The sequence below is a fragment of the Pelodiscus sinensis genome, chromosome 4, assembly GCF_049634645.1.
Source record: "Pelodiscus sinensis isolate JC-2024 chromosome 4, ASM4963464v1, whole genome shotgun sequence".
Taxonomy (NCBI): Eukaryota; Metazoa; Chordata; order Testudines; family Trionychidae; genus Pelodiscus; species Pelodiscus sinensis.
This window is the reverse complement of record NC_134714.1, coordinates 48,921,537-49,065,715: the sequence shown is the minus strand read 5'-3', so window position 1 is coordinate 49,065,715 and position 144,179 is coordinate 48,921,537. Positions and strand designations below refer to the sequence as shown.

The following is a 144,179-nucleotide window of genomic DNA, read 5'->3' as shown; positions in this document are numbered from 1 at the left end:
CCCTGTGCTTCTGCCTCTGATAAAGACCCTGTGTATAGTGGGGGTCTGAGCTCATGGACCCAGCATGAGCCAGAACTGAACTAGGCTGCCTGCCTGCCTGGCTCCTAATACACTTTAAATGCAGAGCTGCAGTTAGGGGTAGGTCCCGGCTGCATTGCAAAGCAGGAGTGAGCCAGGCTGCTGACCAGCCTGCTAAACAATTTGCTGGCAAGGAGAGGGGGGAAATGCATGTAGTCTATAGAATTAACCTATAAGCTTTTGCTTATTGATTAATCAGTTAATTGTCTACACTATTACATCCCTAGTCTGGGCATGAGGAAGTGGGAGGTACTTATTTGCTTTCATGCCCTGTGCTGCTTCCCCACACCATGTCCCAGGCACGGCCACCTGCTTCTCCCGTATTCTGGCCAATGGGAGCATTAGGGAAAGTCTCCAGGCAGAGTGTCCGTGTGCTGCCATTTCCCCAGTCGGGGAAGGGGGAGCGGCAGCATGCAGAGCTGCTTCTAGCTCCACTTCTTCCCTGCAAGCCAGATCTGGAGTGCCAGCATAGGTTCCATGCTATGGGGGAGTGAGAAACTGCAAAAGAGCCGTATTTGGCTCAGGAGCCATAGGTTGCTAATCCCTGTTATACAGTTTTCTTTAAGGACAAGGTGCACTTCCGGCCTCACCCTGCTCTTCTGCCTAAGGCAGTCTCATTTTTTCACACCAGCTAGGACATATTCCTACCTGTTTCTTACCCAGAATTGCATGCATCACAGGAGGAGCACTCACTTCACACTCTCAACATCAGGTGTGCTGTAGCTTTGCATTCTGAGCACACTAAACCTTTCAGGAAGTTGACCCAACTATTCATTTCTGTCGATAAAATAAAGGGCCTCCCAGTTACCTCGCAAAGGATCTCCTCATGGATAATAGCTTGTATTAGGGCTTGTTACCACCTTGTGACAATCCCAGCTCCTCCACTCTTTGCTCACTGTACCCGAGTGCAAGCTGTATACACGGTATTCCTTGCCCATGTTCCTTTCCAGGATATTTGCAGAGCGGAAACTTGTTCTTTGCTCCATGTATTTACATCTCACTGCGCCATTCATCAACATGCCAGAGATGATGCTACCTTTGGAAGAGCAGGACTTCAGTCTGCAATTCAATGATCTCCGACTCTTCCACCAGATAAGTGCTTGGGAGTCACCTACTTGAAATTGACATGAACAATCACTCGAAGAAGAAAAAATGGTTACCTACCTCTCATAACTGTTGTCCTTTGAGATATGTTGCTCATATCCATTTCAAGACCCACCCATTTCCCTTCTGTTGGAGTGTCTTCGGTAAGAAGAAACTGAGTGGGGGAGGGTCAGCAGGGGACTCTTTACACTACCATAATGGTGCCACTCCAGCGGCAGCGGGCTCCACAGCCGACCCACAGATACTGCCACAGGAAAAACCTTCTGACAACTGTGCATATGGGGCACACACATCTACTTACAATGGACATGAGCAAAGAACAACGGTTACAAAAGATAGGAAAACGTTGTTTTGTTCTCTTGAACTTTCTGGTGATGTTTATTTCACAGATTCCTCAGTGCTTTGTATAACAATTAAACTAATGAGTGAGAATGCATCTCAAAGTACATAGCTGTGTAGAAAAAAATCCCATTTGATTTTGTCACATGCTTTTTCTGTATCTATTGCAAAAATTGCCACTGGCTCACTAATTGATATTGCTTGTTGTATTGCATTTAACATTTTCTGCGTTTTCTTTGCCGGCAATTCCTCTTCCGAACCTCCACCTGATCAGGGTGTATTAGCTGGAATAATGCAGCTGAGTCTCAAGCATTTTCACTAATAATTTTCAGACATAATTTTTAAGTGACACAGGCCTCTAGCTACCACATTCTACTGGCTGTATGCCGGCTTTCTGTAATAAGATTATAGAAGTATTATTCTGAATTCCAGGCAGTAGCCTTTCCTCATATGAGTGGTTAAGGGCACTCAACAACAAGGGAGTTAATGGATCACTGAACTTTTGATAAAACTCATAAGAATCCCTGGTGACCTCAGGTACTTCCTTTTTATAAATATCTATTAGTTTTTAGAACAGCTGCTTATGGTACAGAGCCCTAAATATATAACATAAGCAATAAGCCTACCCTCTTGAGGAAATGTGGAATCTTTCTAGATTTGCACTCAAAACCAATTGCATTGTTACCTATCTGTAACATACCACTCACATCCAATGTACATACCTATCACTATTATATATTTTAATAAAACACAATATTTATGTGCTTACTAGTTAAAAAGACCTCAGTGCAGCCCCAGATATTATTCCTGAGGCTTTCACATGTAAGTTTATCTCCATGCAAAAGTGTAGCTAAAAACATAAGAACGGCCGTACTGGGTCAGACCAAAGGTCCATCTAGCCCAGTAGCCTGTCTGCTGACAGTGGCCAGCACCAGGTGCCCAGAAAGGGTGGACTGAAGACAATGATCAAGTGATTTGTCTCCTGCCATTCTTCTCCAGCCTCTGACAAACAGAGGCCAGGTTCACCATTTCTGTCCCCTGGCTAATAGCCTTTAATGGACCTAACCTCCATGAAATTATCTAGCTTCTCTTTAAACTCTGATATAGTCCTAGCCTTCACAGCCTCCTCTGGAAAGGAGTCCCACAAAAGTTTGCTTTGTGCAAACTACTTTTGCATGTACAAATTGGAGAGCTAGGAATCTAACAAGTTAATTTACATGCACAACTCTCAAATTTATGTACACATAACAAGGAACAAATGAAATTATAAAGGTTGATGCAATTTTAGGGGCTGCTTTGAAAAACTGGGGAAGTATGGTAAAGGCAGGCTTATTGTAGATGAAGCACATACATACTTGCGGTTGTGGAGCTCAGAGATTGGGTTGTGTTATCTGTAAGAAATATTCTGTTCCTCACTGCAGGTATTAAAGACACTTTTAGACTTAAAACTTACAAGCCACTGTAAAGGTACAAGTGGAGTGAGCCTCAAATCCAGCTGACAGCTCTCAGGCTTGGTGTGCATTAAGAAGATGCAGCGGGGGAGAAGGGGTTAGATGGAATTTTCCACAGCCAGTTGTTGGGGCTGCCTTGTATCTGCTACTAAAGCCCCTGATGCTGCAGGTCCTAATTCCCCTCTTAGTCTCAGGAAAAGAAGAGAAGGGTCCTCATGCTTTAAAACAATGAGAACAGGGTGGAACAAAGGTAATTTGACACCCACTGCTCTAGTGTGTAAGGCTTTACCCTGTGAAGAAGATTTTCTTCCCTTGCCAGTCATCGAACTGATGCTGGCTACTGCCCTTTTCTGATTCAAGAAGTCTGTTTGTTGCTAAGAATGCATGGATGTCACATACTGCCGAGGCATATGTCCCCAATTAATTGAAAAAATTAATGATGTTCACTGAACAGTTACATCAGGTACTTTCTGGCTGAGAAACCAGACAGGATATAGAAAAGTCAAGACCTCTGGAGGAAGCCATGAATATACTCTTGGACAAATGTAGGACGATGTACTGGAATTTGAAAATGAATATATTGCTTGTAAGAACACTGTCACAAGCATTGTATATATTGGTATATAATAAGAGCTTTCTCATTTTGAAATCCTAATTGAAGTCTAAATTCAGAAACCTGACACTGACAAAAAAGATACTTGTCATCCACAGCTTTTGCTTGGCAAAAACATCATCCTATTTCTTCATGATTTGATTTACAGCTATAAGAAATACAATTCCTCAGGAACAGTGAGCAGAGGCAGTTCATTTCCCATAAAGCAAAGGTCTCTGATGAATACGTTTGGTAGCACTCTCTCTGATCTACTTTTATCTGGTTTCTAGTAGTTGGAATAGTTCAGATTTTCTGAAAATAAACCACTCCACATTTACCTTGTTCACCACTTACCTGTTTTTCAAAGGATCTTGCCTCGCAATATGCTTTAAAATCTATTATATATTCATGATTTCTTTGTGCTTGTTCAGTAGGAAATTCCTATTGGCATACAAAATATTGCTTAGTGATTTAGCCTACCAGTTGCAATTGAACTAACCCTTTTAACTCAGGCACATCAGTTATATTTTTTGGTTCTCTTAATAACCTCAAACACATGAAAAACAAATAGAGTGAGTTGATAATTCCTAACAGTAAAATACACTTCACATAGTTTGCCATCATGCTGAGGAAAAACTCCACAATGTCAAGTAGCACACGATTAGTAAAACTGTAGGAGGGGAAAAAAAGTATTTTGATCCTGAGAAATTTTGATCCTAATCAGATCGAAATTTCAATGCTTTTGTAGTGCTTAATATCTTCAATCACACAAAAAAATCAAACTGATTCCAATGTCAGGTTTTGCATTCTGTGACTGAAGTAAAATGCTAAAATATACCAATGAATCTCCTTTATGTACAAGTTTATTATTATCCCTAAGAAGTAGGAGTGATTCTAAATTAGTGTGATGGAATGTCTGATGTTTAGCTAAGCCTTAAATCAAGCCAGATTGGGCAGCCTGATGGCAGTATAGTACTGCAAGGATGGTGGACTGCCTAACTGTTTGCACAGTAACCTGCTTGTCCAAACCATAGGCTGACATGGGTATCTACTACAGAGAGTGAGGCGCATCCTTCAGGTCACTAATGGTGGTGTGATCGCAGTCAGAAGGAACAAGAGATAAGGGGAAGTGAAGAACGAATTAAGTGACTGGTGAAAGAGAGCATATAAAGAAAACAGATTTGTTTTGTATTGAAATAATTAAAGCTATATCTGGTATTAACACATAAACAATTTTTGTTTTGTAATCTTACTCCTTCATAATTACTTCTAAGCCAATATTACATAGCTCAAATCAGATATTTCTGTAATTATTTAAGGTTAGTGTCTGAATTCTGTCTGTCTCAGTAGGGAAACCATGGCCACAGTATCTGAGCACCATACGGACATTAATATACATATCCTACCAACAACCTTGTGAAATAGGAGAGTATTTTTCCCATTTTACAGATAAATAACAAAAGCACAAAGCTATTCCATTCAGTCATAGGAAAAGAGAGTGAGAATTACTCTATATCTCGTGGTTAGGGACCCACCTGGGAGGGCATTGCTCAAACTACATTTTAATTTTTGTATACAGGCAGTCCCCGAGATACGCGGATCCGACTTATGTCGGATCCGCAGTTACGAACGGGGTTTTTCTCGCCCCGGAGGATGGGAGCGGCGGGCCGCCCAGATGCGCCGCAGTCCCGCCACCCGCATCCTCCGGGGCGAGAAAAGCTGCTCCGTGTCTCCCTAGTCTGCTGGGGGGGGAGCCCCCCCCAGCAGACCAGGGAGACGCTGAGCAAAACCGCGGAGCACGCAGGCAGCGGGACAGCCCAGACGCGCCGCGGCTGTCCCGCTGCCGGCGTCCTCCGATGCTTTGCTCCCCGTCTCCCTGGTCTGTTGGTCTCCAGCAGACCAGTGAGACGGGGAGCAAAGCCACGGAGCACGCGGGCAGCGGGACAGCCACGGTGCGTCTGGGCTGTCCCGCTGCCCCCGTGCTCCACGGCTTTGCTCTGCGTCTCACTGGTCTGCTGGTCTGCTGGAGACCAGAGACCAGGGAGACGGGGAGCAAAGCCTCGGAGGACACCGGCAGCGGGACAGCCGCAGCGCGTCTGGGCTGTCCCGCTGCCCACGTGCTCCGCGGCTTTGGTCCGTGTCTCCCTGGTCTGCTGGAGACCAGCAGACCAGGGAGACGCGGAGCAAAGCCGCGGAGGACCCGGGTGGCGGGACCGCGGTGCGTCTCAGTCCACCGCCCGCATCTCCCTGGTCTGCTGGGGGACGGGGGGCGCAGCTAGTGCGTCCCCCCCCCCCCAGCAGACCAGGCTTTTTTCTGGACGTCTGTGGTAGAGCAGCTGGGGCGCTGCCGGTTAGTCCTGTAGCGCCACTCTGGGCGCTACTGGACCAATCCGGCAGCACCCCAGCTGCTCTGCCCCAGGCGTCCTGATTCAGCCGCTGCTGGTCAGTTTCAGCAGCGGCTGAATCAGGACGCCTGGAGCAGAGCAGCTGGGTTGGTCCAGTAGCGCCGAGGAGCGGCGCTACTGGACCAACCCAGTAGCACCCCAGCTGCTCTGCCCCAGGCGTCCCCAAGTCAGCCGCTGCTGAAACTGACCAGCACTGACTACAGGAAGCCCAAGGCAGAGTTGCTCTGCCCCGGGCTTCCTGGAATCAGCCGCTGATCAGTTTCAGCAGCAGCTGACTTGGGGATGCCTGAGGTTCTTAAGTTGAATCTGTATGTAAGAACTGGCATTCAGATTTAGCCTGTTGAAACTGATCAGCGGCTGATTCCAGGAAGCCCGGGGCAGAGCAACTCTGCCTGGGGCTTCCTGTAGTCAGCCGCTGGTCAGTTTCAGCGGCGGCTGAATCTGGATGCCAGTTCCGACTTACATACAGATTCAACTTAAGAACAAACCTACAGTCCCTATCTTGTACGTAACCCGGGGACTGCCTGTACAGTAAAACAGCTTCACCGTTTTTGGTAGCCTGGAGACCTTTTTAAAGCCCCCAGTCTCCCTTTAGTCCAGGATCCTGGGCTGCAGCTGCTAAAGTCCCTTTCTTAATCCAGCCCTGATCAGAGTATGCCTATTGGATTGGGCCCAGTGGGTTAACACCTGTCTTACCCTGCTTTGTGGATCATTCTAGGTCCTAAGCAGGAGTGCGATATCCAGATGCAGAGGCAGTTGTGCACATGCTGAAGCACAGCTTACACACTCAGATAACTTTTATCCTGCAAATGTAGGGTACATCTACACAGCAGTGTTATTTCGGAATAACTGATGTTATTCCAAAATAGCATAGTGCACGTCTGCACTCTATTTTGAATTAATGTCGAGCTGGAGGACTTCTTTCTTCGATTCATGGCATCCCTCATTTCACCAGCAGTAAGGGAAGTTGAAGGAAGAGTGTTCTTCCTTTTACTTCCTGCTCTGTAGACAGCACCAAAAGCCAAATTAAGCTATTTTGTCTTAAGCTGTCCAACTGACGTAGCTGAAGTTGTGTATCTTAATTCAACTTTGGCTCTGCTATGTAGACATACACATAGGTCCTGATGAAATGCATCCCAGGATACTCAAGGAGCTGATAGAGGAGGTATCTGAGCCTTTAGCTATGATCTTTGAAAAATCATGGCAGACAGGGGAGATTCCAGAAGACTGGAAAAGGGCAAATATTGTGCCCATCTATAAAAAGGGGAATAAGAACAACCCAGGAAACTACAGACCGGTCAGTTTAACGTCTGTTCCAGGGAAGATAATGGAGCAGGTAATTAAGGAAATCATATGCAAACACTTGGAAGGTAATAAAGTGATAGGGAATAGCCAGCATGGGTTTGTGAAGAACAAGTCATGCCAAACTAATCTGATAGCTTTCTTTGATAAGATAACGAGCCTTGTGGATAAGGGAGAAGCGGTGGATGTCGTATACCTAGACTTTAGTAAGGCATTTGATACGGTCTCGCATGATATTCTTATTGATAAACTAGGCAAATATAACTTAGATAGGGCCACGATAAGGTGGGTGCATAATTGGCTGGATAACCGTAGTCAGAGAGTTGTTGTTAACGGTTCTAAATCCTGCTGGAAAGGGATAACAAGTGTAGTTCCTCAAGGGTCTGTTTTGGGACCCGTACTGTTCAATATCTTCATCAATGATGTAGATATTGGGATAGAGAGTACGCTTATTAAGTTTGCAGATGATACCAAACTGGGTGGGGTTGCGACTTCTTTGGAGGATAGGGACATAATTCAAAATGACCTTAGCAAGTTAGAGAAATGGTCAGAGGTAAACAGGATGAGGTTTAATAAAGAGAAATGCAAAGTGCTCCACTTAGGAAGGAACAATCAGTTCCATACATACAAGATGGGAAGCGACTGTCTAGGAAGGAGCATGGCAGAAAGGGATCTAGGGGTCATAGTGGACCACAAGTTGAATATGAGTCAACAGTGTGATGCTGTTGCAAAAAAAGCAAATATGATTCTAGGTTGTATCAACAGGTGTGTTGTAAGCAAAACTCGTGAAGTCATTCTGCCGCTCTACTCTGCACTAGTTAGGCCTCAGCTGGAGTACTGTGTCCAGTTCTGGGCGCCACATTTCAAGAAAGATGTGGAGAAATTGGAAAGGGTACAGAGAAGAGCGACAAGAATGATTAAAGGTCTAGAGAACATAACCTATGAAGCCAGGCTTCATGAACTGGGCTTGTTTAGTTTGGAAAAAAGAAGATTAAGGGGGGACATGATAGCGGTTTTCAAATATCTAAAAGGGTGTCACAAGGAGGAAGGAGAAAATTTGTTCCTCTTGGTTTCTGAGGACAGGACAAGGAGTAATGGGCTTAAAGTGCAGCAGGGGAGGTTTAGATTGGACATTAGGAAAAAAAATCCTAACTGTCAGGGTGGTCAAATATTGGAATAAATTGCCAAGGGAGGTGGTGGAATCTCCCTCTCTGGAGATATTTAAGAACAGGTTAGATAGACATCTGTCAGGGATGGTGTAGACGGAGCTTGATCCTGCCTTGAGGGTGGGGGGCTGGACTCGATGACCTCTCAAGGTCCCTTCCAGTCCTATTATTCTATGATTCTATGATAGGCACTGAGTTTAGTCAGGAGTTTTGTGAATCTCTGTGAAGCCTAAAAATGGGACTTCTGCAGCGAAACTCAGACTTGGACACCTAAATGCTTTTGTGAATCTCACCCCACGTGACTTGCCCAAGATCACACAGAAAATCTATAACCAAGACAGGAGTTGACTCCAGATCTCCTGGTTACTTGGCTAGTATTTCAGCACAAGACCATCCGTCCTAGCCATGTAAAGGCACAAATAGAAGGAAAAAGTGCCCTTGCTGCAGAACCAAGCAATCCTTTTCCTTAGGTTACACAAGAAGACGATGCAGTTTGTCTGGTGCAGTTGGCACAGATAGAAGCACTGAGCTGCAGGAGCCCCTTACTTGCACCAGCTCATTCTACTACAGGTTATATCTTCCTTAATGGGGACTCTGTGGTCCAGCAACATCTGAAGTCCAGCATGGATCACAGAGGTTCCTGGCCTGCAGAGCCCAGGGCAGAAGTGTGTAGGGGAAACCGGCAACTCAGCTGGGATCCCAGTGTCAGGTGGGGGAGAGGATGGGCAGCACAGTGGGGAGTTATGTCCCCAGCAGAGCTCCCTGGCCCAAGCATCTGGGGAGCTCCAGGCCAGCAGCAGCTGTGGAGCTCTGGTCGTAACCAGGGAGCTCCGACCCCACTGGCAGTGGGGCCAGTGGCATCTAGAGAGCCCTGGAGGGCTGGGGCAGCAGTGGGGGCAGTCTGTGTCAACATGGGCCATGAGGGGAGGGACCTTCCTTGGTCCGGCAAATCCCCTCGTTCAGGAACAATCAGGTCCTGAAGGTGCTAGACCAGCAAGGTCCAATATTGGTCTTAAATGTTCTAGCAGTAGCCATGGCTGAGAGCACAACCTCTGAAATCCAGGAGCTGTTATTTTTTATCTAAGGCACCTGCTTAATTGGGATTGCCATATGTAATCAGAGCGCTGCTCTGTACAGTCCAGTATCCTGTTTCTTGCACTGGTCAGTACCATCTGCTTCAGAGAGAGGTGCAAGAAATTCTGCAGTAAGCAGTTATGAGATAAGCTGCTTCCATGAGTTAGTGATTAGCTTATGTCACCAAGTACAAGGATTTATATCCCTTCCAAAATTCTTGGTGGTAAGCAGTTCCTGCAATTGTACAGTAATTGTGGATATTCTTTTGAATCCTGGTAAACCCTTGCCTTTACTGATATCTTGTGGCAATGAGTATCACAGGCTTTTGGTAAACTAAACAACTGTTTTGTCCCACAGGACACAATTAGCATCAGCTCTTTTAAATAGTAAGTAAAGCAATGGACTCCAGAAGGTTTAAACCTCTAGTATTTTTAAGACATTAGTTTGCTGAACCTGATGTTTCTTAATAGTAATTTTTTTGCCTTTTCCAGCAAAGTGATATACAGTTATGTTGCATGATGCCTAAAATATAGTTCGCATCAATAACCCTGTAAATTCATTCCTGATGCTATTTCATCTCCAAATCAAATCCAACTGTTTAATGCAGCGCTAATTAGTACATCCCCATTTCAGTTTGTAGACTCTCCATTGTAATTCCTTCATAGCTCATTTTTTTTTCACAGCAGAGCATCAATCAATGTAAATGCCCTGCCAGCCTAGGCAACACAAGATGTCCTCCATGCATTTGTCATTAGCCACCGAAACAAAGGGAATACTGAACTGTATATTTAGCTGTATTCAGTAATTTCTCATAAAAATGAAAACTGCAAAAGAAGACGAGGAAAAAAGTTTGGTAGCTTGTCCAGCTGCATTATCCAAACCTTGGGGAGCCTTTGCCTGAATTCTGTCTGCAATACCATCTTTCTGAAGGACTTTTTGTACTAAAGAAGAGTAGAGTTCTCCTGTGACGTCATTGCAACATGGTCATATCCCTGCCCATTAGCCAAGTGAAATTTACACTCAAACTTTTGTCCCATTTTACATTAAAAACATTCCTGCAATATTGACTGTGTTTCCGCTATTACAGCAGTTTCAGTAATGAACCCTGTACTGAAGGTTGAATTCTGACTTCAATTCAGAACCTCACTGCTTTTTCAAATGCTTTTAAACTTCCAAATAAAATAATTCTCTGTGAGCTGAAATTCTCTAGGCCAAGGATGAATTTATATTTTGTAATGTTGCTGCAAAACTAGTTACTGGAGAGGTATATACTTGTGATAAATTGCAGAGCCACATTAAATTGCAAAGCCATGCGAATGACAGCATTTATTGTGCGTCTTTTATAACTTCAACTATGCTCTGGCCGCAAAACCATTTCCACTCTGACTGTTTCTAACATTCCTCACCTCTAAGGCACTTCAAACAGATGGTATTTTTAAAAGATTTTAGGATTGGAAGGGAGACCTTGCCAGAGAAATGTTTTCTGTTGTTCCATAATTTCTGGATTTTCCTCCAAAATTACACTGACCTCAGCTACAGAATGGACAATATTCAGTCCTGGGCTAGGGACAGATACACCGTCCATTATCTTGTGACCAAAACAGTTAGGGTACTTCTAGACAGCAGCGCTATTTTGGGATATGTCCGGTATCCCGAAATAGCATTTTCCACATCTTACTAGCACACCTGTTATTTCAAAATGCAATTGAAATAATGAGCTTGCTATTCCAACATCTTGGTAAACCTCGCTCCACGAGTATTAAGGGACTTGTCAGAATAGTGGTCTTGAAATAAACTCAAAATAAGCTACGCAATTTATCTAGCAATTTAGTGCCACTGTGTAGACACACCCTTAGAAAAGGAGTTTTAGCCCAGTTATTAGTGCTAAGTTTTCTTCTTTCCTAGCCATAGGTAGTTGAACCCATAGCATTATGGGAGATTGGATTTACAGATGGAAGAATATAAAAATAGTAATACTAAAAAGATAAACACTCTAAAGTAGTTGTTCTGTAAAATATGATGTTGCCCAGAACAAATGCATCATGGTGGGGCAGCTAGGTCTTGTTTAGCACTTGTTTGGGAGGACTGGTACAAATCAGTTGTGACTTTGTCTCTCATGAGTAATGTGGCCAGCTCATGTTTAAACTCTGATAACTTACAAACCATTTGGGCTGGCATCCAGGTCTGAATCTTATTGGGAAATTGACAGTCTCCCTTCCACATATACAAAGCATTTGTTCTTAACCCTGGATGGTTGCAGGATATTGGTCCTTAAGATTGTGACATCCTGACTTATTGATAAGCTGTTTTTCTTTACATTTTAAAGATTTTTAAAATTAGTGCTACTTTTTCATTCCCTGAGAGCTCTAGTGATGGGCTCATAGCAATAAAGTTTGGCCTAGCCAAATTCACAGATATGAAAAATTCACAGATATGGACTGTGAAATTTGGTCTTTTGTGTTCTTTACCCTTTGCTATACAGATTTCATGAGGGATACCAGCGTTTCTCAAACTGGGGGTGCCAACCTAAAATGGAGTCCTGGGGTGGTCACAAGGTAATTGTGTATGGGAGGTTGCAGTATTGCCGCCCTTACTTCTGTGCTGCTTTCAGAGCAGGGTGGCTGGAGAGCAGCAGCTGATGGTCAGATACCTAACTTTGAAGGCAGCATCCTGCCAGCAGCAACACAGAAGTAAGGGTAATAGTACCACAGCATGCCATCCTTCTGTGCTGCTGCTGGCAGCAGTGCTGCCTTAAAAGCTGTTCTCTCGACCAGCAGTCACCATTCTCTGTCCACCCAGCTGTGAAGGCAGCTCGGAAGTAAGGATGGCAATTCTGTAAACAATAATTTCGCAACACTCCCGCCACAACCTCCTTTTGGGTCAGGACCCCCATAATAACACCACCATGAAATTTCAGACTTAAATACCTGTAATCGTGAAATTTATGATTTTTTAAATCCTATGATCATTAAATTGACCAAAATGTAATGTGAATTTGGTTGGGCCCTAATAATAAGGCAACTTCTTTTTACGGGCACACGTAATTGAATTTTTTTTAAAAAATAAACTTTTTTAAAAATCTTACATAGCTTTTCTGCAAGATGAGGCATGATGCTATGTGGTGGTGAAAGGGGGTCTGTGTTCATTTTGGATACTGTGCAAAAGACACTGCCTACTGTCACGTATCACAGTTAAGTGTAGAGATTTTGTGATCTGGACTCTTTTTCCTCTGGGGATTGAGCTGAAATAACAAAATTCCTTTCACTCAGTACCAAAACCTGAACATGGACTCTGATCCCAGATGTGAAAAATCCATACTTTCCCCTTAAACCCTCTTACCTTCAATCAGTGTAGAATATGTATTTGTAGGTATGTATGTTTAAACTTCTGCTAGTCTCCTGTCTTACATTCATCAGTCAACTAGCTCATGTGAAACTCCCATTTCCACTGCCATCTATATCTGATATAGCTGTGTACATTTTATATAAATATTGGTCACAGAGGGTTAAGTTCTCAAATCTTTTACTTTTGCATAGAATGTTGCATGGCAGACATTAATATTAATAAGCAGGAGGTGGGGAGGAAACGACGTTAGCAACTGGGGCCTAATTTCTGTATTCAAATTGCATAGTGTTAGCTGAGAACAGAATTTAAATCTGGGACTTTACAACACAATATTGTATATTTTCCCCTGAATGTCAATATAAGTTTAATTAATGTTAATCAAAGTTACGTCTGAAGTGGTGCTCAGGGCAAGTTTGGGTTTCCAAAGGACATTTTCAGCAATGGGAAATGGGGAGCCACTTTATGGAAAGATTACAGTTTTAAAAATGGAGACCCTGACAATCATGAGAGAGGAGAAAAGTTACAGAAACCTAAGTAATTGAGTATTCACTATTCAATCCATCTTATTAACAAACACATTCATCATTTAGAAAAATGTAAGTCTGTACATTCATTTCCATTCTTTATTCCTTCCCAGTTTATAAAACATCTCTACTTAATTCCAACTTCATCGTAAATGTTTTAGTTTAAGAGATTATCCTGAAAATTTGCTCTTGAACAATATGCCTCCGAGCAGACAAGACCACATGAAGGAAAACTAAGTCATGTACAGAGGCATACAAGCAAACAGAATGTTTTTTCTAGCAACCAAATAGTGTTCAAGAACCATTCTCAGTTAAGCGAAGCACTTAAGAGGAGATAATGGCAAAAATAAATAAATAAATTAAATTAAATTAAATTAAATTAAATTAAATTAAATTAAATTAATGGCTCTGGATGGTAGGCAGTAAATTAATGTCTTCAAGCACGACAACATTTATTGCTCCTAGAACCTGAAGCAATAGTACAGAATTGTGATACATATTGTAAATCTCGGGGTGGTTGTCTATCAAGAGAAAAGTTTAGCTGATTGTCTACATTTTTGTACTGGTGCTGTGAACTGAAAGTTAAACTGATTTAAATCAAACTGACTTTATTAACTCAATTGAGATATTCTGGATTTAAATAAGATCAAAATCTCTAAATCTGTGGGGGTGGTTTTTTTATATTTAGGGTTTGAATCAGTTAGGATAAGTACCCAAATCTTCTTATGGAATTTCCAGTATTTCAAGTTACTTGTTTGGCTAGAGATACAGAGTGAGAGCCCCTAGGGCTGTTGCTACACTTCAAAGGCGAAAGTGCTATGTAGAGCCCAGGGTCAATTGTGCACTCCCCCATTGACCCCGGGCTCCATGCAGCACTGCCACTTTGAAACGTCATGTGCAGCCCAACTCCGGGCTCCCCACAGCATTTCAAAGCAACAGCCTGCATGGAGCCCGGGGTCAGCTGGGGCATTCCGGGCTGTGCGCAGCGCTGCCACTTTGAAACGCCATGTGCAGCCTGGGAATACCCCAACTGGCTCCGGACCGTGTAGAGCCCAGGATCTGACCCCAGGCTTCAAGTGGTGCTGCTGCTTTAAAATACCCCCTCTTCTTCCCTTCCTCCCCCCCACCTGCCGCCTCTATTTGAGGGAATGTCTATGCTACAGAGTTTTTTCAGAAAAACAGTGTTTTTTCCGAAAAAAAATTCAATTAGGTCCACACTGCAATCACATTTTCGGGAAAAAAATCAAAAGAACTGAGATGTTTTTCCAACATTGATGAACCTCTTTCTGTGAGGAAGAGCTCTTTTGGAAAAAGCGTGTGTGAATGGGGAAGAGGAAGTTCTTACGCAAGAAGAGGAAAGAGGAAAAAGCACATGTGCCCTGGTGGCCACTCCGTCCATAGTAATCACAGCTTACATGCGAGATAGCGTCCATTCAAGTGTGGACGCTATCTGTGGAAAAAGCAGATTGCTTTCGCAGTGTGGACGCTCTCTTTCAGAAGAAGTTTTATAAGAAGATCTTTTCCGGAAAAGCTTCTTCTGAAAGAAGCCTGCAGTCTAGACATAGCCTGATAGAGGCAGCGGGGAAGGGAGGGTGACTAGTAGACTAGTTCTTCGCATCCCTAGTTTGAAAAATGATAAGTAAACATTTTCAACCCTCCTAAAAGTTTTGGTTCCGGCTTTGAGAAGCTGTTTGGTTTAGCGTTTATTGTATCTGTACAGAGTTGTTTATCCTTACTTTCATCTGGTTTCACAGGGATTTAGATATGTAACTTCCCCATGCATCAAGATAAGACAATATCCCTTAGTGTGGCAGCAAATAACAAAGATTGATGGCCACATCATAACATTTTTTAGAATGAAATTTGTATAGGTTTAAAACATTATTACAGATGAAACAAGCAGTTGGATGGGTATTTGGCATTATCATGCCAGAATTATCCTTTCAAAACACAAACTGTCAGTTCCCTCTGCCTTTGCAATTATGCCCTTAGATTTAGAGCTCTTACTGTACCAGCTGTTATTTCTCTTAGCAAATACTTATATTGTGATAGCAACTGAAAGCCTTATTCAAGATTAGGGCCCTATGATGCTTGGTGCTGTACAGCACAGAAAAGAGACATTTCCAGCCCTATGTTGCATTCTCATGCGATGACATAAGGAAGAAGGGTAATGAATTTAAAAAAAAAAAAAACAAAAAACCCTTACTGAACTACTGTTTTCTTAACCCACTTAAATGCATTTTGGGGAAGGGAGAATCTCTTGCGAAACTGCAAATTGCTAAAAGCCAAATTGTACTGTTTAGTATTGGGTGTGTGGAGCCACAGGATCCCAGGGCAGCCTCTGGGAGGGATCATATGGAAGAGAGGCAGAATTCTTCCCTATGCAGGCTCCATTATCTTTTAGCCTGATGTGCAGAGAATGCATCTGTAAGCATTCCTTGCACACTTCTCCACCCTAACCCCACCCCTGTATATCAGATAGTAAATTAAATTGTTTGGGGAGAATTACATAGATATATGTGGTTGCTCATAGAACATATACAGGTCTTCCATTCACTAGCCCATAACTCAGTTTAAGTATCAAACATCATTTCACTTTGCTAAATATTGCTCAGTGCTTTTTTTATTGCTAAAAACCAATTTGTGGATGCCTACTATTTAAAACATCTAACTCACTAATTGCAAAATCTATAGAAAAGTCTTTGCAGCATCAAAGGCTCAGTTGATCCTATGAGCAGTTATAAATGAAAAACTGTCTCTGTTTCAAGCAAATAAGGCACTTAATGCACTCTTTCTGGCTGTGATTCTATTTTCCCTGTGGGTTTTGAAAATGACCTTCCTGTAAGCATCAAGGACTGTAACTTTTCAGATAAAGAAACTTGTTCTTGTTTTAAGTCTATGCCAGGTTCATTCCCCTATAGCCCACAGTTTTCAAAAGCAGAAGAAAAAGTAATCCAGACTTTAAAAAAAAAAAGCTGTTTCCAGAATGAAGTTACCCTGTCAGCTTGCCTTGGGCCTTAGGTGGAGAAGTGGAGATTAAAGAGTCAGTATTCCTTTTCATGTTTCGTCTGCCAGTTTTGTGAATGTAGAAAGAAAACTGGTGGCTACAGCTAAGCATCCAACTGTGGTGTTAAGTACAGAGTTTTCTTCACCCTGCAATAGGTTACAAATATTTTTATGAGTTTACAGCAGAAGGAATTCAGCATCAATATTACGTAGTTATTGATTAAGGTAACCCCCCAGGGAGGGTGACTACCACTGCAGATATCGCCTCAATATTTCCCCTGATTATAATGAACCTCTTTGTGAGGTGGTGTGAATACAAAGCGTTAACTGTGCAATGAGCGCATCATTTCCTATTTACTCTCTACTTACCTGAGTACACAATTTACTGTAATATTTAAATGCATAAGCACACTAGCTAAATTTCCCTTTGTAAGAGGATTCCATAAAAGGCTGCTTTTGATATACAATTTCTTCATCTCCTCTTCAAACTGAATTAGACTACTTCCTTCTTGTAAAATACAACTCACTCACTATTTAAAAGCTTTGGTTTTGATTTCTCAGAACATCCTTAGAAGGGGAAAAAGGCATGGTTTTGGTTTTTAAACTCATATTTGTGAAGACAATAGTGCACTAATTTATTTTGATTCAATGACAAAATTATGTTCTTGCAAAGAATACTAGCTTCTTCCCCCATTTCTTCTCTCTTCCCCATTTCACTGAAGTCCATTGCTATGTGCAAAACCCTAGGCAAAACTGAAATCCCTCTGTTGAGAGCTGTGAACATATCAATATATTTGTACTTAGAGAAATTAAAGTACTGTACATTACTTGCATGCTAACAACTAAGCTCACACCAAATAGGTAGATAGTTTTTAAACAACTTTTAGTAAAATTTAGCACTTACCATCTTAAGGAACAGAAATGTATAGTCAATTTAAAGGTCATTTATTGTAAAACATTAACTCTTTTTAATTGAAGTTTTATTAACCATTTTTTATTTGCCCATCCTCCTGCTTGGGGTGGGGTGGGAAGCTTCTATTCCGCTCTTCATTGGTGGGTTCCCTATTTTAAAATTATTTATGTCAACTATTACACCAAAAACTAATGCTAGAAAGGTAATCTGAGATTTAACATCATTTTTCTACAATTTAGCTTATCTCCAAGGGGTCTTTTCCCCTCTCTCTCATACGTGTAATTCCCAATATCAAAGAGAGTTACATGTGTACACGCCCAGATGAAGCAACCTCTAAGACAGAGGTTCTTAGAGTGTGGATTGAGACCCCAAAGTGGATAATGACCCCTGTGAATGAGGTCACCAGAGCTGGCTAAGACTTGCTGGGGCCTGAGATGGTAGTTTGAGCCCCACTACCTGGAGCTCAAACCAGAGCCTGAGTGCTTTCGCTGTGGGTGGCAGGGATCAGGTTACAGGTCCCTAGGGCTGCTGACAGAGTTGCTGGGAGGGATTCCTGGGATCCTAGAAAGGGTGGGCTGGGCTACATCTCCTCGGGCTCCAGCAGTGATTTAAAGGGCCCGGTGCTCCAGTGCTTCTGCAGTAGTGATGACAATGGCTAGGAGCTCCAGGCACTTTTAAATTTCCAGGCCCGAGGGCAGATGCCCCTTTTGCTTTCTCCTACCAGAGTCTGAAGCCCATGAGTTTCAGCTATGGCTCTTCTGCCCAGAGCAGTGGGGATCAGACTTCAGTCCCCCCTCTTGGGGTCATGTACTAATGTTTGTTTTCAGAATAAATCTGAGACTAGGGTTTTTGATTTCAAAAGGGCTAGCTTTAGTAAATTAAGGAAATTCGTTAGGGAAGTTGATTGGACTAAAGAAATTATGGATCTTAAAGTGGAGGAGGCCTGGAATTATTTTAAGTTAAAGTTGCAGAAGCTGTCAGAAGCCTGTATCCCTAGAAAAGGGAAAAAATTTATAGGCAGGTGTGTTAGACAAAGCTGGATGAGCAAGCATCTCAGAGAGGTGATTAAGAAAAAGCAGAAAGCATATAAGGAGTGGAAAATAGGAGGGATCAGTAAAGAAAGCTACCTTATTGAGGTTAGAGCATGTAGGGACAAAGTGAGAAAGGCTAAAAGTCAGGTAGAGTTGGACCTTGCAAAGGGAATTAAAACCAATAGTAAAAGGTTTTATAGCCATATAAATAGGAAAAAAACAAAAAAAGAAGAAGTAGGACAACTAATTACTAAGGATGGAGTGGAGGTTAAGGATAATCTAGGAATGGCCCAATATTTGAACAAATACTTTGCTTCAGTCTTTAATGAGGCTAATGAAGATCTTAGGGATAATGGTAAGTTAACAAATGGGACTGAGGATAAAGAGGTAGATATTACCATATCCAAGGTGAAAGCCAAACTTGAACAGCTTAATGGGAGTAAATCGGGGGGCCCAGATGGTCTTCATCCAAGAATATTAAAGGAACTGGCACATGAACTTGCAAGTCCATTATCAACATTTTTTAATAAATCTCTAAACTCAGGGGTTGTACCATTTGACTAGAGAATTGCTAATATAGTTCCGATTTTTAAGAAAGGGAAAAAAAGCGACCCAGGTAACTATAGGCCTGTTAGTTTGACATCTGTAGTATGTAAGATCCTGGAAAAAATTTTGAAGGAGAAAGTAGTTAGAGACATTGAGGCTAATGGCAATTGGGACAAATTACAACATGGTTTACAAAAGGCAGATCGTGCCAAACCAACCTGATCTCCTTTTTTGAGAAAGTAACAGATTTTTTAGATGAAGGAAATGCAGTGGATCTAATCTACCTCGACTTTAGTAAGGCATTTGATACAGTACCACATGGGGAATTATTGGTTAAATTGGAAAAGATAGGGATTAATATGAAAGTTGAGAGGTGGATAAGCAACTGGTTAAAGGGGAGACTACAGCGGGTCATACTGAAAGGTGAACTGTCAGGTTGGAGGAAGGTTACTAGCAGAGTTCCTCAGGGATCAGTTTTGGGGCCAATTTTATTTAATCTTTTTATTGCTGATCTTGGCACCAAAAGTGGAAATGTCCTAATAAAATTTGCAGATGACACAAAGTTGGGAGCTATTGCCAATTCAGAAAAGGATCAGGATATCATACAGGAAGATCTGGATGATCTTGTAAATTGGAGTGATAGCAATAGGATGAAATTTAATAGTGAGAAGTGTAAGGTTATGCTTTTAGGGATTAATAACAAGAATTTTAGTTATAAGCTGGGGACACATCAGTTGGAAGTAATGGAGGAGGAGAAGGACCTCGGAGTCCTGGTTGATTATAGAATGACTATGAGCCGCCATTGTGACATGGCTGTGAAAAAGGCTAATACGATCTTGGGATGTATTAGGCGAGGTATTTCCAGTAGGGATAAGGAAGTGTTAGTGCCATTATACAAGGCATTGGTGAGACCCCATTTGGAATACTGTGTGCAGTTCTGGTCTCCCATGTTTAAGAAGGATGAATTCAAACTGGAACAGGTACAAAGAAGGGCCACTAGGATGATCCGAGGAATGGAAAACCTGTCTTATGAAAGAGACTCAAGGAGCTTGGCTTGTTTACTTTAACCAAAAGAAGGCTGAGGGGGGACATGATTGCATTTTTTAAATATATTAGAGGGATAAATACCACGGAGGGAGAGGAATTATTTAAGTTTAATACCAATGTGGACACAAGAACAAATGGATATAAGCTGGCTAGTAGGAAGTTTAGACTTGAGATTAGATGAAGGTTTCTAACCATTAGAGGAGTGATGTTCTGGAACGGCCTTCCAAGGGAAGTAGTGGGGGCAAAAGATCTATCTGGTTTCAAGATTAAACTAGATGGTTTGATGAGATAATATGATCTTGGTAACTAATTGACCATTCATTATCAGTGGGAAATAGGTCAATGGAGGGATGATAGGAGTTACTATAGAGAACTTTCTGGGTGTCTGGCTGATGAGTCTTGCCCATATGCTCAGGGTTTAGCTGATCACCATATTTGGGGTTGGGAAGGAATTTTCCTCCAGGGTAGATTGGCAGAGGACCTGGAGGTTTTTCGCCTTCCTCTGTAGCATGGGGTACAGATCACAGCTGGAAGATTCTCTGCATCTTGGGGTCTTCAAAGTATTTGAAGGCTTCAATATCTGAGATATAGGTGAGAGGATTATTCTAGGAGGGGTGGGTGAGATTTTGTGGCCTGCACTGTGCAGGGGGTCAGACTAGATGATAATAATGGTCCCTTCTGACCTTAAAGTCTATGAGTCAGGTGTCATAAAGTTTGAGAATCCCAGCTTATTTGATCTGTCCCTTAGATTTTATTATCAGTAAAATTACAAACATGCATCAGTGTTTTCAGGATTGGGCATCACATGTACATTTTAAACTTGTAAGTAGAAAATTCATATTTAAAAGTATTTGGATTTAGTCAGAAAAACAACGCGGCTTAATTTTAGTCTTCAATGAGGGTTTTGTTTAGATAAGGAGTGTAGAATTAGGAACTACCACTTGAACCAAATAATGACACTATTTCAAATGTTTATTGTTAATCTTAAGCATGTGATCCATAACTCTTTTGTTTTTAATTTCATATAATTTTCTGGACACAGTTTAGGTTTGGCTGAATTTGTATTTGTTTATTTTTACTTATTCTCAGATGAATTAATTTAGTAACTAATTCCCTCTGTCTCTCAAAAGGTAAAACTTAACAAATAAAGACTTAGATCAGTAATAATTAAGTTACTAATTAGTTATCTTGATTTTTCACTAAAACTGGTGTTCTCATTTAAAATGTGTTACACATTTTCTCAATATAATCATCTGGTTTTGAAATCTAAACAACAGCTGCAAAAGTACATAAACCAGTAGATGTTTCAATGCCTTTTCTGTTTTCCATCTTATCGGATGTATAGCTCTTATTTACAGGTTACAAAAATATCAGTCAAATTGACTATGGGAGACCTAAGGAACTTGAAAGAAGCTGTAAGACCTAAAATCTAGTATTCTGTGGCACATCTTAAATCCTGCTGATTTGCCAGTGAGACTCTCTAGAGAAAAGATCTTTATCCTGTATCCTGGTCTTTCTTTCAGTATATGGTCTTAATTTCTACAAATCTCTTATCTGAAACAATTGCGGATGAAAGAGAAACGTGTTTATGTTAACATACATGGCCTGGACAAACCCTGGAATGGAGACGGTGCTGGGAATATAGTAGAAATGTTTGTGCTAGGTGAGCTGCTTGGAAGGCTCATGTTCATGAGAGTGTCATGGCAATCACCTCTCAGTGTGACCGTATAAGGCAGAGCTGGGCAAGATGCAGCCCGGAGACCAGATCAAGTCCACCTAACACTTTGATCCAACCCATAGACTGCATCTGGCCACATTCTATTTATATCCTGCTGCACGTGTCACTGAATTTCCAGGCTTTGGCTCAGGTAAGAGGATCCTGTTTAGATGGCTGACGGCTCCCAGTCGCAGTGCTACCCCAGCAGGGGTTGGAGCTAGGAGCCATAGCCCCATTCCCTCCCCCTCCCCCCTAAACAACTGCCAGGTAACAAGGTAGCAGCAAAGCCGTGAGCTGTTTGCTGTGATTTTAATTCAAAGCCTCTGGCCCAGCCCTGCCTCTTCTGCCCCAGGCCACACCCCTCCTACGGGGCGGAGCCATCCCGTGACCACATTGCAAAATGTATTAAGTGGCCCCTCTGCAAAAATTATTTCCCACTCCTGCTATAAGGGCTATGCTCTAACCAGTTGCGTCATTGGAGCCCTTATTCATAGCAGTGCTGGTGTCTGAGCTCTGGAAAGGCCAGAAAGGTTTCATGAGACTCCAGTGCATTGAGTTCTCTTCTCTGTGTTAGAAGTTTTGGAAAGGCAAACACCACAGCTTATCCAAATGTACGTTTTGTAAGGCTTTAAATTTGCCCTTGCTTCCATGGTTCTGAAATGAAGGGGTAAATACACCCCATTGTACACCTCATGATTCAGACTTTTTGAATCATACAAACAATAAGTACCCCGCAAAAGAAGGGTTTCGTGGTCCAACAATAGGACAGAAAGAGCTAAGAGATCTGGCTCAGCCACAGATGCCTATATGGTCTTGAGGAAATCACTGAATCTCCTATTGTCTCCTGCTGTTGCAAATCTATAAAAGCCAAGCTGTGAGAGTAGTTATAATGCTTAATTCTTTAATATATTTAAAACATTTTGAGGTCCTCAGATCGAGGCTGCAATAAAAGTGGAAGCCAATCAATTAATTATAATTATTTACAAGTTTAGATAGATTTTACTCTGTCTTCCCTACATCTGAATGGTCTTAATTTCCAGCCTTCCCTGGATATTACTTTTATCATCAGCCTTTGACAAGGATCTTGGAATTTACTATTTTACTGAAACAGAAAATTCTAACACAGTAAAACTTTAAGCAATATTTTTGTTCCTTTCCTGAGTTCTCATCCCAGACTATAACTAAGAACAATTACAAAACTGGGATAATTTGCATGAAATTGCTGTCTCAAGTTGCATGCAACAGTGGTTTGACAGAAAAGCTGTATAGTAAGTAGTTAGTATTTTACCTGCTTTCTGCTTCATCATGCAGTTGTATATCCTATGAATCATCCTCGCAGAAAGCTTGAAACTTAAACTTGAATACAAAAATCAAAATGTGGGAAACCTGAAGGAGCCTACTGTTAAAAATAAATGCAGATGTAGAGACAACTTTAGCTTGTTTACAAAATGCCATAACCCAAATTGCAAATATTTGCTGACATTACAAAGGAAAACTGACTTACGTTTGAAATTCACTGTCAGACATGCCTCTATTTTAACTTGGTAAAAATTTAATACTTTACAAAGTTTTAGAGTCAAAGTGAGATGTCCAAGTATGCATGTGTATGTATCTTACTCTTTAAATAAATAATTATATGGGTTTAAGTACTGATAGAGTTATGTCGATAACTTGGGCAATATGCATTTGGTTAACTCAAAAGGTCTGAAGTGTCATTTGTGACTCTATAGTAACAACATCAGCATTGTTCTCCAAAGTGATTTTTCCTCACCCACCCCTCTAAAAAAAATCAAAATGTACTTCTTGAGACTATTGTATATGAAGCACTTATTAGCCGTAATTAAATGGACAATATGAATTTACTACGTCTTTAGGACTCTGGCTTGTTCTGGTTTAGAGCAAAATGATTAATGCAAATACATATTACTTGAGATAACCATTTAGCAGCTAATTTAGCCAAATTTATTACAGCAGTTAGAGGTTTTTCATTTTAGCAGACGGAGACAAGGACATGCCAAAAGCAGAAGGTGTGTATGAATGCACACTGCCCTCTAGTGTGCAGAGCTTCCTGGGATTAACAGAAAATATAGATAAGCAGGGTATGCACTGGAGTAATAGTATCTAGATTTATATATTCTAGACATTCTTTAAAATAATGCCAGTGTATAGTATTTTATTTCCATGACAGATTAGCATCTCATTCCCCTTTTTTAGCACAGAAATAATCAGGTACAAATCAAAGCAATTTTAACCTGATGACACTGTGGTTAGAGAACCGATTGTAATCTTTTGTATTTTTAAGCTCTCGTTCTGTGGGCCTCTTTAAGCACAGTTTCACTTTACTGGTTGTTTTTATTTCTTCTCCATTTCTGGTTATATTTCAGGTCCTGTGAGAGCTGTCACTCTGCTTGACTCTAACCAAAAGTCAATTGACACCTCCCTTAGGCCACAGTTTCTTTCACAATCTGTCGGTACATTTATTTTGCTCCAGTATTAAGCAAAGTCTCCCAAGACCTTCCTCCTGCCGACCAGTGGAGATTTGGTTCATCTGAGAACTGTAAATTCTGTTTGACAAGATCAAAAGAAACAGATATATAAGTTCAGTAGTTGATATCACCTGTAATAAGGAGAAATGATCAAAGAACAGGGTAGAATATCTTTCCAACCTTTCAAATATCCAGACTCTCAAAGAGTTCTACCTAGGAGCTATGAATAAATCACATACAATTTTTTATTTTTTTTATTTTTTTACTCTTTGTCGTCAAATGCACTGAAAATAACCAAGCAGAATTAGGTATTTTGTGGGCGAGAGAGATTTGTATTCTTTTTTGCTCTTCCTCTCACACTGGAGCTGCCAAAAACTGATTAAAGACTTACTCCAAATGATTGTAGCCCATATTTCTCAACTGATGCACTAGTAAATAGTTGCCTATTTGTCATCTTCTGGCAATCGGCATTGAATATACAAAAGGGGCCAAGTGCATTCCATTTCAGTACATTGTGGGTTGTAGAGATGAACATTACTTTATTGGGACACTAACACACAATATTTATTGTCCTTTTTGTTTTCTTTCCAGTGCTGAATAAGGGTCAGTGTGTAACTAAATATTACCGTTGGATGCAGAAGAATGGAGGGTACATCTGGATACAGTCCAGTGCTACCATAGCTATCAATGCCAAGAACGCAAATGAGAAGAATATCATCTGGGTCAATTACCTTCTTAGGTATAAGTTTCAGTCTCTTCTTTTATTTGAAATTTTATTTCTGTTATTTGACTCACATTGAAAGACATGGAGTGAAATGAAAAACAATGATGACAATAGAAAGTTAATATGAGATGAGCTCAAAACCAGCTCCTTCTAAGTTATTAAGACATCTGTCATGTCTCAGGTTACTGGGAACTTCTTGGATTATTCCACTATGTTCGTATAAAACTAAGCCTCTGTCAGGTTTGTTGCAGGCCTCCATTGCCTGGAATTCTACCCAGCACTAGCTAAAAATCCCAAAGATCTTTCCTACCATGCACTGGGCTTATTATAAAACCTGTAATTAATTTTTAAGCAGTGGTTTCTTTGGCTATTGCAAAATCCTGATCTGACATCCGGAGGTGATCTTCCTGGGACATTACAGACATGTCTCTTGGAAAGATGATCTTCCTTCCAACATGCCTTCTTGCGATGGCAGGCATTAAGGTGGTACTCATCTTGAAAGAGGAAACAATAAATAAATGCAAAAGAAGCCTGTTAAGTAGAGTTCATTGGAACCTTTTTGACAATTTTTTTTGTCAAAATATACTATGTTGCCAAAGTCAAAACATTTCAGTTTTGACTCGTTGATTTTGAATACATTTTCAATGTGATGGTTTCTAAAGTCCAGAATGAATTCTCTAGTCACAGAGAGAAACCCCTAATTGAAAGCTTGACCTTTTGAATTCTAAAACCATTTTGACACAATTCTGTTTTGAAAAAAAATTTGGAATGGGTTCTGGTCTGTTGTTTTTTCTTCATTCTAATTAAAATAAATTTGGAAACCTCAAAAGATGTAGCAAAATGGCATTGTCATTCTTTAGTCAGATCTACTTGTAAGTTACTTGCCAGGGCTTGTTATGTTCCCTTTGTTCCAGGTGTGATTCAGGGGAAGTTCAAAGTAATATCTAAGGGCTAGATTGTGGCTTTTATGCCACAGTCAAAGAGCATCGTAGAGATTGTGCCTCCCGTAACCATAGTCTTGGATGATGGAGTAGTCTTGATTCCCTAGGCTGGGAGTAAGGAGCAATCACTTCCTAAGGGAGTGCAGGCCCCTTACATTGTGAAAACTTTGCATGGCAGTGGAGTGGAGGTTTGAGGGTGGGATTTGGGGCACATTTGTGCCCTTGTGTGATTGAGTGAACATGGATCTCTCATAATCTGTCCCTCTTCCCTTTTGTCTTTAAAATGTGATGGATGATTGATATCCGTAAAAGTGAGGAATTAGCTCAGCTTGCAAGAGTGTTTCATAGTGCAGCACTATTTGCTCCTAAAACTCTGCCAAAGCACCTGAGTCTTGACCTGCAGCACATGCTTGCTCTTCCACCCCTAAGCTTCTCCTAAACAGAGCTTCAAACTATGCCATACAGTGTATTGGTTTTCTAATCTCCATAATTATCTAACCAGGATTATAAACCAATGCTTTTTTCGCATTTGCTGGTATCCAGACACTAAGTAAATCCGATCCATGAGTGTTCCAAAAAATTTGCTGTCTACTGACAGAGAGTTAGTCAGAAACTAATAAAGATGAGGGCCTAATTGGCAATTACTTAAAGATTCCTCATAGAACTTGATTTTTCTCCCTCATTCCCGTAAGTGTTCTGTTAGAGAAAGGTAACTCCTTCATACAATTTGTATATTTTTAAATATAGATTACTCCCAGTAATGGTATCCAAAAAGATCCAAGCAATTTACAGTATTTTATTGACAGAGCAAGGCATAAAGAGTTCTGATATTAGCAATAGCAAGAACACTGGTTTATATATATTTTCATGCATGATAAAACGTTCAGATGCTTGTCCAGTTTGTGCTCTGAATAGAATGTGTTGCTAGATAGAGCTGATGGTCTTGTTCAAGAAAATAGTTGTTTTTATTTAAGCAACTATTTTTTCCTATACAAGTTATGACACCCCTCCCCCACTCCTTCCACACTATTTCTTTTGCTTGAAGGGGGGAAAGTTTTGTTGTGTGCTGCTGCATTGTGGCATGGCCGTGTACAGTAACATCACCACATTGTGATGCAACAGCGTAATGTCGCTTTTTTGACCCACAGGACAAATCTGCAAAGGTGGCAATCCTAGGTAAGAATGGAGAACAACTGTGAATGTTTCAACATTGAATTTTCACAGTGCACTAGCATAGATTTAGTAGAGGCATTCTGCAGTTGTAAAGTTCTGGATACATTTAGTTGCCTGGACAACCCCACCCTTGCTTCTGTCTGTACAAAATTGGAGATCTCCTGGTAACCTAAACCTATTGGACTGGAATCTGAATCACACAGGAATGATCAACTAAAAAATGCACTAACCATTTTTTTTAAACAATCTGTGCTACATTTTTCTAGCTAAGTGCCTTCTGGTCTTGCCTTTATTTTTTAAAGGAATCCATTTTAAAAGGGCACAAAACAGAAGACAAATATTTTTGTAAGACTCTCTTTGATAATGGGGCTTTTTCCACATTGCAATCATGTTCTTTGCTAACAAGCCACAGGTGAACACCACATGAGCAGATGAAGATATGATTATAATAGGTGTGTTGACAGTTCTGTATCCTTAACATACGCATCTTAACATGCACGTGTGCATCTGTCATATATTTAGGTTGTTAATTTTTCCCTAATAGCTTTGGTGCCATCTGAGCAATGACCAGGTTCTCCGGTCCTTAATTGAGTAACAGTCTCAGTAATTTTAAAGTGAGATATACTAGCGTCTGGTCTGAAGAATATAGCCCTTAAGAAAACAACTATTCAAAAGCTATGACAAGGGTTGCATAGTGTAATGTCATCTGCATGAATGTGGTGAGCATCATAGTGTAGAAACATATTTTAAAGGATATCAACTCTCTTTCTTACTTCATCTTTATCATTGTAATGGGAAAGAGTTCTAGATATTAGATTGTGGTCTTGATTATACAAGCCAGACTTGCTTTTAGATATCAGACAGGCAGAGCTACCTAACTGAGTACTTCACTAATTCAGATATTTTATGAGCAACAGGCATTTTATTACTATTTTCATATTGAAATAAATTTTCAAAAACTACTGCTGTGATGAATGGAGGATAAATGTGTCTCTTCTGTTCTCTCTGTTTACATTCTTTGCTCCTGAGATTTGATAAAAGAAAGAGGAAAAACTACCAAACTTCAAATCCTCCATTTATGTTTATATTTGCTGTCTGTTCTTTAGTAACCCAGAGTACAAAGACACGCCAATGGATATTGCACAACTTCCTCATCTGCCAGAGAAAACCTCCGAATCATCAGAGACCTCTGATTCTGAATCAGACTCAAAAGACAACTCAGGTAATAGAGACTTTTCTACTACTTTACTTATTTATTTTATATTTTTGTATCTTCAGAGCCAAGTCAATGATTGTATTTACAGATTATCAATAAATCTTATATTTTTCATGGATGGTTGAGCCATAGAAAAAATACTTTAAAACCTCAAAATTCTGTTTTAAAAAGATATCAGAATCTCTCAGTGACCCAGAATGATGTGCTATTTACTCAGTGCACGCATGCCTTGTTGAATTGCACCTATCTAAATATTTGAATCCCCAGCTGAGTTTGTGAGCAAACCTTATGCCTTCAGCAAGGTGCTTAGATTGTAATGACTGAATATGATTCCAGTTCACATCTGTCAAGAATAGTCACATGTTGCTAACATAAATGTACGCAGTCAAAGTGAATCACCCCCCTGTGCTATGTAAATAGGCTTCTTGAGTTATTTCACTAGGGGGCAGTAAAGATTGCAAAATGTGTGTGTTTGTTTAAATTAAAAGTATTGCATTATATTAAAACTTTACGAGTTCAAAGCCTCTGTAAGTTCTTTCTTTCTTTCTTTCTTTCTTTCTTTCTTTCTTTCTTTCTTTCTTTCTTTCTTTCTTTCTTTCTTTCTTTCTTTCTTTCTTTCTTTTCAATACTAATGATCAAGTTCAATTAATTCGATAAATAAAAATCCTAAAAAATGGCTGTGTTCAGCCTATTTATTTATTCCCCAGGAGATATATAAGTAATTACATATGTAGATGTACAGACTGGCTGGTTCCTAACTAAGGGATTGTCTTTAGTCCAATAAATGATTCTGGAGGCCTGATTCTTCTCTCGTGCGAGTCATTGGTTGAATTATTGAAAATCAGGTGTGAGAAGAGAATGATGAGCTATAAGGTTGTTTTTTTTAATTAAGAGACATTCTTATCTCATCTTTTGCACTTTTTCCTCCTTTCTCTTTTGGCATCTCTGTTTGACAGTTACAGTCGTATGTTGGGCAAACATATAGGCTTTATGTCCACATGATCTGAGGTTTCATTGGTCCTTCAGAATTCTTTTTTTCCCTACCCAGTGGGGGTAATCCACTAATGCAGCTGTGAAGAAAAGTGTATATTGACCATGTTCACTCAGACTCTCTATAGTTGAGAAGTGTATATATGTTCATGTCTGCTGAGGCTGGCACAGAATAAGGGAGCATTCTTCAGTGATGCACAGAAGCATGCTTCTTAAGAAATAGGACAAACTGTTAACAGTTCTGGGTTCTTTTTTGTTCATTCAATATTAATTAAACAAAAATACAGAAGTGTCAAGGTTCTTAAGACCTTCCTGTCTGAAACCAGTAAATTCAGTCCAAGTGTTTATAAATCTTCAGACAAACTTGGTGCTGTTGTGTCTTATCCCAAGTTGAAGTCACTCTACCAGGTGGGAATAGTTGTTTAAAAGGACACACACACACACACACTTTTTTTTCGGGGGGAGAGAAATTTGGCTTGAAGTAGAAATAAAAGCTCCATAACACAAGGGCTTTGTATCTTATTAATTGTTTGTTTAAAAAATCACTCCAAATGAATTATATGAAATAAAATTACAGAGCCTGAAGCTTTGAACAACTAACAGCTCTGTCAAGCCCAGCTGCTTAGATGCTTCTAGCAAACTGTTGGAATTGCATGGCTCCAGGAGAACCCAATCTTTACAGAAAAACTGGCCCTTTTTTTCCCTTGCTGAGAGCAGAGAATTTAAAATGGTAATTCTTGGCTCTGATGAGGGAAAACAGAAACATCTTTTATTTGCAAAGGAAAGAATTCTGACTGTTCTGCAAAGACAAGCTTTTCCTCAAGCCATTCATGACCCTTTCAAACAGTGTGGGATAATTGTCAGTATTCTGAAAACTGCTCTTGGCTCGTTGCATCTAGTGGACTGGAGAGTTTGTCTTATTCAGTTAAAATGAGGTAAATATAAAATAAAATTAAAAGAAATAGGAGGAAGACAGGACTAGGTCCTGAGCTGATGTAAATTGGTGCAGCAACCTCTGTTGCATTGGCATTATTTTTTTCTGCTTTGTTTTTTGCCTCCCAAGGGAATATTGGCACACAACCAGGCAATGTAAGTGATGCATTCCTTCAGATGTATATGCAGAAGACCTGATTCTCCACTCACACTACAGGATCCATTGAAGTCCTCTTGATACCAGTGTAGAACATGAATAAGAGAGAGGAGATTCAGGAGCATGGATTATCACTTAATCATGCTACTGCATCACTCCTATTCCTCTTATAAGAATGTGTATGCTAAGCAGAAATCTCCAGAGGGCATCACCAGAGCTGAAGCATTCACTAACATTTCACTTCAGTGAACACAATTGAAATCCCGTTGTGGTCAATCCTCAGAATTATTCTCATGAAAGAAATGGTATCAAAGAATCCTACTTGAAACAGGCACCCTCACTCTTGTTACAAAAACTGCACCCAATGACAAAGCCACCAGATCTTTGCCTATTTCCACGGACAGTCCCAAGTCAGGGGGATTAATGATAATCAAATTCCTTCAGGCTTGAAGCTGCTAGAACTGAGGAACTAGAACTCAGAAAAACCCTGCTCTGTTGAGCCTGAGAGAAAGGCTTTTACCAAAAATGTTACAAGCGATAAGTGACATCTAATTTTAGGCAAGCAAGTGAGGTTATACACTTACGTTCCTATTGCTAATGGTATTTTTTGCTTTTCTTTCCTTCCAGAGGACAATGAGAACTCCAAGTCAGATGAGAAAGGAAACCAATCAGAAAACAGCGAAGACCCTGAATCTGATAGGAAGAAGTCTGGGAATCAGTCAGATAACGAAATGAACTGTAATGATGATGGGAACAGCTCCAGCAACCAGGACAGCAGGGACAGTGATGACAGCTTTGAAAATTCTGACTTTGAGAATCAAAAGGCCCCGGAGGACAGTTTTGGTACTCTTGGTTCTATGCAGATCAAGGTGGAACGCTATGTGGAGAGTGAATCAGACTTGCGGTTGCAGAATTGTGAATCGTTGACGTCAGACAGCGCCAAGGACTCGGACAGTGCAGGGGAAGTAAATGCCCAGTCTTCCAGCAAACATCAAAAGAGGAAGAAGAGGAGGAAAAAGCAGAAAGGAGGCAGCATGACCCGCAGAAGGCTGTCAAGCACTTCAAGCCCAAACGGACTTGACTCAGCTTTGGTGGACCAGCCCCAGCTGCTCTCGTCACCAAACAGTGCCTCAGTGCTCAAAATTAAAACAGAGATCTCAGAACCTATCAATTTTGATAATGATAGCAGTATTTGGAATTACCCGCCTAACAGGGAAATCTCAAGGAATGAATCACCCTACAGTATGACCAAGCCCCCAAGCTCAGAGCACTTCCCCTCCCCACAAGCCAGCAGTAGTTTACATGTCTCCATTCCAGACTCCGTTCTCACCCCACCGGGGTCTGAAAATACTGCCAGCCGCAAAACTCAGTTCAGCACCTCATCCAGCTCGGCCTTGGCTCCTGTGTCCTCTGACCCTTTGTCACCCCCGCTTTCCGCATCTCCACGGGACAAACATCCAGGAGGTCCCAGCACTTCCAACTCTTTGTTGTACACTGGGGATCTGGAAGCCCTTCAGAGGTTGCAAGCAGGCAATGTGGTCCTTCCTTTGGTTCACAGGGTAACTGGAACCCTTGCTGCCACCAGCACTGCTGCTCAGAGGGTCTACACCACTGGCACTATTCGGTATGCTCCAGCTGAAGTTACTTTAGCCATGCAGGGCAACCTCCTCCCTAATACCCACGCTGTTAACTTTGTTGATGTTAACAGCCCCAGCTTTGGGCTGGATCCTAAAACACCGATGGAAATGCTCTACCACCACGTTCACCGACTCAATATGTCAGGACCATTTGGAAGTGCTGTGAGCGGGGCCAGTCTGACCCAAATGCCTGCAGGGAACGTGTTCACAACTGCCGAAGGACTTTTTTCCACTCTTCCATTTCCTGTGTACAGCAATGGCATTCACACTACACAGACTCTGGAACGGAAAGAGGATTGAAAAATGACCACATACTGTGTTCAGTGTTATACTCTGAGGCATAGACTATGTTTTAATTTAGACCTTTAATTCTAGCACTTTGAATTTGAGCAGGTCAGCTTATTCTCTCAATATGATGGTCCTCCTTTCATTCCCTTTCTCTTTAACTTGATTTATTCTTTAATGTAAAGATATTTTTTTTTATTTTTGCCTTCAGAGAGTTGAATTACCAGTTGCCTGCCATTTTGTCCTCTTCTAAGATGTGTGTGTGTTTTTTCCTTTGCATCTTTATTAAGATGCCTTTAATATGTGTATGCCTCTGCCATAGAATTCTCAGTGTTGTGGTAAAGAGATTTTAAAGTGACAACCATTGGTTTTACTTCACAATGATCTTGATGTGATCAAGATTAAAGAGACAAGCATAAACAATGTGCCCTGTTTGACTAAGTCAAATGAAAAGGGGTTTTTGTTCCTAATTCCTTTAAAAATAGGGGATAGTATTTTAGAATTTTATGCAGAGTTTAATTCTCTTTTTATGGTTAAGATTTTCTTACTTGCACATAAAATAATTTGGGTTCTTAAAAAAGTTAATTTCTGGCCTGTGACTAGAATGTTAAAAAGTTGGACTAAATGTTAATTACTGAAACTTTAACTTAATTTCTAAAACCATGGTGCTATCATTTATTAATCTGTAATGTCTTCATACAATATGCAGCTTGTGGGCTGGGGTTTTTGAAAGGAATGTGTTCTGTACTGATCTATAGGTGGGTGCTGCAGTCTCCTTGGTTAGTTAAGACAAAAGCCCTCATTAACATTTGCTGCAGGATTTAAAATTTTTTACCTCCAAACTAACAAACATAGCCTCACATTAAATTTAAATGGGTCAGGAAGCCTTTTAGAGAAAGTGCTTTAAAAAAAAACTCAATTAAATTGACTTGAGGAGCAGTTTTTTAGGTGGATTTTTTTCTCTTTGTTTTTTTCTCAGTGTAACTGAGGCTAATTTTACAACTTCAAATAACACTTCGGAGTAAAAAAAGGAAAATATTTAACATGTTTTTATTTTTTCATTTAAAGTTCTAGAGGAAGGTTGACTTTCTGTTGTTGTTTGAATTGTTTTTGTTTTTCTTATTTCTAGCATTGAAACCAATATGTTTTAAAACTAAAGAATGGGTTAATAAGCTTGAAATAGATAACTACAACTGAAAACTGCACATTAAGTAAAAGAAAAGAAATCTCCTATTTTGTCTTTGTTGCCAGAAATCACAAGTGTAGTGTCAAACACTCCAAATGACTGTCAAGTATAAATTCTTCTTCCACTCCATCTTTGGCAGCTGTTTGTTAAGGCATCTAATAACAGATGTGAGAACTGTAATGTGTACAATGTGTAAGTGTCCTTGGCTGTCAGTCCCATTGCAGTTTCAATGTGTGTTACTATATGCAGTATATACTAAGCTAATGTAGTTGTTTTGTCCTTTGTCTTCTCTGTGCTTTATCTCTAGTCTGGAGTGGTAAAGTCCCATTCCTGCAGTCCTAGTGAACCAGTGATTCTTGGGGGTTAGTGGTTTTTGTGTGGTGGCCTTCTTCTGTAATGTCACCTTATGCTGCTTCCACTGTCTGTATACTTTTTTATTTCTGCTGTTGCTTTGCTGTTGTGTATTCTCAAACCTCTCTCTCTCTGTCTCTCTCTCTCTCTCTCTCTCTCTGTTCCTGTTCCCCATTCTCTCTTCCTCTTCTCCCTCCCTTCCCCCCATTTCTCTTTCTCTCTTTTTCACTCTCAGAGATAAAAGACTCTTAACTAGCTCAAGGTTATTGGAGCCATTTTTCCCACAAAGGAATTCTGGGTATGACTTACTCTTCCAGTGTATCACACAATGCACTGAAGAGCAATACTCAGATATATTAAACAAATTGATGCCATATAGCCTCAGTTGTTAACATTCCCAGAGTCCCTTGTGCTCTACCTGTAAGCAGAGGGTGCATTTCTTTGGTTTTCTTCTAGGCATGTTGATGGAGTAATATATAGAGCAATTACCAGTGAGATAGAAAATTCTTTGAAAGGTCAACCAACATTGTTAAAAAGGGAAACGGATTTTAGGATTGTCACATATATTTGCTTATGTGTACAATGCTAAGATATTCACTCAGCAGTCCTTTGAATTTTTGATCACTCACTGAGTTGAGTCAATTCCTGCTTTGAATCCAAAGAGTAGGTCTAAGCTCACAGTGGAATAATAGTGAAAAGGAATTGGATGTCACAAATTTTAATAATGAGCTTTAAAGGTTATATTTGGAGGATTTAAGTAGGTCTAAAAAGCCAAGAAAGCTGATGGGGAAATTTTAAGTTTAATTTTGGAAGCTCTACTCTAGCTGTTGAACAATCAAAGGAGTGCACCTATCGGCTATAAAGAACAGCTAGACAGCTGTTGTTGTTTTATTTTTTTTATAAATGTTTCTGTGTTGTGTCAGAATGATTTCTGGTGATTTAAACTAACAGATAATCACAGCTGCTGTCTAAATCCATAGTGTTTAAAATTACAAAATGAAAAAAAACTTCATTACCTGTGAAGACTGTGTCTGTGTTTTTAACTATTTCTTGTACAAATATATGAAATCTTTTATGAGGAGACTGGTGCCAAGTAGCTGAATAATGGGGAAAGGGATTCTGTTCGTATAAATCTTAGCAGTGTTACCAACTCTACAATACAAAAAAAAATTAAAATGTTAAAAAGTGACAGCTATGGTACATTTATTTTGTGTTAAGCTAACCGAATCTAACTTCTTGAGTGCCTGGCTTATTTGAAACATTTTTTTCATTGATCATTGATAATGCTGCAAATCAGAAATGTACATACTTCATTTACAACAGGGTTCTTTTTATACTTTTGTAGATTCTCATACATGTCATACATGGTTGTCTTTATGTAACTTAATTTTTTTCATCCCGCAGGTGCCATTTTCATAATAAACTTCTCTTGGATTTGTTACTATCTGGCATCATTTCTTTTACATATAACCATCCTGACTAATGAATGCTGGTAGTATTTGTTTGAGCAGGTACTTTTTTAATTGTTTTGTTTTAAAAAAAAAGGAAAAAAAAAGAGGACACAGCTAGATTTTATTATTGCTTGTGAACTGAAGAAAAGAAGCAGTTGAGATGCAGGTTAAGAATGCTAATCCAAATACTACACCAACTTGCCACCATCCTAAATTCTCAGCTACCCCAATTCATTATCATACTGAGCATTGTTATGCACATTATCAAAGCTGAATAATGGATCTGTAACATTAACCACTATGGAAGGTGTGCATTATTTCTTGATTTATGCACACTGGAAGAGGGAAGCTTACATACATTAATCACTTAAAATGCACTTTATATTTTCATTTATGATACTCTACAATGTTATAACCAAACTCTTCAGTCACTTTTCTTCTATGTAGGCTGTTGATTTTTCTAAATATGTACTTTCTTCCTCCAGATTGGCAAAATGTAAGTTGTTGGTATCTTTTGTCTTTATTGGCCAAACTCTCTGCCTTACACACTGAGGGGGAAAGAGCCAATGCAAAAGCAAACAAACAAAAAAACCACAAGGTTCTAGACCTCGTCTTCATGACTAAAGTACAAAAATCAATTGGACTCCAGTTTTGATTACACCAGAAATCCACACACAGTGGTTGACCTTAAAAAGTAAACAATTATCAAGAAATACCTCTGCACCACATCTGAAAAACTGTTCTTATTTCCTTTTACCTTAGCATGGTGGAAACTATTATCTCAGATGCCACTGTGGCAACTTTTGGTAAGCACTGACTCTGTAAAAGCAACCATGGTATATAAGGTGTAGAGACTTGCGTAGGGTGGATTGAAAGACAAAGCAGACAGACTGGAACAGCTCTTGTTTTCACCCTTCATCCCGCCTCATATGAAATTCTATGAATCACGCAATTTCAAAAATTAAATTTCCTTATGCTGCCTTCCTGAACTGTAACAAAATTTACATATCTTGTGATAAATCCACTCATCGAGGGGAAAAAATGTGATTAATTTTGCTATATCTGAATCTGTGATCTTGGCTCAGGTAAAAGAGCACATCTAAGAGTACAAAATGAGGGGTTGTTGTTATGATCCATACATAAGTGTAGGCCACACTCTATATTCTATATTATTCAATGCTTGAATCTTTCTTCTTCTTTGGGTTCCACCTAACAAAGTTAAATACTAGGCACACCATGCTATATAACACTGGGTCAGATTCCGAATACCTTACTCACGCTAAATAATACATTACTGCATAGTCCCGTTGTTTTCAGTGCACCTACTTCCAGATACCATCCAAAAGGAAGTAAGATTGTGTAAATCTGATCATTAGATTTATATATATTTTAAAAATATCCATGCACAGTTACAGTTCAGTGACAATTTAACAGCACACAGTCTGGATCCCTGAATTTCCAAGTAATTCGGGCTCTTGCTTCCCAGCCTATCAGAGACTGAGTTTGATATGTCTCCAGTTTGCAGGAGGTAGAAAGGAACAGAGGTCAGCAGGCTGCTTTCAGCTTTGTTCTCACATTCTAGTTGGCATTGCTTCTTGTATCTGAGGTAACTAGGTGCAAAGAAACCACAAGAGAGGAAGGGGGTATTTAAATCGAGAGAGAGAGAATGCCAGAATAAAGGGGAAGTGAAAGAATAACGTGTCTTTTCCAAATTAGTTTTAACCAATATTAACTAAAGCCACTAATCCCCTAAGAGGTTTTCCTGAACTACAAAAATACTCAGTGTTAGTGCCTACGCATTGGCTAAGAGATACAGTAACAAAGTGAGCAAAGTAATGATGAGATGCCAGTGTATTATGTGAAAGAAAATGATGGCAACCCAGTCTTAAATAAGGATAGTCTTGCACTGATATACACTTGAGAATGGATTTTGTGAATTGTCACTTCGCATGAATTGTTTTCAGAAGGAACAATGGAAAGAAATCTTAATTTTCATATGGAAAGAAATTTTAGTTTTGAGTGCACTGGTCAGGCATTGCACTCGTTTACTATCTCATAAGGCCCAGATGAATTGCCTGCAAGGGGGAATAGGGCAGTAATGAAACAAAGTCACTTTGAAAAATTTAAACTGGGGGAAAATCTTTAGGAAGATTTAAATACCACATTGCTACTACTGCAAGACAGCCATGTCAGTGTTGCAACTGTGATGGGCTACAGCTAATGTGTCAATAGTGCTCCATAGAAGTGGCATTAGCTATATCACATCACTGGGGTTTTTTTGAGCAATTTGCAAAATCTGTTTCTTAATACTGATTTTATTTAATTTTTTTTATCTGAGTGTTGGCCAAAAGACTAGTTGTGTGCTATCCTAATCTAATTAACTGTCCCCCATACAGAAAGCTTCCTTTTCACAGGAAAAGCATGGACAAAAGAGATGGTAAAGGAAACAAAAATTTTCAGGTAATATCTGAACCTTTCAGAGGACGTGCGCATATTTGGAAAATTCTGTTGGCTATGTGATAAGGAAGAGGAGGTGGGGAGAGGGTGTTTGGCGAAGGTGAGACGTGAGGTTCAATATTCATGCCTATACTCCACTCATGATTTGAGCATTGTAAATACAGTGTACTGCATGCATAGAGGCATTGCACTTTATTTGAAAACTCTTCTAGTTGTTCCTATGGCAGCTTCCAAGTCACTGAATCTTAATTCAGACCCAATTTCTATTAAATGTAACTAATAATGTGGAACACTTTGTTTAGACCAAAAAGAACTTTCTGAAACTCAAAGTGGTTTTTCTCAAAATTAAGTTTTTTCAGATCCCGGAAGATCAGTCCAGGAGATGGGAGAGGATGGCCAAAAAAAAAAAATTATTTGAAAGACAAAGGTAAAGTGATTCAAACCCAGATACCATGTCACACAAGTCACCAAGTGTCTGAAGGCAATCATAGCATCATAGAATATTGGAAGGGACTTTGAAAGGTCATCAAGTCCAGTTCCCTGCCCTCAAGGCAAGACCAAGTATATTCTCTAGATCATCCCTGATAGATGTCTATCTACTTTGCTCTTAAATATCTTCAGCGTTGGAGATTCCTCAACCTCCCTAGGCAACTTATTTCAGTGTTTAACCATTCTGACAGTTAGGAAGTTTTTTTCTAATATCCACCTAAACCTCCCTTGCTGCAGTTTAAGCCCATTGCTTCTTGTCCTATCATCATAGGTCAAGGAGAACTATTTTTCTCCCTCCTCCCTGTAATACCCTTTTAGGTACTTGGAGGAAGATTGATTACATGGTTCCAGTGTTTGGCCTGCTCTAGTGTTAATACCGGAGGACCTAATGGCTCAGGAGTTTGACTTTGAGCTGTATAACAGTAAACGAGTGGCTACAATTATGCTGGTAGAGGATGAAGGCTATTTCCATGTAAGAGCTATTTAGTGGCCCACATGAAATGAGTTAATTATTTCAGCTAATTTCCTAGAAAACATGAGACTTTCTCACAAAAAACAAGATAACACTCAGTACCTTTCTGAACAGGTGGGAATGGAATGGCAAAATGACTGACCATTAGGTACACACATATTGTCAAGTCTGTAGTAGGAAGTTTGTACTTTTCTGTAAGTAGAAGACTTTGTGTTTCTCTCATTTCCTTTCACCACCTCTATGCACAAAGAAAATATTAACATTACTTTTCTTATTATAAGTTTTCTTGGGGGAAAATGATCCTGTCTTGTTTACAGTTTAAAAAATAGTTAATATTTACTAGCAAAGGGGAGGGAAGCAGTTTTCCCCTTGTTCTAAGTTGTTCATAGATTTATAGAGGAAATGACATGAACAGGATGTATTAACAATGTGACCCCAGTAGGAGCATTCCCTTGGTGCATTATTGATTTGAGAGTTTGTGTGTGTTCTCTGAATAATCACAATGGGTCAAATCTTAGTCCTGTTGAAATCAATGAAAGCTTTGATAACTGACTTTTAGTGGGTCCACAGATTCAGTCCAAAGTTTGAAGACAATATGCATAAGAAAACAACACAAGGATAAATTTTAGGTACCAAGACACAAATCATAAATAAACAATTTTTTAAGTATACTTGCTGTTATGATGCTGTGACTCAAATCCTCTACCCTACTGCCACTCTGTTCCATGTTCTAACCAGCCATGCATTGACTGTTTCCCCCTGTTTATTTAATTGAAAAAGGATCATTGACAAAAATGTGTTCCACTGAGAGTCGGGAATTGCACTTAGTTAGAATTATAAGGACTCGAGCTATTGTTATAATTTGTGAGTGGGTATGACACATAAGCACAGTTAGAAGCAAAGAGACAAACTCTTTTCGCCTTTCCTCCTTTTCTGTGATTTGGGGAGTGTAGCTACCCTGTGAATTCCCCCACCCCAAATCCTACTCTTTGACTGGTAAAGTGAGTACTTACTAGGAAGGCAGTGGAATCTGAAGTGAGAACACTGGTAAATCCTGGTGCTTTGCTGAAGAGCTTCTGTTGGGCTACAAGTTCTCTTACCACTGGTGAAACAGCTGATGGTATCTCCTTTCTAAACAAAGATCTGTTCCCTCACCAACTCTTCCTTCCCTTCAGGAAGAGAAGGAAAGAAAGAGACTTCCTTACCATTGGCTCCAAAGGGAGAAGAAAACAGAAGAAAAGGTGCCCCCTACACTACATTAGCCAAAACCCCACTGGTAACAAAGCTAAGGGGTAACAAAATGGACTTGTTAGCATCTTATCTGCTCCTGATATTCCATATTCAGGTGAGGGAGGGATGAATTTAAAGGGCGAATGAAGGACCAGATGGGAGCAAATGAGGAAGGTGGGAAGAGGGGGAAAGGAGAGTATAGAGGAGGGAGGAAAATGGATAAGGTGGGAGAACAGGGGAGTATTAGATAGTAAAAGAGGAAACTCAGGGAAAACTTGAAGTCAAAAGGACTTCTTATTTATTGGTCATCACCACAAATAAAAGTTGCACAATCAGGGCACATTTGCAGCACACAGAAAATTGATCTTCTAGGGTTTGATTTAGCAGGTGTAGATCAAATTCAAATTCAAGAGGCACCCCCATCAGCGCCAGTACTCCTGCTCCTCATGAGGAGTAAGAGAAGCTGACAGGAGTGTTCCTGTTGACCTCCCACTGTGTGGGTGGCACAGAAATGCAATGTAAGATATATCAACTCCAGCTACGTAATTTATGTAACTGGAGTTGCATATCTTACTTTGTTTGACCTTCCCGTGCAATGTAGACCAGGCCTCAGGGCCTTATTGCCTTACTTCTTGATCACTAGTAAGACAAAAAAACCCTCTACATTCAACTAAACATAGCCAAGTACAGCTCAGGAACCAAAGGACCTTGATGCCAGTACTGAGAGCTACATTTTTAGTTTTAGATACTTTTATTTCAGAAAATTGTAGACTTATGGATTTCACTTCCTAACAGATCAGAGGCCCGGGTTTAAAGTCTGAATTTTGAAAACTGTGCATTATCACACGCCTCCTGTGTAGTGTACGCATCGAACCAATGCTGAGGAGTGGGATATTCTGCCACATTTCATGGTTACAGTCCTCCCCACCCTATTATGCTAAGTACATGAGAAAACTGTAGATAAGAAAACCCTTTCCCCTCTTTGTTACTGTCCTGTACCTTTTCTGAATTTCTACTTTCCTTCCTCTAACACAGTGCCCTGAGATGGGATGTTAGTCTTTCGTAGCACAAAGAATGTTCTCTTCTGATTTTGTCCCCCGTCACTGTACTAATACATTCTTCTACTCTTCTGGGCACTTTCCTAGCTGCTACAAGATCTGGAGTTTCATAATTTGAAATTTCAGAACTCTCTCCACTCTAGATTTTTTTTCATGATTGGCATCTCTTGACATTTTTCACCTGTCATGGAATAATTCATTTTGTCCATTTTTTCCAATTCTCGCTTCTTTACTTGATATTTGTCCATATTAAATTGAATACATTACTTGTCAGCTTCATCCCTCCATTTTCCCCTGGCCTCTTTGGAGCTAAACCTTCTTTTAATATTGCTAAGTTTATGATTCTGTATCTGCACATGTGCACTCCTTAGCATGCATTACTTCCTCCTATGTGATCTAAAACCATTATTACCACTCCCTAGCCTCTGCTACCAAGCCAATTTTATATCCAATTGAGTATTTCACCATCAGTACCGTACTTGCTAACCTGATAAATTAATCTGTTATGTGGTACTGTATTGAGAGTCTTTTCAAGTCCAAGTAAATTATGTCTACTTTTCACCCCTGTCCACTCTCATTGTCACTTCCTCAAAGCAATGAACCACGTTTGTTAAGCATGACCTTCCTTTTGTAGAGCCATCCCCACTATCTCTAACCAATCTGTATTAAATCAGGACACAGAAGGACTCTCAAAGGGGGCCTGCTACATAAATATATCCTGAGGGTGCTTCATGTGGAGATGAGCCATGGGAATCACGCACAGCGCTGGAGCTAACAGCACTTGGTCTGATAGCTTGCTGATATCTTGCTCGCTGTTACATCCCTTCACTGACATGGCAGCCTGAGCTCGTTTGGAAAAAAAAGAAATCTTTCAGTGGTATTTGTCTAGTACACTTGCTAAACAGTATCATAGATTTTTTTCCATATTGCCAAACTCAATCCACTGTGAAAAATCATTCCTAGTATTTGCCTAGGTAACTATATCAGCTTTGGAAAAATGTATTCCAACCGCTCTTTCTGGGAAACCATCCTTTTTTTTTTAAGGCAGATAAAATAGCACAGGGCAGGCGAACAGATTTTGTGCTCATCGAAGTTTTTTAAAGCTGATCCTACAATCTAAGGGCATGTCTACACTACCCTGCTAGTTCGAACTAGCAGGGTAATGTATGCATACCGAACGTGCAAATGAAGCCAGGGATTTGAATTTCCCGGGCTTCATTTGCATAAGCCGGCCGGCGCCATTTTTAAATGCCGGCTTGTTCAAACCCCGTGCCGCGCGGCTACACGCGGCACGGGCTAGATAGTTCGAACTAGCAAGCCATTCCAAACTATCTGTACACCTCATTTGCACGTTCGGTATGCCTACATTACCACCCTAGTTCGAACTAGGGTGGTAGTGTAGACATACCCATAGGTTTTTTGTAAGATCATTGAGATCACTGCTTCCTTACCAAATCAATAAATAACACAAACCGTATCAAGAATAATATACCTCTTTCTCCCTCTCTCACTCACTCACTATTCCCAGAGCCTGAGTCTATAATAATTGCTTGCTTGCTCTTGTATATTATTGTTTGTTGAAGACACTTAGGGGGAAGGCCTTCTTGGAACATGTGACTTACTTTTGGGCTTAAAAGCAATGAGGCTTGTGCGTATGTAACCCGCTCAGCTGCTGGGTGTGGTCCACTGTCCCAGTTAATGGCACTCAGACCACTTACAGAGAGGAAGAATGAGTTTGCTCTATAGCTTTAGCCAAGTGCCAGCTGGCTTTACAGCGAACGCTGTAGAGAGGCCCATGCACTAAACTCCAGAAGTGCCAGGTTCTGTTTTACCTGCAGATGTTACACTTACTCTGACTTCGTTTGGCAAAGAGTTTTATTACCTGGGTCCCCACCGATGGGAAAGCTCTGCCCCCTAGTGAGTGACTGTCTACCCTTGAATCATTCCCGCTTACATTGCACTTGCAGCCTATAGCCAGTTGTCTTGAAGGATTGTGCACAATTAATTGGCCTCCACAGTAGTTAAGTCCCAATTCATTAATGCTTGAGGGTATGTCTACACTACCACCCTAGTTCGAACTAGGGTGGTTAATATAGGCAATCGGAGTTGCAAATGAAGCCCGGGATTTGAATTTCCCGGGATTCATTTGCATGTTGCCAGGAGCCGCCATTTTTAATGTCCGCTAGTTCGGAATCTGTGCCCGCGGCTACACGCGGCACTAACTAGGTTGTTCGGATTAGGCTTCCTATTCCAAACTACCGTTACTCCTCATGGAACTAGCGGACATTTAAAAATGGCGGCGCCCGGCAACATGCAAATGAGGCCTGGGAAATTCATCCCGGGCTTCATTTGCAACTCCGGTTGCCTACATTAACCACCCTAGTTTGAACTAGGGTGGTAGTGTAGACATACCCTTAGAGACTATTATCATAGAATTATAGAATACTAGAACTGGAAAGGACCTCAAGAGGTCATCAAGTCCAGTCCCCTGCCCCCATGGCAGGACTAAGTACTGTCTAGACCATCCCTGATAGACATTTATCTAACCTACTCTTAAATATCTCCAGAGATGGGGATTCCACAACTTCCCTGGGTAATTTATTCCGGTGTTTGACTACCCTGACAGTTAGGAACTTTTTCCTAATGTCCAACCTAAACCTCCCTTGATGCAGTTTAAGCCTATTGCTTCTTGTTCTATCCTCAGAGGCCAAGATGAACAAGTTTTCTCCCTCCTCCTTATGACACCCTTTTAGATACCTGAAAAAGGCTATCATATCCCCCCTCGGTCTTCTCTTTTCTAAACTAAACAAACCCAATTCTTTTAGCCTTCCTTCATAGGTCATGTTCTCTAGACATGAGAGAACATTAATCATTCTCATTGCTCTTCTCTGGACCCTCTCCAATTTCTCCACATCTTTCTTGAAATGTGGTGCCCAGAACTGGACACAATATTTCAACTGAGGCCTAACAAGCGCAGAGTAGAGCGGATGAATTACTTCTCGTGTCTTGCTCACAACACATCTGTTAATGCATCCCAGAAACATGTTTGCTTTTTTTTGCAACAGCATCACTCTGCTAACTCATATTCAGCTTGTGGTTCACTATAACCCCTAGATCCCTTTCTGCCGTACTCCTTCCTAAACAGTCGCTTCCCATTCTGTATGTGTGAGACTAACTGTTCCTTCCTAAGTGGAGCACTTTACATTTGTCTTTATTAAACTTCATCCTGTTTATCTCAGACCATTTCTCTAATTTGTCCAGATCATTTTGAATTATGTCCCTATCCTCCAGAGCAGTCGCAACTCCTCCCAGCTTTATATCATCTGCAAACTTAATAAGCGTACTTTCTATGCCAATATCTAAATCGTTGATGAAAATATTGAACAGAGCCGGTCCCAAAACAGACCCCTGCGGAATCACACTTGTTATACCTTTCCAGCAGGATTGTGAACCATTAATAACTACTCTCTGAGTACGGTTATCCAGCCAGTTATGCACCTACCTTATAGTAGCCCCTTCTAAGTTGTATTTGTCTAGTTTATTGATAAGAATATCATGTGAGACCGTAGCAAACGCCTAACTATAGTCTAAGTATACCACATCCACTGCTTCTCCCTTATCCACAAGACTCATTATCCTATCAAAGAAAGCTATCAGATTGGTTTGACATGATTTATTCTTTACAAATACATGCTGGCTGTTCCCTATCACCATGCCACCTTCCAATTGTTTACAGATGATTTCCTTAATTACTTGCTCCATTATCTTCCCTGGCACAGAAATTAAACTAACTGGTCTGTAGTTTCCTGGGTTGTTCTTATTTCCCTTTTTATAAATGGGCACTATATTTGCTCTTTTCCAGTCTTCTGGAATCTCTCCTGTCTCCCATGATTTTCCAAAGATGATAGCTAGAGGCTCAGTTACCTCCTCTATCAGCTCCTTGAGTATTCTAGGATGCTTTTCATCAGGCCCCAGTGATTTGCAGGCATCTAACTTTTCTAGGTGATTTTTAACTTTTTTTTTTTATCTTCTAAATCTACGCCCTTCTCACTAGCATTCACTATGTTAGTCATTCCTTCAGACTTCTTGGTGAAGACTGAAACAAAGAAGTCATTAAGCATCTCTGCCATTTCCAAGTTTCCAGTTACTGTTTCTCCCTCCTCACTGACCAGACTTTGAATTCTGTCCTGAAATTCACAGTGAGTCAGTGATGTTTGTAAAATATATATGTGCAATGTGTTAGAATCTGGTGAAGTGCACTGTTGTCTGCAATAATATCTTCCCTTTCCCAGACCTGGAGAGCTCTGTGTAGCTTGAAAGTTCCTCTCTCTCACTCACTGAAGTTAGTTCAGTAAAAGATATTATTTCACTCACCTTGTCTCTCTCATTCAACCTCTATGGCAGTTTCATTCGTCTTCAGTTGGAGTAGTCTCTGTAGTAGGTTATTAAAGTGTGGTTCATAGTAATTAGTACCATTTCTGGGATGTGGGGGCATAGTTTTCTGGCCAGCCAAAGATGGAAGAAACCATTCGTTGCTGCTGTTGCTAGTCATGAGTTGAATGTGAGCTCAAGGCTTTGTGTCACCTTGATGATCTGTTTTAGGCTGTCAGTCAGTAATGAGGTAAGAGTAATGACACATTCCTCCAAGTGCTTTCTCTATCCCTGAGATCATTTCTGAGCTAAGTTTGAGCCAATAGCTCTTCATCCATTTACAATAATGTTTCTCAGAGTGGGCTGCAGGGCCACTTTGGGAAAGCTGTGTGAAAGGGCCCCACGTTGCTCTGTGTAACTAAAGGCTCCGTAGCCATGGAGCCTTGCGTCTCCCCTTGACTCCAGTTTTCCGTTTCCAACCACAGGGAGCTGCAGAAAGCAGTTCGGTTTGGGTCAGCCTCAAATAAATATTTATTGTATTTCCTAACTAAATGATACAGCTGAAAAAATTCTGTGGCAGGTCAAACCAAATGTTTTGTTCTGTTTTGCATTTTATTTTAAAAATCCAATAGAGGTTTAAAAATCTTGAAAATTCATAAATGAATCATTGTTTCTGAATGGAAAAGTTAAAACATTTGTCATTTCTGATTTAAAAAAACAGTTGACCCAAACAATTTCCAAAAATAATCTGAAATTTGCAAATTGTTCCAATCTGCCCAAATCTGCATTTTTGCATGAAAAAAAAATTTGCTCAGCTCTACTTATGAGTCTGCACCATATCATGCAAATATTAAAGTGACTAAAAGAGTACTTAACCTTTTGGGACTCTGTAAGGGTATGTCTATACTACAAAGTTAATTCAAAATAACAGCAGTTATTTCGAATGAACTTTAATAAAGTCTACACCGGCAAACCGCTATTTTGAAATAAATTCAAAATAGTGGAGCCCTTATTTTGAATTTGGTAAACCTCATTCTACAAGGAATAATGCCAAATTTGAAATAGCTATTTCGAATTAAGTGCTGTATAGACACTTAATTCGAAATAGGGGGCCTCCAGCCCTTCCCAGGGAGCACTGGTGGCCACTCTGGGCACAACCAGGAAAGTTTACTTTCCTCTCCCCCAGCCCCGGAGACATTAAAGGGGTAGACCCTGGCCACATTGCCTGTGCCAGCTCCAAGGAGCAGTCTGCCAGCTCTCAGGAGCCTGACAGGGGCTGGAGAAGGTGGGCGCCTTCCTGGTCCAGGGTGGAGATCAGGGACTTTATTCAGGTTTGGGGGGATGCCCCCAACGTCCATGATCTCCACACTAGATAGAGGAATGCAGCTGTCTATAGCAGGATAGCTGCCAGCCTGGCCACCAAAAGCCACAGGCGAACCCAGGAACAGGTTAGCATGAAAGTCAGGTTGATCCAGCGAGACCCCCAACCGTGAGCCCTGAGCTTCCCCTCTCCCTTCTTCCACTTGCTTCCCCCTTCCAGCTCCCTCCTCTCAGGTTTCCTCCTCCCCTCTCCCATCCTCTCTCTTCCTCTCTCACTCCTTTTCTCAATCTCGTCAGAGGTTCCTCTCCCCCCACCCAGTTTTGTTCAATAAACCCAGTTTCTATTTTTGAACATACACGTCTTTTATTTGACATCAGGAAGGGGGTTAGGGAGGGGTAAGTGGAAGCACGTGAGGGAGGAATGGGGCACAAGCCCCCGGTGGGGAGGACTGGGGAGGCTCTGAGGGCTCCTTGGGGTGGACGCTCTCCCTCAGGGCTTCCCAGATCCTGGCAGCCCGCCGACAGACCCCCCCCCCCTCGCCCCGGATGGCAGCCGGGCTGATGGCAACAACCCCATGAGACCCACCAGCGTACCCAGGTGTAGCTCTGGCTCCATGTGGCTGAGTGCTATGGTGTCCGAGTGTGGGCACTCATGGTACTCCAAGACAGGACTGCCTTGCTGTCCCTCATCGAGGTAGACAAGCAAGCGGAGAACCCTGAGAACTGTCTGTCTGGGGTGGGCGTAGGGTCCCTTTAAACACAGAGCTCAGTTAGCCTCAGGCAGCAGCCCCACACACTAAGTCCAAAACTGATCCCTGCCGGCACTGGTTCTGTCCAGCCTTAACTTGGGTTCAGGGTCCACTCAGTGTGGACGCGCTATTTCAAAATAGCAAAACACTATTCCAAATAGTTTTTGTGTATAGATGCATTATTTCGAATTAGCTTAATTCAAATTAACTATTTTGAATTAAGTTAATTCGAAATGTCACTGTAGTGTAGACATACCCTAAGTCATGGTCCTCAGTGAACAGGAGTAGGTGCTCACATGACTTTCTGACAGGATTGAATAGAATAGATCAACTGGAGTATTGTCTCATTTGCTCCAGTAAGCTCTTGTGTGCATGTTGTTATTTTACCACCAATGCTATATGATGAACAATGTCCAAAGACTGCCTGCTGGTTTGCTTCCTGTAATGGAAGCACGGGAAAGATCACTCAATGAGCAATTTCCATGTTTTGTCTGATCGGAATATTGGCAAGATGTAGATCCCACCAGAACTTGGTTGAAGCAGGTTTTTCGGCAACCTTGTGGAAAAGCAGGATAGTTGGAAGCTAGGGAGTAATAGGTATTGAGTATAGGCTGTTTCAGGAGTTACCATAATCTGGCATTAAGGTATCAGTCAGGTAGGTTGCTTTCTCTAAGATTGCCTAGAGTCGGAGGTAATTACTTGTCCAGGAGAAAGAGTCCCCCAGGATGTAAGTACAGACTGCATTCTTTGTTCATGGATGGTTACATTAAAACATTCTTTGCACTCAGTGTAACTCAGGTTGCTCTCTATCAGTGACTAATCCCTTTCATTATTTACCACTCCTCAATCTATATGTCACCTGCAAACCTTACCAATAGCAATTTTATATTTTCTTCCAGGTCACTGATAGAAAGGTTAAATCACTTCAAGATGCTCTCTGGCCTAGGGTGTGTCTGGGTACTAAGAGATTTTCACAAAGACCTGGATTTGAATATGGGATGTACGGATATTAAAGATGAGTTAATTCTTTTGCCTTATCATAGAATCATAGATTACTAGAACTGGAAGGGACCTTGAAAGGTCATCAAGTCCAGTCCCCTGCCCCCATGGCAGTACCAAATACTGTCTAGACCATCCCTGATAGACAGTTATCTAACCTACTCTTAAATATCTCCAGAGATGGAGATTCCACAACCTCCCTGGGTAATTCATTCCAGTGTTTGACCACCCTGACAGTTAGGAACTTTTTCCTAATGTCCAACCTAAACCTCCCTTGCTGCAGTTTAAGCCCATTGCTTCCCCTTTTATCCTCAGAGGCCAGGAAGAACAAGTTTTCTCCCTCCTCCTTGAGACACCCTTTTAGATACCTGAAAACTGCTATATCACCACCTCCTGTAGCTCTCAATCTTCTCTTTTCCAAACTAAACAAGCCCAGTTCTTTCAGTCTTTCTTCATAGGTTATGTGCTCTAGACCTTTAATCATTCTTGTTGCTCCTCTCTGGACCTTCTCCAATTTCTCCACATCTTTCTTGAAATGTTGTGCCCAGAACTGGACACAATACTCCAACTGAGGCCTAATCAGTGCAGGTCCCCTACCTTTGACAGGAAGGATCGAAGAGAATACCACCCGCGCTACAAATTCCTTCACCCTGTAGTCACTCTTGATCCGCTCAGTGTCACACCTCTCAGTATCATTAGTGCCCGCATGGATGAGTAGCATGGGGTAATAGTCAGAGGGCCAGATAACCCTCGATAGTGCCTCCTAACATATCAGATATGGACCCCCGCCAGGAAGCATACCTCCCGAGATGACATATCAGGGTGACAGATGGGTGCCTCCGTCCCCCTCAGAAGAGAGTCTCTGACCACCACTACCCTACGTTTCCTGTTCGCGGTGGTGGCAGCAGACCTCCTAGCCTTGGGGGTATGAGGCTTCTCCTCCTCTGTTGTAGGGGTGATTTCTTATCTCCCGTATCAAGAAGAGCATAACAGTTTCCTAATACCACGGCGGGAGGGTTCGGAGCAGGGGTGGAGCAGTGACTGCTGCTAGAAGTAACCAGCTGCCAGTGTCCACCCTGAGCCATCTCCTCCTCCACCAGTGGTGTGTCCGCAGTCCTATGTACTGGGACAGCTACCTCAGCTGTCTCTACATGAACACTGTCCAGGAATTGCTCATGGATTCGGATGCTCCTTAACCTAGCCACCACCTCCTGTAGCTCTCCCACCTACTGCCTGAGAGATTCTACCAGTAGGCACCTTTCACATTGGATGGTCCTCCCAGCCTGGATATCAGTAAGAGGGAATTGCAAGCCACAGTCCCTGAAAAAGGACACCAAGATCTGGGTAGAGGCATCCATGCTCAGGTGGTTGGTCTGGCTACAGGCGCAGGTGGAGGAGACAGAAGCAGTGCTGGCACAGGTATTGCGGGTCTTCCTGGCCATTGTAGGCCTCCCTCTGTCAAACTCCCTCTTAAACTCCCCTGTCTGCAGCCCCCTGATTGTTCTGCCTCTGGCTTTTAAAGTCTGCTTGCCTAGGTCAGGCCTGCCCCCTCGTGAGTCACACAGGAGAAGGCTGATTAAAGGCAATCAAGGGAACAAAGGTCAGGCACTCAGTCCCAACTGCCACAGCAATTGAAACTAAAGTGACCTGAAATCAGAATAAAAATTCAAACAGTCGAGCAAACTCACTCACACCAAAAGCTAGGCCTGTTCAGTGGCAGGATCTCTTGCTCTCCCTCTTAAATTCCCCCTGTTCTGCAGCTGCCTGATGGCTTCGGAACTGTTTTGCTGGCTGCGATGTGGCTAATTCAATTGTGTGAAAGAGGAAGCTTCTTTTTATGCCAACAGATGAGAGGAGTGCTGAGAAGTTGTGACTGAGCACTGTTACACTATTGACTTCCTTGCTTCATTTGGTATCACTCCTTGGAAGACAATGGTGAACTACACAAGAAGAAGAGGCATTGTTTGGTGCTGTCTCTGCAATGGTTTCAATCAATCACTGGTTGTAATACTTGACTAGTTTCTTAACATATGTGGTTAGTTTTGTATGCATAACATAGCTCCCTTTAGTGGAAATCATTTATCCATAGCCTATCTTGGGCTTCTTTTACAGAAATACTTATTGAGTGCTCTGAGATCTAGGGTCAGCCAAACCCTTTTAGGGAGAAAGCTGACCTTGTATTTCACACCTCACAAAATACCCTCACTATACAGCAGTAGCCTACTAATGCATGTTTTGCAACAGTACATGTGCGGTTCAATCTCCCTTGTATTTTAGAAACAGAAATAAAGTAGTCAGGTTTGATGTATGTTGCTCTGAGAGATGTATGCCCAATCAGATACGTTGAGGGCCTTAAAAATTCAGGCTCCCATCTACTGAAACAATTTAAAGAAGCCTCTGACCACATTGGCCTTCATACTGGGCATTGCCCATTTAATAACCAACAGAGGCATGTGCAGAAAATGAAGTGACAAAACAGCAAGTCCCAGGTTTTAAAAGGTATTTAGGCACCTAGTAGGTTTTTGAGAGTATCTAGGAGCCCAAAAACCCATTGCTTTCAATAGGTGTGGAGACGCTTTTGAAAATCCCAGTAGGTGCCTAAAGCCTTTAAAAATCTGGACTTATGTCAATACAATATAGACAATTTAAAAGTAAGTATTTTAAGGAAATAAAGAAATAGCAGAGGGCTGCTTTATGAAAGCTCAGAGTGCTCATGTTTATGATGGAAGAAATTCTGGAAGCTCTTGTTAAACAATCATGCATGTCTTAGTCAGGTATATAAAAAAAGCAGAAAAAAAAACAAAGCACTGTTCAATCTAGAAATATCAGCTCGCTAGTATCTGCAGCACAAGCATATATTCTGTGATCAGCACAAGAGCACATCAACATTTGTGTGGAATAACTAAGGGTACGTTTAGACTACAGGCTTTTGTCGACAGAAGTTTTGTCGACAGATACTGTCGACAAAGCTTCTGTCGACAAAGAGCGTCTAGACTACATTCAGTTCTGTCAACAAAGCAAGCTGCTTTGTTGACATAACAATGTAGATGCAAAGGACAGTGTAGATGCAATAACACCTTCTGTTGACAGAACTCTGTCGACAAAAGGCATTATTCCTCGTAAAATGAGGTTTACAGTTGTCGACAAAACTGCTGAGTTCTGTCGACGTTATGTATAGTTTTGTCGACAAAACTGCTGAGTTCGGTCGATGTTAGGTATAGTTTTGTCGACAAAAGTCCACTTTTGTCAACAAAACCCTGTAGTCTAGACACACCCTAAATGTGGATTAATATGAGGTTCCTATCTGCAATTGAAGTATAACCCGCGATAGCAGACACCTTTAAGAAATAAGCTATTGGCAAGTCAGATCTTCTTGGGAGAATAATCAGGTAACTAGTTATGTTCTCTCATCAGGCAAAATTTTGAGGCCTATTTGAGGCAAGGGATCACACTAGATGATCACATCGGTCACTGCTGACCTTAAAATCTATGACACGGTAAATGGTGCCTCTCTAACATTGGTAAATGGTGCCTCTCTAAACTTGGCTCTACCAACAGGACTTTACTAAAAGGCAAAGAGCAAGAAAAGGGACATAAGCCCTTCCACAGCCCTAGAAAAATTGAGAAGTGATATGGGTCAGTCTCTCACCTCAGTCATACCTTATGCAGGTTTCATGAAAAAGCAGAGAGACTAAAGTCTTACTAATCAAGCTAGCAATGAGATGACACAGGTGTGAGGATCCACAAAGAATCCTTAAGAGTTATATTTTCAATGCTTATCTAGAAGGAGCTGTGGACATGGGGAAACTCCCTTGTAAACATAACTCCTTGACAAGTAAAAGGGTTTGAAGATGTAACAGCTTTTTAAATATCTCATCCATGATCAGGTATGTTAGAGATACTGCCAAAATAGTTTTCAGTCTCATAATTCTTGCTGGATTCCACTATGCTTATGGATACCTGATTAGCCAGGAAAGTTTTCTTCCAATTTTGCAGGTCTAGGGACTTGGTTCTGGCCCTCTCAATCACTGTAACATGTGTTTGTGGCCTGTATATAAGACTACACTAACATGTTTTACCAAGGGCTGACAAAATGGACAAGTTGGAGTCCTCATTTGGTAAAGAATCTATCTGTCCATCTCTAGGCGACACAGATCGATGACAACACCCTGGCCTGGTCCAGCACAAGGTACCTATCTCCCTACTTTGCAAGACCACCTGCCCTTTTGTGCTTGCAAGCCAAATCCATACTAGCATTCCCTTGTAGGAGGCATCAGTAGGGGATCCTTCATGGTTGGCCTTTTGGCTCTAAAACTCACTCCCACTGGTAATTCACCACTGCCTAAACCTGATTACCTTGCAGCAGCAATGCAAAAATGGATCTTCTTAGTCAAGATGAATAAATGCATAGAAGTGCTGGTTCCCCTTACCTCCCGATCTGATGGGCCAAACCTTTTCCTGGAAGATGCTAGTTGTTTTCTGGCCCTGAGAGATTTTGTCCTACACCTCACTATTAGGATGACAATGTATACCAAAGGGCACTCACACCACAGTTATAGATGCCTCATAAAGGTATGTAAAATCATAATAGTAAGTGGTGTTCATCACAGACTTTCTATAACGTTGAAATCTTATTGCTTCCATCCAGACGTCCAGCATGTGTATCTCTGTCATCTGCTGAGCCATAAAGATGAGTGGGATGCGTTCAGTGTACCTGACCCATACAATGAAATGGTTTATGAGAAATTATGATATATGATGAGACTACAGAAAACTGATGATAATAGGTTTATTTATTGATAGCAAATAAAATTCATGAAGTGTGAAGCTGAAAACTGCACTGGAGGGAATTGGGCCAGGAGGACATTAGGAAAAGAGTGTGTGTATTACATGTAAACGAAGTTAAAGGTTGCCTAAAGGCTTCTGATTCCATGAGCAAAGCCTCTGAGGAAAGAATATGAAAGCCTTTAATGCTGCTAAAGCTTTGTCAGCCTGATATTTGCATATTTTGCCTACAAACTAAAACGCTGTATTAATTCATTTTTATTTACCTTTCTGAGGCATCCAAAAGAAACCTCACAGGGAGCCATTAATAACACAGCTTCATAAGAGGTAATTTTCAGAGAGGCTTTGCAGGTAGTGACTGAAGGGGAGAAAAAAAATGTGTGTCAAATTTAGGTTATTAACAATGTAATCCTTAAACAGACCATATCTTGAAGACTAATTCATCTTCAGATTTGAAGGAAAAACTGCCAGATCCTTACTCGTTTCATGTTGTTAATTTATTTTGAACATCTCTCTCTCTCTTTCTTTTAAAGTGTTTATTAGGTTTATATGGTTATAAAAAAGAAGAAGAACAGTCTAGTGATTAAGGCCCTGGCCTGGAACCAGGTTCAATGCCCCAAATTGCCACAGGCTCCTATATGAACTTTAGCAAATCATGGATGCACAAAAAGAACCAGGTATCTAAGTTCCTGTTTAAGTGCCTGTGACTCAAATTTGGCAGCACTGTAGTGCACAAAACTTTCACTGACCCCTGTAAGGGTGTGTCTATACTGCGGGACAAAGTCAAGTTAAGAAATGCAACTTCAGCTACATTAATTGCCTAGCTGAAGTTGAAATAGCTTAACTCTGCTTTTGGTGCTGTCTACACAGCGGGAAGTCAAAGGAAGAACACTCTTCCTTCAACTTTCCTTACTCCTCATGAAATGAGGGTTACAGAAGTCAGAGAAAGAAGCCCATTATTTTGAAATAATTTTGAAATAATAGGCTTGCTGTGTAGACTCACACTCTATTATTTCAAAATAACATGACTTAGTTCAAAATAAGCAAGTGTAGACATAGCCTAAGTGCCTGAACTCACTCGATGCCTACAATTTTGTATTAAAAGTTCCCAAGGTGACTGTGTTTCTGTCTCTGGGCATAGGCACTGCTGCCTCTCACAAGGAATCTGGGGGCCTGTCTCCCACCTAAGTGCTAGAATGGTTTGGCCACCTAAGTTGTGTGCAGGGCCTGATCTGATGAGGTCCCTTTGAGGACACCTAATGGATTGTGTGGGGGATGTATACCCTCATAGCTTTTAGTCCAAGGATTTGAGTATTCAGCTGGGATGTAGATGACTCTCATTTTAAGTGCCTCAACTACCTGAGAGGAAGGAGAAAGCAATAAGCAAGGATCTACCACCACTTAGGTAAATGCTTTACCCACAGAAGTATTGAATATTCTGATACGGGTCTCTTTCAATCTTTCCTGCTGAAGCTGTTGCACTGTGGATAAATAGTTTGTCTTTTGGGCCAGCTTCAGAAACCCCAGTGGTCTTCTAGATGCTTGGAAGTTAGGTACTGTGATTCTCAGTGACCTAATGCCTAATTCCTTTGTGAACTCTGTCCCTCAGTTTTCCATCTGTGAAAGAGGAACAATAATGCTCCTTTCCTCCCTGTTGTCCGTTTAACTCTTCTGGGGTCTGGTAAATGTTTCATGGCCCAGTCTCACGTTTCTGATCATATATCAGTAAGTTTATATAGTGCTTATCACCAGGGTAACACTAAACTAAGTTGGGGGCTTTATGCAGTACTGCAATTCAGATAATAAGAACAATGGCAGCATGAGGAGCCTTATTCATGGAATTTTCAGGGAAGTGTCCAGCATGTTTTTTTCTGCTGGAGGCGGAGAGAAGACAGGGCCGAATTCATTGATTTTTGGCACTGCTGGAAAGCTGGAATTCTACAACAAATAACTCCGCTAACCAGTGTTTTCTCTCATTTTTTCCATCCATGTGTGGAAGAAATTTGTTATGTGCACTGAGGCACCTGTGGATGCATACTGCCAATAGAAACACAAAACCAAGCTATGCACACTCTGCAAGTCATCTGGGTACCATTTGAATCTCCTGGGTGGACACTCCAGAGCTCAGCTTACAGAGAACACTACTGCTAACGCTAGACAAAATAATCAAGTATTCAAGGGCTTCTTAGGGCTCATCTACACAAAAATTAGACTCAAAAGAGCCGAATGGATTGTAATTTACACCTTTAGTTGCAAATTCTTGTGTGGACATGCTTATTTTGGAACAAAAAATGTCCTATTTTGAGGTAACTGGAGTGATTTTTTTGTTATTTTGGTTTGTTTTCTGTGTAGACAAGTTTTAAGCAAGTAAGATGAGGGATGATTTTCCTAAGAATTACTGGATACAAACCAGGAGTCCTGTATAATGCAATTTAATAATACATATGCCATGTCCACTCATGACACTGTAAAATAATCTGCATTCTGGAAAGGAGTGAGATTATTTTACACACTGAGTAAAGCCAACAAACCTGTAGCCTCTAATTCTGTGAAAAGGAAAAAAAAATCATCCTTTTTCTTGAGTGCGAATTTGCAAAATTGGCCTTGAGAGCACAATCTATGACAGGATCTGACTGATTTTTGGAGATGGTGACTTTTCCCCTCATGATATATTGTCTCTTTTAACATGTAGCCAAGTAGAGGTTTCCTCTTTTTTCCTATACATTTCTGCTTTGATTATTCTGTGTATATAACTTGTAGTGTCAAAACACTACAGGGAGACCACAGAGGTGTAAACAGGGGGGAGGGATAGCTCAGTGGTTTGAGCATTGGCTTGCTAAACTCAGGTTTGTGAGTTCAATCCTTTGAGGGGGGCCATTTGGGGATCTGGGGCCAGTCCATCAGGCACAATACTTGGGCCTGCTATGAAGTCAGGAGACTGGACTCAATGACTTTCCCAAGGTCCCTTCCAGCTTTATGAGATAGGAATATCTCTATATTATCCACCATGAACCCCAAATATTTTTCAGTCAGTGCTTCCCACAGTAGAGTCCCCACCCATCTTTTAAATATGGCTTACATGCTTTGTTCTTAGCTTTATACATTAATTTTTAGCCATATTAAGATGCATATTGATTGCTTGGGCCCAATTTACCAAGCAATCTAATGCAACTGAAGACTGGCTCCAAAACTGTCTATTTAATGGAGAAAATTTGGCCCATATCCTGTCAGGACCAGAACATGAACTCACAGGAGTAGTCCCACTGAAATCAACAGAGTTATTCTTGTGAGTAACTGTTCAGCAATCTAACTAGACATTCATAATCTAGCCTTATCTATCATATGTTATAGATAGAGGCCACCAAAATATGCACTTGTCACACAGTAAAAGTATTGTAGAAATGGTGAGTAAAGCAGACTGTGCTGCTACAGCATCTACCCTTAATAGATGCAGAAGAAAAGTATTTGAAGAGATGAGAAAGTAAAGTGAAGAAATAACGTAGCAACACATTTCCTACAGAAAGTCTGAACTTTTCAGTGGATTTACATAATTTATGAAAGTTTTGCAGTTTATCTTTAAGTTATACTGAAAGGCTAGGCTACAGTAAATTCTGATTATACGTATTCTTAATTTTTTCCCCACATAACATCTGAGAAATACTAGATCTGAAAGACTCCTGATCAAGGTCAATTTGTGCCTGTAGCTATTCCTTGTACAAGAAGCACCCTTGTGGTATGCTTAGCAAGATCATCTGCAAAGCTGATTAGTACCAAACCCTGAAGACATTTCTAATAGATTACTACATATAGCAAGATAGTGGAAAAAGAGAAAAAGGGATTTCTGGTAAGAGGACTTAGAAAAAATGCCTTTGCCAGTGGTCTACAAAATTCCTTTAAAGTAGACACAGGAAATGTTCTAAAAGAATGATGACAATGAAAGAAAAACTAGAAAGAAGGTCAGCTAGAATATTGAACTGCTATTAAATCAGGTAGCTCTCTTCCCATAAAAATAAATATTTGAGATTAGTGTCTTCTAAAACTAGCACTCCCTTTGCATTACCACAGGGGAGCTGAACAGACCTTCTGGGTATAGGCACACAAGTACCTGTGTAAGAACTGAGTAAACAAGGTCTGGCTCAGGGGACTAAGATGTGTTACATGTGTATCCAATGTGCAGTACAAATATTGAATCAGAAACAATAAAATATATACACATGGCTCAATGCACAGGCCACTTTTTATATACAAACCTTAAAAGTCCATAGGGAATCAGCTTCTAACATTTATCATGATGGCAAAGAGCTCTTCTTTTGTTCAATGGCTGTGTGTTCTTTTGAAGCATGTTCAGTGTGGTTCTTTGGTAAGAACAATGAAGTTCGTGTGCATTCATGCACATATGGACAGTAGCCAGAGTAGGAATTGTGGTGGAATTTAGGCGAATAAAATACATCAACAAAAATTTAGGATAGGAAAAATACATCTTAGCAGGCTACGAGGACATGCATACTATCACAGTATGTATTTACTTTGCACCAAACTGTGCCTATAAATTATTGTCTGCTTTGGTGCAGAGCTCCAGCAATCCTGAGAGGGGCACAAGGTATTGTGACCCAAGAACACAAAATTCTTTCTAGAGTGCCAGGGAATGTAAAAACCACTACAGTCCTTTAAGGCACTGAGGACTGACACCCAGGACTGCTGATGAGTGGGGCGGGGGCAGGATGAGGCAGCTGCCTCAGGGCCCCAAGCCCTTTCAATAATTACTGGAGACCCACGTGGTACACCCCTTGCAGCACTTGTGGGGCTGAAGGGCTGTCTGGGGAAGTCTAACCCCCAGCCCTGCCTTTTCCACCAGAGGCTCTACCCCTTTTGGAGGGCCTAGAGCCAGCTCCTCCCAGGGCCTGGTGAAGTCTGACACCTATGAGGAGAAGTAGCCATGGCTCCACCTGCAGCTCTCCATCACTGCTTTGGGGCACTCTTTTTCAAAGTGGTCTGTGGTGAAAAGCTGCTACCGGGCTGCTGCGGTTTGTTTACTTGCTGACACCGAAGCCTCAGAGCCTCGCGGCTCCCATTGGCTGTGGTTTGTTGTTCGCAGCCAAGGCGAGCCACCGGAAGCAGCATGACCTGGGCTGCTGCTTCCCATGGCTCCCCTTGCCTGCAAATGGTGAACTGCACCCAATGGGAGCCACAAGCCTTTACGGCTGTGGCACCAGTAAGTAGGAACCAGAGTGGCCCGGTAGCAGCTTTCTCAGCGTGTACCACTTTGAGAAACACTGCTTTGGGGTAATATGCACTGCCTGGAATTCTATACAATGGGAAGGGAAGGGTCTGATAGGAAGGATAGTTATACTGTAGAATGCCCACAGAGGCAAGGGGCGAGAGAGGGGTTCAGCTATACAGGGCCGGACTGAGGGGTGGGTGAACTAGGCAGCTGCCCGGGGTGCCAACCAATAGAGGGCGCCTGATGGCAGCTGTAAGGGGCGTGTAGCATCCCGTATAGCTGCCATCAGGCACCACGTGCTCGGCTCCAGAATCTGTGTGATATTCTGAACCTATAAGGCCTGATTCTTATGTATGCTAAGGCCCATTTATCCTCTTCTGACAGGAAGAAAAAAGTGCCATAAAGTAGTTATAAATGGCCTCCTGCAAAAACTCTTGCCCAAAGGAAGCCAGAGTGCCTGTTGTTCTGCACCTTGTATCATCATTACCGAGTCTAATCTTTCCAAAATAATGAATTAGTCCCAAAAATCTATATATTTTAGCATGCATCTGTTTGTGTGTGTGTTTGCCAGTGAGTCCATTTGTTCAAGAACTCTTCCTAAATAGTAAGAGCTAGGGCCACCCAATTTGGTATGCAGCTTCCTCTTCTCCTAACTTAAATCAAGGTCGGGCTTTGGTTGTGCCAGGAGAACCGGAAGCCTCAGGAAAAGAGCTGTTTTCCATTGCATAGAAAAGAAGGTGCTGCTGTTCTGAGGGATGCAATATGAGAATGGCCACTGGGGGCAGTGAGCCCGCAAGGGAGAGCTATCCTGCAGCGTGTACCACCAAAGGAAAGGTCATCATGTTAGAGGTGCTGCAATTTTGTCTGCCATCAGAAAAGGTAAGTGATGCCTTCTGCCTTGGAGACAGGCCTTGCCATGCCCCTTACCTCGGTAGGGGCCAGGGGAGAGTGAGAGGGGGACTGCCCCTGCTAGTCCCCACCAACTCAATAGGAGCCAGGGGGAGGGGAGAGCTTCCCTGTCATAATAGGGACCAGGAAAAGGGCACAAGCACCCCTGCCCTGGTAGGGCCACGGGGGAGACATCCCTCCCTCCCCCCCCCCCCCCAGAGGAGCTGGGGCAAAGGAAAGAACATTCATTCTGGGTCAGGCCAGGGGGAGAAAGAGAGTCCCCCTGCCCCTGGGCCAGGCCAGGAAGAGTGGGAGAGAGCTCCCCTGACCTGGGAGGGACCAGGGAGAAGGAAGAGAGCCTCCCATCCCAGAATGGGCCAGAGAGGATGGTGAGAGTAGAGGGTGAGCCCCCCCGTACTCTAAGCCAGCACTGGGGGGAGGGAGGAAGCCCCCACTGCTGCCCAGGGGGAACAAACCAGTGGGCAGGGTACACAGTCCCCACTGCTCTGGGCCATGTCCCAGGAGAAGCCAGTGGCCACCCATTCTCCCTGCCCTGAGCCCCTTTTGACTCCCTGCCCTGACTCCTGCATCCCCCACAACTACACAGGATAGTCAGTAGCCCCACTCAGAGTCTCCCTACATGATCCCAGACTGCCTAGGTCCTTCATCTGCCTTCATCTACATTCATTTGCTCCTCACATTTCTCCTTCACCTCAGTCTCCCACCAATCATGTTCTTTCTCTCTTCCACACCATGTTCCTGGACCCCCGCTGTTTGCTTTATGCTTCCCGCCTTCCTCTGCATCTCTTCAGTCTCCTCTGTGCCCACCCTTTAGTCATCAGCTGCTCACCACATTTCTCTGACTCCACATAAGTTCATGTCTTATTTCTTAACAGATTTCCCTTCCCTGCTGCCCCCACAGTCCCATTCTGGCACCTCCACATTGTTGGATGTCCCTTACCTGATCCTCACAAGATGACTAAGGGACCACAATCTTCACTGCGTACAATCTCACTCCTGGCACCCTCTCCCCCGAAATGATGGGAGGTATTACATACTTTGCTGCCTTATGTTTACCTACTAATGTTAAAGAGGTATGGTGTGATCTTGTTGAGAGCAGACTGTGCCTTCAACACAATTTACAATAATGGGAAAAAGCGGGCATGGTACATAAGGACAAATGGTGAGATTATTGAAGCCAGGAATCAGATTTACTTAAGATCCATTTGAAACCCTCAAATATTATGAGATTTATTATCAAATCATGAACATTAGCAATACTGTAATGTAGTCATTTACACCAGTGAAATGTGGTTAAAAAAACACTGTGGCTGTGTCTACACTGCACCCCTTTTCCGGAAAAGGGATGCAGATTAGACACTTTGGAATAGCAAAATCCGCGGGGGATTTAAATATCCCCCGCGGTATTTGCATTAACATGGCTGCTGCTTTTTTCTGGCTTGGGGATAAGCCAGAGAAAAGCGCCAGTCTAGACGTGATCCTCCGGAAAATAAGCCCTTTTCCGGAGGATCTCTTATTCAAGTAGGAATAAAAGATCCTCCGGAAAAGGGCTTATTTTCCGGAGAATCACGTCTAGACTGGCACTTTTCTCCGGCTTATCCGCAAGCTGGAAAAAAGCGGCAGCCACGTTAATGCAAATACCGCGGGGGATATTTAAATCCCCTGCGGATTTTGCTAGTCCAAAGTGTCTAATCTGCATCCCTTTTCCGGAAAAGGGGTGCAGTGTAGACACAGCCTATCAGATCAGTCTGGTAACAACAGATGCTGACTTATCACTACTGTAAAGTCCTAGGCAATGTGAAGGGAACTAAAGAATCTGGTTCAAGGCCTCATTGGGAGGTGTAAAGGCTCTACAGGGGCCCTGATCTCATCCCCCCAAGGAAGGACAGCTGGCTTATTCACCAACCTACTGGCATCTTCAGGGATTATCTCTACTCTTTTCTTCCAGGAGATGACTGTCTAGGTTTCTCCTCTTTCTCTTCACCAGGGAGAAGCTTCAGGGCTTTTTATTTCAATATATCTCTCTGGGGAGAATGGAGGCTTGAGACTTCCTTTAGTCCTGTGATCCCTTTCTCCATCATCCCCTTGCATCCCCTTGTCCTTGTAGTACATCAGCATGTCTCCCCCATGGCTCATGGATCATTTACCTTCAATTTTCCTGTGACCTTATAGCATACCCCACTTGCCTGTCCCTGGCTCTCTCTGTGCTTTCTTTCGCCCTCGCTCTCTTTCCTGCATCCCTGCTATTGGGACTCCAGATGGGAAGAAAAAACGACCTCTCTCAAGTTGTTTCCTCCCTCCTCTGGCACTTGCACATTAATAGGGTGGAGCTGCTGCTACTCTACTCTAATGATGACAGAATCTCTAGAAGGGAGGAGCCACTACAATAGCAAGCAATGGGGAGCATCACAGGCCTTTCACATGAGCCCATGCAACTGTGGGCTGTGTGTGTGCGTGTGCGTGCGCAGTCTTGGCCAAAGTTGTAGACAACTAATTGGCCCTATATATTGGCCCACAACTTTGACCAAGTCTGCAAATGCCCAGGACTGATTTTGTAAAGATAGAATTGGTCACACCATAACGGGTCAGCCACGTGAGATTAAATGGAGTTTCGAACAATAGATACATGTGCACCAAATGCAAATGACTAATGTATGAAAAGGTCCCTTTGCGCTGATGTTCATTCTCTATAGTTCTAATATGATGATTATTTTATAATCCTTTAATATATTTTAACTAAAGTTCAGGATTGACAATAGATTAATTGTTTAGCTTGATTATTTAAATACTTAAGACTTTGCTAACATGGCAGGGTTTCTTAGATATTTCAACTTTAATTGCCTGAACTGCATCCTACATCCCCATATTCCTCCTTTACTCCTCCCCCTCATGGTTTTTTAAAAATATGAAATGCTTTCCATCACTGATGCTTTCTCTGTTCTTGTTTTCATAATTAACTACAATCAGTCTTGAAGAAAAACAGAGAGGAACTTTTAAAAACAGCAGCCCAAAACCTTAGATTCCTGTAATGAGATCCACATAGGTAGATCCATGAGTCCCACTTCAGTAAATGGCGTGCTGTGTGGATAAAGGAGTTTAATCCACACTGAACTCAGTGCAAGACCTTGGCCATAAGCAAGAGGAGTTTGTCCTTTGAGATAACAAGCAGCCATATTTTCCACTCCTGGGCTATGCAATACTCAAAGGTCCTGGGCCAGAATTCATAGCAGTGGGCAATAATTTTTGCAGGGAGAATTATTACTCTAAGTTAGAGAAATGGTCAGAGGTAAACAGGATGAGGTTTAATAAGGAGAAATGCAAAGTGCTCCACTTAGGAAGGAACAATCAGTTCCATACATACAAGATGGGAAGCGACTGTCTAGGAAGGAGCATGGCGGAAAGGGATCTAGGGGTCATAGTGGACCACAAGTTGAATATGAGCCAACAGTGTGATGCTGTTGCAAAAAAAGCAAATATGATTCTAGGTTGTATCAACAGGTGTGTTGTAAGCAAAACTCGTGAAGTCATTCTGCCGCTCTACTCTGCACTAGTTAGGCCTCAGCTGGAGTACTGTGTCCAGTTCTGGGCGCCACATTTCAAGAAAGATGTGGAGAAATTGGAAAGGGTACAGAGAAGAGCGACAAGAATGATTAAAGTTTTAGAGAACATGACCTATGAAGCCAGGCTTCATGAACTGGGCTTGTTTAGTTTGGAAAAAAGAAGATTAAGGGGGGACATGATAGCGGTTTTCAAATATCTAAAAGGGTGTCACAAGGAGGAAGGAGAAAATTTGTTCCTCTTGGTTTCTGAGGACAGGACAAGGAGTAATGGGCTTAAAGTGCAGCAGGGGAGGTTTAGATTGGACATTAGGAAAAAATTCCTAACTGTCAGGGTGGTCAAATATTGGAATAAATTGCCAAGGGAGGTGGTGGAATCTCCCTCTCTGGAGATATTTAAGAACAGGTTAGATAGACATCTGTCAGGGATGGTGTAGACGGAGCTTGATCCTGCCTTGAGGGCGGGGGGCTGGACTCGATGACCTCTCGAGGTCCCTTCCAGTCCTATTATTCTATGATTCTATGATTCTAAGAATTTGAGTAAGTGGTCATGGCTGCATTTTCTATTACATTAATGGACAGGGTGTGAGGTCTGGGATGGAATTAGGGAGTTCCTGGCAGGAATTGGGGTGCAGAAAGTACAGGTTTAGGAGAGAGTTTGGATCCAGGAGGGCCTGGTGCAGGGATGTAGGAGACGGGGGAGTTTGGAGCAATGGTTGGAGTGTAGGAGGGTAGGCTGTAGCTGGAAAACGCTTACCAGCATAGGTGGCTCCTGCCCAGAAGTGCAGCAGGGTACTCAGACAGGCAGGCTGCTTGCATACCATGTTGGCCCCATGCCAGTCAAAACTGCCAAGTGCCCTGCTGCGTTGCTGGTGAGTATGTCTCTATGTGCCTGTCGGAAGGAGTCTGGCAGCAGCTCTCTGTGTGGTCCCTGCATCTGCAACCACTGCCCCCACTTTTCTGTCCAATGGGAGCTGTGAGGATGATGCTGTGGGTAGGGGCAGCACACGGAGACCCACTACCCCCCTTCCTCCTAAGAAGCAGGCAGAGACATTCTTGCCTCCAGACTTCAGCCATGGTCTTCTGGGAACAGAGTGGCTGGGGCCACAACAGGCAAGTAGGCTGCCTGAGCACCCCGTTGTGTCATGGGACATTGTCATCTGGTCCCAGCATGGAGGGTCATGACGGGCTGAAGGAAACGTTTGATGGGTTGGAATCTACCACTGCACTATTGCAACCTCAGAATTTAGCCCAGTATTTTATTCATGCGCATTCCTTGTTTGGGACAGGGACTGTAGTTTTCTTCTCTGTTTGTACAATGCGGTCCTGGTCCATGATTTAGGCTCCTAAGCACTATTCTGATACAGCCAATTAGTTTACAAAAATGATGCTTTTTGTTAAGGAAACAAAGCACAATATATACTGCAGCAGTAACTCTTTGAGTCTTGGCACACGTAGCAAGGCAAAAATATGCAACATTCAGAAACATTGTCTGGCTATCATAAAGACGTCCACTGTACTCTTGGGGGAAATCTGTACCAAAAACTTTAAAAATTCTGTGATGAAGACTTAAAAAAGTCTGCACACAATATTTTAAAATTCTGTAACATTTGTCTAAAATAATGCAATATAATCACACCAGTTTCAATTATTTTGGTAATTTATTTAAACATACCTGTCAGCAAGTATGGTGGTAACAATACAGACAACAAAAAAGATTAAGGATAGTTTTTAACAAATAGTGTTCTGTATGAATATACCTAAAAAAGAATCTGAATAATAATTAATTTAAACTATAACGCGGCATGGTATTTCCTGCACATGTCAGAAGCAGTGCAATGGCTTAGGTGAGTCGGGGTCATGGAGAAGCTGAGGGAGAGGGTAGTAATTGTTGGGAGTGCACCTGAAGAGAAGTTGGGTGTGGGAAGCATTGAACAGGTTTTTGGGGAAAGAGGAGAGGGACTATTAGGGAGTTGGAGAGTCTCTCCTGTGCAGACGCTAGCTGGTCCTAGTTTCTCTAATTCAGGAGCATATCTGCCCCTGTCCCCATGTATTCCTGCATGGCTTCTTCCATTCAGCCCGTATCCCAATCTCTGCCCTCAATTGCCCTTCTAAACTCCAGTCTGTGAACCTCCCACCAGTCCCATGTAGTTTGCACTGTCTATCTCCCCCCTCCATGCTTTGTCACCTGGTGTTGTGAGGCAAGCAGTGGAGGCAACCATCTCCCATGCTCCTAAATGGAAACATCTGCAGTCTCTTCTGATGCCATAGCAGCCCCTAGTGGACACAAGGGATAACTGCAGCACCACTCTGGCAGAATGTATTGTCTGCAGGAAAAAAAATCCGCAGGGAGACATGAATTCTGCATGTGCACAGTGGAACAGAATTCTCTCAAGATTAATCGGATCTGCTTGAATTCTGTAGCAAATTGTGATTTTGTTTTGTTAATAAAAATATTCAGCTGCATTCATAAAATACAATGTGGTCTTCGGTTTTTAACCCTACATTTTTCCATCACTTTTTTGTTACGTGAATTTATAATATTTAAAACTTTATTTCTATTCAATTATTCAATCATTATTTTTTCAATTTTTTTAAAGAAAAATATTTAATCTGAAATATTTGGGAGATCATGTATTTTGTTGTAAAATGGAATCAAATGTCCTTATGCATATGTGTCTGCAGATACACATGCAAATACCAGGATTATACATCTGAATGAGATCTTTGAAACGAGTATATGTCAGTGGCACAGGATGCCCAATCAGCATAGCACAGAGCAGCCCAGGCCCCCAGAGTGATCTGCCAGCCTCAGTCTCCCAAGTACCTCGGACTACAGGTGCATGCCGCTGCACCCGATGTAGTACACTTAAACCTCTTTAATTTGTCAACCCTCAGAAACCCTGGAAGGCCAGGGAAGGCTCTGTGGGGTGTGGGTATGAGGGGGACAAGGGTGGGGCACTTACTTGACACCTTACTCCTGGGGGCTACACGTGGCCCCACATCCCACGCCACTCCCAGACTTTACAGGAGATAAATTGTCAAGCATAACACATAGTCTCTTAGCATAACGTAAGGTCTGTCTTCTAAAGACAATAGGGATGTGTTATGTACAAGGTCTCTGTTATGCTTTTAAGTGCCCCTTGTGCAGTAGGTACACCTCAGAGATCTTAGGGAAGCAGCTGGACTTGGTTTGGTGGCAAGCATGGTAAGAGATAGGCAGGAGGAGGGGGCCAGATATGGCAGCAAGGCAGAGTAGGGACTCACACAGGACCATGTGTTTGGCACTCCCTCCCCTCCCAGTCAGCTGACCTGGGCTACTCACAGCACTGTCACGGGGCTGTTGTTGCAGTGTGACATACTCATAAATACTTCTGAAAATTTCATCCTGACACAAATGCTTAAAGTTAAGTGCTTTGCTGAACCAGGGCCTGTGAAAAGATCAAACATATTCAGTCTGTGGCCCTAGAGTTCTGAAAAGGCCATCCTTCCAGGAACCGCTGAGACAGCAACTAATCGGAATCTCCTCTTTCCTATTACGTGGAAGCCAGGGGCTCTGTGCAGAAGGTCATGCAGCTGTATGACTTTGGCTAAGACATGCCATCCGTGTTGGGGAGGAAGTGGTGCACATTCTCTCCACATCCAAACACCAAGCATGGGTCTGTTACACTGTGAAGGGCTTTTTGCAATGGCCCTGGCAGAAAGGGGGACGATGCTCCAGCCCCCTTCTGTACATGCCCATATGCACAAGGTCCCCTTCACATGCAGATCACTGGCTCACCACGTGAAGCCAAAAAGAGCAGTTTAAAGTGGCTATCAATTGAGACCAGAACAGATGCTGGTTTAGTCACTGCTCTAAAAAAAAGAAAAATGTGAAGAGAAAACATGTAACTATAAAAAGGAAGCCAAAGTATGCTAGCATGTTAGAGACTACTCTATGAATTAAAAGCTAGTGCCTAACCTATCTTTTACCACTTGGTGGCAACACTTTCATGTTTGATTTATTGAATCTACTCTTCATTGTTTTTCTTCTGATAGTAGAAAGGACAAGTGTAGACCCCAGACCAGACTTTTATACAAGTAATTATTGTAGAGCGAAAAAATAAAACTTTAAAATGCCCTTTTCTGACCACTAGGACTTTTCAATTCATCAAGCCCTCTACATGGCAAGCATATGCTGCCTGGAGTCTAGAATATTTTTAATCAGAATGTTCTTAGATGCTACAGAGGCATCATTAAAAGTTTTATTATGCTACGATCTCATCATGAATAATGATACCAAATAATTTCCTCTGTATCATTTATGTGACTGGAGCCTTAAAAGTGACTATACTGTATGCAACGTGGTCTGTATATAATCTGCTACTTTGGAAATTTTAGAGAATAGAGAGATAATTGAGTAGGACTTTCGTTTGTATTTTTCAGCTTTGCTTTTAAGATTTGGGGTGAATTTTAATGGTGCCCAAAAGACCAAATTGTTAGCCCTGAAGACTGAAATCTTTTATGTATCTTCAGAACAGCTGTACAAACTTCCTCACGTTGACCTCTGCATACAGCTTAATCCTGCTCTGCAGAGACCATTGCTAGGGTTAAGAAGGATTAGTCAGTGACCAGCCTCTTCATCTTTTGACCTCTCTGTCAAAACTGCCAAGTAATGCAAGCTGTGGTATAGGGATGGTCCCTATTACAGGTAAACCCTTCTTTACTAGGGCCACGTCTATACTAGGAAACTATTTCAAAATTACTAAATTTGACATAAGAACCCTGATTTAACAAATTCAAACAAGCATGTCCTCACTATGAGGAAGCATTGAAATTAGTCCAAGGCAAGCTGCATTAATGTGTATGTGCTATCTTACACTTAAAGCCCCAGGAAGCACGCAGGGGAACTGCAAGAGGTCTGCAGTTTGAATTAGAGGCACTGGAGCATCCACACTACCGGTATAGGAGATGATAGCGTTACTCCTCATGGAAAGCAGGACTACAGCGTTTGAATTCCATGGCCCATTAGTTTGAAATAACAGGCTTGGTACTTGCACACACTGCTTAGAAATTTGAACTTGGGGGAATAAGGTCTTAGTGTAGACCAGGGCTAGGGAATGGACCGAGACCACTAAGCTCAGTTTGCTTGCGCTAGGCATACACGACTTTGTGGAATAATTCTGGCTTCTATGACAACCCCAGTATGTAGCTCCAGCCCGGGCTGAACTTTGAAAAACTATGCTTGCCACTTGCAGGTATGATCAGTGGCATGAGCAGTAGCCTCAAAGCTATGCACACATTAAGGAAAGTATCCTTCAGTTCTGCAACATAAATAACCTGAGAACCTGGAGTGGAGTGCTTCTCGTGCAAAATGTGGTGAATATTGTCTTGATCCCTGATGTCTGAACATTTCTCATTTGTCGGCATCCCATGAAGATCCATACAATTGTGCAAGAGTATTTCCCCATCCATTGGCAGCTTACTAAGGTCATACAACTTTCCCTTTTCCCTGTCTTTTTATGGTGCTTCCTTTGTCCAAACTTATCTTCAGTGGACACTCAAGCAGTGTCAATGAGCAAGCAAAAAAAACTCTTGAATTTTTCTTCAAAGTTTTCCATCATCTCATCTCTGCTCCTGTAGCTAACCAGTCTCTTCTGCCAATGTATATGGGTTTCCCTGAAGACAAACTCAACTCCCAAGTTTGCTGCCATTTCTTTGGCAGCGATGATGGCATCTGCAAATCTGGCCACAATGAAATCAAGGCAGCTTCTCATCAAAGTTGTAGCAGTGTTATGCTTCTAAAAAGCACATGTGGGGATCTTTTTCAGGAAGAAAAGACAATATGCTGCATTTATTGCAAATACAGTATAGAAATCAGTATGTGCATTCATTTTCACACACACATGCATCCTGCAGCTGCTGTCATATTACAAGGCTTATGGGTGCTCATGCCAGCCAAGTAGCCATTGGCACGAGGAAGAAGCTGGGTTCTATTAGTTGCAATCTGATGTTCTAAAGTTGTCTTCACAAGACTAATGCAAAGCTTTATGGGTACATACCCCACTTTTATAGTTGTAAGTCCCAACTGTAATCTGTGGGTTTTGCAGTGTCATCATGGAGTCGTCTAATTGTTAATTGGTGTTTGCCTTAAGGCCGCTTCTATTGTCATGTGCCATCAGTACTTAGATGAATAGCCTAGCAGTGTCTGTAGCTTGTACACAGGTGTATGACTTTGTTTTGGGGTTGTCAGTTCTGCCCCTCTTCAGCCATCCTGGATTTGACATAAGCCTGAGCTCATACCTCCTTCTTAACTGATCTGCTGCTGATCTCTGTCTCTTGTCTTCACACATTCCTCACTTACAGGAAGGACAGTTCATTTCAGAGAAAGCAATTTCTCTTACAAAAGAAAAGGCAGGATTTCTTACAGACTTACAGAGTTAAAAAAAATTTATGCTATACACATTTTCTTACTAACCTATAAACAATTTTTACTATTTTATAATACTTAATATAAAATATATTTTAATACCTAGCAGGTGCTATCAAACAAAGGTTATAATTCAAAATCTATATAACTACATAAAACAAAGCTATAAAATAAAGCCTATATAACTATTACTATGTATCAGGCCTACAGCTGTCAATTCTGTTGCCTTACTTCATAATGCCTTGATTACTTGAGTGTTTACTTGAAACAGCTTATCATGCCCAAGCCACAGTTGAGAGCAGAAATTTGAAGTCAGTGATCTTTACGCCTCCTGTTGGATTCAGGCTTCTCCTTTACTTGACAGTGCCGGTTCCAGCAAGGCATGGTAAATGAAAACATCAGTCGCATGATATCTCATTGGAATCACTGACACTGCTGAGCCTTTGTCGACTGCTCCCTTATGCCTCGTGAAACGAGGTTTACAGGAGCGGTCGACAAAGTCTTCCCTTGACTCGCGTGCTGTGCCAATGATCAGCTGAGCCAGCACAGCGCGGCGGCCATTTTTATTTTACTGAAGCCAGGGATATTTAAATCCCCGCTTCATTGACTATGTCGGGTAGCCTATTTTTGATACCTCTTTCAGCAGAGGAATGTAATCTAGACGTACCCTCAGTGTCTTCATAGTTAGATCTATAAAATGGTCCATGAGGATCTTCCATCTGATAGTTGATTCTGAAAACGGACCATATGTCCTTTGCATTACTCCGAAGAGAGATACTGAACCTAAAAAAGATGCTGCTGCATCTGACAGAACCATGCTGCACAAATAAAGCTCTTGGATTCAATACAAAGATCCTTACTTGGATGCCACTGTTTCTTCCCTTCATGTTCGTGCTGTTGTAGCTTTGGCCACAGCAGTCCTAAAGCTTTAGTTTAGTCTAATTCAGAACACTCATAAACGTTTCTCAGAGGGGTAGCCATGTTAGTCTGTAACTTTAAAAACAGTAATCTACAGAACCGTTCTGTTAAGCCTTTTCTAGTAGAGTAGCCCACAGACCAGAAACAGATAAAGTGTTCCTTTACTTAGATGCAGTCATACTCATAATCAACAAACCATACAGTAAATGATATCTTTTTACTGTGACTAATGGCAGGAGTGGAGGCGTGGGTGTAGTACTCTGCAGTAGCAATGTGAAGGACTAGAGCTGTGCTGCCACTTTGAATTGCCGGGGAGCCTGGCATCAGGCTCCTCGCAGCATTTCAAAGTAACGGCACCATGTGGAGCCAGGGGTCAGCTGATCCCGGGCTTCATGTGGTGCTTTTACCTTTGAAGTGTAGCTACAAAGGCTGCAGCTACCTAGGGCTGTTGCTACATTTCAAAGGTGGAGGTACCCTACCAACTAATCAAATAGTCGACGCAAAAAGGCATCGACTATTCGAATAGTCAGTTACCCGATACTTAACATCCTTACTCTGCAGTGCCAAGCTGCATCAATATCAAGCAGCTTCTTTGCCATGAGGTCATCGTGCCCCACCTCTTCCTACCCCCACTCTGCTCCATATTCCCTCCAACTCCATCCCTTCCTCCAATCCTCCATACCACCCTGCCTCTTCCTGCCTGTCTCTTTCTACCCACTTCCCTCACTTCTTCCTGCCTCCTGCTTCTCCCCCAGTGCTGCCTGCACACTGCGAAACAGATGATCCTGGTGGGTTGAAAGCACTGGAAGGGCCAGGAGCCCATCAACAGGGCTACTGGTGGGTGGGAGGCACTTTGGGCAGGAGGTGGTGACCCACAGAGCTGCCGTGGGTCAGCACCTATGCGATCAATATCAGCAGAGTTCCAGACAGAAAGCAGAATCGGAGATATTGATTTGTGGTGTACAATTTTTCTCACTGCTGTTTGTCATCATGCAAGGATAATTTTTCTTTATGGTTTCTCTCTTTTCTTTGTCATTACTCTTCTCTCCATGTGAGTCACATTCTTTTTTATCATCGCTCTCCTTTATGTCACTACAAAAACCAGATGAGTTTCTATCACTATCCTCACATTTCCATTCCTTATCTTCAGGTAAATCTGCTAATTCCTTAGTAATAGGACTTCCATCATTTATGCTTCATTCCTCAAGTTCTGCACTGGAATAATTGCTATTATCTAAAGCCCAGTCTATGCTGTTTTATTTCAGATATTCTCCCACCGAATTTGCCCCTTGATGCAAACTAGAATATAACCGATCTTTTCTCTTCCTACATTGAACTTCTGATGCTTCATGTGAGCATCTTTCATTTTCTATGGGGGGGGGGGGTGGACAGACAGTGTTAAGGAGAACAAGTCTATGTTTTGCAGGCTTAGAAAGTCATCAAACATGAATTGTTAAGAATTACAAAAAAAAATCGTATTTCTTTTATATTTTTCCATAGATAGGGGTTCAATAGACACTTCTGGCATCTCATTAAACAGGTCCTTTATTAATTGCTACTTACACTCTTCAAGTCTTAAAACAAAAATACACTTTCACAATCATATATATCGTAGCCCAATGTCTGTGACTCTGTAACGCTGAAATGCTGGCTGTTCCCTCTGGGCGGCGCTGTTACCTAAGTCATGTCCTTCACCTCCTGCTGTGGCACTCTGCTGACTTCTGCACTGCTCAGCCGGGCTGCCGCGGGGGAGCAAGTGGCGCAAGTGGCCATTTGGGCCCCACACTCCCCATGCAGCACTCCTGTTGTTGGTGTTGTTGGGGCGCTGACGTGCGGTGTAACAGCAGCTACAGGACCCACCCCCTGGCCGCGAACGTCACCACCCCGCCCCCCTTCACCTCCCGCAGTAGTGCTCAGCTGACTTCTGAACCGCTCAGCTGGGCCGCCACATGTGAGCAAGCGGTGCAAGCAACCATTTGGGCTCCACGCTCCCCATGCATCACAGGGAGCACGGAGCCCAAACGGCCGTTTGGGCTCCGTGGTCCCCCTACTGAGATGCAGGAGGGAGAGGAGAAGAGAAAGAGAGAGTGAGAGGAAGGAGGTGGAGGAGATCTGAGAGAGGGCGGGGAGGCAGTAGGAGGAGGAGAGCGAGAGAGAGAGAGACACGGAGTGAAAGACCGGAGGCTCAGGAGAGAAGAGCGCCATGGAGGAGAGACCTGAAAATCCTGTCTTATGACGGGCTAATTGGCTAGTAAAATAAGGTTCACAAAATCACAGCTGGACTCTAACTTCCTTCTTATATCCCTCTAGTTGCAAGGTGATGGCTGATAGCATTCTAGAAGGCTCAAGGAAAATGTAGTTTTCAGATAGCCCAGAAGGATCCATGAGATTCTACAATGGTTCAGAGCATTCTAGGAGGTCAGCACAAAATAAATCCATGTATGGAATACCTGAAGCATTTTACTTTAAACAGTCTGTTTCCCCTTTTGTAGTTAATAACAAATACAGCAGCCCAAGCCTGGAGCTCCCCTTCCTCCCTCCCCCCATGTGGTTGCTTGGCTTGCCTGCACCTAAGTCCAGCCCTAGCTCCAGCATTGTAAAGAGCCCCCTCATAGCCAAGGTGATAGTACAGTAAAGGAACAGGAGCAGTGTGGAAAGGACATTAGTATTCGCCTTCTGCCAGTTGCATGCCCCTGCCCAGCCTGGCACTCCTGCCAGGGAGCAGATTGAAAGCAGGAGGTTACTCCACTCCACTGCAGAAACAGACAAAGCAGGCAGGCCCCCATGCCCTGAACCCTCGTCTCAGCAGGGGCACCAAGTAGGCAGATGATCAGGGCAACACCTTCCTCCCCATGCCCTGACCCTGCTCCCTAGTAAAAATGCTGCATGAGTAGCGTGAGTTGGGGTGTTAGGGCCCCTATTTTTCATGGCCCCCCATTGACTGGGCCTGAATCTGTTGGCCGAATGGCTAATCTACCACTTCTGGCACAGATAGCATCTGAGCAGTGCAAAAGTGGTGTAAAGCCACCTCTATCTTAATTCTACTGTGCCATGTCTTTGGTGCTTAACCTCACAGGAGACACGGCACAGAACCTCTCCCAGCAATTTCCTGAAAGCAACAAGTCTCATCAGGTGTGAAAGAATTGTTAGTCCTTCAGAGCCTACAACAAAAGTCACCTGGATGTCTAGGTGGATCCAACTGTATCCACCGTGGTGAGCAATGAAAGTGTGAGTGTATTGATAAAGGGGGCCTACCATGGAGAAAACAATAAACAGAGAAGCACACAGCTTTCAAAATGCTAACTCACCTATGGGAGGAAGTGCCATTTGCAAGGGAAATATAGAAACTCCTCCCTTGCAAAATAGCCAGAACTGAAGTAAAACTTTCTTGCCAGGATTTGCTGATGAAGAGGATATAAGTAAGCTGAGACCTCAATAATCATCATGTGAGATCTGTGCACAGTCTCAGCACCTAAGCAAAGGAAATGTTTAGCAAAGGGAAAACAGTTTGATTATGGTCTTACCATCTTTCCAAGCAGAACAAGAAAAGTTACGTGGAGGAGCCAATGTTACATAAAAGACAGTTTGATAGGATGTGGTCACTTTTGGTGTAAAAGTGGTGAATTCTGCTATTTCTAAAGGCAGCCTTAAGTGAACTAAGTAACTTGGGGGATGGCTACATAGCAGCCAGGTGTGATTCCCAGCCTCTGTAGAAGGCTTGTGATGGTTCTGCTCGGGCTTGTATGCTAAAAATAGCAGTGTGGGCATTGCAGCATTTAGGCTGTGTCTACATTGCAGGCTTCTTGTACAAGAATGGCTGTTCCTGTGCAAAAACTTGCCGAGTGTCTACACTTCATACGTGTTCTTGCGTAAGTAAATTTACAGTACAGTGTCGGAAAACAGGGCTTCTTGAGTGAGAGCTCTGTCGCTCTGTATCAGGAAGAAGCCTCACACAAGTGTTCTTGTGCAAGAGGCCAGTGTGGACAGGCAGCCAAGAGTTTCTGTGCACGAACTGGCCTCCCAGGAAAAAACACAGGTGGCCACTTGTATGCTCCATACCCGCATTCACAGCTCATTACTTCCTGGTTCCCGGAGCCACCCCCCCTTAAAGACATATGCAGACTGCAGCAGCTCAGCCAGCAGCTCCACCATGCAGTTCTGCCCTGCTGCACCCAGGAGCCCCAGGATGTCTGCTCCACAGGCACCCCGTGAGCCTGCACCCTCTTCCCAGCAGCCACCCCAGGGCTCCCAGCAGGCCCAGAGGGGCACCAAGCGATGTGTCCCATGCTGGTCCAGGGCTGAGGTGGAGGCGCTTCTGGACCTGTGGGCCGAGGAGAAAGCCCTCCATGACCCCCATGCCCATCGCTGCAACGTGGACATTTTCAGCTGTATGGCCCAGGCCCTCGCAGACCAAGGACATCCAGCACGGACCCTTGAACAGGTCCGGGCCAAGGTCAAGGAGCTGCGCTTGGGCTATGTCCGGGCCACTGAGGGCGAGGGGCAGGAGCCAACACCTGCCCCCACTATGACCGCCTCCACACCATCCTTGGTGAGATGGCAGTCCCAGAACCCTTGCCAGCAGTGGACACTGGCCTGCCCCCCCCCCCCTCCCCGTGACCAGGCCACCTGACCACCAGGTCCGGGTCCTAGGATGAGGGTGACAACCGCAGCAGCACTGTCACCCTGCACCTGGAGCCAGTGCTCAGCAGCCAGGATGTTTCCTGGGCCTCATCCAAGGCCAGTGATGGATCCTCTGGTGAATGTTGTGCTTCTCACTCGCAAGGGCAGAGGAGGTGGGTACCTGGGGGGAGGGGGAGGGGTGAACATCACTCAGGCAGTTCGAGCTGCATGCCGAGTAGCAGTACACAGCACGGGCAACCTCATGCAGCCTGACTGTGTGGCATGTGGATGCGGCAGGCAGCTCCAGGGCATGCCTGGGATCCTGCTGCTCACACACGTCCTGCCCGGAGTGGAGAGGGGATGCCGGCTGGACACAGCCAAGGCCCCAAGAGCTCAGGCCAGACCCCACACCTCCTGAAGGGTGCCACACACAGACAGCATGCATCCATGCCTGTCCGTGCAACACAGCATCTGCTCCTGGGAAAACTGCAGCAAGCCCGCCTTGTGAGCACGGCCCCCACAGAGCCCCTAGGCTGCTCCCAGAGCCTAGGCTGCCCCTGAGGGAAGCCCCTCACTGTGGCCACACACTTTGTTTATTGAGAGGTGAGAGGAGGGGGGGGGAAGGGAAAGGTTGGGAATGGGAGGGAGATGTAGATGGGAGACAGAAGCGGCCCTACTGTGGGGCCTGGGAGAACATGTTCTTCAGGGCCTCCCGGCTGTGCACCCCATTGTGGTGTGCCTGGCGGATGGCGGCTGTGTGGAGCTGCTCAAATGCCGGGCCCTTGGCTGCCATCCACGCCGGGAGGAAGGCCTCTCGCTTCCGCTCCACTATCTTGTGCAGCACGCAACATGCTGCCACAACCTCAGCAATGTTCTGCTGACCCATCTTGAGACGGGTGAGCAGACAACAGAAGCATGCCTTCAGCTATCCAAAGGTGCACTCAATCTGGTTGTGGGCCTGGTTCAGGTGCTGGCTTCCTGCCACAATGGCTTGGCCCGGGTGCCTGCAGAGGGGCCAGCAGGCAGGAACTATAGCGTTCTGCTTACCTTGGACAAAGTGGCCACCAGGGCACCTTTTTTTTTTTCCTGGAGGCCAATTCGTGTTTAAAAAAAAAAAAAAAAAAAAACCTCTTGACAGTCCACACACACCTTTTTGTGCAAGAACTCTTGCACACCAAGATCCAGCATTCGGCTGCTTAACAAAACAGGTTCTCCTCTTGGAGCTTTCGCCGACTTCTTTCTACAACAAAAAAGAGATTGTACCATCCATGTTTCAAATAACTGATCTAACTTCTGAGCTACAGAGTCATTCTAATGCTGTCTTTAGCCTGATTAAGCATGATTTATTCAATTGTTTAATAAATGTGGAACAATTTCAAGAGGCAAGATTGAGGGAATCCTAAATCAGACTATACCAGTCTAGGAAGTGTAAGCACTCTCATGCATGGTGCCAAATTCAAGTTCAATTCTCCTCAGGTGAACTCACCTGGAGGGGGCTTATCCTGTATAGGTCCTCAGAGGCCTGCCCTAGGGCGTCTATGGTAGGAAATTATTTTGAACTAAGTAAAATCAAAATAACTCCCAAAATAAGTGTTCTGAAATAGTGTGTAGGGGGGAGCATCAAAATTCGTCAGCCTTATTTCGAAATAGGGAGTCCACACTGATTGGAGTCTGCCTTAGACTTAGAGTCCCCAGAAGCCCTCTGGGGAGGGCACCAGGAAGGCAGCTCCTCTCTACGGTCGCATCTCACACACCACTCATCCACTGCCTCCACCCTCGTGGCACACCAGTGTGTGTGTGGATGCCACGGCACTGACACCATGGAGCTGGAGCAGCTGGAGAGCAGTGCCAGGCTCACAGGCCTTGTGCTGTGCCTCATGGTGCAGTTTGTACAGACTGCCCACATATTGCTCCAGCAGGATGAGGACCAGCCTTGACTAGAGGCCCTCATCACCCAGGGTTTAATGCTCCTGTTGCTGCAAATGGTGGAGGGAGATCAGTATGGACTGATGGGACCGCATTGTTCTGCAGTGATGGGATGACCAGCAGTAGCTCCAAATCTTCATGTGGAAGGCCACCTTCCTCGACCTCAGCGAGTGGCTCGCCCCTGCCCTCAAGTGACAGGACACCTGACTGAAAACCACCATCCCCATGCAGAAGTGCATTGCCATCGCCCTGTGGCAGCTCGCCATGCCAGCCAGTTATCACTCCATTGAGAACCAGTTCAGCATTGGAAAATACAGAGTCAGGGCCACGCTCTCGCAATTAACCAAGGCTATCAACCATATGCCTCTACAGAGGATTGCTACGCTGGGGAACGTGGACAAAATTGTTGATGGCTTTGCTGCCATGGGCTTCCCCAACTGCAGGGAGGGAGCCATAGATGGCACTCACATCCCCATCCTGGACCCCCAACCACCATGCTGTGGACGCCATAAAGAGAAAGGGATATTTTTCCATGGTGCTACAGGCCCTTGTGGATTACAAGGGATGCTTCACCAACATCAATGCTGGGTGCTCAGGGAAGGCTCACAATGCCCGCATCTTCCAGAACTCATGCCTGTTCCAAAAGATTCACAGCGGCACTTTTTTCTCGGACTGCCTCATCAGATTGGGGAGGTGGATTTACCCATCTACATCCTAGGTGACGCAGCTTACCCCTCGCTCCCCTGGCTTATGAATTCCTACACAGGCAGCCTGGAACCCACCAAGGAGCACTTCAACACCAGGCTGAGCAGGTGCCACATGGTAGTGGAGAGTGCTTTCAGTCACTTGAAGGGGGGGATTCCAGAGTCTCCTCACCCATCTGGACGTCAGCGAGCACAGCATCCCCTTCATGGTGGCAGCCTGCTGTGTGCTCCACAACCTTTGTGAGAGCAAGGGGGTAGACTTTCCTACCAGGATAAGGGGCAAAGGCTGAATGATTGGCCAGGGCATATGAACAGCTGGACACTAGTGCCAATCGGTGAGCACATCAAGGAGCTATGCTCATCAGGGAGGCCTTGAGGGAGAGTTTCAGCCAAGGCCAGCTGTGAGACTCTGACCTGGGCCGCTCCACAAGGGACCCCTGCATTCCTTACGTGTGCCTTGCCACCCTAAGATAGGGTGTCTGCCCCACACTGACTCTTTAAGGGTTAAATCCCAACCCTGGGAGAGGGCTGGAGCTGTGGCACCAGCAGCTGATGGCAGTATAAATAAAGGCTCCTGGAGTGGAGGGGACACACTGACTTGTTCCAGCTGTGGAACAGGAGGGATCCAACTGCCAGGAAGCTAGAAGCTTCCTGACTTAGAGCAGGGCTGGAGAAAGGCAGACAGAGCTGCAGCAGCTCCAGCTCCATGGTGTCAGTGTGCTCTGGCTGCCCTTGCAGATGCCACAGCACTGTGTCCATTTGGTGTCCCTTCGGAGGGTGGGGGCAGTGAAGAAGTGGCATGTGAGACACAGCCGTAGAGAGGAGCCTTTGAAAGCACACATCACAGCCTACCTGACCAAGCAGCCACAAGAAGTGGCTGCCCTCCTGGTGCCTTCCCTGGAGTGCTTCCCTGGAGTGTAAGGCTGAGGCAGGCTCCAATCAGTGTGGACTCCCTATTTATTTCAATTAAGTCTGACTAATTTCAATACTCCCCCATAATGGAGTGATAGGGGGCATAGGAGGTTGGGGGTCCCTGTGGAGGAGAATTCCAGCATTCAGGAGCACTGCAGTAGGGTGGTATCCAGAGGGAAAGGTGCCACAGTCTAGCAGGGATGTGGGTCTGTAGCCAGACATGAACCCCATCTTGGTTTCCGCTCTCCTCCCCCCCCCCCCCCCCCCGAGAGCTTGAGAAAGGCAGTTAGCCTTTGATGCCCTGGGAACGCAGGTGTGCTGCCTGTCCCTGACTCTACCATAAACAGAAACCAGACAGTAAATGGGCTAGCTGACGACCCGGGGCTTCCCGTCGCCCTGATGGCTAGTACCAGTAATTGACACGCCTGCACTGTCCCAGGAGAGGAATCTTCGCCCATCACATACCAGAGGTGCCCATTGTCTGCATTTTCCCAGGAGTGGATTATGCTTTGCACCCTTCGTGGGAAACTTGGCATTCAAAGCTATTTTTCCTAATTGGCCACTTGAGACCAGGAAGAAGCCTACATGACCCAAAGGGTATAAAGAGGGGTTTAGTAGCCCACCCCATTTGAGCTCCAATCATCTACACCTGCTCGCAGGTATTGATTGTCTCCCAAGGTCTGTGGGACGCCCAACCTCGCCTTACTTCCTTCCGAGGGATTGAGAGAAAGACGCTGGCCACGCCAAGTCTGGAACGCAGGGGTGAGAATATATACCTGCTAGCTGTGTATTTTGCATGCATTTAATAAGAGCTCAGAGAACCAAAAGGGTTTCATGGTACCTGTAAGTGACTTATTAGTGTAATTTCTGTCCTGTCCTTTGTAGTGGCTGTGTTATCTGTAACACAGTAGTAGCATTTAACAGCTAAATTTACCCTGTAACAATAAAATAGTAACTGTTTCAGCTTTAACCTGACTCCTTCAGTTGCTGTAACAGAACCAGGCACAATTTAAAAGCACTTCAGCCGGTCATAAGGGACAGATATAGGGAGAGCTTGCGCGTTGGATCGTGTCGCTTCCAGGGGACAGATCCGTTGGGGCATCTCTCAGCCTCCCCAGGCTGCCCGCTGCAAAGGGATCGTGTATCCTAGCAGTAAAAATCTGAGGTGTAATAAGCTCTCCCTGTAAACTTGTTGGTGCGCCCATCAACTTTCTCCAGGTTGCCCACTACGAAGGGACCCCGGTCTCAGCAGTTGAAGTCTCGGGTGTATAACACACACACACCACTCACTGCCCTGACCGTCAGCTGACAGGGTCCAAACACAGAGTTGAAGAACCAATACCAGCTAACAGCAGGCACGACACCAGTCAAAAGGGGGAGCACCAGAGCTGAAAAGCTAATTCCCAGAGTGTACAGCAGGAAGTGTGTTACACTCCCACACACCGCTCTTCTGCTACCCTCCCTTTCCACCTTGCCCCCCCCTCCCCTGCAGAGCAAATAAAAATGCCTTCCTTGTTGAAAAAACAAGACTGTTTATTTGGGGGGGATATAGAACAGGTGAGGGACTAGGGAAAGAACCTGGAATGCAGGAGGAGTGGAGAGGGGGGGCTCAGGGATGGGGCTGAGACTGGCACCTGCCTTGGGTAGCTCAGGAGGCTTTGACTGCTCCAGAGGTCCCACTGCCTCATGTTCTGGAGCGCTGGCAGCCCCTGTGCAGGTGGGGAGGTGGCTGGTGACCCATTCCATGCATGATGCCAGGCGCTCCATCACTGAGGTGAGGTAGGAGTGTGTGAGCTGGTCCAAGGTGGGCTTCCGCTGGTCCCGGTCAGTGGCCTGCTCCCTGTGCTCTTTCTCAAGCCCCCAGATGTGGGACTGCAGGCAGGCCATCTGCTCCCTCATTAGGTTCTCCTGGGTACATATCCCCCTGTGGCTCCCATGGTGTCAGGAAGAGGGCATGGATGGTAGGGGACGTGCCATGGTCGCAGCTGTCCCAGCTGAGAAAAGTTAAAAGGGCAGTCATCCCAGGAGACACTGTGTATGAAGCCTAGCCCCAATTTCTGAGCCGATACCTAAGATCTCGCTTCAATGTGCTTTGAGCAAGGCCATACATTGCCTAGACCACAGGTGCTTTCCAGTAGGGGCACAGACATCCCAGGGGCGTATCGCTACACCCATGGCCCGGGGACAAGCAGGCATGAGATGGTGCCGGGCCTGTGTCTTGCACACGCCACGTCTGGCATTGGTGGCATCACGCAGAAAGAGAAATTCTCTCTCTACCTGCTGGAGGAGGGTGTGAGTGTGTGTGTGTATTGGGGAGGAGTGCTACTGGGGTCTCCTTCAATGCCTCCCACTGGCAGGTCCCCATGCACAAGAGTAGTCTCCTCCACATTGCCACACTTAACCAGGAGTGCCTGCTGCCTGAGTGTAGCCATGCCCCTGTGCTGTGTGCAACACTGCTGCGAGGGTCCATGAGCCCAGACTTCTTAGTGGTGGCTTGTCATGGGAAGGTGGCCCACTACGGAGGCTGGAGTAAGGAAGGCCTCTCCAGGAAGCTTGTGAGGACAGAGGTTCCTGTGTGAGAGGGTCATGGGACTGAGTGCTCTGGACTGGTGCTCCATGTGCAAACATGTACACAGGCTATTGTGTGACCCCTAGGCTGAGCAGGCTGAGCAAGGAGCATGCAGCCCATCCCCTGCCCCCACGTATGCATAGAGAAAGTTATAGAACTCACCTGATGCGCCTTCCTCCTTGTTCGCCTGGGAGACATCCTGGGCTCGTCTACACTGGCCCCTTTTCCGGAAGGGGCATGTTAATTTCACCTATCGTAGTAGGGAAATCCGCGGGGGATTTAAATATCCCCCGCGGCATTTAAATAAAAATGTCCGCCGCTTTGAAGTAGGAATAAGAGCCTCCGGAAAAGGGTGCTTTTTCCGGAGGATCGGGGCCAGTGTAGACGCTCTTTTCCGGCTTTTTTAAAAGCCGGAAAAAAGCGGCGGACATTTTTATTTAAATGCCGCGGGGGATATTTAAATCCCCTGCGGATTTCCCTACTACGATAGGTGAAATTAACATGCCCCTTCCGGAAAAGGGGCCAGTGTAGATGTAGCCCCTGGGAGTGGGGGACTGGCTGCAGGGTAAGGAGCAGCTCCTGGCTTGTGGGCATGGTCACTGGCTGGTCGTCTCCTCAAGCCCACCCTTGTGGCAGCTGACGAAGGGCATGTTCTAGCCAGACGCCGACGCCGCGGGGCGAGATGACCATTCCACCTCCCAGGATTGGGCTCGAGCTGTTCACAATAGCAGCATGTGTGTGGTGTGGCTCCAGAGAATCCGCTCTGATCCTTGGCCTTGTCGTAGGCCTGTTGGAGCTCTTTTGTCTTATGCAGACCTGGTCGTGTGGCCTTTGTCAGCCAGGCTTGCAGCGATCCACGTCTGCATTCCTCTTTCTGGTGCCGAGATCCTGGAGGTTGGTCTTCTCACCCCAGACCTCAATGATGTCCAGGATCTCCACACCAGGCCAGGCCAGAGCACTCCTGCATCCCTGGCCAGTGGCAACCGAGGGTGCTGCAGGAGTGCTGGCAGCCGTAGGAGGCTCTGAGGGAGCAGTGGGGTCTGCCATGGCTCCATCCTACTGTTTTAAATTCCACAGAAGAAAGGGATCCATGGAGCTGGCACGTGTGGCCAGAGCAGCCACAAGTGCAGCTGTGAGAGGCCTCTGGAAGCCAATTATTTGGAATTAGCAGCGCTGGAGCATCCACACTAATGCTATTTCGAAATAACAATTCGAAATAAGTGTTCCATCCTGAGGAAAGCAGAAGTACAGATTTTGAAATAACCAGCCCGTTATTTTGAAATAACAGGCTTGGTAGTGTGGATGCTCTGCTTCTTGTTTCAAAATAAGGGAGTGGTTATTAAAAAATAATTCCCTTTTATAGACCAGAGCATACTGGCTTGGACTCCGACTCACTGCTTAGGCAGCCACACACATAGCTTTCCTGGTTCATGATTTGGCATGGCTTCAGGTGCACGAAAAGTGGCTGGGGCAACAGTGTTCACCTACAGGCAGGACACAGGAGACTATAATGAGGCTGCTTGGCCCATGCTCAGAAGAAAAACATAGGTGCTCAGTGATTTTAGGCACCTACGGCATTAAATAGCCATAGCTCCATCCTGCGTCCCTCATTGCATGCTCCTGGCTAGCAAGGATTTGTCTTCACAGGATAGCTTTTCTCTGGAATTTTTTGCCTTCCTGGGTAAATTAAGGTCTAGTTCCAGAGCTGAGCTAAAACTCTATGAGGGCATATGATGTTTGAGAAAGATACTAAGCTTTCAGGCAGAGGAAAATGAGGCCTTGAAGTGAAAAAAATAATACCTAGCTCCTGCAGGGCAATTTTCAGCCACAGAGCTTAGGGAGGAAGATAAATCAATCAATAAAAATCCCACTGTCCTTATTTAACATCTGGGAAAATTAAGGCACAGGTGATGCAATTTGCTCAGGGTTATGTGACAGGTAAGAGGCAGAAACCAGGGCTCTCCAGCCCCCCTTGACGGCCATGATTTAATTACATTTCCATAAGCACTACATTCAGTTCTAAGACACCTTGATGGCCTCTGGGTCAAATTCCACACCCTGCATTCCAAATGCCATGCTGGTGACCTAGGGGGAGGCTCAAGGCTCACAATATGAAAACTTGCCTCATACAAGAGGAGGGGTAACATGCCACACCCTCCTTATTGCCCCTAGTTGTAGGGGACATGTCTGGGACAGAAGGATTGTCGTCAACACTATGACTTATGAACTAAGGATCAGGCCACTGGGAGCTGCAGGGCAGCTCCTTTAACTTAGAGCAGGGCTGTACTAGCCTCAGCACTGGATGAATGCAGGCAGTGTACAACAGGAGACAATGCCACAACCTTAACAACTGCAGGAGAGTTCTGTGTAAGCTCAAAAGCTTGTCTCTTTCATCAACAGAAATTGGACCAATAAAATATATTACCTCACCTATCTTGTCTCTCCAAAATGGTAGGATCAGCCTAGCTACAACTAAATTTTAGGCATTTAGATGGACATGGCACTTGAGCTCTGATTCTAAACCCCTTGTTCAAGTAAAGAGCATATAGTCACAGGAATAGGCCCACTAATTTAAAATGGATCCTCTTCCATGTGTACAGTAAGGAATCCTCAACAGTACAGAAGCAGACCTCTTACGTGGACTATATAGAACACTTCACGTGGGAGGGGTGAATTCTATAGAATTCCTCTTTAAAAGGGCACTAAATCCTCCAGTACAGACTTGTTTTGCTTAAGGGAAAAAAAATCCCACAATAAAAATATGGGGGAGGGGAGAGTTTACAGCACTGCATAGTGAAAATGCCTCTGTTATTAAATATACAAAATGTTAGTGCTAATGTGGAAAAGTCTCCCATAGTTGTGGAAGAGAAAACTGTGGAACTCAATTAGAAAAAGTAGCAGAGCAAGGATGTGAACTTTGTTAAAAATAAAACTTAACATTCTCAGCTGATATCTGGCCTGACAGGAATGTGAAAACAAATAAGTGCTTCAAGAAGAGTGTAAGTTAGCTAGGTGACTAACCTCAGAAGAATACGAAGTGGCCAAGGAAACAGGCCAAACTGTTGGAAACAGAATGGATTTCTTCTCTGAACACTTTCCAGAAATGTGCAGTACCCAAAAGGACTACTACAATTATCTATGGAAAAGTACTGATTATAATGTTTTAGGTCATGACGTTTCTCAACTCTATAATACATTTAGCTATGCAAAATCTCATACCTACGCAATAAGAAACGAGACTGAAGAGACTTGCTCAGCACAGAATTAAACATGACCCAGTGTTTATTGACTCCTGCAACATTTTATTTGCTTTATTCCACATTTTTTTAATTAACACAATATCCTGGATCATAAAATACCACCATATGAATCAGTATCTATTGATTCTGAAGTGCCAGCATTGTTGACCAGCATACAACCTGACAAGAGGAGGTTTACCCATAACTCACTCTCAAACAGACTTGCTGGTAGTACATCACAGTTGAAGTAAAAATAATTATTTGCCTGCAAATAGATACATTTCCTTTAGATGCAAGTGGTGTTTGAGCCAGCTATTTGCAAAAAAAAAACAAAAAAAAAAACACACCAACCAACCAAAACAAAGCAACAAAATAAAAACAAAAAAACAAAGAAAACACATTCAGACATTTTATATTCAACAGGAATGGAATAAAAACGCTTTACAGAAATAAGGGGTTAAAAAGATCATGATCTCTTCAAACTCTACTTCTGCAGAAGTCATTTGCTCACAGGAGCAAGGGTAAAGATTGAAAGGCCCCCTTTGCTTAACAGTCCAACAAGTCAGGTACAGGTTTAAGAATACAAATAGCTCCTCTATATTACCACTATTTTGCTTTATAAACAAGTTATTTGTCCTCTCCCAGCTCTCTTACACAACCAGCAGGCCTTGTTAGGAATGATAGTTTAGTGGAGTATGCATATCTTCCAACAAGGTCTAATGTGAAATAAAGTCAGTGGGAAAGGCCACTCATTATTTCTTTAAAGCCATTTTAAAATCCAGATTGTGGGTTTCATCTAAAAAGATGAGCTCTGGGAAATATTTGGGGGAAGTGCCATAGTCTCTGTTCTACAGGAAGGCAGATTAGATGAATGATCCTTTTTGGCCTTGGAATCTATGGAAGAAAAACCAACCCAAACTTTAACGTTACTTGTATTTGGTGTACAGCCGTTGTGCAGACATGAATGATGAAGGCGCACATTCACCTAAATGTGTAAACAGGCTGTTGGTGCCTTTGGAAGGACTGAAAATTAAACACACTGGAGAAATTTAAAAAAAGTCTGTTTTCACGGCCAGATGGCACATGCTGCCTAGCGGTATATATTTTAAACACTTTTCCATGAAACTGAAAAAAAGAAATTCCTTAAATCCACATCTAGAGAAGACATACATATTATCATCAGTACAGCTACTTTAAAAAAAAAAAAACTTTATTCTTGTGTAGCACTTTGCAAGCACCCTCTCAAGAAAAAGTGGGAGAAACGTAGGAGATTTCAAGAATAAGGCTTCATTACATGGCTTATTAAAATTAAGATGTGAAAAGTCATAAAAGGTCCTTTCCACTGATCTCAGCTCTATGATGAGAAAAGAGGGGGAATATTTTTAATTATGTACATTGTTTTTAGGTTTAAATTTTACATATTCAGAGATGAAAGGTCAGTCTCAACCAGGTAAATCAATTCATCATTCTTCTACATAGGCCAAGAGACTATAGGCAAAAACAGAAAACATTCAGCAAACATACTTTTTTTTACAACAAGCACACTGCTGGTGCCATGTGCTGGCAACAGAGATAACAAAAGTACCTTTAATATCCAGACCCTTAAAAACATTGTACACGTTACTTTGTTTTTGGCAGTTGATGTGATTCACACCAACATCACTATCTAATTGACTTACTGTACACTCAGGCTACATCTACATTGGCCCCTTTTCCGAAAGGGGCATGCTAATTTTGTACTTCGTAATAGGGAAATCTGCAGGGGATTTAAATATCCCCCGCAGGATTTAAATAAAGATGTCCGCCACTTTTTTCCGGCTTGTAGAAAAGCCCGAAAAGAGCATCTAGACTGGCCCGATCCTCCGGAAAAAAGCCCTTTTCCGGAGGATCTCTTATTCCCACTTTGAAGAATATTATTACTTTGAAATAGGAATAAGAGATCCTCTGGAAAAGGGCTTTTTTCCGGAGGATCGGGCCAGTCTAGACGCTCTTTTCCGGCTTTTCTACAAACTGGAAAAAAGCGGCGGACATCTTTATTTAAATCCCGCGGGGGATATTTAAATCCCCCGCGGATTTCCCTATTACGAAGTATAAAATTAGCATGCCCCTTTCGGAAAAGGGGCCAATGTAGACGTAGCCTCATTGTTTAGGGTTTCTGAACTCTGTCAGAAGCAATGCGTTTTTAGTACATTTGACCCTTCAGCTAATTAAAAAAACCTTTATATAAAACATTTAAAAATGTAGAAAGTCACCTTTGCATAGAGACACTCAAACTATTAAAACATATCCCCCTGCAGCCATTGTTTCAGAGAGGTCAACACTTATCCTTTTACATACATTCCACTTTCAAGGGATCACCTATTGCTTTCAGTTAAGACTATTGGCTCCTCTGGAATTAGAATTTCAAGCTGGTTATGTTTCCTCCAGGCCCATTCTGTGTAGTGGAAGAATTTTACTTTACAAAAGAAATGTATCAAATTACATGCCTTATTTGAGGGAACCTATTGTGATTTACAGGAATGACTTGCATTGAGATGAGGGAATGATGCTACACCAATCTCTCATTCAGCAGGATGCATGCCTGAAGACACACAAGTCAGGCCAAGTGGCATTAAACCACATGATCACACATTGCCATTTCTCATACCAGAAAAGCAGCTGCTTTTAGATCTTGTGTTGCTGTCTTGTCATGAGTGAGGTGGCTTGAATAATGTCAGAAGATCCTAATGTATACGCGGATAGCTCTCATATGTGCTCTCACTCGTTTTCTGGGTCAAGTACGGCGGAGTAAGGGCCAAAGAGGATAACATTAACTTGGAAGACAATAGTAGGTACTGACATACATTGACAAGCCTGGTAAAATTATATTAAAGTGGGAACGTTTATACCATGCGTGTACAATTGTTAAAACAGGAATGGCTCATTTACATGTTCAATGTGACCATGACATTTTCCTCAGCATCAGTGAGATCTACGCAGGGCTACTAAGTGCGGGTTTGGAAGTTAAAGCTGACACATTGGAAGTTATTCATCTTAAATGAAGAAAATGAGTTTCTATTCATCTGAGCCTAATCCTCTTTTTGCATAACTAGCATCTCAAATGCAGTAGGAAAAATAATTGGAAATAACTGGGACAGCATCACTTTTTCATCCAAAGTACACATACATACAAATTAGCCAAATGTCCGAGTTTAGGATGGTCATCAAAGAGAGAGAGACATCAAGACTCTGAATTAGAGATACTTATTCATCATACATTTGTGAGGCAGCCAAACATATCTTTACCTTCTAAATTCACACTTCTATCCTAAACAGATTGCTTTATTGAGACTCGGTTACAAATTCTTGGACTTTAAAGGCTAAAGCATTTTGCATATCATCAACCTTCCCAAGTTACCAATCTTTTGGAGAAACCAGCTGCTTTAAAAAACAAACCTGAAAATGGGAAGTGAACACTGATTTTTTTTCTTTTTGATTGAAGATGAAAGTCACAGATTTGTGAACAGATGTGTAAATGCCTCCCCACCAACCCCCTCAGTCCAGGAGCTGTGAAAGGGCAAAGTAACTGAAGTGCTTGACTGTTGAAATGTGAACAAAATCCAGGCAGTTTGATGGCAACATGGAAGATTATCCTTTTAGAAAGTAGTAATTCAGGAGAATTAAGCCAAGGCTCTGTGCAGCAAAAGTGATTAGCAGCCCATCAATGTCCCCACATTAAGCATAACAGAAGATGACCCTCTACAAATACCTAGTTTAATTTCACATTTCCAATATCTCGCATCACCCATCTGCATCTGCAACAGATTTTAATTTGTAAATCTCCTTCCCATTGAGCTAAGACATTTACATAAAGTGCAAATAAGATTCATCCCCTCCTCCCCCCACTGGTGCCAATACTTGTTATCTTTATTACCACAATTACTAAAAGCCAGCTGGCTTAGCTACTTGCATTAGGCTTGGTGACATTCTTCTTTTACTAAAACCCTGGTTACTTTCTTCAGTTAAAGGCAAGTAGAAAACAAGGGATCCTTCTGCCAGATGCAGGAATGATGGGAGGCTACTATGAGTACCATCAATGTAATATGCAGGTGTTAGACAGACAATAAGTACATTCCTGTAAGAAGAACGCCCAATGGTCCGTTGGAAATGGACAAGTCATCTTTGGATCTCATTATTTGCAAAGAGTTCAGGAACAGTTGTTATAAAGTCACTGTGGCAGCAGATCACCATTCAGTCTTCATGCAGAGCTCCTTCTGTCTTCCCTGCATCTACAATGAGCAATTGAAAAACCTGTTAAGTCCTAGTAAGTAAGTGTTTTGAACATCTAATGTGATAGCAGTAATCAGGAGACTGGGGGGGGAAGGGGGGAGAGTAATATCTGTATAACAACAGCCATACTGGGTACTGGGTCAGACCAATGGTCCACCTATCCTAAGATCCTGTCTCCTACAGTGTCCAGTATCAAAGGCTCATGGGGAATATATGGAACAGGACAAGAAGAATGATCTACCTTTGACTTTTCATTCTGGCAGTCAGAGATTTAGGCCTATCTACACTACAGAGTTAGGCCAACTGTGTGGTCCTGTGTGATTCTGTAGCAACTGTGACATCACAGCATGGTGCTTGCTGGATAGCTATCATGAAACAGAAGTGCTTTGAATTCTTTTCAGTGAAGATTTATGAAAAAAATCATACCAGTTAAATTCCTAAACTTTTTTTTGGCTTCTGCTCTTTCTTCAGCATCAAAATACCACACAGTCATGGCATATCTGTGAACAAAAGGCAGTAATTTATATCTTACTCCCAAGATGACAAAAAGACCTAAGAACATTGGATTTTTATTCTAATACAGAGAACTAGAATGCACAAGTTTTAGCTATTGTAACAATTGGAAGCCTATGAATGAATAACTAATTTGACTTGCATGTCTGCTTATCATCCATAAGAGAATCTCTGTAAAGACAGGTTGTGTGTGTAAAATCCAGGGGAGAATGTACACTGTACCTCATGGAGGCATAGCACAGATCTGGAAGAGGAAGGGCAGAAAATGCTTTTAAGATCCTCCCATTCTAGATGCTCCAGGTGCTGAAATAATTCCTGGTGTGACTTAACTTGGAGGTTTCTCTGACTTAAGGAAGTCTAGCCAGGTCTGGCTTGCCTAAGGCTGGAAGCATCACCCGCTATGCCTGTTAATGCTACATGAAAAAGGTCTGTTCCAAGGAACCTCACACTCCTACCCGCCATTGCTGATTTATACAGTGTCTGCCTGAAGAATTCTTTCCTCCACAGCTAAAGGGTTCACATCCCCAGTATGCTGTCATAGTAGCATACAAGAGCAAGAGCAAAGAGGGTTGAAGGAATGGAGGATTTCACCCTACATGGCTACGTCTAGAGTGCAGGCTTCTTTCAGAAGAAGCTTTTCCAGAAAAGCTCTCTCAAAAAAACTTCTGAAAGAGAGTGTCCACACTGCCAAAGCACATGGAAAAAGCAATCTGCTTTTTTGAAATATAGTGTCCATACACTGTGGACGCTAACTCACATTTAAGTTGATTACCATGGACGGATTGGCCACCAGACCACCTGTGCTTTTTCCTCTTCTTTTGAAAGAGCTCCCTCTTCCTCATCCACATGTGCCTTTTTCCAAAAGATCTCTTTTTGGAAAAAGGCTTCTTCCTCATAGAAAGAGGTTTATCAATGTTAGAAAACCCCCTCTGTTCTTTCAAATTTCTTTCAAAAGAATGCGATTGCAGTATGGACGTAAGTTAAATTTTTTCAGAAAAACTCAGCAGTGTAGACATAGCCTGTGTTATGCACATATGGCTTGATCCTGCTTTTCATTTCTGTAGGACAATTTCCATTGACTTCAGATACCCAATGTGAATGGAGTGTATTTATAATGTACCTATGCATGTGTGCATATATACAGATATAAACCCCCACATAAAAGTTACATAATTTTTCTACTATAAATGTGTTAGATTACATAGCTCAACTTTTTCCCCTTGGCCACAGGTCAGTACTGAACACCTTATTTACCTGGTTGCATAAGAAGGTTGCACTTCATGTGGGTTCCTTCGGTCTGACCAGAAAAAAAGTAACCTGTCAAAAATGGGCTCGATATCGGCTACATAGGACCTTCCTTCCGGGAATATTCGAAGAATTCCACCATGAAGCTGAAAGTAGAGTAAAGGGTTATTTTTCTCTCATACTTATACTCACATGCACATGACTGGATTCCTTCCTCCCCCTACAAAAACACACAACAAATGTGGGGTAAAAGTTTTGGGCAACACAACAGCAGCACATTATAGTGCTGGAAAGCTGTGTGTTGCATCACCTTAGTCACTTTAATTTTAGCAAACTGTTCAGATAGAGATTTTCAATCAATTTATAGGAAGTCAGCCAAGATGAATCGGCAACTGCTTTTTTGAGACTGGACTTCCCCTTTCACAGAGGCCCTGCCACAAACATATGGAAACCACTTGAGCTCGCAGTCTAATTTCTAAAGTTTCATAAGACTCACAAGAAGATTGATTGTTCATCCTTAGTGTTTTGAGATCAGACTTCCCTGTACGGCCTTCATGATGACTGTCAAATGGCATTTCAAAACCCTTGTACTGCAACCACAAATGAATTTGCTTTAGGGTCTGACAGTGGAACACTGCACCGGACACAAATATGCAGGTTTATATTTTGTATATAAAATTGTATATACAGGGGCCAGAAAGAGTAGAGTGGAGGATGTAGTGTGGTTTCTATCACTTCTATCATTCCAGTTTTGGACATCTCATGAGAGAAATCTGCACCAGTTTATGTGTATCAGTAGAAGTGCCTATGATACAGGTCTGCAATAGGTGGCCCATGCCATCCCTCCTCCTCCTCTACTATCCTCTTAGAGGACAAAGGGTATGTCTACACTACAAAGTTAATTCGAACTAATGGACGTTAGTTCAAATTAACTTTGATAGGCGCTACACTAGCGCTCCGCTAGTTCGAACTTAATTCGAACTAGCGGAGCGCTTAGTTCGAACTAGGTAAACCTCATTCTACGAGGACTAAGTCTAGTTCAAACTTACTAGTTCGAATTAAGGGGTGTGTAGCACCTTAATTTGAACTAGTGGGAGACTAGCCCTCCCCAGCTTTCCCTGGTGGCCACTCTGGCCAACACCAGGGAAACTCGTATGCCCCCCTCCCGGCCCCGGATCCCTTAAAGGGGCACAGGCTGGCTACGGTGCCCGTGCCAGGTGCAAGCCTGCCAGCACCCAGCTAGCAGACCCTGCACCTGGCACGGCTCGAGCCAGCCACCAGATGCCCCCCAGCCCTCCCCCTCTTCCCGGGACCAGGCTGGCGGCTCCCAGGAGCTTGCCCGGGACCGCAAGAGGCGGGCACCCGCCTGGGCTAGTGTGGACATCGTGGACCTTGTCCACGACCTCCGCACTAGGCACAGGAAAGCGGCCATCTAGGGCAGGAGAGCTGCCAGCCTGGCCACCCAGGAGCAGGTGTGCATGAAAATCAAGGTGGTCCACTGAGACCCCCGACCCTGAGCTTACAATGGCCGTACTGGGTCAGACCAAAGGTCCATCTAGCCCAGTAGCCTGTCTGCCGACAGCGGCCAACCCTAGGGACCCTGGAGGGGATGGACCGAAGACAGTGACCAAGCCATTTCTCTCGTGCCATCCCTCTCCAGCCTTCCACAAACTTTGGGCAGGGACACCACTCCTACCCCCTGGCTAATACCACTCCATGGACCCAACCTCCATCACTTTATCTCACTTCTCTTTAAACTCTGTTCTAGTTGTAGCCTTCACAGCCTCCTGCAGCAAGGAGTTCCACAGGTTGACTCTTTGCTTTGTGAAGAACAACTTTCTGTTACTAGTTTGAAGCCTGCTACCCATTCCTTTCCTTTGGTGTCCTCTAGTCCTTCTATTATGGGAACTAATGAAGAACTTTTCTGTATGCACCCTCTCCACCCCACTCATGCTTTTATAGACCTCTATCCTATCCCCCCTCAGTCTCCTCTTTTCTAAACGGAGAAGTCCCAGTCTCTTTAGCCTCTCTTCATATGGGACCTGTTCCAAACCTCTGATCATTTTAGTTGCCCTCCCCTCTCCCACCCTCTCTCTTCCCCTCTCCCACCTCCTTTTCCCAGTCTTCCCCAGTTTTGTTCAATCAAGAGAGATTCTATTTTTGAACACAATTGTCCTTTATTTTGTACATCAGGAAGGGGGGCTAGGGAGGGGTAAGTGGAAGGAGGTGAGGGAGGAATGGGGTACGAGCCCCCGATGGGGAGGACTGGGCTGGCTCTGTGGGCTTCTCGGGGTGGAAGCTCTCCTGCAGCCCACCAATTGCCCCCTCTCCCCAGATGGCAGCCTGCGGCAAGTGCAGCCAGCCTGATGGCCAAGTGCTGTGATGTGCCCAGTGTGGGTACTCTGGGCACTCCAAGCCAGGACTGCTTTGCAAGCGGGGCACCCCTGAGAACTGTCTGTCCGGAGTGTGGGGGTCGGGTCCCTTTAAACACAGCCCTCGGCTAGCCTGAGGCAGCAGCTCCACGCTCTAAGTCCTCATCTGATGCCCTGCCAGCACTGCTTCCGGCCATCCTTAACCCCGGTTCAGGGTCCACTTAATGTGGATATGCTAGTTCGAATTAGCAAAACGCTAATTCGAACTAGTTTTTTAGTCTGGATCCGTTAGTTCGAATTAGCTTACTTCGAATTAACTAACTAATTAGCTAAGTTAGTTCGAATTAGGGCTGTAGTGTAGACATACCCTAAGAGAAGTGCAACAGGCTGACTATATAGTCATATTTTTCCACTTTAATATGTGGGGGTATTATTCATAGGGTTGCCAGATGATTTCAGAGAAAATACCGAACAAAAAACAAACAAACCAACCAACCCCCCCCAAAAAACAAAAAAACAAACCACCATGGCCCCTTTAAAAACCACATGGTGAGGCTTTTTGGCCCTAACAGGAGGCCAGCGGCCACCTGCCATCTTGCCTCCCTGTGCCATGCCATGCCGTGCCAAACAGCTCCCCTGTGGAACCTGGTAAGCTCTAGGGTTGCCAAGCTGCCTCCATATTGAGCCAGACAGCCCAGAATTTCCGTCTCCTGGCAGAGGGGGGGAGGGAGGGAAAAATCAGAAAGTACCGGACATTTTCGGTGTCTGGTATTCTCTGAATTTTTTTTTTTTACCAGACAGGAGGCGAAAATACCAGACTGTCTGGTTCAATACCAGACTGTCTGGTTCAATACCGGACACTCGACAACCCTAATTATTCATAACATGCTGTGGATTAAGGATTTTTCTATAATACTTATAAATAATATATTACATGCCACTCAAAAATCCTGTAATATAAATCACTTCTTGGAAGTTAGTGGAAGAAGCAAGTTGTAAATATGTAGCTGCTTTACATGACCAATGCATGTTAAGAAGAAGGTGATCTTAGCATTCTGTGACCAGTAAATAACCTGGGAATTGATGTGAAAGCATTCTAACAATGTAAGTCTGAAGAAACAGTTTCTGATTTTACACGCCTTATCTTCTTTATTATTTAAGGTCAGATAAATCCCCCGACTCTTGGTTGAAATAATTGCCTTGCAGTGTTACAGTGTGCGCTGTATCAGAAATGAGAGACAGCTCACCTTGATCAGAAAACAAAGTCTTGGGATGTGGCCAGAGAGGCAGGAAAACTATACTTGATTTCCCTTATGAAGTGATTCCCTGCATAAGGCAGAGCAGCATTGGGGCTCAATCCTCAACATCCATTCAATGTGTCCCCTTTATTGAAAATGGTAAGAAGTGCTCATGAAGAGCATTTATACCAGTTCTACTTTGGCCAGGGGTATTGAGGAGGAGAGATAATCCCTGAACCAGGGTATTCCCATAATGTCTTTATACCCATTTTATAGCAGTCTCTTATGTTTCCAGAGAAGCATAGAACAGCCTTTGTTTAACCAGGAATCAGTTACAATACTACCCAGGTCTTTAAATTAAGATGGAGAGAAATCAAACATTTCTGACAAGAAATTTTCTAGCAAAATCAGGAAAGATCACAGACTCCACATTTCTAATATCCCTAAGGTGAAAAAGACAGCATAAATTAATATCTTTCATGCCCTCTTCATGAATAATAAGCCACAAAAAAAAAGAACACAGATCCAATTTTTATAAATCCTTTGAACGTCAACTTAAAAAGGGACAGACCCCAAAATTAACCCGCCATTTTTGTTAAGACTGCTCCCAGGTTCCACTTAGTCATGAGTGGATGTGGTTTCTTTCTAAATGTGTCATTACTCTTTATTCTAAACAAAACTGAAATGCCAGCAGCCCAGCATGAGTTATTCTACAGCAGCAGTTCCCAACCTTTTCCAGATGGGGACCCATTTTGACAATTCAGGAAGACTTGGTGACCCAAGGCAATTCAAAAACAGGGGGGAGGACAGGGCACAGAGCCAACTGGGGAGACACTTGGCAATCTTTTTGAAATGTAATTGCGACCCATATATTTGGGTCCTGACACACAGGTTGGGAAACCCTGTTCTACAGCAACAAATTGGAAGAAGGGAAGCGGAGGAAGGGGACGTGGAAGAAAAAAAAAACCTATTAAGGAAACAGATATCAGTTTCAATCTTCTAAAGGGGTTGCTATAAACAGCAAGAAAAACCAAAATGTAACTGAAAAGTGCAGTCTTTATTTAACCAGCTGTTCAAAAGTTCACGAAAATGTGCAATACAAACAAACAACTGATAGCAACAAACTGTTTCTGGGCCAGCCTTCCCTTGTCTAGGAATATGGGGCTATTTGTGGCCCCTTTGGCTCACATACCTTTGAGTCCCAGTCCTTATTCAGGTAATAAATACAGGTGATGCACCGTCCATCGCCATTTGGATTGTCTACGTGACGCACATACCCAGTTCCGTTCCCAGGGTAGCAAGCTACCATTGCCTAAATCAAAAAGAAATATCCATCAGCTAGATTCTCCAAGACCCTCCCTTTGTCTCTAAACCTTTCTGAACAGGTGATTTGACTCTAAATTCCAAATTAATCAGTGTATCAATCCAAAGAGTCCAGTGGATACTATGAATAGAACCAGTCACATAAGTTCCTTTTCCCATATGATCCTGCCTCTGGACAATTCCATGTATGTAATGCGTTTCGTGTATAAGAGTAAATACACTGGAGAGGAAAATAATTTATTGTGAGTAATTTGCTGAAACAGAGGGACCAACTTACTATCATATAAAAGCTAAGTAACTTTCAACAACAGCTTGTTACTCTCTCTTGAGCAACAAGCTGTTGTTGAGCATCTCAATAAAGGTTTGCTGGGATTTCTAAGGCTACATGGTCACCGTTAGTCTGAAATTTGGTCACAGTGAAAGCAAATAGCAATCTTAATATGCTGAAGTTTTGTCCCACGCCCACATCCTCCACTCTTTGCTCCAAGTTTCCTGCACGCATACTTCATGTCCAAAAAACACCAAATGCAATTACAATTTCAGGTTCCCCAGAAGTAAAGTGTGCAGAGATATGCAAATCGTTTGAGCTATGCTTGAACCAGGCTATACGTGTTTGCTGTCACAGTCCCCAGTCTGTGGGCCACAAAAGCAACCAAAACTTTTCAGAATCACAGTTTTTTCTTTGATCATCCTCAAACATGCTGATGTGTCTAAGTCATGGTTCCTTTAATTTCGCATTTAATGGTGAGACAAATCAACAGAAACCCAAACATGAATCATTTTGAACCACAAGACAGAACTAAAGAGGACTAGGGGGAGTATGCATAGTGCACTTGGAAGGGGGAAAAAAAAAAAAAAAAGATCTTTGCAGCACGTACACATTTAACATGACTTCATCCCAATAGGCACGGGACTGGATACTCAAGCCCCTCCTCTGCTGTCCTGGCTCCTGCCCTTCTCACTCCCTTCAGCCCTTTGCGGACCTGTCCCCACTCCTCTGCACCAGCCCTTCTCTTCCCCCTGTGTCTGTCCATTCCTCCTCTAGCCCCACTCTAATCATCTGTAGCTACCCCTCTCCATCCCCTCTCCTAACACCTCCCTCTACCCACCTGCCCTGCCTCTCTCCTCTGATGCCTGTCCTTTCCCTCCATGTGTCTGCCCTTCTGCTTCACCCCCACAATCCCCTAGCACCTGCACCTTCCCTTACCCCGGCACCTTCCTAGTGCCTCCTCCTCCTCTCACTGTCCCCGCCCTCCTTGCCTTCTTGCTCCCTGGTGCCCACCCCTTCAACATCCTTTGCCCCAGTTCTGCTCACTAGGGTTGCCAGATACTTTCGCAAAAAATACAAAACATGGCGGGGAAAAAAATTGGTGAGGAAAAAAAAAAAAAGTTGAGCAAAAAAACCACAAAACAAAAACAAAACTGCACCAAAAAACAAACGAACAGTCACTGCGCCTTTTAATCCCCACGCTCCTCCCAGACACAGCAGGGGAAGAATGTCCCAAGCAGTCTTCCATCCAAGAAAAAAAGAAAATACCAGACATTTTACACGTCCAGCGCAAGCCGCTCCCAGGACAGGACCGCATGCCCGGACTGGAGCAGAGGTCGCTCGCAGTGCTGTTTTTAGTACTGAAGTCCCGGTCCCCATGGGTGGCCCTGGCTTGAGCTGGAGTCAAGCGGCAGCCGCACAAGGCCCATTCAGATGAAACTGCCCCGTCTGGAACGTACTTCGTGCAGCTGCCGCTTGACTCCAGCTCAAGCCGGGGCCGCCCGCAGGGACCCAGAATGACTTATTAGGCCACAAGAGCTCACTTTTTTTCACTAAGGGAACATCCACACTGTGGGCTAAAGTCAAGTTAAGATATTTAACAAAAAATACCGAACACCCCCCACCCCAAAAACGGGAAAAAATTCTGTTGAGGAAAAAAGGGGGGGGGAGAGACCAAAGTTATTAAGCAAAAGTTGCACCATTCCCTCCAGTTTCGGGACACACACTAACCCCCAATGCACCCACCCCTGCCCCTGAGCCAGGCCCCCAGTTCTCCCATCCCAATGCACTAACCTCTCCCCCAGAGCCAGGCCCCCCTAGTATCCCCACATTGCAATGCACTCACCCCTGCCTTAGAGCCAGACCCTCTAGATGCCCCATCCCAGAGCACTCACCCCTCCCCCTGAGCCAGGCATCCCCAGCGCTGGGAGCACCCTGCTCCAATCAAATCTCTCTCCCTCCTCCCCCCCTAAAGAGCCAGGCAAATTAATCTTACTTTTAAAGTGGCTGCTCCTCCCGCCCGGCCGCCTTGGCTCACAATTGTGTAGAGCAATGGTCTCCAACCTTTTTACACTCAAGATCACTTTTTAAATCTCAGAACAAGCGAACATCTACTGCCCCACCCCTCCCCCCAAGACCCCATTCCTTCCTTGAAGCCCTGCCCTCTCTATTCTCTTCCTCTCCATCACTTGCTATTCCCAACCCTCATACAGTCTACACTGCCACTTCCCCCCCCCCCCAATTCTTCTGTAGGAAGAGGTTTTTCCAACATTTAGCCTGCCTAGACTAATTTTCTGACAACTGGACCAATTGTCAGAAAAAAAAAAACCCTTCTTTTGGCAGCCCCCTTATTCCTGCAGACTAGCCCCATCCTCACTAGGTTGAGACAGGATGTGTGGGCTCTGGGGTGGGAATGAGGGATTTGGGTGTGGGAAGGGGTGAGAAGTGCAAACTCTGGGAGGAAATCTGGATGCAGGAGGAGGTGGAGAAAGGGATGCTGGCTCGGGGAGGGGTCTCCAGGCTAGGGAGTATTGGGGTCAGATTGAGGGTTGGGCTACTAAGCTAGCCACAGGCTTATGGATGTGAGGGTGCAGGAATTTGTGTTGGAGTATGTGAGGGGCTCAGGGCAGGGGGTTTCAGTGTAGGATAGGCTCAGATCTAGGGTTCGGGGGTGCAGGAGTGTTATAATGCTGTAGCCAGATGGGGGTTTGGCTCCAATTGGGGGTTTGTTGGCGAAGATTCATTTTTAAATAAAAGACTATATCAAACACGAAAAGCTTCTGCATTGTCTTTATTTATGAGAAGGGCAGGGAACCTTTTTGAGTCAGGGGTCACTGTCCCACAGAAAAGTCAGTTGGGGCCACACAAGGGAGATGCAAAAAAACAAAAAACAAAAACAAACCCAAAAAAACCACAATACAACCTCCTTCAAAAAACCCCAAGCCTCACTAATGTGGCCCTAACTGTGCTGGTGAGAGCAGGGGACATGGTATTGGCGAAGGGTGTTAGTGGGTGCAGGGGCAGGGGACAGGGTGGCAGCGGGGGCAAGGGACAGGGTTCTGGGGTGGGGGGGCAGGAAGCAGGGTTCTGCAGCAGGAGGCAGGGTGCCAGTGGGGGAGAGGGACAAGGTTCTATAGCAGGGGATAGGGTGCCAGTGGGAGCAGGGAGTCCCCTGCACCCACCTTCTCCCAAGACTCCTCCCCCCTCGGAGCAGGGAAGCCCCAGTGGGTGCCTCCTCTGGGGCCGACTCCCCCCTCCTGAAGAGAAGGGTGCACCTGGGCTGAACATCCGCTGCCCAGGCAGCCCTCCTCTCTGCTCCAGCACCAGCTGGAGTGAGGCACAGTTTCCCAGGGCTGAGCGTGGTGCAGCTGGGCTGGAGCAAAGAGCAGCGGCTGCCCAGCCAGCTGGCCATGGTGTTCAGCCCAGATTTACCATGCTTTATCTGGGCTGGAGCAGAGGAGAAGCTGCCTGATCAGCTGGAGCCCCCTCCTACCCCCCTTCGCTATGATGCTGCCATGATCCTCACTCCCCTGCCCCCACCAGATGCGGCAGGGGAAAATTGTCCCCGCCGGGCTTCCGTCCGAGAGAAACAGGAAATACTGGACATTTCACATGTCTGATATTTCCTGTGCTTTTTTTAAACCGGACGGAGTCCACAAATACTGGACTGTCTGGGTGAATACTGGACACCTGGCAACCCTCTAAACAACTTCAGCTATGTTAACTGCATGGCTGAAATCAAAGTAGCTTAACTCTGAAAGTCGAGTTGTCTACACAGCAGGAAGTCAAAGGGAGAACACTCTCCTTCAACTTCCCTTAATCCTCATAAATGAGAGTTACAGAAGTCAAGAGTCAGAAGCCCGTTATTTCAAAATTATTTCAAAGTAACAGGCTTGCTGTATGGACAGGGCTCGACAAATAGTGTAATCTACTTGCCCATGGTGAGGGGATTTCAGTTCTGGGGATTTCAACTCTCAGCTGCTGTGTTGGTGCACCCTTAAGCTATGTCTACACTGCAGGCTTCTTTCTAAATAAGAGAATGCATGTCCATACACAGGGCTCGCCGAGCAGTAGCGAGCCCTGCTCTCCAGCCACGCGCTTCTGCGCTCTGCGCATGGACATGCATTCTCTTATTTAGAAAGAAGCCTGCAGTGTAGACATAGCTTAAGGGTGCACCAACACAGCAGCTGAGAGTTGAAATCCCCAGAACTGACAGACATATGTGCGCTAGCTTTGTTCAAACTAGTGCCCCAGAATAGCAGTGTCCCCATAACGGCATGAACATACCAGGATCTCAGAGTTGTACTTGAGCAGATAACCAGAGCTACTGCATGTGCTGCCACGGCCACACACTCGGTTTAGTGTGCTGACATTCAAAGCTAGCAGGGGTAGGGAACTTTTAATGGGTTGTGGGGCCACTGCCCCACACAGACCAATCAGTCTGGCGCCACACGCTAGCGAGAAGCAAAACAAAAACAAAAAAAACTCAAAAAACCAACACTAACCACAAACACTCACATTGATGTGGCCCCAGACTGGGAAGGAGCATCATGGGGGAGCCCTGAGCCTTGGGGGCCGGATCCAGACAAGCTGGGGGCTATCTTCCTAAGCTGATAACTACACTTTCCAGGTGATGTGTAGACACAACATAAGGCCCAAAATCTTAAAGGTGCTTAGGGGTTGATTTGGGCCCCATGGTACCCTGCCAACTAGTAGAATCCTCAGCCCACAGCTAGCCACCCAGACTCCTTGTACCAGGGCTACTCAACTTTGGAAGCCCCGGGGGCCATAATGGTAGTCTCAGCATGTGGCGAGAGCTGCAACTTAAGTGAGGTTTCATATATATGCAAATAGCTACTTTCATACTGGCAGGCATGAATATGAAGATTAAGGCAAACTACACAACACACAGGCCCCATTTAAGTCAGTTCTGCTGATATTAATAAAATGCAATATTTACCCAATTTCCACCCATATGGCAGCACTTTTAATGAGCAATGAAAGTCCAGGAATTTAACTACAAAACGCACATCAGCAGAAGACCATTATATTGACAATTTTTTTTTTTTTTTTTGTTTTGGCTCCCATCCACAGGCGGCAGGTTGATCCCCGCGTAAACCCAAACCACACTGCAGGCCGCATGTTGAGTAGCCCTGTCCTATATGGTGCATGGGGAGATTCAATTGCCTAAGGCAGGGATCTTCAAAATCCAGCAGGCTGAGCAAGGAGCTGCCTAAGCTAACCAGAAATGAAATGTCAGGAGAAGGACTTGAAAAAAAGAGGGGCTTAGGCCCTTAACTGGCTGACCTGGTGTATCAGGCTGAAGGGCTAGAGATGGGTGCCTATTCAGGATCCTCAGTCCCAAACCCTCTCCAGAAGTTACACACCTAAGCAAGGTCAGCCCATGCCCTAAGCAGCCAGAACCTTGTTGAATTCAGCAAGTGGAGGTGTAAATCTACAGCACACCAGCACGCCATGCACTTGGGGCCAGTCACAAAAGGTGACATTACAGGGCCCCAAAGGGGTTCAGAAAGGCCTCACTCAGTTGCCTCAACACTCTTGGCACCTAAGTGTCTACAGTAAAAAACTCCCTCTGTGCATGTGTGTTCTGCTGCTTTACTCTACACAGGGGCAGATGACAGTTTTGCGGGGCCCCGGGCAGCATAATTCCGCAGGCCCCCTCCCTTTGCCCCTTTGAAGCGTGGGGCCCGGGGCGGCCGCCCCGTTTGCCCTGCCCTATGTCTGCCCCGACTCTATATACATCTGGCTTACGCCATAGAGCGATGCAGAACTTCTTTTTTCGGGAGGGAGGGGGGCAATAGGAGGAGAGCAGACAATCATCTTTTCACTTTGAGCCCCACAGGTAAGCTATTAGGTAGGTGTCTTCACTGCTCACCAAGTGGACTGAGCCTTCTAGGTGAGCCAACACAAAAAACAGGCACTTTCAGCTCAGTCCTTAGGGTACTCATCTGGGATGGGGAAGGCCTTGATTGAAGCCCCTCCCACACCTGACTATCTGTGGGTGCTCTGCTAATCAGCTGGATGGCATCTGAATCTCTCCTGGGTGGTCACCCAAGTGCTCAGCCTACAGGGAAGGTTGCCTTTCAAGCAAGTGCCCTTGCAACAATGCTATAAGGCTAGCCTGGCATGAGGTTTTCCCCTGCTGAAGCTCTTCCACTATGAATAACTATAGGTAGTATCTCCCTTAACCCGGGCTCCTGGACTCACTGGTCTGGCAACAGCCATGGTCCACTAGGATCACACAAGTTCCTGGACCACAGAGCTCAGGTATAGGGAAGTCTAGCTGTGGTGCCAGAGCCCAGCGGGGGTCACTCACCTGGGAGCCCCATCTGAGGCTATGTCTAGACTGCAGGCTTCTTTTGGAAGAAGCTTTTCTGGAAGAGATCATCCAAAAATACTTCTTCTGAAAGACAGCGTCTACACAGCAAAAGTGCATTGAAAAAGCGATCTGCTTTTTCAAAAGATAGCGTCCACACTGAATGTACACTATCTTGCATGTAAGCTGTGATTACTATGGGCGGAGTGTCCACCAGGGCACTTGTGCTTTTTCCTCTTCTTCCGAAAGAACTCCCTCTTCCCTGTCCACACACGCCTTTTTCTGAAAGACCTCTTTTGGGAAAAGGCTTCTTCGTAGAAAGAGGTTTACCAATGTTGGAAAAACCCCTCTGTTCTTTCGATTTTCTTTTGAAAGAATGCAATTTACGGTGTGGACGTAATTCAAGATTTTTCGGAAAAATGGTAATTTTTCCAAAAAACCTCTGGAATGCAGACAGCCTGAGGCAGGAGGCATGGTTCAGCAGGGAGTTCTGGCCCCAGCAGCCGGGCAGTAGTGTGGGACCGGCCCCGAGCCCTGGCCCCCAAGCCGCAGCCCCAGCAATAGCAGGGCTAGCAGCAGCTAGAGCGCTCTGGCCTGGGAAGCTATGGCCAGCCAGGCAGCAGTGGGGCCGGGCTGGAACCCTAGCTAGGGGACAGTGGTTCAGCACAGAGCTAGGAGCTTCATCTGGGGCAGGAGGTAGTGCATCAGGGAGTTCTTACCCCAGCAGCCAGGCAGTAGCAGGGGATCAGCCCCAAGTCTGAGCCTCCCCACCCCAGCTTCCAAGCCCTGGTCCCCGGCTCCAGCCCCAGCAATAGCAGGGCATGCAGCAGCTAGAGAGCTCTGGTCCAGGGAACTACGGCTGGCCAGGGAGCGGCAGGACTGGGCTGGAGCCCTAGATTGAGGGGGGGGGGGTGAGGGCAGTGGTTCAGCACAGGCCATGAGAGAAGGGATTTCCCCTGGTCTGGCAAATCCGCTTGTTCAGATTAGTCAGCTCTCCAGGGTGCCAAACCAGGGAGGTCCAACCTGCAATAATAAATTGGAACAAGGGGACTAGAGACTGGGTCTCCCACCTCCCCAGGGTACATAATTATTCTCATGGGGCTGGTGGGGGGAGAGGGAGGGAGAGGAGAGTTGGACTGTGGCAGCAGCTGTGTGATAGTTTTCAAAGTGTCAGTGGTGCCTAAGTATCTTTGAAGATTTGGATCTAATGCCTTAACACCGAGGCCAGATCTCCCCAGGCCTCCTCAAATACTCTATTTTAATAAGAAACATGTGCTTTTACTCAGCAGAAGTCTCAAGGTATTAATTATTATTATTTTGTATTGGCTGCATCTGCAACCTATAGTGTCCCTGGGGATGAATGAGTAGAACAATTACCACAGAATGCAAAAACACTGACAGTGTTGATATTTAACCTTCCATAGGAGCTTTCCAGCAGCAGCAGACTTGGGGGCAGAAGAGCAGAAGTGAAATATCCCTTTTCCTGGCACTGGTAATGTCTGAATGAAGCCTTAAACAATGAAGGGAAATCATTGTGGTCCTCCTAGAGCCTGTTGAAATGATATCAAGTTTTATCAGAGCACTGGCTGGAGCAGCTCCAGCCTAAATCAAGCTGGCCTCAGTAGGGCTTCCAGCTGTTAGTACTGCTTTTGGACTCATTCAAAAGCAAACAAGAAACAGGAGAGGAGATGAGTGACCCAGACCTAATTTAGGTAATTGGCAAACATTGGTATTTGCCAGGTTAGCACTTGTGCTTGCTCCAAGAAATGGAGACTGGATCGAGGATCAACAAAATCACTATCTGCCTGGATAGTAGAGAAGCTAGTGCAAGAATAAAAATTACTCCCAATGGATTTGTATTGCTGTATCAAGGAGAACGCTTTCCTTTGGAGGCATGTCTGTTCCCAAAAAGCCAATTCTGATTTCATATAAATAAATCACTGAGGCAGTGGAAGTATGAATGTGCTTTGTTGTGCTATTTTATAGTAGTGAAATCAGCTGCAACGGCTACCAAGAGGCTTAACTTTCCACTGCAAATACTCAAGAGTAAAATTCAGCAGCTGTCCTCCTTTTAATGAGAGTGAATCAGCAGGTGAATCTGCTTTCATTAGGCTGCCAATTTGTTGATGCCAGAGACATATCATGGTCTAATACTCCACATTAAAAACCTCACACATCAGTGTAAATAAACTATTTAGCTGGTTAAAGGCTGACAATCTCAAATTAAAGCCCTAAAATTCGGGAGTGTTATTTACTACCTGTTTGCAATCAGATCATAGAGGCGGCCCGTGAGATTGGTTTTCCTTCCATTTCAAGTTTTCTATTTAGCAAACCTAGGGAATTTGGAAAACATGAAGGAATCAAGAATACTACCATTTCTGTATTGTCATTTTCTGAGATGTTCATTTATACCCACTTGGGAAACCTAACCACCACTAAATGAGAAGTAATTACTACCCATAGCAAGGAGCCAGGGACCATCAGTGAATTACATGTTGTACAAAAAGGTTTACAAAAGGAAATAATGATCATTCAGTATGTAACATGTGTTTGACTTTTACCAGGAGAAGAATTCTGCAAATGATAGAAGACTGCAAGGAAATGCAAATGAAGACTCAAAGCTTACAAAAAGCTAGTGATGTATAAAGGGGGTATTTTTCCTCCTCACTTCAGTTTTCTTTCTCCTTGATACTTTTCCAATAGGCAAAAGCCCTGATTCATTTTTCTTATTACAGGCTTGCAGCCACCTCACCATGCATTGTGGTGGTGTCAGATTTCACATATTAAATAGAACCTGGCTGAGTCACTACTTGCAGATTTCTTTGAGGAATACCTTGGTAGTGATGGTAGGTCAGAAGCAATGTTCCCTCTATTTTTTGCAACCCGTGTGAGGAATACATTTTGTTATCTGCACCAAGGCATACACAGATGTGCACCATCAGTGGAAAGACATGCTGCTGGCTGTAGGTGCTCTATTAATCAATTGGGTGGCATCTGAATCTCTCCTACGTGGCTGCCCAATTGCACAGCTTACAGGGAACACTGGTGAGAAAGTGGCATTTTCTCTCTACATTAGCACTGAACCAGTGCCCTAACATAATGGTAGTAGGGACTATAAAGGTGACCTTTTAGGACATGCATGGGGAACCTCAGGCCCCGGGGGTTGGATGTGGCCCCTGGCTTTCCTGGATCTGGTCCCAGAGGCTCAGGGCTCTCTCCCCTTTCCCCCCCCCCCCAGATTGGGGAGTCCATGCTGATGCTCCAGCCTTCCCACCGCCCCACCATGGGGCTGGAGCACACAAACTCTACTAGCCCAGGGCCCCCTAGGGGAATGTGGGGAGTGTCCTTCTGCTTCTCATTCATGGGCCACGTCAGGGAGGGTTTGTTTTTGCTTCTTACTTGTGTGCTGCCCCCCAACTAACTTTTCTGTGGGTCAGTGACCCCGACCTAAAAAACGTTCCGCACACTGGTTTACATAAGAATGAATAGTCTGATATCTAATGCTCAAAGCTGAGTGATTTTCAATCAAGGCTTATTTGATACACAAGCAAGATGGGACATTTCTTAAGTACTTTCTTTTTGCACTCAAATGTGCACAAATGTTTTCCACTGTGTAATTTATAATGGTCAGGTATACAATATACATGGCTATCATTAGTCAGTCTGAAGTTTATGAAAGCTAAGTCTAAACTCTCCATCACCATAGATAAGTATAGGTTCATCTGATCATATTGGTCTAATGCAATGGTGCCTTACAGGAGAATAAATGTGGGGAACAGGAGAGAGAAGAATACTGTTAAAAACCTGAACAGATTGTCTCATGTCCATTCCAAAGGTAACCGCCCTACTCTCCCAAAAATCTCAATTCACTTCAGTGGCGGTGCTGAATAACACAGCAAGTTCTCACCTCAGTGTGGTCTTCTCCTATGAGGGTATCTACTGGCTCAAAGGGAGACATGTGACTACTTGAAAACTAAGCATCTGCTGCATTGTTCCCAGCTTCCTGCTGGCAGTTCTCAAAAGGGAAATAACCTTTAGGAAACAGAAAAAAAGCAGGGGTGGAGAACTATCTTGGAATTAGGCACATAGCTCCATGGATTTACATTTCAGAAAATCTGCACTCTGACCTAAACTAATGGTGTCGAGCAAGAATTCCAATGTGTCTTTGGTAGAAAGGAAAAAGGGATTTTGTCTTCTTTCATTAACATAAGGAGGACTACATTCTCCAGATTACCCTAGCTAGGTGGTAATGCCCAGGCCCAGAAGTAAAATCCCTTGGGGTCCAGTTGACAAACTTTTACTTAAGGCAGTGGCCACCAACAGGTCGATTGCGGCGCCCCTAGGAGTCGATTGTGGCAGTCAGCTGGCTGGGAAGCTGCCTCTTTTGATCCAGCCCAGCTGAAGCATAGCACAACCACCATGGGCTGAATGCTGTGGCCAGCCAGGCTGGAGCAAAGATAGCCAGCCGCCTGGCCAACTGGCCGCAGCTTCAACCCACCGAGCTGGGCTACAGCATGCCAGAGCGGGGGGAGGGGAAGAGAGGCGTATGCCCCCAGCTCTTACCTCCTGCTCCTGGAGGGGGTGGGGCTGAGCCTGCTGCACAGAGCCAGGGCTGGGTGGCCGGCACATATGGCATACTTAGGGTTGCCAGGTGTCCGGTTTTGAACCGGACAGTCTGGTATTTTCTAATTAGATACGTTTTATTATTATTAGGAGTATCAGTACGTAAGTGCGGACGACCTACGTGGTAGACACACTCACGCTGCGTCAGTGTGTCTTCCAGCCAGGCAGTATGCAACTATGCGAGGGGGGATGGAATACCCAGGGCCAGACTTGCTAGTGCTTCGCCGGGGCCCTGCGCTGGACAGGCAGCACCCCGGGATCTGTGTGCGCCTGGGTTAGCCCCACTCCCTGCCAGCCGATTCTCTCCCCCCACTCTTTCCCCCCTGGCCAGCCCCGCTCCTCCCGACCTCCTCCCAACCAGCCCTGCTTCCCACTAGCCAGTCCCCCACCCCCGATCTCCCCCGACCAGCCCTGCTTCCCAGCCGCCAGTTCTCTCCCCCCGCCCCCCCCCCCCCCGTGCCAGCCCTGCTTCTTGCTGGCCAGTTTCCCCTGCCACACATACACCTACCTCCTCCTGGCCGGTCCCCCTCCCCCCCCCCCCATTTGAGATCAAGTGTGTCTGGTATTTTTTTGAAGCCCCCTGGTGACCCTAAGTGTGCCAGGGACTCTGTTATGCTGTGCTGTTCCCCCCCTCCCCCCGGGCTGTGTGCAGGGTTGGGGAGCCCCTTCCCCAACACTCCGCTGTGCCCAACTGAGCTGGAGCCAGCCGTAGGCTCTGCCTGCCCCAGCCCCAGAGCTCCTGCCTGTAGGCAAAGGGCTGGGCCAGGCAGGGAAGAGACTCTGCTCCCTTCCGTCCTCGCCCCAGCGCTACTCCCAGGAGACTGCAAGTCCCAGGGCTGCTGCCCTGCTGGTGAGTGTGCTGGGGGCATACAGATGTGGAGGTATGAGGGGGGGTTAAGGAGGATGAAGGGCAAGATGGGAGAGAGCAGAGGTTGCTCTGAGGGGCATGGGGCGATGAAGGGTATCAGGGTGGAGGGGGATCATGAGGCTAAAGGGAGCAAGGCCGGAACAGAGGGAAGATGTGAGGGGGATACAATTTTACTTTGCAGAACCTGCACTTTCCTTTACTCCCTACTTCTTTGCCTCCCTCCCCAACTAGCTATTTGGCTGCATTCTCACCTTCTCTGCATTAGCCCCCCAACCCCCTTCCATCCCAAAATCCCTCTCATACCCCCACCCCACCCCCTCTCCTGCTGCCAAACTCCCTTCCAGACTCTGCCCTCCTCACCCCCTGCTGCCCCCCACATCCTGCATCCCTATCCCACTCGCTGGCAGTCCTGTTCCACACATTGAGACCCTCATTTTTGTTCCCACCCTAGAGCCTAAGAGGGTCAACAAAATCCACTAACTCTGGAACCCCAGAAAAGTAAATCTGTTCTACAGGATGACCTGAACCTCCGTCCTCCCTGTCCGTTCCCCTCACCCCGTGGGGGCTAGAGTGACAGAAGAGTGACGTGTTTCAATTGTGGGGGGCCACATCAGTAGGGCGGGAGTTTGGGGGGGGTGGGAGGAGTTGTTTTGCTTCTCACTTGTATGGTGCCCAACTAATTTTTCTGTAGGTCAGTGACTCTTGACCCAAAAATGTTTCCCCACCCCTGCAATAAAGAAAGAAAACATTGAAACCTTTTGTGTCAGATATAATATTTTACTTAATTTAAAATGAAGTTTGATAAACTAGCATGAGAAAGTTAAAACACTTAATTTGTTTAATAATTTAAATTAAACTGTTCTTCCCAGCTGCAGCATTAGCAAAATGGCTCGGGTGTAATTATGTAATTAATGGCGAGTTTCCATTAGCAATGTGTATAGTCTGTGGAAAGGTTTGGAGGGGGCGGGGCCTCAAGAAAGGGGTGGGGTCTCAGGGAAGGGATGGGGTAGATTCTTGCTTTTTTTGTCAACTCTGCATTTTCAGGAGAAAGCAAAGTGATCTGGGGTGTAAAAAGGTTGGAGACCACTGACTTAAGGCCTACATGAGTGAGGGTGCTAGATGAACAAGATCAGGAGAGGAAGTAGCAGGAACCAGAGTTGACATAGGCAATCTAAAGAACTACAGGCTCCTAGCCCAGATTGAAGTAATCATGGTTGCTTCTGCTTGATCCTGGCTTATTTTATCAGCTACCCTGGTAATCTGAGTAAGGAGGAAAGGCATATGCTAGAGACCATCCAGAGGAGTGACTGTGAATCTGTTCTCCAAGACTGAGATTGCCAGCATCAGGAGCAAATTTTGACCATTTTCCTACTAGGCAGGAACACATCTCAGTTAAATGATGCAAAATACATTGATTTAAACTCCCTTTCCTCTGTGTCCGCGACACATCACCTTAGCTAGTTGGCTTGGCAGTTGCTTTTCCCTTGGCTACACATGGAGCAGATCTGGATGTTCTAGGAACAGAAAAATATTCTTACTTTGCTTGACCCCACTTTGCTGGGCCTTGATGCTTCAGCTGTACCACTAGGTTCAGCTTCCACATGCACAGAGCTGCATTTGAGAGAAATGTTCAGGAGCAAGAAGAGTGTTGGGTTCTTTAAATGCTCTCAGTTCCAGGAAACTGCTGGTATACTTAAAAAAATCCTATTTACTCTAAACTATGTAGTATCCCATCTGTGTGCCCCAATGCTGCCTATTATTCTGCTTGCCACATACTAAACTCTTTCCTTAATTAGAAGAAAAGGTCTCCAAAGAAGCATCAGCCAATAATCCAGAAACGATTCCTGGTAGTTCTGGTGGTGGATGAAGAAATAGGGTAGGGATGAAGCTTTGCCCAAGATGACATCTACACGTAAGTAGAATTATGCCGAGTACTTGCAGTGAGTGGTGTGCTCATGGTTTCTCTAGAAGTCCTCGGTGAATTTTCAAGTCATGTGCAATCTTTTTTCGTGTAGCTACATCATAGACTGATGTTGCTTTAAAAAAAAAAAAAAAGCTCCTTGGAGAGCTTGCAATGAGGCATAGGGAGCTTTCAATAACGGTCCAAAAAAACCCACCCTCACCAAAAAAAGACCTACATAGTGTGAAGAACTGCTTCTTCATATGATTGAGCTTTGGGCAGCAGATTGTTCAGATATGGATAGTCTGGAGGCTCAAGGTAGCTATCAGGATGACAGCTTTGGAAAAACTGAGGATAACGAACAGAGGCCAAGATAAGTCTTTTGATATTGGTGGTGGTCATCTCCAACTGCAAAGGATTAGTACCATTTGTCAACTCTGCATTTTCAGGAAAAAGCAAAGTTTTGAAAGTTAAGGAAATAAAACCAAAGGTGTATGGAAAACCATGGCATCGTAGGATCGTAACTCTGCTTGCAATGAACACGTGTCTCTTCTAATTATAAAAAAGGTAACCTTCATTTATATAAGAAGTGTGTTGTCATGCTCTTTAACCCATATGTTTGTATTTCTCTGATTCCCTCTGCTCATTGTGTTTTACAATACTGAAGTTATTTTTTTAATTATACTCCAATTTAAACTTCTCTTTATGCTGAAATTTTATTCAGCTGGTGTTCCTCTGATGTGCCCACAGGCAGTAAAGTTTGCGAACGGATTCACTTACTGCATGTTGAGAGCAGCTATGCTATCCCCATAAAGACTGGAATTTATGAGGCTATAGCCAATTAATTACTTTGTCACGAGAGTCAGATTTAGTCTCCAATTAGCAGATGTAAACGTGCTTGATGCATCAACGTATCAATAAATGCGGTTTCAGTTTAAGAAGCCCGCCCCTTTCTGGCTGCTGGCCAGCTACATGATGGCTTAATGACAGTGCTACGTGCAGAGCGTGAGGGTATCGGCAATCTAACACAAACTTTACTCCAGAGTACACTTCACAGAGAAACTGCTGAAAAAAGGAAACACACTTACAGTACATACAGTCAATGCACTTCTCATTTCTGAATCTTACTGAAAGCCCTCCTTCCTTCCCACACTTTCATTTCCTATATATTTTAATTAATGTTAGATGCCAAAAAAAGACTATGGTCTAAATAGATTTTTTAGAACTTTTTCATTTGCACTTTAAACCTCCTTCCCTCCCCGCCCCCCAGGCCCATGATCTCAAAAACAGAGGGGGGAAAAAACCCACACCCTTCACATACTAATTTCATTTTTTATTGTCCAGACACAAAGCCTATTCCAACTATTCCAACCAGAAGCATCAAACATCCAATAGTTTATATACTCTAATGAGCCACAAGAGAGACAGTGACCAAGAGCTTAGCCTTGTAGAAAAACAAGTTCATAATGCAAGCTCATTAAGGAAATCTGTGAAGAGTCTCCCTTAAGTTCAATTATCAATGGGGAATAAAGGCATGGTAACCAGAAAATAAATCTCCTTTAAGGTTTGAATCAAGTGGTTTTATATATTGTGGGGGATAATTTCATAGTTCCTTTCATATTTGATCCTTGTATGCCCAGTCACCACTTGGATCTTTACCATTCTGTTTTTAATCACCCAGAGAAATATTGACAGAGAATTTGATATACAGGCAGTCCCCGGGTTACGTACAAGATAGGGACTGTAGGTTTGTTCTTAAGTTGAATCTGTATGTAAGTCGGAACTGGCATCCAGATTCAGCTGCCTTGGGCGTCCTGTAGTCAGCCGCTGGTCAGTTTCAGCAGCGGCTGACTTGGGGACGCCTGGGGCAGAGCAGCTCGGGTGCTGCTGGGTTGGTCCAGTAGCGCGGCCGCTCCACGGCGCTACTGGACCAACCCAGCAGCACCCCAGCTGCTCTGCCCCAGGCGTCCTTATTCAGCCGCTGCTGAAACTGATCAACGGGCCAACCGGCAGCGCCCCACCTGCTCTACCACAGGCCCCGGGCTTTGCTCCGTGTCTCCCTGGTCTGCTGGCTCCCCCAGCAGACCAGGGAGATGAGGAACAGCTTTTCTTGCCCCGGAGGAGGCGGGCGGCGGGACCAGGCGTCCCGCCACTCCAGTCCTCCGGGGCGAGAAAATCCCCGTTCGTAACTGCGGATCCGACATAAGTCGGATCCGCGTAACTCGGGGACTGCCTGTACTGAGTAATGCCTCCCCAGAAACAGTTAACATAATTGCATATATTTTCAGTTCTGTGTGAACATTAACATAGGACTTCATCCTAGACTTAATGAAAGCAAAACTTAAAACGGGAATTTGCCTGTGTTACAGCTGCAAGATCGAGCGCTATATCCCTTTTTGACTTGTGGACGCTGTGGGAGATAGTAATGTAGCCTGCTGCACTTCCAATGTGACATATTTGTATGCATAAATAAGCCAGTTTTCCCACTACCTCAATTCAATGCTGCTGAGGGGAACCTGGGCTAAGCCAACTTACGGCAGCTGCCCCTGCATCTCATTCTGGATCAGTATCCCTCACAGTGCTGAACTTATAGCTACTGACTTTTCTGCCCAGACACCCCTCCTTCTTGCCCCCAGCATGCCTCCTATGACAGGGCTTCTGAAGAAAAGCAGCATAGGGCCAACTCTTTGGCCACAATTATAACCTCTATGTATGGAGCTAGAGAGTAGTTGGTGGAATTTAAAAATTATACAATAAAATTTGGAGGAAACCCCAAAAATATCTGTGTTTGCTCCCAAAATTCTCAAGGCCAGTGTGGCTTCTGAAGCAATGCAAATACTACTGAGCAGCATGAACACAGAGATGAATGACAGACAAGTGTTTACCACACCCGTACCAATAAATTAAAAGCTAGTTGATTAGACTAGTTATCTCAGCCATAAATTTGGAATAAAGCTAATTTTACATTTTTAAAAGTCGACTAGCTAGCAGTACATTCATGCCTGCACTGTGTTGTGTGTTAACTGATATTTATGGGTAAAACCCATTGAAGGGGCCAGTGATAAATTATCCTCAGAAATAATTTACATTGTACTCTAAATAATGGACACATTTTAGTCTGTCCGCTCCAAGACCTTTTCTGTATATACTACTGGAGTTAAAGCAGTACAGCCCTTCCTCACATAAACACAGTTATACTGGCATAAACTTACTTGTACCAGTACAGCTTGTCTCCATATAGTATGGGGAACAAGCTATTGCATTATAAGGCACTATACAGTAGAACCTCTGAGTTACAAATGCCTCAGGAACGGAGATTGTTCTTAACTCTGAAATGCTTGTAACTCTGAACAAAACATTACTGTTGATCTCACAAATGAGCACTGATTGAATACAGCTTTGAAACTTTGCTATGCAGAAGAAAAATGCTGTTTTGCCTTTATTTTTTCAGTCATTTACATTTAAGTGCTGTATTTGCTTTTTGGAGGGGAGGAAGGAAGGAAAGGGTCTCTACTGCTGCCTGATTGCATACTTCCAGTTCCAAATATGGTATGTGGTTGACTGGTCGCTTTGTAACTCTGAGGTTCTACTGTATTGGCATAACTGCAGCCACTCTAGGGTTAGACTGGTAAAGCTATGTTAATTGAAAAAAACCAAAACCATAAAACAAACTGACACCCTGCCGTCATGAGAAATCCAGTGCAAATAAACAAACCTTCAACATGCAGCACTATACATATACTTTGTACTTTTGCATTTTGTATATGGAGATCAATATGACCACCAAAGACTGTTAACCCATTACCATTTTATCAGGGCCCAGAGAAGTTAAATGGCTGCCCAAAATCACAGTGAAAGCCAGTTTCAGAGTCCACAATTTAACATTTGAGTGCCTGATTCCCATAGGACAGGAATGACAGCTAGTCCATGAATTCTGGCTGCATTATCTAAACTAGAAAACAAAAGATTTGGTAATTTACTAGGTGGGACAACAGCAGCGTATGTACAAATTCTGCAGGCCACTCACGCTAGCTAAACTGTTTATCCAGAAGGTAGAGCAATTGAGCAGACTTACACGATGGCTCCATTTACAGCTTGCTGTAACTGGCTTGCGGGAGCTTTCCAAATTTTAGTGGGGCTCTGTACAGGTTCAGAAATCTACACCTGCAGGATCAGGGCTTCAAGACTACCTATTAGGGATGTAAAATCCCATTTAATTGCTCAGTTGATTAAGAGAGGGTGGGGGGAGGCACTCCTGCCTGACCAGGCTGGAACCCCCACCCTCCTCCACAGACAAAGGTTGCTCCGGTCAGCCAGTTGGAGCAGTTTCTATCTGCGGTAGAGAGGCTGGGTTGGGCCCGTTGAAGACAGGGACTGCTCCAGCGGGTCAGTTAGAGGAGCTCCGGCCTGTAACTTAGGGCTGTGTGGGTTGGGGCTGGTGAGCTGGGCCTACTGTGGACTGTCCTGCCGAAGGATATGTCTAACATTTTGGGGACTGTGGCAGGAAGCCTCCTACCCCAGATCAAGAGATTCAAACTAGTGGGGCTCAGCTAGTATTCTAAAGAGAGCTGTAGATAGTAGACAGCCCACCACCCCTCCTAGGCTTCAGAGCCAAACTCCATCTCAAGATGGAACTACAAAGCAAAGCAATCAGGGATAATCTGAGCCCTGCTACCCCAAGTCAGTCAACTTGGCCTGAGGGGCTTGATCCCCAGGCTCCAAAATGCTGCATTAACATACCCTTAAAAGCTAAACACTTTGGGGCAAGCACCTTCTCAACCTGCCATTTTGTACAGTAATTACTCGTTTAACACATATCCATGTAACACATTTTTTCAATAGCACGATTTTTTTTAGGGACCGTTTTTGAACAACACGACTGTCCAATCCTTAGCACACACAGTTAGGACCTGATCCTGGCAGTGAGACTGTCATGTGACTAGTAATAATCACATTTATATAAGGAAAGCAATGAAACAAATAACCATGGGCCTGAAAATGCACAAAGTAAAATGAGAGAAAGAACAGAACAAGTGTTTCTCCAATTCAGCTGTTCTCAAACTGTGTATTCTGACCTTCAGGGGATCATAAAGTGGGTACATTGGAATTGTGAGCTGTCAGCTCCATGGGGCTGACATCTCTGAATCCCCGTTACATTACACACGCCATTTTCAATTTCTAGAGCATATCTCACTCAGAGTTCACATTCTCTGAAAGGGATCTCCAATACAGAAAGCTGGAAAACCACTTCTCTAATCACTTAGTCATCCTAATAGTGTTACATCAGTTAATTTTTTTTAAAGCGTGACCTAAGTTGACTGCTTAAATCAGGAGCCTAAATATGAATTTAGCCATTTAACATTATGCAGTCTTGACACTGTGGCATGTTGATCACTGTCAAATGCTTAATGTTCCTATACCCAGCCAGTAGGACAGGCATGGCTAATCCTCTTCTTCCTCCTCCTGTGAAAACACAGCCTGCGAAATATTTAACCACTCAGTGACCTTTCCTGTTGGCCTAGTTCAGCTGCAGTGTACATGCTTCACAGGCATGGCATAGACAGAGGAAGCTGGATGAAAAGTTAATCCATTAAGGAAAAGGATATATTAGTGAATACTGGAAAGAACAGAATTGTCAATATAGCCACAGGGAGCCTGTTCTATTTATATCTACCAACTGTCAGAAAGTGAATTACATGCCTTGGTGCTAGGACAGACTATAGCACTCCAACCTCACCCACTGCTCCCCACCCTTCTTTCAAATCCCTTCTCAAAACATACTTCTATCAAGATGCCTGTAAGAAATTAGACACCACCAGCCAGGTTGAGCAGCCATTGATTTTTGTTTTCATAATCTCAATCAAAATATGCAAGTGTGTATAGGTTAAAACTCTCTAGTCTGGCACCCTCAGGACCTGATAGTGCCAAACCAGAGAATTTGCCCAACTACAGGAGGATCAATATTGTGTAGAAGCAATACCAACACTTCCACTGCTAACTGGACTCATAGGAGACATTTAGGGGTACGTTAGAGCTAAATAAAAGCACAGAACACTGAGAGCCAGGATTAGTGGGACCATGGGAAACTTGGCCACACCCATGATAAGTGGACATTCAGCTAACTAAAATCATGCCAGAGGTTGCCAGACAAGAGAATGCCGGACTAGAGAGGTATCTTCCCCCATCTGCCGGTGCCTGTTTGTATCCACTAAGTGGTAGATACAAACAGACTGGACAGGAAAAAGAGGGAAAGATTTTCCTCATAACTTATTTAAGGCCCCCAACCCAGCAAATCATCCCTATTCAGCAAGGTATTTAATTAAGCACATGCTTCGGTCCCATTGATTTAAAAACAACACCAACAACAACAACAACAAAAATCTGTTGAATTAGGGTGGAATCTTTCAAAAATATTTTATTCATTTGTTTTAGAAAGATTCAAATCCAAACAAAACCAATCCAGTCCAATAAGTAAGCAATCCTTATTGACTCCAGCCGAGAGGAATGAAAACATACACAAAATACACAAAAGGGCTAGTGCATGACCCTCAAATCAGCATATACTATACTGGTTACAAATGTAATTCTGAGTATTAATTTTGCTACTAAGAGGCATGCATTACCTATTTCTTTGTAAGATTTAATTTAACTCCTATTTCAAGCATGTGGAGCAAATCTTTATTTTCAGGACTATGGCAAGCCCTTTGCTTATATTATCCCAATATTCCTGTAGGTTAGTCAAATAAAAATCAAGGTCAGGGTACCTAGCCACACATAGGTGGCATCTCTATTCATGACACCTATCCGTTACCTATTTCTGGTGCCCAATAACATCAGTTTCAGGTTTTGGATTTGAACCATTCTGACAAGATTATTAAATTGACAATTAGTTTGTAATAACTGCTTTGCTTGGCATCATTAAACTTCTTTAATAATCTTGTCGGAATACAGTTAGATAGAAAACGATTACAAAGAACAACCTCTCACACACGGGGAGGGGGAGTTGGAGGGAAAGGTGGTTGGGAAATAGAGCTTTGCATGAGGGAACAGCGAGAGATGGTTTGGTAACAGAATGCCATGGCTGTGAATCATTTGGATAGAAGGATGTAGTCTGCTTTGTATGGGCTGTCTTCATCTTTTCCCTTTCTTCATTGTTTCTCTAGCTGACAGAAAGGATGAGCTACTTCTGGCCAACTCCCTTTCACGTGTATTTAAAATCACGTTACATAGCAAGGTTATGTGTAAACCAAAACCATTTCCAAGGTATCATAAAACAAATATCATGTAGTAACAGAGCAATTATTCACCCTCAAACCTGCTAAGGCATGCCCATACATGGGAGCCATCCACCATCTCCCGTGCACAGGTGCTGAAAGCAGTTTCGAAACTTTTCTAAAGACCAGGCTCCTCTTTTAATCTCTTTCACACACTTGAGCATAGAAGGATTATGATCCTGCTAAATAGGAGCCAGGTCTGTGACACTCACTCTTGTTGGAACATACACACCTCTTTCCAGGAATTTAAAGCTGGTAACTGTTATTGCAGAGTTCCCTTACTGAATTGCTTATTCTCACAGCCTGTCTACTGTAATAGGAGAGTCACGGCAGAGCAGGAAGCATTCAACTGGTAATTTGCCACTGCCTATTATGGAGTGGAAAAGGGAAAAATCAAGTCAAAAGCATGGACAACATATCTTCAAAAAATTGTGTCTATTGTTCAGAAGACCCCTATTAAAATGTATAATAAAAATCTGTGCCTACCAATTATGTCCTTTTCTGCTTTGCAAACACTGACTTAACAGAACTGCCACATATCCATGTTTGGATTGTGTGGCCATGTTCCCCTTCTCCCTCATCCTGCCCCCATTTTGGGAATTTATTTCACAGCAGTGAGGAGTGACTAGGACTAGAATTTTTGTGTGCGCTCAGGCACTGTGAAGACTCTCCAAAGAGATCCTCACTTGATGGGCAAAAACTGTTCTTCATTTGTATTAACTCAGGCAAGTTAGCTTACCATGGGTGAGATATGATGATACAGGCTAGCACAGAGGTGGGCAAAAGGGCCTTCACGGGCTGGATTCGGCCCACCAAGTGGGTTGATCCAGCCCATGGAGGCCCTGCTGCTCTCCCGTCCCCAGGCCAATTAAGGGATATTCCTCTGCCCTGCCAGGAGCACGCGGCACTTTGAAGCACCGCACGCTCTTAGCAGGCTGAGAGGAGACTTTGTGCGCTTCCCCATCCCCAAGCCCTGATTGGCTTTGTGGCAAGGGGAGCACACCAAGTTTCCTCCGCCCTGCCCTGCAAGGAGCATGCACGCTTAGAAGCGCCATGCGCTCCTGATAGGGCAGGAGGAGGCTTTGTGCACCTCCCCTCCTCCCGCCCCCAGACACTGACTGACCTGGAGGTGGGGAAGCCCGGAAGCATCTGGCCCCGCTCCTTCCATTTGAGGTCACGCCTCTTACAGTGCAGCACAGGCAAAAAATGCCCTTTTTGAAGTGGGCCCCGGTAAAAAATTATTGCTCACCCCAGGCTAGCATGTTTGCTTCAGCTGGACATCTTGTGTTCTTCAGGGAAATGTAGACTATCGTGCAACCAGCTAGCACAGCCTTTATGTTATAACTGCACCTAACAGAGCTTTTCAATTGTGTTTTCTAGCTCAGCTAAGCTAAAACAACTGAAAAAAGTGTCAGCTTTTGCCCATCAGGACTTTCCCATAGCTCTGCTAGAGCCCTGACCTGCAATACTCCAGTTCTGGTTGTTTATCTGGGCATGTCTACACTACAAAACCTACACTCACAGAGTCATGTTTGCATAGCTATGCCAGCATAGGCCCCCAGCATACATGCAGCCTACCTTTACAGGGGGTTTTCCTGTCAGTGTTTGAACACAAACTTCCTGAATGGCATTAAATATGTTGACAGACATAACTGTGCCTACTCCAGGAGGGTTGGCAGCATGTGCAGCTCTGTGGTGTGGCTTTCACACCTCCCACCCCCAGCTGACATAGCTACACTAACATTAAGTATAGAACTAGCCAGAGATTGGTAATCATGCTATTTAGATCAGGACAAGGGCTTAAACCTGTAGGAGAAACTGACTGCAAGATCAGGGCCTCAATCTTGCCAGAATTTATAATGAAATCTCCATCATTAAGTTCACTTATTCATGATGTAAAATTTGAACCTTTAGGACTAGTTGCATTAATTCATGCAGAAACCCTCTGCATCAGCAAACCACCATGTATACGAACTTGGAAGGTGGCTGAGAGAGGAAATGACATGTAGTAGAGTTGATTCCACAAAGTAATAAAGACCCAAGTAAATTGTTTACTTCCTCACACAAGCAAACAGGTTTACTTTGAAGTATACGTGCTTTGCTATCTCAATCTATGTAATGAACATCCAGGCATTTTCAGTTCATTGCAGCTGAATGCTAAGATATAGATATTGAGTTATTAAATACTGAAAAATACTGCATACAAATAGGGTTGCCAGGTGTCCGGTACAGTCCCGGACAGTCCGGTATTTGCGCGTTCTGTCTGGTAAAAAAAAAATCAGAAAATATTGGGTATGTGCAATGTGCTTCCCACCCACCCTTACTCCCAGCCAGCCCCGCCCCCTTCCAGCCGGTCCCCTCCTATCCCCCAATACCCCACAGCCAGCCCTGTTCCACCCAACCCCCGTCCCCCCCACGACCAGCGCTGCTTCCCCCATTGCCCCCCCCCCATCTCTCCTGGCCAGCCCCATTGCCGCTGCTCCTCCCCCCCATTAGCTGTTTCCAGGCGCCCTCCTCTTCCCGGCCAGTACCACTCCCTTCCTGACCACAAACACACACCCCCAACTGAAGCTTTTTTTTGCTCAACAACTTTAGTGTCGTCCCCCCCCTTCAACAAATTTTTTTCCCTGTGTTTTTTTCGGGGGGGGGGGGGGGGAAGTTCGGTATTTTTCTTTCAGCCATCTGGCCACCCTACATACAAATATTAACAGTTAAGGGGAAATTATCTCATCCCATAGAGAAATGCACAGCTGTGGAGTCAGGAAAGTCCACAAGGTGAATCTCACAGAGCTTCCAGAAAATTGTAGGAAGTATCTGGGGATGCAGAAGGAATGAGATATGCTGTCATGCGCTGTAAATCCACAGGAAGGAGTACTCTCACTTCTGTAATAGTTTAGGCCCACAGCTCCACCGATCTGGTACACAAGAGCTATGCTGCCAGTTAGGAAGCATTATGTACCTTCACAAAAAGCAACTCTTTGATGAAGTTTCAGGTACAGTCACTTACTGCTTGTTTATGGTGGAGATTTGTGCCATGGTGTAGTTGCATACCAGTCTAGCAACACTAGTAGAGGCCTCCACTGAACCAGTACATAGGGTGGCTTGTACTGAGGCAACTTACCCCAGTTTGAAACATGGCAATGGTAAACAAACAAACAAAAAATCAGAAGGTAACCTACTAGTTTATGACTGGACTTTAGAAGTTTCACCAACTGCTATCAATGACAAGGGAGTAATGCAGCTTTTCACAAACTTGAATTTCAGGCCACAGACAATGAGATAAAACAAACTAATCCTTAAATTGTAATTCCTCCAGCCCTAATCCTACAAACTCCAATGCATATGCAGTCTCCCCGAGTTCCCCTCAGGTTAGACAACCCTGTTCTTTACAATACTCAAGTATTTACCAATACTTCCCATTCCTGAATGGATTAGCTGGTCATCTATCTTCCTGTCTGGGCTAAGACAGTAAAATGTAAGGATGGTCTCTGACAAAGGCCACAGGAAAGATCACTGTGTGGTGGAACGTTTTACAAGCTTCCTTTCCCCAGAAAAAGATGAACTAGCCATAGCAACCTCACTGACCCAAAGTCTGACCCAATGCCACCTGATGACAACAAGAGTCTTTCTGTTGACTTCAGGGGTCTTGGAATCAGGCCTCACGTACATTACATTTGGAATCAGATAGTGGTGATGTGTGCACCAGACTTGCAGTCTTAGGCTTTTAAACCACAAGATCAATTATTTAGATGCCTAAATACAGATTTCAAAGGGCATTCAAAGTTTCTCAAATACATAATTGTTTGTAGGGTCAAGGCCCTCTCTCTGCAACATCAGAGTCCTGCTGGGTAGAACAGGAATCTGAGATACTGTTGCTATACTCATTTCAATAAAAAAAAAATAGTTTAAAGTCACTGACCAGAATGAGAACAAAAATAAGAGTAAATATAACAAAGTATATATTGTTTTAATGCTTGATTGTCAAGAAAAATATCCTCATTCGTGTGTATAATTAACCTAGCTAACTAATCTTGCTTGACAAACATAGATATAAACATCAGTTCTGACAGTGATCCAAGGCAACTGCTCTAGGATCTCTGCCAAAGCTGAATTCCTCAGTCTAATATCATAAAATGACTTGTCTGTGGTATTTACGGTTCCAATGGCTCTGGACTTTGTTGAACATTGGGCATTTTGGCACTCATCCAGAAGAGCAGATTTGAACCTGACCATTATGCCAGAACATGTGCATTTGATTAGAAGAAAAAAAAATTATGCCTGGTTTTTCTGGATGGCAGTATTCATCAGGCGTTTCATTGTACGCTAATTGCAAGGCACGCTGCTATGCCGGTATCAAAAATCTTTTGTAACATATTGTATTTCTAGATCCTGTGTTCCTCTGCATCTTGATCATCAGCCTATATGCTGCTCTTTAGATCTGTACCCAGGACCAGGAGTTTCACTTTGCATTTTAATGTTAAAACAAGAAAATTGCTGGGGAGGAGGGTTATTTAATGTAGATGACAAATGTAATTTTTCATCCACCAGAATTACAAGACTATTGACAAAAAGCTTCAATTTTGGTTGTTCTGCAATGGAATTTTCTGAAAACATTTCTCCTGCAGAAGGTTTTACTTCTCCCATTTCCCATTCCAGTTCTATATGGATAGTTTTCAGAAATGAATTTTTATCTATAGGACAAAGATTCCAGTTCCTACCTGAACAGCACTTCATCACAAGATAGCTTTCCCCAGGGCTTGAACTGTGGAGTACATGGCAGGACAGTGCTTCCCACCACTTCTTCCAACCAGCAGTCTTAGGTTCTAGATTCTCAGCTTTAGCTAAAACTAAGGCCATATCTGCACTACAGGGAGTTCAGTGGGATAGCGATGGGGCCAAAGCTACACTGACCAAATGCACCAAAACTTAGATGCAAACTACAGCAACTGAAGGAGTTTTTTCATTGCTGTAGAAATTCCTCCTCCCTGAGTAACAATAGCTAGGTCAAGGGAAGCATCTTCCATTGACATTGCTGCATCAACCACCATGTTTCACAGCTATGTTGTAAGTATAGATCAAGTCCTACACAAGTATGTCTACACTATGCAGACTATACAATAGCTATACCAGCATAGATCTCTAGTGTAGACACCACGGACACTGACTGAAAGTTGTTTCCAAGTGTAAGCCAAGATGATTTCCACTGACATAGCTAACTTCATTCATAGATGGGGTGTTCCTACATTGATGGAAGTTATATCAGTATGGCTATGTCTTAGGCATGTGAAAAATCTGCATCCCAAGAGATGTAGCTATTCCTACCTAATCCCAGGCGTAGACTATACTAGGTCAACTGCCTCTTAGGGAAACGGCACACCTATGCAGATGGGAGAACCTACACTGAAGCACTACAGTATCTGTGCCATTGTAGCAGTTTAAATGTAGACACACCTATAACCTATACAATTCCTTTCCAGGGATACTTAAGACAAATTTAATTGACTAGGCTACAACTTTACCAATGTAAAGTTTAAGGAGTAGATCTCTAAATAATTATCAGTCTTGTGATACCTGTATTTATTTCCACAATCAGAATACTTATCAGAAGCTAAAGGTTTACATTTAGGTTAGAAAAAATTGTGCTGGATTGTTAAATCTGTGCTCTGACCCTCCCTTCTTGCCCTCTCTTCTCCAACCCCGTGATCTACCCTAGTTCCACAAAAGGCCTGTTTTCCTAACAAAAGACCAGTTTTCCTAAAAGAGTAATTATAACAATGTGTCAAACTGAAAAATGCTTAAACTCTTGATAAAATACCTCAAGCCTAGGCTATTGAAAGTTTTGAGCATCAAAAACTCAAAGCATGCTTTAAAAAGGATACAATGTGGTATATAGTCAAAACATAGCTAGATTTAAAATAATTATAATTGTTGTCTGAGTTCACCAGATCTCACAAGACTAGCCAGATGGGACTGATCTTGGATAGGAATACTCCAAGAAACAGTGCAGGAAGCTGTGATAGCTATTATGGTGATTCAAAAGGGGGAAAAAATCTTTCCCTCTGAGGCAACAATGGTGTATAGCGCAAGAGGGCACTGTCTTGCTGAACCTGCCATCTTTCAGTGGAGATGTAGAACTACTATTTGTGATCCTCAAAAATTCCATGGGACTTTTTTTGATAATAGGGATGTTAGCCCATCTGTTCTTGTTGATTTCCTATTGAAATGCTCTCTGTACTTTACAGCAGAAAGCACATTATTTCCTCATGGTCCTGAACTACTGGGTATGTCTTAGGGGTGTGAAAAATCTGTTTTGAAGTGTAACACCTTCTACCTCAAAATGTTCACAGCTGAAGAGACCTATGTATACAAATAGATGCCAGAATATTTGTAAAGTGGGTTGAGTTCTCTGGAGGATACTATATGAAAGTCAGCTATTACTTGTTATACATAAGTAGCAACAACATGTATGATTCACAAACACTGAGGGCTGTGGGAACACCACAGCTTGGTTATTTAAATTTTTTTACTACCCACAGTAAAGTCCTAGAAGAATTTGCCCTGACCATACAAGTGTGAATTTCTGTTTGCAACTGGGTAAAAATTATATAGTCATCCCCCTTCATGTCTGGCTCTAGCTGTAGCACAAAATCCCCTCTTTCTTCCCCTAGCGGCCAAAGAATGAAGTGCCTCACTTATAGCATTACTCAGGCAAGCAGCATCCACTCAGGGAGAATACCTAAATCACGATGGGGAACATATGGCCCGGGGCCAGATGCGGCCCCCGTCTTGCCTGGATCCAGCCGAGGCTCCCCACAGCCACCCTCCACAGGGCTGGAGCACAAAAAGATGTGCTATGCCCAGGCTCTGGCATATGAGGGGAATATGGGGAGTGTCTCTCCTCCTCAGCAGGGGGCCACGTCAGTAAGGGTTTTTTTGTTTGTCTTTGCTTCTTGCTTGTGTGTGGCTGCCAACTGATTTTTCTGTTGGTCAGCAGCCCCCAATCCAAAAAAGACTTCCCATCTCTGTCCTAAATTGTCAGCACAGAGACAGATCACTCATCCCCATCTCACACAGAAAGCATTCCTTCTCCTCCACGCCTCTTCATTTAAATTGAGTCCTCTTCAAATCCAACCTCTTCCACTTGATGGGACAATTTTTTAAAATTGAGCAAAAACGATGTATGTTTCAATTTTTAAGATTTCAAGGTTGTTTAAGAAAAAAGAGGAGGTAACCTCACTATATTATTCCCACTCCTTCCCTGCTGAGAAATTTCAACACCTCTACCCACACATACACTCTGCCATTTAAGATAATGTGGAGAGAAATGTCTTGGAATTTTTTACTTTTTTTTTTTATATAAACACAATATACCCACACGTTGTTAGGCATTAGTTGCATTCAGTCCTCCAGTCATCTCCTTGTCCCACTCCACCTCCTTTCCCCAATGCCTCAAGAGAAATCCACTGGGATAACTTTGAATATCTACTTGTCCTAAGCTTCAGGGGGTAGCCAAGTTAGTCTATAAAGTGCTACCAGACCAGTTTTTGTTTAAGTTTATTCGGTACGTGTACAGACTAACAAAACATGTCGATGGTATCATGAGCTTTCATGGGCACAGCCCACTTCTTCAGATGACCCAAGTTTCTAAGTTTTCAGACTTTCATCTCTGATGTTTTAAGAATTGTACAACTTCATGCCATAAGTCCTCCAACATACCTACCACTGAGATGCTAAATGTACAAAAAATGAGAAGTTGAATATCTTAGATAATTTGCAGGCAATAGACAAGGAAGTTTTCAACAATCAATACAAATGAACAAAGTTAATTCTATACAGGTGAAACAGTGAAGAGAAACCAAGTTAGCCCATTCTGTGTGAACAGCATATATGCTATTCAAATTCTACCGGTGCCTGGAATTGGAAGTGGCAACATGTGCCTTTCTTTTCACAGAAAGATACCAACACTTAAGCATAGGATCTTTCTTTTCATGCTTCACACCATTTCTAATGGCGACACTTAATGGTTCCATCAGTCATCATATCCCTCTATAACCAGTTGATACCTGACTACTGAACTGAAACTAGTTGGAGTGAAACACTTCAGCCACCTGATAGTGTAGTAACCCGCCAAATAAACATATCTGAAATGAGTACGTGCACAAGTAAATGTAGATCACCCCTCGCCGCCTTCTGATAGCTTTCCCTATTTACTTCAAAACATCTTTGAAAGTTGGGGGGAAGGAGAGGGGGGGCAAAGAGAGCCCTTATTAGAGATGGCTACTCTGCTGTGATCAGTTTGTCAGTGCATTATGCCAGCTGTGCTTAGGACTATAAGAAAGGCATTGGTGGGCAGAGGTTGTAAGCAAATAAAGCATCAAATCTCAGAAAACATTCAAGCTAGGACTCAAGCTTTGGGCTCCCCTCACTAGAAAATTAGATTAAAAACTAATTGCCATGCGAATTTGCTTATTTACTCAGCTGTGGCCTCTGCTAGTATCTATGGGCATAAATTAGGGGTTAAATTTATCACATTTTAGACATAATGAGCCACCAGACACCTGCCTAGCAATCAACATTATTACTGCAGTGACCAAGCAGACTCCCTATGGAGAAGAGAGTAACTTGAGGAGACAGTCAATTCATATCACGTACTTCACAAAGTTTCTTGTTCAACATACATATTCATTCCTCCCCTTGACAACTAAACATGAAAATGCTTCTATAGCTTTATCGGTGCTGTATTAAGTCTCTGGTGTACATGATAGATCCTTATCAAGCATGACAGGAACTGTTTATAAACAACTTACTGTACTTTCAGATCTGGCAGCTAACACATGCACTGTGCTCCAAAAGGACAAATATCCAGCGTTAACTCCCTTTTGCTGTACTCGTCTGAAGTGGGTCTCGCCCACGGAAGCTCACGATATTTTTGTTAATCTCTAAAGTGGCATAGGAGTACTCTTTGTTTTTTAAAGTTACAGGGTACCCCTCGGAGCCTTTTTGCATGCAGTAATCTGCACTTGAAACTGGTGGATAGTAAGAAAACTTACTATTGGAGGTTCCGGGAGCAATATTCTCTACAGGTCAGGAATTTAGAAGTGCAAAGTACTATTGTTAGATTATAACTCAGTGTTAACATTAGAACATACAAACACTAAATATTTAGGACCAAGCACAACGCCAGTGTCTATTACAAATTCAAGCAGCGATTTTGATCGCTCTCTTACCTTGGACCTTTCCTTGACATAGTATTTTCCCAGTCTACTTCCACAATACATCACCAACCTGTCTATCAACGACAAGAGAAAGTTGATGGCCTCACATCCTTCCTCGGTGCCTCCGATCCACTTTATCTGGTCTCCTCGCAAATGTCTTTTGGAAATGCCATTGCTCTGGCCGGCTAGCTGACCATCCTGCAGCTCCCCGTTGTAGTGCATCTGTTTCACGCGCTCCAGCACACAGTCTCCTACAACCTCGCCCAGAAAATGGTCCAAGTAGCAAAAGCCGATGTCATGCAAGCAGGGCACAATGTAGTCGAGGGCTATTTTCTCTAGATCTAATCTCATTATAGGTCCAAGAGGCATCTTGATCGGGTCTCTTTCTCTTTCAGCGTTAAGCCAAATGTGCACCAAACCGGTGCTGAGCAGAGCAGGAGATGAGCAATCGCTCTAATACTTTGAGTCAACCCGCATGTACTTTTTAATTGACGAAGCAAGGAACGCAAGGTTAGCAGCGAGAGCCGTGTGGGAACGTTTGCTGCTGCAATGTCTCCTCAATCCAGGTTTCCAGTTCCACCCAGAGTTTGGATTACTAGACTAGATAATTAAATGCACGGTGAGTGCACTTACTGACTCCCCCACTCCGCAGCCGCACCTTTGCTGCCAGATAAGAAATGCTGAAACCAGAGGGCTACTGATTCTGAAGCTCTTTTTTATCTGCTGTATGTGATCAAAGTGTGTGAACTCCCCCTTAGTGGCTGTAATCACTCCCCCTTTTTTAGAGCTGATGAGTCCTGCAAAGTACAAACCCCTTTCGATTTATTTACCAAGGCAGCAGCTGGCCCCTTTCTGATTAATACGTCTGCTACGTGCAGAATGTGTTCTTACTCAGCAGCGATCAGCACGTAGGTGGAGCCCAGTCCCAGGGCAGGGACACGCTCTCCCCTTCCCCACTGCAAGCCCGGTCGGCGCATACCTAGCCAATCAGGAGCCGAGTGGGTGTGGTCTCCCTCAGCACGGCCAGCCCCCCACACTGAACTACACTGAGCTCAGCCCTTCAAAGGTTCCACAATTGGAATCGAATGGAGGGGCGTAGGGGATTTCCACGAACCTGAAGGCAGTGTCTCTTGTGGTTTGGAAGGCCCCGCCCACAGCCCTTCGGGGGCGTGGTCTCCGCCATTGAGGAATTCTCCCTCAACATGTACACAGCTACTACGGTCACATACTACAAGGCAATGTAAACAAACGGTGCTGAAAGATTAAGTGCTAATCGAACTGCTCGTGACAATTATCTTAACTCAATAATGCAGGCCGGAGAAAGAGTCATTTTTTCCAGGTGGGGACGCCCCTGACCTCATACGTCTTTGCACACAAGCCACCCGGAGGGGATTTAAAGTTATTTGAAAACAATTTTGCCCTATGTTTCATTCATTTGGTGACAGGCGCCCTCCTTCCCGAATCAGTTTAAAAAGTATCTCCTTCGATAAACACTCTTCTATGGTTCAATGAGGCGCTTAAACTAAAGATCCCATTCATTTCTCGCTTTAAAGTGACTGTCCGTCATTTAAACTGTCCCCTGAAATAATAGCAATGCCAGTTCCAACAACTGCGCGGGGGGGGGGGGGGGGTTGTTAGAAAAATTGAATTGATTTTTTAAAAAGTTTGTATAAGAACCTAGTCTTCTGCCCTTTCCCCAGTTATTTACGGGAAAGAGTTCGTTGGTTTATTTTGCATTGTAGCATGAAGTGCACGAGATGCTGTCAGTTTCTGAATTCATCACATGCTGTGTTAACTTCCAATCTGACACACTGAGCTTTAATCTTCACTTTTAAAAAAACAGCAATCTTTTAGCTATCATAACCACTTCATTATCAGATTTTCACATCCCCCTCCGATTATCAAAGATGATACCATATATGTTACCTGTAAAGTTTTTAATCTCTGTTCGTTTATAAAAATGTATTCTAATTAAAAGCAATTAGATTAGGTGGCGGAACATTTAACGACTGACTCGTTTAACGAAGTCCACTCACAACACGCCGAGTGCCTAGGACTTGCTAAAATTCTTACTGTAAGATTTTGTGTGCATTTAACGCAGACTAGAAACCTGGGGGGGGGGGGGGATTATTACCTTTAATAAAGGCCATTGTCTCTACAATTACTAACCTTATGTCTTCCTCTAATTTTGTAATTCCCAAGTTTCCCATCTGCGTGCATGATGAGTTTATCCATTCGGGACAGCAGGTAGCCTATATGTTCACATCCTTGTTCATTGCCCTCCACCCACAATATCTTGTCCCCGCGAACAGCCTTAGTACTGCCTGATTTTTGACTGGCCAGTGCTCCATCCTGGAATTTGTCACTCAGGTGCAGAGCCTGGACTTCTTGCAAGACTTTGTCTCCAAGTTTGTGTCCCAGGAAATTGTCTACTATGCACAAGCCATAGGAGTTCATGCAAGGCACTATGTACTGTAACACTAGTCTCTGGCCACTTCGGTGATCCTTAGGAGGCGCTCTTTTAAGAGGGGGTAGATTCAGAGGGCGCGCTCTGCAGGCACTAGACTCCCCTGCTTTCGCTGGGCAAGTGCCTCCTTCTGCGCATCTGGACGGATCGGCTCGCTGCGCCTCACTCCTGCCCTGGGCACGCTCGCTGCTCTCGGGGCTGTCTGCAGCGATCAAAAGGCTTTTCATGCTGGCTACCGGTTCGCCAGCGCCGGTGCCCAAGGGCGGCTCGGCTCCCCAGCTCGTGGCCATTTGCAGAGCGGTCCCCCTGTCCCCACGCATTGCTCACATGCTGCCGCTAGTCCGGGAGCCGTGCGAGGGGATGGGAAGGGCCATGTTCCACCCACAGGATGCTACAGAGGACAAGCCGCCGGGCGGGAGCGTGCACACGTACAGGCGGGAGCGCGCAGGCTCATCCGCCTCCGCCTCCACTTCCCTGTCGTGCCGCCGCCTCAGTCCCTGGGGGCCCGTGGCTGGGAACATGCCAGTTCCAGCGAAGCGCACGAAGGCTGGACGTGCAGAACGCAGCGGGAGGCCTCGCTGCAAGGTGTCAAGGGCACAGGCTGGGGACGGTGCTTGTTTGGCTCCCTACCCCCAGATTAGACCATCAAAAACACGGGGGCTGGGGGAGAGAACAATACAGAGACCTCCGCTTTAAGGAGGAGGTTCTGCACAAGCCTGGATTCCCTCACAGCCGCTTGCTGTAGCCCAGCAAAATGTTGGCCATAAAGCCCCATATTTTACCCTCTTAAAAAGGTCTGGGTTCTCCTGCACCAACAAACTATAGTTTGGCACAGTGGCACCCAACTACCACAAAACCCCCAAACCAACACCTGGCTCTAGAAGAATGCTGCCAGATTGTGGTACCAACTGCCCAAATTGCACTGCCTGAATACATAACTGTAGCTGCCTCTGGTTCCATCAAAAATATCCAGCTGCCTTGCTGACAGAATATGTCAGGTCCAAAACCCCAGATTCAAATCCTAGGTTCACTGAGATCCGGGTAGTTTTTGCCCTCTAATCCCTGAATTTTACAAGGCACTGGTTTCTCTTGCACTGAAAAAAATCTGATGCAGGACTGCAAGAACTTGGATCATGCCAGTTTGAAACCTACATAATGCAAGCAGATCCTATACACTAAAAATTCAAAACTTTGTTGAAAAAAAAGAAAAAGATATTCGACATCTGGATTCTACCAAATCCAACTAGTTTTAAACAGCTATGCAGAGAAATGCACCTACTAAAATTGCACTGCAAAAATCCAGACTCCAAAGCACTGCATTCTATCTTATTTATTTTACAGGTAGCATTTGCAACAACAAATGCTATAGTTTGGGTTTCAAACACATTTCTATTACAGCTAAGCTATAGGATCAAATGGTCCCTGAGACTAGTACATGTCTGCAAGGAAGGTGTACATTTTCACCTGCTGTTTCAGGCTCTGTACAAGGAATAATCTCTGCACCTCATGGGATGCAAATTGTTCCAAAGAGGAGTGGAGAGAAGCTGGGAACATGACCCTATTACTCATCTGTACCAACACACCCAGTTGAGGAATAAGTTGTACCAATCCTAGGAAACATGTAACACATGTTTTCCCCCATCCCCTCCCCCCCTGCAGAATGGGGAGCACCCAAAGAGATTTTGCTTCCTAAAGTACTAAACAACTCCTGGAGCTGCATCACACAACCTACTACCATGGCAAAATGCCACAGTATAGCCCATAATAATGTTACAAATGTAACAAAATAAAGATGTGTGAAGCTAGGCTTATCTATAAACATCATCTCAACAGCTGGATGTTCAAAAAGCCTTATTCATAATTGTTGTGTTTCCCATATTCCTATACAGTAAAGTGTGTGTTGGTAGGATGGTGTTAATGGCTCTTGTTTTGAGATGACTTGCATAATTAATTAGCAAAGTAAAGCCTTTATACTACATTCTACATACCACTGTTGTAGTTTTTAAAAAGCCACATATTTTACAGTTATGCTATCTTAAAATTGAGGTTTAAACATTTTGGTATATTATTTTTCCTCTTCTCCTCCTATAAAAACAAGCTATTTTAATCCCATGAATCCAACTGCCTTACATAAGAACGGCCGTACTGGGTCAGACCAAAGGTCCATCTAGCCCAGTATCCTGTCTGCCAACAGTGGCCAGCACCAGGTGCCCCAGAGAGGGTGGACCGAAGACAATGATCAAGCGATTTGTCTCCTGCCATCCCTCTCCAGCCTCTGACAAACAGAGGCCAAGGACACCATTTTAGAAAACATGTCTTAGAAAACATGCATTTTATATATATATATATATATATATATATATATATATATATATATATATATATATATATATATATATTAATGTGATTTTAAGGTTTAATACTTCTTGATCTTATTGAGCTAAAAAGATGACACCCTAAATCTTAAATTCTGACTGTATGAGGGAAAGTTTCTACATCTGTGGTGTCCAACACAATAGCCACTAGCCACATGTGGCTATCTGGCCAGTTGAATGGCTAGTTGACTTGAACAATGTGGCTATTTGGCCAGTTGAGCGTGGCTAGTTTGACATCATGGTTCTAAACATTTCCCTCCATTGTTAATACCATTTCATCAAGTACTAGCAACAGTAGGATGCCCAGTATATACAATATATTGACTTTCACCACTGTTGTTAACAACATGCCATAACACTGCTAAATACAAATCTAATTGACACACAGTGGCCTTGTCCAAACTAGATTTTGGAAGGTGTGTTAGTTAACAAGTTAAGAGCCTAGTATTGGCTGTAATTCTTCTAGTTTAATAGTGTTAAAGGTACCTTGCTATGGCTACAGTAGGCAGTTAGTTAACCCATGTTAACACCTTCCAAATCCTACTCTAGACAGCTAATGTTAAAGGCTTTGTCAGGCCATCTGCTCCAGTATCGCTGATATTGGCAATGGAGATGTATCAGTGTCAGCAGCAGTGGGAAATTTTCTAAAAATGGACTCTGGTTCTTGTTGAAAACATGGCCTTAGAGATGTGAGATTCCTAGCACTCTAATGGGATTAAGCAACCGTATCTTCTTCCAATAGTCCACAAACTACTGAACCTTGAATATGCTGTGTGTCCAGGGCCAAATGTCATCTGTCATGCACCTCATGGAGAGGAATGGATTTTTTGTGGCACGTTGACTGTTCAAAGCCTCTCAGAGATTTGGATTGTTATAAGTAGGCCACCTGAAAATAGATCTGAAGATAGAATGCAAAGATGGCAAAGGTGCTTTAGAAATGCAAACATTATATGACTTGACAATGTATGAGAGCTTTGCAGCTTATCATAGGGATATCACCTGTCAAAGATATTAGGAACCAGAAAGTGAAAATTATGAAAAGAAAACATGAAACAGACAAATTATTTTCATTGTCTAAGATGAAAGATGCAAAAAGGTAAATGTTAGCATATATCATGAAAAACAAATTGTATTGTAACAATTCTTACATTTTAATGCAAAGTGTTATTATTAAAATAGTTGTTCACAATGTAATTTTTAAATCCATAATGTCCTTTTAGGTATGTGGATAAACAGGCATTCAATATATGTATTTCCTTGGTTTTAATTGGTCTTTCTTGACTTATAATGCCAATATAATCATAGAATCATAGAATCATAGGACTGTAAGGGACCTCAAGAGGTCATCGAGTCCAGCCCCCCGCCCTCAAGGCAGGACCAAGCTCCACCTACACCATCCCTGACAGATGTCTATCTAACCTGTTCTTAAATATCTCCAGAGAGGGAGATTCCACCACCTCCCTTGGCAATTTATTCCAATAATTGACCACCCTGACAGTTAGGAATTTTTTCCTAATGTCCAATCTAAACCTCCCCTGCTGCACTTTAAGCCCATTACTCCTTGTCCTGTCCTCAGAAACCAAGAGGAATAAATTTTCTCCTTCCTTCTTGTGACACCCTTTTAGATATTTGAAAACCGCTATCATGTCCCCCCTTAATCTTCTTTTTTCCAAACTAAACAAGCCCAGTTCACGAAGCCTGGCTTCATAGGTCATGTTCTCTAGACCTTTAATCATTCTTGTCGCTCTTCTCTGTACCCTTTCCAATTTCTCCACATCTTTCTTGAAATGTGGCGCCCAGAACTGGACACAGTACTCCAGCTGAGGCCTAACTAGTGCAGAGTAGAGCGGCAGAATGACTTCACGAGTTTTGCTTACAACACTCCTGTTGATACAACCTAGAATCATATTTGCTTTTTTTGCAACAGCATCACACTGTTGACTCATATTCAACTTGTGGTCCACTATGACCCCTAGATCCCTTTCTGCCATGCTCCTTCCTAGACAGTCGCTTCCCATCTTGTATGTATGGAACTGATTGTTCCTTCCTAAGTGGAGCACTTTGCATTTCTCTTTATTAAACCTCATCCTGTTTACCTCTGACCATTTCTCTAACTTGCTAAGGTCATTTTGAATTATGTCCCTATCCTCCAAAGAAGTCGCAACCCCACCCAGTTTGGTATCATCTGCAAACTTAATAAGCGTACTCTCTATCCCAATATCTAAGTCATTGATGAAGATATTGAACAGTACGGGTCCCAAAACAGACCCTTGAGGAACTCCACTTGTTATCCCTTTCCAGCAGGATTTAGAACCGTTAACAACAACTCTCTGACTACGGTTATCCAGCCAATTATGCACCCACCTTATCGTGGCCCTATCTAAGTTATATTTGCCTAGTTTATCAATAAGAATATCATGCGAGACAGTATCAAATGCCTTACTAAAGTCTAGGTATAAGAACACCTTCCCAATGCAAGGAGAGGTTGAACCTCTCTAGTCCAAAACTCTCTGATCCAAAAACAGCTGTGGTCTGGAATGATTTGAATTAGCTGGATGTCCACTTTTCATGGGTGTGACCAAGTTTCCTGTGGTCCCAGAAAGTGTGTTTCCGGCCACCAGTCCTAGTGCTCAGTATTCTGTGCTGTTATTTATCTCTAATTTACACCCTAAATGTCTTCTGATAGCCCAGTAAGCAGTGGAAATGGTGTTAATGCTGCTGGACAATACTGACCTCCCGTGGTCCAGAAAAGTCTCTGTTTCAGAACTGGTCAGGTTCCAAGTGTGCTGGACTAGAGAGGTTCAACCTGTACTTACATTTGAAAGGCATTATATACAAATTCACAATAAATCACTTTTTGATTGTGTGAAGAAGTGCAATTTTTTTAAATTAGGTATCATCCCTTTTCTGCTGCACCACCAGCTCATATCTCAGGCTATGTCTACCCTACAGGTTTCTTGCGCAAAAACTTCTTGCACAAGAGCATGTCCACACTGCAAAAGCACATCAAAAAAGAGATGCGCTTTTGCGCAAGAGAGCGTCCAGATTGCATGGACACTCTCTCGAAAGGAAACTCTGATTGCTATTTACAGAATGGCTACCAGGGCACCTGTGCTTTTTTCGATTGCCTCTTTTTGTGCAAAAAAACCCTGTTCCCTGTCCACACACACCATTTTGCAATGCTCTTGCTCAAAAAGGAGTTATTCCTCATAGAAGGAGGAATACCTACACTGGAAAAACCCCTCTGTTCTTTTGTTTTACTTGCACAAAACTCTTCTTGAGGTGCGTATGCTCCATGAGTTTTTGTGGAAATACGGCTATTTTTGTCCAAAAACTCTGTAGTGTAGACCTAGCCTCAGGGTTTCTAGAATTAAATGTTAAATCCCAGTGATATAAGTACATATCTGCACAGATCACTGCTCTGTACTGAACTACAGATTCAGCTTTTTGTGATACATACTTGCATATAAACTAGCCACGGTTTCTATTTCTTCATTGGTGACCTGTCAGGAGTAGGTGGGAGAAGCTATCAGGATAGTAACAGAGCATAGTGAAAGTAGTATTCTATTGTATTTTGTTTGTACTTTAACATAGCCTGCAGAGGATTTTTTTAACAATTGGATATATGTCCCTATTTTTTACCTTTTTCAGAGATATAAAGACATTCTGAAAGCTTCATGGCAAATTAGCCTGCTTTTTAGCTTAGAAATAACATTAGTGTCACATCTCCTCTCTCTTTTCTATTCCAATGTAATATCATGGGGCCCTGATAGTTGTATATCAGCAAACTTTGAAAAGTTTACAGAGTCAAATAGCAAACTCACAAGTTATCTAAAAGGTGACCTTCATTGATGGAGTGAGGGTGTGGAATCTCTAGTAAAGGCTTCTGTCAGGGTGTGCTCAGCTCTCACTGTGGCACCTCCTTCTGGTAATTCTGGGGACTAGCTCCACCCAGTTCAGCACCCCCTTCCTGGTCATCCAACATTTCTACCACTCCCAAAATCACAGTACAGGCTTCATGACCAACCTTCCAGCCAGGTCACACAGTAACTTCACCTGCCAGAGGGAAGTCTTTCAAAGTCCTTCTGAACAGCAGCATCAGTCTTCAAACCTTACTAAGCCCCTCCCTCAGTTTTACTATTTACTGCCCGTAGCAATACAAGTACAACCCCAGCCTCTACTCTGGGTTCTAGTCCAGGGTCTTACAGAAAGCAACTGAAGTGTATGGCTATATACCTACACTTACTATTCTCTGGATTGCTTCCTGTATGCTTCCCCAAGCTTTTAATTTTCTAGCTTTCCAGCCAGACACATTTCTCTTAGGCCTGCTAGGTAAACTCTTTCTCAGGAGGTTCTTTTTCCCCACTTCCCTCAGGGAGGCAGATGGCAGACTTTCTCCACATAGCCTTATGTTATTTTCAGCTTCCTGGCTTTATGGCACTACTGCTTGTTCCCACAGAGGTGAGTTTTCTTTCAGTTAGTGGCCTCCACACAGCCTACATCTCCCCTGTTGACAACTTAATTGGGACTTTCTGCCATAATTTTACTCTCTCCAGGCCATTTGGAGTTCCTCACAGTTTTCTTTCTTCAAAATACTAGTTAGACATTGAAGTTATATAAGTGTTCTCACTCACACACTAGGTCAAGGGAAGAATTCTTAAGGGAGTGGCTTTTTCACAACCCAGTGCAGGGATGATATGTGTGGGGGCGGAATGCAGCACCACACCCCTGACCAACAAAAGTTTTACTGACAAAGATGCATGTGTATACATAGCCTTACTTTTCAGTCTCTTCCTTCTTGTCATATCAGTTTATGAAATCTCCAGTCACCGTGGTCCTTTCTGCCATATTTTTTTGGCTGGGGAATGGGAGGGGGCTAGAATTAATTGATTATTAATTAACTCAGATAGCTAACACCTTTGTAAAGGCTAGTGTGGACACTCCCAGATTGTAAACCTTTATTCTTTACCTTGGCTGAGTCCCTAGGCTGTGTCTTCCTAGAAAAAAGATCTATTTTAACCAATGTTAAATGAACCCATGTTAATTAACCTTTGTTAAAATCCTAGCAAAGGCAGATAGTTCTAGTATTAGCCTGTTGAGCTTGGGAACCACTGGTATATAGACTGGGTAACAAATGTGTTACCTCCTTGAAAAAATTCCATTGACTTTAGGTTTAGGTACTGCCTCTCAGAGTGATCAATTAACTACAATTGATGGAGAATTCCTTCCATTGATGAAGGAAGCATCTACAATACAGCACTGCTGTAGCACAACTGAAGTGTCATAGCCCTGTTGCTGTAGTATAGGTTGCATCTCTAAAATCCAGGACTCTCTGATTCAGCAACATCCATGGTCCAGAAAGACCACAGATATTGCTGGATCAGACAGTCCCAGTTGGCCAGATCCAGGGGCCGGGCTGGTGGTGGGGAGCCCAGCCTCCACTATAGCAGAGCCAGCATAGTGAGAAGCACAGTCCCCACTGGGGCTGGTGGTGGGGAGCACAGCCGCGCCCTGCAGCACAGCCGCGCTGGCAGTGGGGCCAGTACAGTAGGGAATGCAGTCCCACCCAGCCAGAGGCAGCAGGGCCGGCAGGGGCTGTTAGAACAGTACCAGCCAAGCTGGCATAGCAGGGAATATAGCCCTGCCTGGGCCAGAGGCAGCTGGGCTGGCACCCGGGAGCACAGCTCAGACTGGAGCCCAGGAGTGCAGATTTGGCCAGGGTAAGAGTGCAGCCCCAGCCAGATTCAGCAGGCCAGGGAGTGTAGCTCTGGCCCCAGGCAGGAAGCACAGCCCCAGGAGGTGGGGAGTATGGCCAATAGCTGGAAGGAGAGCCTTGACCTCCCTGGTCCAGAAAACTCTATTGTTCAGTTTGCTCGGGTCCAAGGGTACCAGACCAGGGAGGTCCTACCTGTATAGACATACTCAAACCCTCGCAGGATAGACAAAACCTGGATTTCTAATGTGAAAAAACAATCGGAAAAAATCCTGATTAACCAAAACCAAAACGACCAACCAAACAAAAAAAACCTACCAAACATCTTTCAGGCCAGAATTCTTTATATGTCATAATGATGCAAAAAGGGAATAAGGTCAATTATTATTTTTAAGGTCATAGAATTTTGTGGGTTTGCTTTCTGAACATTATAAAAATTAAACAAATGCATTTTTTTTAAAATTACTAGGATTAGATGTTTATACCTATGGGTGCCTTAGCTGAATATGCAATTACTACAATTGCTTTCCTATAGCAAAAACAATTGATAAGTTGCCATATCTAAGCATAGCAACTGCATAAACAGTTAGGCTGCATCTAGACTGGCATGATTTTGCGCATAATCTTGCCGTCTGTCTACACTGGCCGCGAGTATTTGCGCAAGAACACTGACTTTGTAATGTACAAAATCAGTGGTTCTTGCGCAAATACTCTGACGCTCCCACTCAGGGATAAGCCATCTTGCGCAAGTATTCTTGTGCAAGAGGGCCAGTGTAGATAGCAACGTTAATTTCTTGCGCAAGAAAGCGTCTACACTGGCACGGATGCTTTTTCACAAAAGCAAATCTTTTGCACAAAGGCACATGCCAGTATAGACGCTGTCTTGCGCAAATACTTTTAAAGGAAAAACTTTTCCATTAAAGGTATTTGTGCAAAATCATGCCAGTCTAGACGCAGCCTCAAGATTCATAGAATTATGGAAAGGCCTTCTTTCTTGCACTCTCTTTTACAGTATAAACAATAGCTCAAATATAAAATGTGAAAGTTGATGAAAGTTATTAAAGAACAAATTTTGCTCTTCTGATATATCTTAATTGGAGTTCTCTAAGCACAAATGGAAAAAAAATATAGGTAGTCGTTCTTAAACTACCTGGCTTGTTGGAGTATGTTGAACACCTATTGTGCATGTATTGAGACTGTCTTATTTTTAGCTGCTTATAATTTAAATACATCTCCATACATAAATTATTCAACTTATATAGCTTTGTATCTGTTTTAATATTAAGCTGAAGCCATTTTGTTCAGTGCAGAGTTCTGAATACCAATACATTAGTGAGCATTCTTTGCTAGGTCTGAATTCCTTTTTCAAAAATAAAGCTTGATTAAGTACATGGCACTTCTGCACTTCTAAAATTTTATCTTCCAATGGGCATTTTTTTCTTCTTTTAACCTTTTCCTGTCTCAGGAGTGGTTTGCGTGCCATCCAGCAATTTCTTAGCAACAAAAATCAATACACTGTTAGATGATTATCATAAGTTAAAACTTACCAGTATGAATTCAGTAGCTATCACTCTCATACAGCTTGCTACTCTGGGCCTTCCTGCCCCCCCACTGCTCTCTTTCCAAATTATGTCCCCTTTCGGCAACATGTATACCAGCAAAAATACCACTTGTAATTAAACACATTACTCAGTTTATAGCCAATAAGAAAAGTCTCTCCTCAGAGAATCTTTCAAAAGAAAATCCAGTTCACATAATATGCAGTAAAATGTAGGTTATTCAGATTATTTTTAATTTTTAAAAATATCTTTTAAAAAATACTATCAAGTTCTTTTTCATAAATGTTGAAATTATTATATATTGTGGTTTCTAAGCCATGGGAAGTCTGAAGCTGAATCTGCATGTTGTGGGTAGAGATATAAGTGACTAGTTGACTAGTCACTCCCCACCCCTTGCTGCTTCTATCGGAGGAAGCAAGGTAGGGGAGCAGAAGCCAGTGCTGGGGGGAGCCGGCTTAAAAGCTGGTTTCCCCCAGCACCATCTGTAGAATTTTTATAATGGTCAGAAAGCAAACCCACAAAATTCTATGACCTTAACAAAAATAATTGGCAGGGGGATAGTGAGGACCGGGCACGAACCGGGAATCAGCTGACTCCAAGCTCACGCCTAGTCCTAGATGCGCTTCTGCTTTTTTAATGTATTTAGAATTGACAGGCTCGTAATCCATTTACAAGGCTAAAGCACAGCAGGAGGGACCCAGCGCAAGCTGGGACAGCTGATTCCCAGCTCATGCAGGGTCCCCCCCTCGCTGTGCACCAGCCTTTTAAATAGATTAAGAGCCAACAGATTCTTACTCCATTTGAAGGGCAGAACTGCAGCAGGTTATTGAACTCCAGGCCAGGAGCTAACCCTGCTGTAGCTCCCCGCTTATCAACTAATCGACTAGGTGATGGAAAATCCATAGACCAGTTGATTATTTGATTAAACTAAATTTTTGGGTTTTGGCACTGGTTTATGACACAGCAGGATGAAAGGGAAAAGTGGGCTTTGAGGGAGAAAAACTTATAGAACTGTCTTACATAATTATCAATCATAGCAAAAGAAATGCAAAATACGACAATGAAAGGAAACTTCTGTTTACATAGATACTGTTTTTATTCAACTTTAATATAAAAGTCCCTTATAAAGAGAGAACTTTGTTGTCATATCACTATTCCTTCAACCTTTTAATAATAATCCTCAATGACCCAAAAAGATGCTGAGATGATGGGGGAACTGAAGGAGCACATATTTTCAGAGCCACAAGGTAGACTATTTTTCATAAGTGATATTTTTGTACTGGCTTTCCTGTTGAGGTCTTGTACATCTATATTTGTACAAGTTCTATATAATACATATAAGCACATAATTTCCACTTTGTTATTGCTCCAGAGACATTCTGTTAAGCAACATAATGACTGCACATCAACTTTCTACACTTATACAATAGGTTTCCAATTCACAGTGTGAGTCGATATTTGCTGACAAAAGCCTAATTGAAATTCTTCAACAGCTTCAGTTACATTCAAAAATTGACAATGCATAACTACATCACAGAATTTTCAGGCAATGAAGAGGGTGGAGGCTGGGTAAGGACATTTTGAGCTTATGATATCATAAAGACACAGAAAATGCTTTGGAATTATGGGATGAACACATTATCTGGATGTTTCTACAAAAACAATGAGCAGCAAAATAGTTAACTGTCTGTTTTTGAGGGGCCAAGCTAGGTGGGGAGCTAGGAAAGGGTGTCTGTACCCGTTGTGACTGGGCTCATTGGAGGCTGGAGAAAGGCACCTATCCTGCAGCTCTATCTCTCCCCTGGCAACAGAAGATCCAATGGGGCTGGATTCCCTGAGCTTCTACATGGCACTTAATAAGCTTCTATGCAGCTGCACAGCTTAGGTTGGCCTAGATATTTTTACTACTGGGGTCACAGCATAAGCTGTAGTGGAGAGTTGGGTGCAGGTTTTTTACTATCTTGTTGTGAGGCAAGCTGTATCATAGACTGGTCTGGATGTTTTACTACTGTATCATTTAATTCTGCCTGTGTAATATCATTGTTATCCAGTCACTGTTAGAGTTTGTACAGTACAGTACAGTACAGCCAAATTGGTGCTGAGATATGGCTACAGAACCTCCTAGTTCAGGTAAGGCCAGGAAAGTGGGAAATATGGTCTAGATGAAATTGCTATAAAGTACACAACTGGTTACAAAACCAAACTCAAAGATCACTTATCAATGGAGGCTGCGTTTAGTAGTCACTTAGAGGACTGTTTTCATTCATAATTTGGATAATGGAATGGAGAGCAGGTTTATACATTTTGCAAATGCCAAACTGGGAGTGGCTGAAAGCTCTTTGGAGGGTGCTATTTGAATTCAAAATGACCCAAAATGACTCTGACAGATGGTAAAAATGGTCTACAGTCAACAAGATGAAATCCAATAAAGAGACATCAAAGTACTGCACTTGGGAAAGAAAACCCCAGTTCATAAATACAAAGTGGGGAATAGGCAGGAGCATTACAGAAAAGGATCTGGGTACTATAAAGAATCACACACTGAATATGAGCCAACTTGATGCCATTGCAAAATCATTCTAATAACATTCTAGAGTGTGTTAACTGGAGTGTTGTATGCCAGACGAGGGAGGTAATTGTTCACATCTACTTGGCACTGGTAAACCTCAGCTGGAGTGCTGTGTCCACTTCTGGACAAACTAGAAAGAGTCCAGAGGAGCTCAACAAAATTGATAAAAGGTATGGAAATCTGACCTATGAGAATAGGTTAGAAAAACTGGGCATGCTTAGTCTTGAGAAAAGAAGACCGAGTGTGGACCTGATAATTGTCTTCAGGTATGTTAAGCAATGCTAGAGGATGGCGATCAATTATTTTCCATGTCCACTTGTCTAGCTTGGCTGGTACTGTCCATCCAGAAGATCCAGGTTTATTAGGTCTTGTTTCTGTGTGGGGGACTAAACTAGATGACCTCTCAAGGTCTTTCCAACCCTAGATTGCTATGGTTCTATTAAATCAATACAGCCTTGGTTTGCATTCAGTAACATCTGAAAGGTTAATTTTGCAACCATTAAGGACAAGCTTTTAGTCAAAGCTAAGGGCTTGTTTTAACATGGGCTAGCCCACTGAAACACACAATTCATACTACTTGCAGTATCCTGCAGTCAGGATATGCTATTTTACAGCATGGGATAGATTCCATGGCAAATTCCATAACTTCATACATAAGGACCCTCAGCATCCTCAACTCTCATAGATTTTAAGTGAATAATTAAATAACCACATAGGCAATGCATGGGGAGTTTAAGGAGAATGTGACTTCAAATGCTGTGGATGGAAGGGGCAAGGGAACAGACAGCAGCCTGCAGGAGGACTAGCAGGTGCCAACAGCAGGGGTCTGCCCCCCCTAGCAGTGGCAGGGAAAGTGGAGCAATGCAACCCCAGCTTGTTCTGCTCCTCTGGCCACATTGTTTGGGGGAGGACTGCTCCTACACTCACTGTCGGGAAATGGAACAATGTGGCTGGGATTGTGGCTCCACAATTTGCCTCACTGCTATCCATGTGGGTGGACATCTGGTCCCTTGCTGCTGGCGCCAGACCCCCACTGGCCCCACTAGTCTCCCAGGCCGCATCACTCGGGGGATGAGGAAGAGGTGTGGCAGGGATCGAGCAAGGACAAGGAAGAGGCAAGGCAGGGATGGAGTAGGGGTGGAGAGAAGCAACACTTGGGGTAGACTTTTCCTGGCCCTACCTTGGGGTGGGGGTCAAATGGATGGTGGCTCCCTGACCCTTTTCACCAGTCACCCCTGAATAACCACAGCTTTAATTAACAAGGATTCTTTAATCACACTTTCTGGCTTGAATGTGAGAAATCACAGGGTCCTCTGCCATATTAGAACATGAGCTAAGAAATAGATTGCATCATTTCTGTTGGCTAGATCTATGAGGCCAGGATGTAATTTAAAAGTGATTTAAATGGAGAAGAGACAGATCTGCCATTTAACCAGAATGTTTCAGACTAAAGCCATTTCTCCACTGTTTAAAAAAAAAAGAAAAAAGGGGGGATTGCAAATTAGTTAAGGTAAAGAAGTTAGTTTAAAAAATTAGGTTGTGTTTATTGGAGCATAGATACTTGTTACAATGCAATACATTAGTGTCAACCTGGACTCTAGGTGAAACTTTGGCTTCACTGAAATCAATGATAAAACTCCCACTGACTTCAACAGAGTTCCCATTTCATGTTATACATCTTCATTCCTTATCAAATTTTATTTTTTGGTAAAACTTTATAGTATAATACATCCTATAATATAATATAGTTGCCCCATTTCTCTCTCCCATGAGGAAAAAAAGCCTCATGTGTTGTTTTGAAAACAAATAATTAAACAAGACATTTCTGACCCACTGTGATGAGATCTGAGAGGTCAGCTACCTCGATTAGTTAAGTGTGTGCTGTAGGAGTCTATTCTGAGTGAGTCTACCCTCTATCAGGAATGGTAAAAGCTCCCTAAAACTGGGGGGCACAGTGTCCAAGCCATGGTCCTGCCTCCCCACTCTGCCTCTTCCCCCCAAGAATCCACTCCTGTTATTTGCCCCCTCCCCTATTTCTCGCCCTTATGGCTAGTAAAAAGTAATACCCCCTTCCCCCTCCCCGGGGCCCTTCTGCCTCCTATATGTATGAACAATGGACCTGACTCTCAGCCTTTTCACTGATGGGAATCTTTTCACTGATGTCAAAGTGTTTTGGATCAGGCCCAATATGTTCTTTTTATCTGAGTTTTTAGCTCCCCAGGCATCAAGGACATCAGTGGTTCATATACTGATAATGCAATGGATCACTTTTTCTTCACTTTTTTCATCAGTAATTAGTTTGTGTGCCTATTAAAACCCCCACACCTTTTCCAAAGAAAGCCCCACAAACTAAGTCAATCTCTATTATCATCTCAAAAAGATTTCAACGATAAATCATCGCTTTAATTTAGTATTAATAATAATCATTTTCTAACTAATAATAAAAACAGGTCAGTTACACAGAACAATGTGGGTCAGTTAGTAAAACCGGGCTTATTTGAGCACCACACTTGTTAATACAGCCAAAAGCAAGGTCAGATATCTAGGAACAATGAATGTAGTTCACAATGGTGGACTACCTATACTATGATTTAGGGAACAACATCTTGTGAAGCAGGAACTTCAAAATAGATTTAGGAGTCATGCTAGATAAGCATCTGAGTATGAGCTCTTAATGCAGTGCTGTAAGGAATTTAATGTGAACCTTGTGTTGATACAGAAGAATCTACACTTGTAAAATTCACTTACTTTTTGTAGAGGTATAGGAGGGCTACATTTACCTCTGTCCATACTAAAATATCCCTCGGTTTATTTGGTATAATTATTACTCATTTTGGAGCAGTGCAAGTCCTTCCTGGTAAAGTTAAGTTTGTGTAGGAGTTAACAGTAAAGAAGTCCTCTCCCTGCATTCCCATTAGGATTGCCAGTCCTCCAGGATTGCCCTACTCTCCAAAAATTAAAGATTAATCTTGAATTAAAGATTATATCATGCGATGAAATCTCCACAAATGTGTCCAACCTAAATTTGTAGCCCTAATTCCCATACTGCATCACTCCCTTCTACAGAGACCTGTCAGATAATCTGTTTGACCTCTATTGTTCAAGGGTCAGAGTTACCAGAAGTCCTCTTGGTTTCTTACAAAGCATTATGACTACTAAGCCTCAAGAGACTATTACTTTGTACAAACTGTGCCCTCTGTTCGTGGCCATGCTCAGGCGTCACCATGGTGCAGAAAGAAAGTCATTGATTTTTCTTGCCCACAAGATGAGAAGTAAAACAAACAAATAACTGATTTTTAATATAGATGGTGCAACAGCAACAAAAATATAAACATAAAAATTTCATTTACAGGTCAAAAAAATTTTTTTTCTTCAGCACAAAACAATTTCCTCTCCGTCTTTTATTTGATTTCATGCTTGTGTGTTTCTAAAACCCTTAAAAAATCTAACTATATTTTGAAACAACACATCATTTCAACGTGAAACGTCTCAAAACATTTTGTTTTTAAAATGTCAAACAAGCTGCTTTGACTTTTTTGAGAAAAAAAAATGTTTGGGTTTTGATGTTTTTGTTGTTGTTGGTTTTTGTGTTTTTTTTGTTTTTTTTGGTTGAAACCATTCACTCAATATGACCTGAATTCACAAATAGTTTCAGTCACTTCAAAACCACATTTTTGGGTTAATAAAATTTTCATATGTAAAAACTCTGCCCAATGCTAATGAGAAGTGAATACAGCTGCTCACTGGAAAGTCCAGGAGTGATCCAGATCCAGCTTAATGCAGAGCCAGCCTGAAACCTGGGTCAGTTGCCAGAATCTGCATACCCAACACAATGGAGAACTCAAGGAAGTACCAGCCAATTCTTACACAAAGTTTGAGGTCAAATTACTATTTTCTAGCTTTTAAAGCCCAACAAAGCCCTCTCTAGCCACTGCCAATGTTGGAACTGTGCATGGGAATAGCTAGG

General features: G+C 43.5%; 2 protein-coding genes across 13 annotated transcripts in view; one reads left to right on the top strand and one right to left on the bottom strand.

Moving 5' to 3' along the window:
- The window catches only part of NPAS3 (neuronal PAS domain protein 3), an 888,952-nt gene extending 853,776 nt beyond the window's left edge, over positions 1–35,176 (top strand). For 4 of the 9 annotated variants that reach the window (XM_006117666.4, XM_006117664.4, XM_075926949.1 and 1 more), the window contains 3 exons: positions 24,718–24,865; positions 28,071–28,186; positions 30,888–35,174. In XM_006117666.4, the coding sequence (XP_006117728.2) occupies positions 24,718–24,865; positions 28,071–28,186; positions 30,888–32,197 (1,574 nt within the window). In that variant the 3' untranslated portion in view covers positions 32,198–35,174. Of the gene's footprint in view, positions 1–24,717; positions 24,866–28,070; positions 28,187–30,887 lie in introns of all 9 variants that reach the window. The other 5 variants (XM_006117663.4, XM_075926952.1, XM_075926953.1 and 2 more) reach the window with 3 other exon arrangements.
- Positions 35,177–86,092: 50,916 nt separating this feature from the next.
- Positions 86,093–128,402, bottom strand: EGLN3 (egl-9 family hypoxia inducible factor 3). Of its 4 annotated transcripts, none has more exons than XM_006117668.3 (5): positions 127,699–128,397; positions 94,914–95,033; positions 90,121–90,257; positions 88,780–88,853; positions 86,093–88,352 (listed from the first exon to the last, which is right to left on the bottom strand). In XM_006117668.3, the coding sequence occupies exons 1-5, from the start codon at positions 128,314–128,316 to the stop codon at positions 88,315–88,317; spliced, it is 987 nt and encodes a 328-aa protein (XP_006117730.2). In that variant the 5' UTR covers positions 128,317–128,397; the 3' UTR covers positions 86,093–88,314. The 4 variants fall into 4 exon arrangements, with proteins under 4 accessions (XP_006117730.2, XP_075783062.1, XP_075783061.1 ...); XM_075926947.1 differs by lacking the exon at positions 127,699–128,397 and adding an exon at positions 125,542–126,871; XM_075926946.1 differs by lacking the exon at positions 88,780–88,853 and having other exon boundaries at positions 127,699–128,402.
- Between the last annotated feature and the right edge of the window lie 15,777 nt (positions 128,403–144,179).

What these genes read in the sequence shown, in the direction of transcription:
- EGLN3 (XM_006117668.3), bottom strand. Translation starts at nt 128,316, where the DNA reads ATGCGTGGGGACAGGGGGACCGCTCTGCAAATGGCCACGAGCTGGGGA. An exon ending in AAATTAGAGGAAGACATAAG is followed by an intron (nt 95,034 to 127,698) that starts GTTAGTAATTGT and finishes TTTTTGATTTAG; the next exon opens with GCAATGGTAGCTTGCTACCC. An exon ending in ATAAGGACTGGGACTCAAAG is followed by an intron (nt 90,258 to 94,913) that starts GTATGTGAGCCA and finishes CTCTACTTTCAG; the next exon opens with CTTCATGGTGGAATTCTTCG.